Raw genomic sequence first — 144179 nt, forward strand, 5'->3', positions numbered from 1 at the left:
TTCAGGATTTCTAATTACATCTAGAAGCATGTAAAATTTGTCTCTTGATTAATCCAATGTAAATTGGATCAATCAGAAAAAATCCAGTCATGTTTCAGTGATTAGCACGAACAAAGTACAATGGTTGAATGTTGAATATCATTCAATTCTTAACTCTTCTCAATAATTGGACAAAGCAGAATTTAATGTACAATTAATTTTACTTCTTCCAACTGCACCTTGAGCAGTACAATAACATCACAAAGCATGTTAATCAGTGATTACAACAATGCAGTGACTAATACTCAGCATTGAACATGTGCACAAGATTTCATATATAATGGTATATTATTATATTTTTAGAATTAGAGTTCACTGGGTGTGACTCAGTGATAATATGCAATCACATTCAGTCTTTTAGCAGTTGTCCAGAGATTGTTGTCTCTTAAATGAAATGTGCTCTGGCATTATTTACTTATTGATAATCCTCATCATAGTTTTTCTTATCTTGTTAATACTTAAATCTCTTGGTAAAATGCAGTATAACTCTCAGACTGCCTTGTAGAGTAAGAATTGTGCAGTTTAGCTGAATGCAACCCATTCTAATCAGAGCGATTAACATTGATAATTCTATCCCAGAGATACTTCTCACACCCTACCATGTTAACATCATGAGCAAATCTTTTTCTGTTTTCTGTGGCCTGACCTGTGCTCTTGATTTGAACATAAGCTATCAGGTTATGTTGTTGCTTTCCTTCTGATTTAACTGGTCAAGTTGCTCCTTCATGAAACCAGTGTCTCTCAACACCATTTATTCTTGAATTACCTGCTGTACAATCCATTCAAACACCATCCATCTCTACCCCTACCTTAGCCCTCCACCATGTACCATCACCTGCAGACTGGACAGTGATAGTCCTCCCTTGATGGGCCTTATCGCCTCTGTAACCATAAATTTAAGTGCACCAACATGTTGCCTACATCCAGTGTCTTATCACGACCCTGATGCCTGCCACCCCAGCACCCACAGACCCTAGTTCCCGGTCCCCCAGTGCCTCAAATTTAATATTCTCATTTGTGTCGTTAATTCTCTGGTCCCTTCTCAATAATTTAGTGTGGTTTGTCCGAAATTCCTAGTTTCTGTCTCCTGCTCCTAGATGCTAAATTGAATCGCTTAGCAGTTCCTCAGTGCTGAATAAAACATCTAGCAATCCTGGGCGCTGAGTGTGATGTCGGATGCTTCTGGGAGAGGCTTTTCTGGAGCTCCTGGAGGTTGACCGAGATGCGTGTTGTGCATGATAAGCCTGCAGTTGGAGCGCCTATTGCGGCAGGTCTCGGCACTGCCTGGGATCCCGCTGCAATCCCGGGTAAAGCTTTGCTCGGACAGCGTGAAGAGCGGCTGTGCGTTATCGGCTGGGAAGTACTGGTCCCACCGCGCCGAGCCGGTTAACACACGGACTGAAGAGCTGCGGCTATGGCACGGGTGCTAATCGTCGGGGCGGGTCTCACGGGCAGCCTGTGCACGACCCTCCTGCGAAAAGGGACGAGGAACAAGCTGCAAATCGTGGTCTGGGAAAAAGCGAGAGGCGCAGGTCAGTGCGGAGGGCGGGAGTCCCGACCACGTGACTCCGGGCCAATTGCTACATGCCGGGGGCGGAGCCTATCCCCAGCGGCTTCAATAGGGGACTTTCTGGCTGCAGCCACTCAACCTGGGCGCTAGGGGGCCCTTGCTTACTGCGGTGAAATCGGCAGTAGCCGGGCAGAGGGACAGTGGGAACCATACCTGTCAAATTATTGGAACAGATTCAGCCTTAAACTTCGACTGGTGTCATCACATTCAGGCTGTATTTTCGTTTTGTGAAGAAAAGGAAAGAAAGCTAAAATAGAGTTTCAAAGAGTGGATATAGGCATGAGTAGCCCCAAAGGCCTTGGTGTATGATTCTTCCAAGTAATTGTATTTTGAAGTTCCTTTTATTATCAAGTATAGAAAGAAATAGCTTGCATTAACAGACGGTGGTGCTTTCAGTAACCCTTAACACTTCGTAATCTGTGTATCACTCTTTGCAATGTGCTTATTGTCATTGCTGGCAAATATAGCAGTCAATTTACACACAGCAAGGACCCACAAACTGCCATGTGACATGGGAGCAGGTTTGTGTCGAGGAGAAAAACAGCACAGTTTAGCCAGGTGCTTCGGTCTGTTTCTGGGATGGGTGGGGAGGGAGGAGTGAATGAGGGAGTCAAGGAGAGAGCGGTCCGTGCAAACGGCAGAAAGGGGTGGGGAGGGGAAGATATGCTTGGTGGTGGGGACTTTCCACTGCCCCCACCATAGGTGTAACACCTGCCCCTACACCACCCCCATCACCTCCATCCAGGGACCCTAACAGTCTTTTCAGGTGAGGCAGAGTTTTACCTGCACCTCTCCTAATATCATCTACTGCATTCGGTGCTCCAAGTGTGGCCTCCTCTGCATATGTGAGACCAAACGCAGACTAGGTGACCATTTCGCAGAACACCTGCGCTCTGTCCGTAACTGCGATCTGCATCTCCCCATAGCCAGTCACTTCAACTCCCCCTCCCACTCCATCACTGATGTCAGTCCTCGGCCGCCTCTACTGGCAGGAGAAGTCCAAACACAAACTGGAGGAACAGTACCTCAATGGATCTGCTCTCCCCTCCTCCCCTGCACCTGCCCATCACTATCTCTTACCTGCATCTACCTATCACCACCTTGTGCCCACCCCACCTCCCCTCTTTTGTCCACCTATCACTGCTCTGCTTTTCCCTCCTATGGGTTGGGCTTCCCGTTTTCCTATCTTCAGTCCTGAAGAAGGGTCCTGACCCGGAATGTTGACCGCCTGCTTTTCTCCACTGATGCTGCCTGACCTGCTGAGTTCCTCCAGCATCTTATTGTTTTTTCATCTAGATTCCAGTATCTGTAGTCCTTTGTTTCTCTATGTAATAATTTATTTTGAGAGATTGGCTGGATGTTTGACACCTTTGTAACATTAGATAGGGCCTTAATTCAAGATCCATATAAAAGCAGGTACAGTAAAACTCCATCAATCCGGCACACATAGGAGTGTGATGGTGCCAATTTTCTTGACTGTTAGATGTTATTTCATTACTATCTCAACACACTTTTAATTCCCTTTTTTAAGATATTACACAGTAGAATACTAATTTCCTAGTGAAAACAGTAAGTTTAAATGGGGTGTAGAAATCAAGACCCTAATAAGTTTCAAGGGAGCCTGGGAAACAGAATCAGGTGATTTTCAAAAGAGCGCAGCCCTGCTGTGTCAAAGGGAGAGTGGGAATCGGGTCCCCGGTATGTTAAAGGGAGATCAGAAACCGGCCCCTTGTATGTTAAAGGGAGCACGGGAACCGGGCCCCAGTGTTTGAAAAGGAGCATGGGAACCGGGACGTGGTGTGTCAGAGGGAGCACAGGAATCAGCATCTGGTGAGCCAGATGCCAAACCATCCGGATTTCTGAATTGTCGGATAGCAGATTATCAGTACTGTACCTCTGACAGCCAACGACCTCCTGAAGTGACACAGTTTTAACCAAACTTAACTAATTGAGGAGAGGGTTGGTTTTCATTAAAAGCTCTTTCTAGATCCAGCCTTATTTTACCTCACTTTTGACTTCTCATCATGTGGGTCAGGTTTAAAATCTAGATTTGTATATCATGCAGTTTATTTAAATTTAATTTTACCTTGTTGCTTGTCTTTTCCTAGATTGAGTGATAGTGTCAGTCATGCAGAAAATATATTACTGTGCTGTATCTTCTCACCATGTTGTAGTCACAGGATGTGCAAGGACTGTTGTAGTCTTTATTTTACAGCAATTCAAAACAAACAGATTGCTAGCATAAGTGAATAAGAGATTCATCTACTGTTTTGTTACTTATTATTTTCCCTTTCACAGGGAATTTGTGCAAAATGAAATGGCCACAATTTGCAGAGGGATTGGGAATTTGAGCAAATGAAAAATAATCTCAGGGAAAAAAAATGTGCAAACCTAATTATGCTACACACCCACTGATTCTAGGAAGAAATTCGTAGCATACTGTAGTTTAATGTTGCCCTACAATGTTTACTGTGAAGGAATTTTTGCAGAGACATTTGCAATTCTAATATCTTCCAAATGATACATTGCTCATGCTTATAAATCAATGGAACTGTAGATTAATTCATATACACTGAGAAGTATTCAGGCCTCTTTTTACTGCTCCCATTAGCCAGGAATTGCTGGTCTATACAAATGATGTGGAAGGCTATGGGAAAAGTAGTTTTTAATTGTTAAATATCAACTAAATCACTGAGGCAATATTAATGGAGAACTGATAGCAAACAAATCAGTTCCATAAATTGTGAGCTTTCGTGAGGTGGCCACACCTAAGGAGCAGGCTGCAGATAGTTGGGTGACCACTAGGAGAGGTAAGGGGAAGAGACAGACAGTGCAGGGTCCCCCTGTGGCCATTCCCCTCAGCGACAGGTATACCTCTGGATACTGCTGAGGAGGATGGCTTTTCTAGGCACAGCAGCAGTAGCCAGGTCAGTGGCACTGAGACCAGTTCTGAGGCTCAGCAGGTAAGGGAGAAGTCAGGCAGGGCGGTAGTGATAGGAGACTCAATAGTCAGGGGGACAGACAGGAGATCCTGTGGCCACAACAGAGAAACCGGGATGGTGTGTTGCCTCCGGGGTGCCAGGGTCAGGGATGTCTCGGAGTGGCTGCAGAACATTCTCAAGGGAGAGGGGGAACAGCCGGAGGTCGTGGTGCATGTTGGTACCAACAACATGCATAGGCAGAGGGCTGAAGTCTGTGCAGTGAATATAGGGAATTAGGAGAGAACCTGAAAAGTAGGACCTCAAGGGTAGTAATCTCTGGATTTCTCCCAATGCCACGTGCCAGCGAGGATAGAAATAGAAAGATAGCTCGGGTGAGTGTGTGGCTGAGGAGTTGGTGCAGGGGGCGGGGATTTAAGTTCTTGGATCATTAATATCTCTTCTGTGCAAGAGAGACAGGTTGCACCTGAATTGGAGGGGGACCAATATCCTGGCTGGGAGGTTTGCTAGTGCTACACGGGAGGGTTTAAACTAGTGTGGCAGGCGGAGGGGCCCTGAACAACAGAGTGGCTGATGAGAAATCGGGATAATACTGTAGCCAATAAGAGCAAATGTAGTTGTCAGGATAGACAGGAGCACAGTAAAGGAAGAGGAAGGACCATTGGTTTAAACTGCATTTGTTTCAATGCAAGAGGTCTGACAGGTAAGGTGGATGAGCTCAGGGTCTAGATTGGCTCTGGGAACTGGGATATCATAGCCATAACAGAAATATGGTTGAGAGAAGGGCAGGACTGGCAGGTCAATGTTCCAGGGTACAGGTGTTACAGGTGTGACAGAGGTGCAGGTAAGGGAGGAGGGGGAGTTGCCTTCTTGATGAAAGAAGACATAACAACAGACCTGAGAGAGGAAATTCTTGGGGGATCATCCAGTGAGGGCATGTGGGTAGAAACTAGAAGGGGTTAGTCATTCTGATGGGATTGTATTATAGGCCCCCCAATAGTCAGCGGGAATTGGAGGAGCAGATATATAGAGAAATTGCAGCTAGTTGTAAGCATGATAAGGTAGCATTAGTGGGAGATTTTAACTTTCCTGATATCGACTAGGCCAACCCTAGTGTGAAAGACTCACATGGAGTTGAATTTGTGAATTGTGTCTAGGTAGCGTAGCGGTTAGTGCGACGCTATTACAACGCCAGCGATAGGGGTTCGATTCCCGTCTCTGTCTGTAAGGAGTTTGTACGTTCTGCCGTGTCTGCGTGGGTTTCCTCCGGGTGCTCCGGTTTCCTCCCACATTGCAAAGATGTACGGGTAGGTTAATTTGGGTTTAAAATGGGTGGCGCGGACTTGTTGGGTCGGAAGGGCCTGTTACCACGCTGTAAATAAAAAAAAAAATTTAAAAAGCTTCCTTGATCAATATACAGAGGGACTTACTAGAGAGGATGCGACACTGGACCTCCTCCTGGGGAACGACGTAGGGCAAGTGATAGAAATGTCTGTCAGCGAGTACTTTGGGTCCAGTGACCATAATTCTATTAGTTTTAAAATAGTTATGGAGAAAGATATGGCTGGTTTACAGGTTAAGGTCCTGTACTGGCAGAGCAAATTTTGGAGCCATTAAGTGGGATCTTGCAGTAGTTGATTGGATGAGATTGTTTGCAGGAAAAGGAGTGTCTGCCAAGTGGGAGTGATGTCAAGAGTTCAGGGCCTGCATGTTCCTGTTAGCGTGAAGGGCAGGGCTGGCAGGATTAGGGAACCCTGGCTGATGAGAGATATTGAGGCTCTGATTAAGATAAAATGGGAGGCATACACTGTGCCTAAGCAATTGGGAACTAGTGAATCTCTTGATGACTACAAGAAGTGTAAGAGTGCACTTAAGAGAGAATTTTGGAGGACAAAAAGAGGATATGAGAAGGATCTGGCAGGCAAGGTGAAGTAAAATTCCAATAAATTCTATTGGTATATTAAGAATAAAAGGGTGGCTTGGGAGAGAATAGGTCCCCTTAAAGATTAGCATGGCTGTCTGTGTGTGGAACCAAAGGAAATGGGTGAGATTTTAATGAATACCTCTCTTCAATTTTTACTGTGCAGGAAACAATGGAAGTTAAGAAAATGGGGGAAATGAGTGGTGTTGTCTTGGACCACATATGAATTAGCAGGGAGGAGGTATTGGAGGCCTTAAAGTGCATTAGGTGGATAAATCCCCAGGGCCTGACCTGGTGCATTCTCAAATCTTGTGGGAAACTAGAGAAGAAATTGCAGAGGCCCTTGAAGAGATTTTTGCTTCATCTCTGGCCACAGGTGAGGTTCCGGAAGATTGGAGAATGGCTAATGTGATATCATTGTTTAAAAAGGGCAGAAAAACAAGCAAGAAAACTACAGGCTAGTGAATCCGACATCAGTAGTTGGTAAATTTCTGGAGGGAATTTTGAGGGACAGGATCTACCAACATTGGGAGAGACAGGGTCTAATTCAGGACAGTCAGCACGGCTTTGTGCATGGGAAGTCATGTCTGACAAATCTCTTGGAGTTCTTCAAGGACGTAACCAAGAAGGTAGATGAAGGCAGGGCGGTGGACTTTAGCAAGCCCTTTGACAAGGTCCCTCATGGCAGGCTAGTCCGGAAGGTTATATCACATGGGATCCAGGGGGAGATAGTGGATTGGATTCATAATTGGCTCAGTGGTAGGAAGCAGAGAGCAATGGTTGAGGGTTGTTTGTCGGACTAGAGGCCTGTGTCCAGTGGTGTGCCACAGGAGTTGGTGCTGGGACCTTTGTTATTTGTAATTTATATAAACGATTTGGATGTGAAATATACAAGGCATAGTTCATAAGTTTGCGGATGATACTTAAATCACCCGGTGGTGTAGATAGCGTTGAAGGTTCTGAAAAATGACAGGGAGATCTTGATCAGCGAGGTATGTGGGCTGAGGACTGGCTAATGGCTTTCAATCCAGATAAGTGTGAGGTATTGTATTTTGGGAGATCAGACCAGGGTAGGACTTATATAATGAATGGTAGAGCCCTGGGGAGCGTTATGGAACAGAGGGATTTAGGAGTGCAAGTGCATAGTTTGCTGAAAGCGGCATCACAGGTAGATAGGGTGGTGAAGAAGGCGTTTGGCATGTTGGCCTTCATCAGTCAGGACACTGAGTATAGGAGTTGGGAAGTTATGATGTAGTTAAGATGTTGGCGAGTCTGCACTTGGAATATTGTGTACAGTTTTGGCCGCCCTGTTATAGGAAAGATGTTATTAAACTAGAAAGGGTGCAGTAAAACCAGGATGTTGCCTGAACTTGGGGGCCTGAGTTAGAAGGAGAGGTTGCATAGACCAGGACTTTATTCCCTGGAACATAGGAGAATGAGGGGTGACCTGACAGAGTTACATAAGATCATGAGGGACGTAGACACACATAGTCTTTTTCCCAGGGAGGGGGTGCTAAAAACAAGAGGGCATAAGTTTAAGATCAGAGGCGAGAGATTTAAAAGGGACCTCAGGGGCAGTTTCTTCACGCAATGGGTGGTACGTATTTGGAATGAGCTGCCAGAAATAGTGGTTGAGGCGGGCACATTAGCAACATTTAAAAAATATCTAGATAAGTACATGGATAGGAAAGGTTTAGAGGGCTATGGGCCAAATGCAGGAAGATGGGACTAGCTCACTGGGCAACGTAGTCGGTACGGACAAGTTGGGCCGAAGGGCCTGTTTTCATGCTGTATGACTCTATGACTCTATATCTGCAGGAGAAAAGGTGTGAAAATCCAGGCGAGACCCCTTTTAGGTTTTTAATTATGGAATGTAGTCTTCGTCAGCTATTATTTGACTGTTAAAAGGACATGGATTTATACAGCAGCTTTCATAATGCCAGGGTGTAGCACAGTGCTTTACGATTGGCAACGCACTTTAATAATCGCTTCGCAGTGCGGGACACACTGTGGCCAATTTTCACATAGCTGGATCCCATAATAAGCACCGTGATAATGAACATTAATCTGTAATTGTGATAGTCAATGTGTAAATATTGACGACAGCACTGAGGGTAAATGCCTGCCAGTACACTGTCTGCAGTGAGTCTTAAGCTGCACCCCACCTCCCTATTTATTGACAGTGTTATCAATACATTTCCTTCAGGTGTATATTATCTTTACTGCAAGAGGATTTGAGCACAAGAGTAAAGGTGTCTCACTGTAAGTATATAGGACCCTGGTTAAACCACGCCTGGAATGTCTATAGGATATACTTGCAATAGAGGGAGAGCAGTGAAGGTTCACCAGGATTGTCCTAGGTGGAGAGGTTAAGCAGACTGGGGTTCAGCAAAGTGAGAAGTAGTCTCATTGAAACATACAACATTCTTACAGGATTTGACAATGGAGATGTAGCGATGATGTTTCCCCTGGCTGGGGTGTCTAGAGACAAAGATCACAGTCTCAGAGTAAGAGGCTAGCCATTCAGGACTGAGAAAAGAAATTTATTTGCCTAGAAGATGGAGAATCCTTAGAATTCTCTACCCAAGAGGCCTGAGGAGTTGCCGTCACTGAAAATAGTCAAGATAGAGTTCAATAGATTTTTGAAACAAGGCCTATGGGGTTGGTACAGGAAAATGGCACTGAGGCAAAAGATCAGCTGTGGTCATTGAATAGCAGAGAATGTGTGAGGGGCTGAATGGCCTATCGCTGCTTCTATTTGTTACGTTCATAATGGTGATGTAGGAAGTTTAGCATCCATTTGGGAGGGCAACTGTGGATCTGATGGAATGTAAATTTGGTAAATTGGTTTATTATTGCCACATGAACTAAGGTACTGTGGAAAAACTTTGTTTTGTATGCCATCCTTACAGATCATTTCATTACAACAGTGCATTGAGGTGGTACAAGGGAATACAATAACAAATGCAGAATAAAGTGTTACAGTTACAGAGAAAGTGCAGTGCAGGCAGACAATAAGGAGCAAGGCCGTATATAGGTAGATTGTGAGGTCAAGAGTCTTATCTCGTCGTACTAGGGGACCGTTCAATAGTCTTATAACAGTGGGATAGAAGTTATCCTTGAGCCTGGTGGTACGTGCTTTCAGGCTTTTGTATCTTCTGCCCAATGGGAGGGAGGAGAAGAGAATGTCTGGGGTGGGTGGGGTCTTTGATTATGCTGGCTGCTTTACTGGAGGCAGCGAAAAGTGTAGACAGAATCCATGGAGGGAGGCTGGTTTCTGTGATGTGCTGAGCTGTGTCCACAACTCTCTGTAGTTTCCTGCAGTCTTGGGCACAGCAGTTGTCATACCAAGCCATGATCCATCCGAATAGGGTGCTTTCTATGGTGCATCACTCAAAATTGCTGAGGGTCAAAGGGGACATGCCAAATTTCTTTAGTCTTCTGAGGAAGTAGAAGCACTGTTGAGTTTTCTTGGCCGTGGCATCTATGTGGTTGGACCAGTTTAGATGCAAAAATATGTGTTTTCCTTCTAGTAATAGTATCCATGTAAATTACATTATGAAAGTGATTTTGGAAATGATTACAATTATTTGTTTGACATTTTTCAAATTTTGCTTAATTTGTTACATTAATTAATAATGTTTGGAGCAGAAAACCCATTTGTTCTTCTGTTACTCTGGTCCCCACTTCAGAGGTCCTTTTGCCTTTTCCCTGGCCACCTTGGGTCTGCTCCCAGATCCTTTTCCACCAATTTCTTTTGTGTCTCCCACCCTCAGACATGCCGTGAGACGGAAACATATGGGGCTAGGTTTATCTCAACTTAGATAGTTTCAGCTGACAATGAGGACCCCAGGATTTTCCCACTCTCCTGATACTCTCAGTCTTACTGCAGTAGGGAGCAGGTATCAGCTGAAGAAATGGTGTGGAGCAGGGATTCCAAAAAGGGCAAAATGGCTCCTGATAATGTAAGGGCATTCCTTCTCTACATGATGCACCATCCACATAAAGAATGTGGAATTTCAGATCCTTCCTATAGATGGCGTGAAACTTTAGTGGCACCCAAAGCTGCTTCCAGTTCATACCATCCTAAACTTGCTATGAAATCCAATAATTTAGCATCATTTCTGGCCATGCCACCAAAATGTAGCCTTTTCTTCTCTGTTGCTTGATTCAAATTAGTTAAGGTCTTTGCTGCCATTGCGCAGACTGTCATTTTGGCTTAAAATTGTAGATCTGAACAGTAGTATTAAAGTTATTAATCCATTGGGAATGTGAACTGATGATATCAACATTGTGCTTAATATATTTCCTCCAAGCTTATGGTGAGGGTGTTATAAGAATGTAACTGTGCTAAGTCAGAAGGAATGGCGATGCTAAATCCAAACATTTCTTGTTTTAAGGAGGAAGAATGAGCACAAGCAGAAGTCCCCATGACCCAAACTGTACAGCTGACCTGGGAGCACAGTACATTACAGTGACCCCGTTCTACGCTGAAAAGCATCAAAGGTACTTGTTAAGATTCTTCATTCAGTCAATCAGTACCAGAGGGGGTAAATACAATATGTTTTAGACTAAAATACAAACTGAAAATGCTGGAAACCCTCAGCAGTATCTGTGGAAAAAGAAACAGAGTTAACACTTCAGCTGGAAGATCCATCATCAAAACCTTTGACAAAGGATCGTCAACCTGAAACGTTAACTCCATTTCTCTCTCCGCAGATGCTGCCTGACCTGCTGAGTGTTTCCAGCATTTTCCACTTTTATTTTGGATTTTGCGCAACTGCAGTTTTTTTTTATTTTCAATTATGCTTTAAACTTATGGCTGTTGAATCCCATTAAAAATGTTCCATTGTTATTTGTTGCTAATTGCAAGCAACTACTCTGTCTTCTTCAGATTAAAATTAAAATAGTCAATGCAATCTGACACATTGTACCAATTTTTCACAATTTAATACAGCTATTGAAGTTTACATATGGTCTCCATAAAAAATGAGATATCTTTATTAGTTGCATGTACACTGAAACACGGTGAAATGCATCTTTTGCGGAGAGTGTTCTGGGGGCAGCACTCAAGTGTCACCTCGCTTCCGGCACTAGCATGCCCACAACTTCCTAATCCTTACATCTTTGGAACGTGGGAGGAAACCAGAGCACCCGGAGGAAACCCACGCAGACACGGAGAACGTACAAGCTCCTTAGTGACAGTGGCCGGGATTGAACCTGGGTCACTGGCGCTGTAGTAGCATTATGCTAACCGCTACACTACCATGCCTGCCCCCTACAGTACCGTGTATTAAGTGACAAAACACTGTTCCTGCAAGTGCACACAAAACACTACCAACAGAAAATGCTAGAAATACTCAGTAGATCAGACAGCATCTGTGGAGTGAGAAGCAGAGATGATATTTGAGGTCTTTCATCAGAACCAGGAAAAGTTTTAAATTGCAGAAAAAGGTGGGGAGCTGCGGCAAGAACAAAAGGCGAAGGTCTGTCACACAAGGAGGACCAGGACAGATCAAATGCAATTAGTGGTGATGGTGCAAGCTGAAAGAAGGTAGTGAAGATATCTGTGGAGGAGGTGTAGGAAGGCGACGATGAATTAAATCTGAAGCACCAGATGATGAGGGAGAGGGAAAAAATACTGGACATGCAAGAATGGCAGATTAACAGAAGTTGTTGGATTCTGTGTTGCGTTCTGAAGGCTGTAATGTGCCCAGTTGGTAGATGAAGTGCTGCTGAGTTTACATTATGGTTCAGTGGAACAGTGCACGAGACCAAAGGCAGAGAGGTCAGAGTGGGACTGGAGTAGAGAATTAAGCAACAGGCAACTTGAAGATCAGGGACATGTTAGAGGTTTTCTGCAAAAAGGTCACCTGACCCTCATTTGGTGTCCTCAGTGAGCAGGTGACCTTCCAACTTGCACTGAATACCATATACCAAACTGGAAGAAATACCAGCAATTGTATTTGGGGCTCTGGATGGTGGGAAGGGAGACGTAAAAAGGGCCGATATTGCATCTCCTTGGGCTGCCTGGGAAGGTGCTATGAGAAGGGCTGTGAGTGTTGTTGAAGCTGGAATATTGAATCGGAACATCGCAGAGGGAATAGTCCCTTTGGAATTCTGAGAGGAGAAGGGAAGATGTGTTTGTCTCTGTTCATAGAAAATGTCTCTGTTCAAAGAAAACGTTAAATCGTTCAGGGAGGGAGATGAACGGTGATTCATTTTCGCAGAACATTCACGCAGAATTGTGCTCCTACATGATTTATATCACATTTATCAAGCTTTTTAGCTTTGTTTATAAATGTTTTCTCACATAAAGATCTCATCTGCAATACTCTAGGAAGCTACAGTAATCTGAATAAAGGAACAGAATTATTATAAGACATCATTATCTTAAAATTCGAACAAGGAGTGAATTGAGGAAGCTGCTTTTTACCCAAATGGTGGTGGAAATCTTAAGTGCTCCCCAAAGGCTGTGGATGCCATGTTAATTGGAGGCTTTAAGCTAGAGACAGATTTTTATTAAAAATTGATATCAAGGGATTTAAAGCTAATGCTGATAAATGAAATTAAAATACATTCAACCATGATTCAGTTAAATGGCAGAACATGGTCATTGGACTAAATGGCTTAGCCTTGCACCTGTGCTGTTGGAATGACTTATTGGTTATGGTGACAACAGTGGCATTTATTGCCCTTGTACTGAGGAAGATCGTATTGCAGCTGCACCAACAATGGTGCATTGTAGTCTCTTCCTTCAGTAACTGGTGAGGAAATGCCAATAGGGGACTTGAAAGCAAGCTAAAAGCTTCCATATAAGTCTGGGGAGAGCTGGATGGTAAACAGAGGGAAGTTAACTTAAAGTTAACTTCTGGCTGTTGACTTTTGCCACAGAGCATTTTACAATCTTTTCCCACACCTTTACCTGGGCTGTATCATGGCAAGTGATTCAGAAAAGAGAAGAGAAAGCTGTTTTTCTTCCCTTTTTCTTATTTTACATGGCTTTCATTATAAGTGGAAAAGCCAGCTGGTCACTAAGCCAGAAGTTAACAGAAAGGTATTGAGAATTTGTTTGAGAGGATTTGATACAAGAGGTTTTATCAGGTTTCATTTAGTCTCTGAAGGTTATCTTCGTTTCTTTCAAATTATGTAATTGAATAACTTACTTCCTTTTGCATTTTGTGTGCTACAGAACAGGAGAATAATGGAAGTGAAGTCTGTCTTTTTCACATTTTTATCCAGTTGTTAGTGTAATTGAAATTTGCCCATTGCTCCTTAAAAAGAAGTTTATTTACATATTTATATAACTTTCATCAGAATATTTACATAATTCTCAAATTAAGACACAACTATTCTTGATCAGGATGCACTCCAGCTACTGCGGTGCCCAATGGTCTTGAGGGGCCTCCTGTGGACTCCACGTGCTCCCTCTCCAGGGACAGCCAGGCACGGACGTATCCCTGAAAGAGGAGCAGACAGTCGGCTTGGGCAGAACCCTCAATGGCCTGCTGCCTGAACTGTGAATGTCCACCTTGACCAGGCTCACGAGCAGACCAGTGAGGAGGTCTCCCAATGTTGGCATCATGTCTGCTTCTAGCACTTCCCCTGGTAGCATATTCCAGGCACCTACCATCCTCTGCATTTAAAAAAAAACTTGCCTCATAAATCTTTAAACTTTCCTCCTCACACGTTGAACCTATGCCCTGCAGTATTTGAGATTTCCACCCTGGGTAAAAAGACTCTGACGATCTACCCTATCAATGCCTCTCATAATTTTATATACTTCAGTCAGGTTGCCCCTCAACCTCCAGTGCTCCAGTGAAAACAATCCAAGTTGGTCCAACCTCTCCTTACAGCTAAAATTTAACAGAGTATTGTGTCCGGTAGGTAAAAAGGAACATGTACTGAGCCATTGAAAGTGAAGAGAGGTGAGCAAAAGCATGGCCCGAAATCTAGGTACTGCAAATTAGTCTGGAAGTTAAGGTATCCAAAGGTGAATATGGTAAAGTTGAAGAACAGGAGAAGTACAAGGAAAGGAGAAATATTGTAGTGCAGGTTGTTTGAAAACAAATATCAGGCTTTGAAAATTATTGAGTTTAAGCACAAATAATCACTGTGGGTCAGCAAGGTTGGCAAGGTAATGGATGAGCATAGAGAGGTAGGCAAGGGGGACAGGATGTTGAAGGCACAATGGGATTGGTTGGAGTTTAAGAAATCCATCAGAAAAATTAAGATTAGAGATAACATGGCTGAAACTTCTAGGAGCAATGTATGTGGAGTATTTATTCAAGCAAGTGACACTGCACTAGTGGGATGATGAGATTTGCAGATTACCTTAGGGTGAGCTCCAGTTCTATTTCAATACTATTATTGGCTATTATCTCATTTTGCTAAAGTGGAAACAATGCAATAATGCCTCCGAATGCTCTTTTTTCCAGTTTTTATGAAGAGTTGCTGTCACATGGCATTTTAAAACCTCTGCTCAGTCCTGTGGAAGGAATGACAATAAAGGAAGAAGGAATCTGTAACTACGTGGCACCACAAGGGATCTCATCTATTGTCAAATATTATCTCAGTGACTCAGGTATTGGATGGTGAAATCAATTTTATGATGATATTCATTTTGCCAAATAGTTAACAGCAGTTGGACATTGTTCGCCAAAGTAAAAATTCTGCAATGAATGCTGAAATGGTGATGTCAACACTTCTTTAATAATTTGGTAGCAATTTATGAGCATGTGTGAAGAATATTTTGTTGTTTTTAAAAGAGTGTTTATTTCACTTTTGAACTTGCTGCAAAGAGCCATGAAAAGAAGCAAATGGATGCAAATCTTGGCTTCCGATTGTAGTGCTAGAGCATAAGCAGAGGTTCAGAGATATTGCAGCAACAAACCAGGTTGAAGTTTATGAGTCAGTTCCATAAACAAATGGAAGGTAACAAATTGTCTTGTGACGGGGTTAGTGTTTTGAGTGGAGAATTTTGGAGGAAAACCTGTGAGTAGGTTACTGAACTAAACCTTGACCATGTTGCATTACTGAGCAGAAAGAAACATTAACCTTATAAAGATAAACATGTTGCTATTAGGAGTTAATGGGGGACATGTGTACTCCAGGAATGGTGCTGCCTTCCCCAAGGATGATGTTAAAAGAGATCCAGGAGAAATGTAGATTTGATGAAGAACATCCCTGACAACTATAGGAAGCCACCAGTAAAACACATAGGTTGCTGAGTTGTAGAACACATCAGGGGAATGGTGGGTCAGATTCTGAACAGAGAAGTGCATGCAGAACTGTGCCCAGTTTTGATCATTTTACCGCAGGGAAGACATTCAAACACTGGACTCAGTGGCAAAAGGCTGATCCACATGCATCCGATAGTGTCTGTATCCATTTGATGCAGATTAGTCGATCAATTGGCATTATCTGAAAAATGATTCATCAATAGTGGTTTGACACTGGAGGATACAGATGTTCCTTGAACAAACTTGAGAGGCTGGGGGATGTGAAGGCCCTGCTGACGTTAACAGTGGAACCTCATTATAATGGCAGGAGCAAAGGGGCTGCGTATGAGGGAGGGGGAGAAATGTTGCCTTCCGAGCCAATGAGGATTGCAATAAAAAGCACATCTTACGGAGCTGGCAACCCTATCCTCCCTTTTATGGTTAGTTTCCCCAAATTTGAATGTATTCACTGGCTGTAAAATTTAAATCAGGCTCTCAGTGGTACATTTAAGAAGTGTATGGATATTCGTGCTTAAAGCTACCTACTGCAGTAACAATGGTGTACTTGGCAGGGGAGGGGCAGGGGAGGCTTTTGGGGGGGCAGGGCACTTTCTGCCTTTTGTTTAGGGTTTAACTTCTCTCCAGCCTTCTGTTGTAGGAAGTTAATGTTGAGATATTGACTGGAATGCTGGTTTGGTGACACAAGAGATTCTGCAGATACTGGAATTTGGAGCAACACACACAAAATGCTGGAGGAACTCAGCAGGTCAGGCAGCATCTAATGGAGGGAAATAAACAGTTGACGTCTCGGGTCGAGACCCTTCAGCAGGACTGGAGGGGAAGAGGACAGAAGCCAGAATAAGAGGGTCGGGGGAGGGGAAGGAGCACAGGCTAGCAGATGATAGGTGAGTCCAGGTGAGGGGGTGAAGGTAGGTGGGGGGGGGGGGGAGGGATGAAAGGGGAGTGAGAAGTGATAGGTAGAAGAGGCAAAGGGCTGAAGAAGAAGATTTGGTTTGGTCAGTGGGTGGGGATAGTCCCCGGGGAGAAAGGTTAGGGAACTCACCACACATGCTATAGAGCTTCAACCACAGAGTGTGGCTTTTTGATTCAATAACATCTGTGTCCTGACTTCATCTGAATGACAGAGGTGGCTTCAGGTTGAGTGGGGAGCACTTTGAATTAGGCAGCAGTACAAGATCAGCTCCTGTTTTTGGCAATGCAGGAGGTGTGGAGTTCTGTGGCAGGAGGAGCTCTTAACTCTGTTTGGGATGGGGTCTTTTTTTAGAAACAGGAAGGTGTAGAGGGCAATGGGCTTTGGGGGCCTTGTTGGGTGACGTGGAAGGGGAGTGTGGGAGGGAGGTAGAATGAGAAAAGAACCTGTATTCCTCCTGGCCCATAAGTTTTCCGTTAAACAGCCAATACCCCCTTTTAGCTGCCTGGGTTTCCAGAGGCCTGGGGAAACTGGATGGCCAGAGGTAAACCTGTAAATCAGGTTCTTTGAGCTCAGTATTAACATTTAAATAACCAGCCCTCCTCTCAGGAGTGTCTGCCAACATTCTCTCCACTCCATTAACTGTAGAACTGGGTGGGTTAGGTGGCTTTAAAAGTATTAAAATTCTACCTTAGGCCTACATTACTGATGTCACAGATTGAAATTATCCCCGAAACGTAAGAAGGAAAAAAGACCAGTGAAAGTTTGGTTTTACAACTTTGAAAAAGGGACACGTGTGGGGTAATATAGAGGAAAAGGATAATAGACAGGAATCAAATAGGTAGACCTGGAAATTGACTTCAACATTAATGGCAAGAGAAGGATTCAAAAACCAGTTTAAAAACCTCAAACATTCAGCGTTCATTTAACTGGAAGCAGTCTACCTTCCAGTCCAGATCATGAACACTCATAACTCCATTTACTTTGAACTCCTTTTAGCAGTTGATTCTTGACATTAGACACTGGCAGCTATTGCATTGTCAATTATTTGAATACGTTTACATATCTCGGTCAATACCTGAACAGGAATGCTTTCAGTTCATCCTGCGTCATTTATTATGCACACAAAAGGCAAGTTAATTCTGCCTTGAGCATGTTTACATATTATATTTACAGCAAATCCATTGCACTGTTGTCAACAAAAGTTGCAATGAGTGAGTTTCCAGGCAAACTGAACAATTAATCCCACTGTATATTTCCTAATCATAGAAGCTTTGAAATTCTTTTTGACAACACTGAAGCAGCTTTTCTTGAAAAAGCAGCAATCTCAAGTAGCTAGTATTACGCAGCTCTGTGATCTTGCATAGATTAATGGCATACTGGAACTGATATAGCAAGGGATTACCCAACATCACTGCTTTATGAAATTGGCATTGTAAGATCATGTGTTTATGGTTTTTTAAGAAGTAATATTGGCATGCCATGCAGTGCAGTTTTAGTGTAAGTAAAAAATGAGAAAGGAATTTCTAGGCTAAAATACTCAGATCTGTAACTAAATCATTTTGTAATACAAGCATGGTAAAAGTAATATCTCACAGCACTACACTACACATTGCACAGGACTTTGTCCATCTGTAGTGCACATATGGAATTTTACTCTGAATTCTCACTGCAAAGGATGCGCTTCATGTGGATGTAGTGAGGGTGAATGACACACAATACTCACTTGGACACCATTGGCATGAAATTATGGGGATTTCAAACACTGAAGGTCTTTGTTGGAGGGGGAAGGCCAGTGTTTGGTCTCAGTTAATGATGCTGGTCCTTTCTGCCCAAGAGAGCTACCTTTATCAAGATAGATACTGACTTGTCCAGTAACCCTTCCTTCCAATGTCATCAATTATACTCCCACCACTATCATCATCTCTATCCTCCCCACAACTATCTCCTACTGAATACCCCCTCCCACTAAATACCCCCAATTATCTCCCTAGCTAACACTAACCCCTCCCTCCTTGCTCCCTGCTGATGCCAGTCTCCTCCCTCCCAACAATCATCTCCCCAACTAAAACTACCCTGCCCCCACAGTCTCTTAATCTCTGCTATCCACAATGGTGGTAGTTCACTGAGACAAGTCCTTTATGAAAGTCTCATCATACAAGGGCTTATTCTACTCTCCATTATGCTTTGGGCTTTGTGCATGGTGGAATATCCAAGGTGGGGGGTGAGCAGGTGGCACCTGAGGGTCAGTGGATGTTCACACAAACCTGGCACAGACTCTCTACACTGTGCTGCCTTAAAGGTGTGTTTTTGGGTGCAGTGCAATTATTAGTTTCGTGTTTTTTTTCCATTTGCATAGGAGAACATTTTTAAAGGCATGTCTGTTCCTTGTATGAATTGTATTTCTTCATTTGTGAACTTAGGCAGTGTGTGATGACTGTCTAATTGATCATAAGGACAATTCTATGATGGAACTGTGGTGCAGCTGGTAGAGCTGCTGCCTCCCAACTCCAGCAACCCACCTTTCTTCCTCACCTCTGGTGCTCTCCATGTGAAGTTTTCACGTTCTCTCGGTGGCTTTCCTTTTGGTGTTCTGGTTTTCTCCCACGTCCCAAAGATGTATGGGTTGTTAGGTTAATTGGCTACTGTAAATTTCTCCTATTGAGTGGATGTGTGGTAAAATCTGGGAGGAGTTGATGGGAATATGGAGAGAATACAAAAGAAATGGGATTAGCGTAGGTGGGCACTTGATAGTCAGCATGGATTCAGTGGGCCAAAGAGCCTTTTTCTCTGCTGTGTGACTCTGAATGCCTAGGACTGTGAAACATGACCTTGTAGTTCACTGTATTAGTATTATGCATTTCCCTTCGGGAAATAAATTCAGAAAGTGCTGGGAAACACTTATGTGGTCAGTCAACAGCTGTAGAGAGAAAGGGATGAGAGATCATCAACCTGTAACATTATTAGTGCTTCTTTGTCCAGAGATGAATTTTTTTATATTCACTTTTAGAATCTAGGCATCACTCGTCAGGCCAATGTTTACTGCCCGCCCCGCATTGGCCTTGAGAAGGTGATGGTGAGCTGCCTTCTTTAAGAAGTCCAATGCAGTATTTCTTTTGAAGGTACTCCCACAATGCTGCTAGGCAGGGAATTCCAGGATTTAGACCAGCCACTGGTGATATATTTCCAAGCCACGATGGTGTGCCACTTAAAGAGAAACCTGCAGGTGGCAGAACCCCCATGCTGTTGCTGCTCTTACCTTTGGTGCCAGACATCGTGGGTCTGAGTAGACTGGGTGAATAACTGAGCACACGTTGTGTATGGAAGCAATCAATGGCTCATAACTTAATATCAGCTGAGTACATCCTGCATTCTGTGTTCTTAATTCAGTTTCCAATGTACACTATTATTTTGCATTTAATTTCTATCAGAGTCATGATTATGTTAATCATCCTAATATCCTGACATCCTAAATTGGTTATCTGGTGTTTTATTTTTCCATCCTTGATCACCATATATAAATAATGCTGCTGAGTTTTTAGAGGAATCCTCTGGGAAAATCTAAGAACTGAATTCATCCTTAAAAATTATTTGGTTTCAGCTTTCAGTCCACCTGTTCCAAAGATGTTGGGTTCAGCTGAGATGGTTTCACAGTCGCCAATAGCAATCTTATCACAACATCCCTACTCCCTCATCCAAAACTCAACCTACCTGGTCCGAATGGTATTTCTTCATTTGTGACCTTAAGAGGTGTGCGATAATTAGTGGTTTGGTCATAAGAACATAAAATAAAGGAACAGGAATAGGTCCTTGAGCCTGTTCCATCATTCAAAAAGACAGCCAAATTCAATCTCAACCTGTGTCTAGTTACACATACAATCTACCAGAGGCTAAAGGGAACAGAAGTCAACTACTTCATTTTACACAAATGGGGGGTCAAGCTTGGGATGTTCTAGGGCAGATGGGACCACTATCTACCAGGTTTGCAGAGAGTTTAGCATCCTGTAAGAGATCCTGAAGATGAGAAGATTATTGACTGCCATTGCTGAAGTGGTTGTTATGAATACATCAAATGCAGGCATGGCCGTGGTCAGCTATGACAAATGAAAAGTATATTAACTTTATCTTGCTTTCTCCTGAAGAATACAAACTTATGTAAAGTACCAGACTTATTGTTCAGCATCTAATTATGATTCACTACTTTCAGAAGAGAATGAGATCAGGAAATTGAAAAGGAAAAGAATTGGGTGTGCAGGAAGTCTCTGATTTGCATTTTGTTTCAAATAAGATCAAATTTTATACAGGCCTTCCATTTGAACAAAATGGATCGCTTGGCCATTAATGTGACAAAGACAAGCAGAAACAGATAAATGGCAAGATTCCATCATTGGTAACCCAGAAATTGCAGTAATAGGATGAGGTTGTAAATCAATGTTCAATACAGATGAAATAACGTTAAAAATGTCTTTCCAATATTTTTCCAAAAGGGGACAGGACCAAAACATATGTGTCAGGGAAGCCACCTTCAAATTACATCTGTCACATATAGGATTTATATGATGATAAAAACGGACTAACTTGTCCTTGGACATATGGGTCCTGTGAACCACTTTAAACTGTATCAAAGAGTGTCTGGCACACATAAAAGATGTATTAACTAATTGAAGAATTTTCTTCCATGTCTCTGTAGGTAAAAGTATCTGGAGTTCTCTTTCCCATTCATTCTTAATTTTATCAAGTTCCTCTGAACGTATTTTCATAATCCGATCATAAATTATTGCTTATCTGTCCCTTCTGTTAAGGATTAAAACCTAAAATTTTTTCCATAATTTCAATTTTATATAGTGTCGGAAAAGAAGGTAAAGTAACTTTAAAAAAATTTCTAATCTGTAAATATCGAAAAAAATGTGATCTAGGAAGATTGTATTTATTAGACAACTGTTCAAAAGATAAAAAACAGTTAGCAATGAATAAATCTCGAAAACATGTTATTCCCTTCATTCTCCATAAGGAAAAGGCTGAGTCAATTCTAGATGGTTGAAAGAAAAAATTAGATTGAATAGGACTTGATAAATTAAATTTATTCAATCCAAAAAATTTACGAAATTGGAACCATATCCGTATTGTATGTTTAGCTATTGGATTAGTCATTTGTTTACTCAATTTAGTAAGTGCAAAAGGGAATGAAGCTCCTAAAATAGAAACTAATGAAAATCCTTGCACTGATTCACACTCAAGGTGTACCCAACAGGGACAATGAATTGCATCTAAATCTTGTGCCCAGAAAATTAAGTATCTAATATTAATTGCCCAGTAGTAAAATCTAAAATTAGGTAAAGCCATACCACCATCCTTTTTTAATCTTTGTAAATATTTCTTACTTAACCTTGGGTTTTTATTTTGCCATATATATGAAAGAATTTTGGAATCAATAGTGTCGAAAAAGGATTTCAAAATAAAAGTTGGAATCGCCTGAAATAGATACAAAAGTTTTGGTAAAATATTCACCTTAACTGCATTAGTTCGGCCAATCAATGATAAAGTGAATGGGGACCATTTAGTAAATAATTGTTTAAGGTAATTAATTAAAAGTAATGGAAGGATCCAATACCTCGCACCACTTTTCAGTGGTTTTCTCAAACTATAGCATGTTTGAACTTAGAAAAAATTAGGAGTGGTACTGTTGATCCTTCGCTTAAATTTAAGGAAGTTTGGAGTTCATTTATTCAATATTTCCATATGATATAAGCTGACCTTTTTCAGATCCCTTTCAATAACCCTTGAATACAGAGGAGCGGAGTTGATGTCATAATAATGTTTTTTTTCTTTTTAATTGAAGAAATATCAGTCCAGTTTATTTTTGAAGTTTTTGTTTTTTTTGGTTTATTATCAGTATTTTTTTGATTTGGGGGTTCTTCTTTCATATAATTAAATTTCATTTCTTTTCAATCTTTCCTTTTGTATTCACTTAATAAGAGAATGGGAGGTCTAGATTACTTTTTTTTTACTCCTTGTGATCATATATATTAACTGTTATGATTGTTATCCTGATCTCTTTGCACCATATGTATGATTACTAATGTTATATATATTAATTTGTACTTATTTGAAAATTAATAAAAAGATTGAAAAAGAAAAGAAAATTTATACAGGCCGTCCTAGGTTATGAACGACCGGCAAATGGACACCCGTGGATACAAATGAGCTCCCATAATATTAATAAATTCAAAAGTCTGACATACATACAAATTCAAAAGTATGATGTACATACTGTATGTTCATTCCTATGAACAGCGGAACTAGTTTCCTTTCTCTCTCCACTTTTGGTAATTGTTCTTTCTTATGTGCTTTTGATGCCTTTTATTACAATACTGTGGACGTGCAGTTACCATATTGTTATTCTTATGTATTTTCTGACTTATGAACAAAATTGATTCATGGACATCTGTAAAAACGGAGCCCATTTGTTACCAGGGGACAGCCTGTAAGTGATAGAAATTTTCTAAAGTAGCGATTAAAATCGTTCCTATTTTTATATATTTTATATTTCTGTCTTTGTTCATTTTTATTTACTTTCAAAATTTAGACGTGTTGTATAATCGCCATGTTACCCACATCAACCTCAAAGAAGGAAAATTGGAAGTCTGCTGCAGATCGGGCCCTTCAGAAATGTTTGATGCAGTTGTCCTGACAATGCCTGTTCCACAAATTCTTGAAGTACAAGGAGACATGAAGACCTGTAAGTACACTTTCTTTCAAAGAGAGCTAACAATCATTATCAGTATCACTTCTGCCAATACCTGAGACTTGATTTTGTATCAAGAAGTATGTGCATTCTTGGTGCTTTGCTATTCATAATTCTCACTAGTTGTCTGTTAATGTTATTTTAAATATAGCCATTAAATTTCTGTCAAAGTGCAATCAATCAGCCAGCCAACAACATACCTGCTTGAAATTCATACGCCAGGTTGATTGTTCCAGAAGCTTGCAAGGTAACAGAGTGGTGATATGTGGTCTGTGTGAAGAGATGGAGACAGAACTATGTTTGATGAACCAAAATGTTTGGACTTTTGGAAATATATATTGGTTAATTCTAGCATCTGTACTAGTCAAGATATACATGATATAATTTCTAGATCTTTGTGTCTTCCAGAAGTCTGTTACTGAGCTCCTCACTGGTATTGGTAAATTATTGTCACTTGTACCAAGGTGCAGTGAAAAATGTGCCTTGCATACCGTTTGTACTGATCAATTCATTAGACAGTGCATTGAGGTAGTACAGGGTAAAAACAATAACAGAATACAGAGTAAAGTGTCACAGCTACAGGGAAGTGCATTGCTGGTAGACAATAAGGTGCAAGGTCAAACAAGGTAGATTGTGAGGTCAAGAGTCCATCTTATCATATAAGGGAACTGTTTAATAGTCTTATCACCATGGGATAGAACCTGTTCTTGAGCCTAGTGGTACGTGCCCTCAGGCTCCTGTATCTTCTGCCTGATGGGAGAGGAGAGAAGAGAGAATCACCTGGGTGGGTGGGGTCTTTGATTATGCTGGCTGCTTCCTCAAGGCAGTGAGAGGTATAGACAGAGCTCATGGAGGGGAGGCTGGTTTCTGTGATGGGCTGGGCTGAGTCCACAACTCTCTGCAGTTTTCTCTCTCACTGTTCATCACATTTTCAAATTTTGAACCATATGCAGACTTTGTACATCCTTGCACATCCAATTTCATTAAAATATCAAGAAGAACACCAATTCCATTTCCTCTGGGCTGAAAGGAAATCATTTACTGCTGTTTTTGACTTTCTATCCCACAGCCAAATTCATATATATATTGTCACTTTCCCTTAAATCCTATGACTTTATTTTCCAAACATCTTTTGTGTGGTACTTTGCCAGATGCCCTTACAAAGTCCATACACATACTGTCCACTACACAACCCTCAACAATCCCCTCCACTACTTACCAAAGAACTCACTATGTTTCCTACTTACAATATTTTTCACGACAATTAAATGGAAGTGTTTAAGGAAATTTAAAAAGTTATACCATTTCATTAATGCTCCTATAAGTTTACTTGGGGTAGCATCCGCCTTCTCTAACATAAAAACTGGCCTTAAGTAATTGTTCGAGTCTTAATTTTCTTATTTAAATTTACAACATCATCTGTGTTTATTTTAAAGGGCCCACATTGTTTTTGACCATCCTCTTTTTCCTAATATAATTCTAGATGTTGTGACTTTGAAATCCTTTGTAGTTTTTCTTTCAGACTCCCATTTTTGCAGATCATATGAACTGTTATGCCATCAGTCACTGTTCTTTTCACATTTCCCAGTTCCCTGGATCTTCTTTTCTATTTTACATTTTCCCATACCCATTTAGTTGTCTATTTGTTAAACAGATCTCTTGCACTTAGGAGTATAAACTGGTTCTGTTTTATATTCCTTTTGATGACTTCTTACTGTTCCGTGTGCTTTTACCAGTTTACCATTGAAGCCAGTCTGGACATATGAAAGTCAGTTATATCCAGATCAAGAATCTTAGTAATAGGTTTGGGTCTCATCCCTTGGAATGCTACACTGAATTTAGTTGTATCGTGGGTGTTTATAAATAAACCTAAATGCACCATTAGACTGATAATTAAATGCAGTTAATTATTTGTTATAAACCTAATATAGCCTGCTTACTTGTTGGTTCCCAGAAGTGTTTTTGCAGGAAAGTACCTTTTATATATTCTAGGAATGAAATACCTTTCAGACATTATGTATTCCAAGCAACATGAAAGCTAAAATCCCCTTTTAAAGCCACCCTGCCTTTGTTATCTGCTTGTCTAACTTCTGTATTTCTGGATTCTGCCACTGCACAGATGCTACCAGGAAAGTCCTATCTTCAACTCCCACTAGAGTCTTAAACCTTCTTCTATTTCTGAATTTTATTCAGAAAAACTCTACCCAAACAGCTTGCCTCTTATATCCTTTCTAGGTGATGATATGAATTAAACCTTAGTCACTGATTACTCCAATTATTCTACTATCTCTCTGTGATATCCTGTGGGCTTTATGACATGGAATATTGAGTTCCAAGTTCTGACTGTTTTGTAATCAGGCCTCGTTAACATCTACTGTGTCAAACCCTCCAAGTTGAATTTCAATCTACGATGCATGCAATTCATTCTTTATACTCCGTATGTTTGTGCAAAGAAAATTTAAATGTGATTAGCGTTTCATTTCTCCTTCTGCTCAGTTTTATTACCTGCCTATATCTTATTTATCTCCCCTGGTTTGATTACTTCACATCTTTTAGTTTTCCAGCTATCCTTCATTATCTCTTGGTGGCAAGTTCATTGTACCTGGTGTAAACGACAGGTTTTGCAGACTCCTGTTCTCTTTCTGTCTTCAGTTTCCCTGTGCATTGAGGGGTCAGCCCAACCCCATTCTGGTCCTGTATCTCCCTACATGATGTGGAGCAAGCCATTCTGCTGCTTCTTCCCTACTTCATGTAACACTTTATTCTGCATTCTCTTAGTGTTTTCCCTTGTACTACCTCAATGCACTGATGTGATGAAATGATCTGTACGGATAGCATGTAAAACAAAGTTTTTCATTGTCCCTTGGTACGTGTGACAATAATAAACCAATTTACCAATTTAACAGAGTGTCTCTAACCTGCTTTCAATGGCTCTGAGCTGGAGAGTTTCAAGCCAAAGACATTGAGAAAGTCTTGCTTTCCATCAGCTTCCATATTCTGTACTTCAGATATACAACCTACAATGCTATCCATATTAATATATTTATTGTTATGTTTCAATTTAGTACACTGATTTATTCCAAAACTTGAACACTGGATAAAATTTTAAACACATCGTACCTTAAGTCTACCAGTATATCAGGCAAACAGCACCACTCTATTCTCTCATCCTTATTTGCTTCCCATTCTGACTAAATTTGGAACTCTGTTCAGGAAGCCCACTGTTTAAGGCCACTTTTTTGATCAACACCCAACTACAAGTGATCACTCAGCTACCCACTGACTATAATTAATCAGATGAGCATTTACAGCTGATTTACTGTTCAGTGCCGATGGCGATGGTGAGATTGAGGCTGAGGTCCAGAGCTTCCACAGGGAAGCCTCCTTCTGCAAGAAATTAAATTAGTGTCTTCTGTCTTGTGTTTGAACACCTGAACACTCATTCCTGGGACACTCATCTGCTAACAAAGTTTCTGAGCGGCTAGAGAAGCTGGATCTGTATTCTTTAGAGTTCGGCAGAAGGAGAAGTGATCTTATTGAAACATGTAAAATTCTAAGGGGACATGAGAGGGGAGATGTTGAGATATTTCCACTAGTGGGAGACTCTCAAACAAGGGGACATTGTCACAAGATAAGGAAGCGGCCACTTAAACCTGAGTTAGATAGGAATTACTTCTTGCAGGGTGTGGAGGTGAGATCATTGGGGCTACTTAACGAGAAGATAAATAAATTCTTTGAAGATCAGGGAATACGGGCTATGGGGGAACTGGCACAGAAAAGAAGTTGTATCCTGGGACAGATCAGCCATGATTATATTGAATGGTGGGGCAAGCCTGGTGGCCTATCCTCCTCCTAGTTTCTCTGAAACTGAAGTACAAAGGCAATTCCACTAACAAGCCTTTTTGTGTATTTGCACCTATAGGAATAGAGGAAAGAATATTGGAACAGGAATAGACCACTTAAGTATGTTCCACCATTAAATTAGATTGTGGCTAATCAGCTACATATATCAATTGACTGGTTATGATCCCATAGACCTTAGTATCCTGACTGAACACAAACATATATTCATATTTTGAAAATTTCAATTTGCCCCAAGTCCCAGTAGCTTTTTTGCGGGAGAGAGTTTCAGATTTCCACTGTTGTTTGTGTGAAGTAATAGTTCTTGTTCTCATCCCTAATGGCTGAACTCCAATTTTAAGGTTATGCCCTTGTTCTGCACTCTCCCCAAAAGAGGAAATACTTTCTCTGCATACACCCTATTAAGTCCTTTAATTATTTTAAACACATCAATTTGATCACTCCTTAATCTTTTACATTCATGGGGATAGAAATCAAGTCCATGACCTCGTACCTTAACCCTTTCAGTCCTGGAGTCATTCTGCTGAATCTGCACTAATGCTGGTCAGGAAGCATGTTTAAAGAAATGACATCACACACTTAGAAGTAAAACAATTGTGATATGAGAAAAACACCTCTGGTTGTGTCTGTAGATTTTGCTTAGTAACCTGCTTCAGAAAATGATGATTGAAGAATGAAATAAGATGAAACTAGTTGTTGCTCACACCAATGTCATGAAAGGTGGATATAAACCAGCAACATTTCCATATTGATCCTCATCCTGTGGGGAGTTTCAGTCTGTGTTCATGAGTAATGTAACCAGTTCTGCTTTCCATTTTGTATTTTTAGAAGAGTGTAATGTAATGTCAAATTGTTCTAACAGTCAACAAAGAAACTCTTGTCTGGCCAGCTACCTTCTCCAACTTATGTCTGTAGAAATATGTCGTAAGGTGGCACTTAATGCCGCCAGATTCTGTACTACAGCAACTCTCTGGTTGTAGCCCTGACAATTGCTTATTAGCAGTCTGCAAAATGTCATTTCTTAAAAAAAGACTTTATTGCTTAGGCACGCTTTTAAATAATTTCAAGTCTAGAATTTTGACTGTCAATGGATTTTGAAATTGTAGCAATTCTATGATAGATTATTGCCAAAGCCTTGTGTCACTGCTGCTTAAATATTTACAATCCCAAAAGGTTATGGAGCTGGAAACATAAACCAGGCCTGTGATAAATTATTTAAAATGTAATCTAATGGTTTAAGGACCGTATGTGCCCCTCTATCTCTGCCTTTTTTAAACGTCTTTATATGTAAGGATCATGTTACATTAAAGCTCAAAAAGCTCTAAGTGCAATTTTGGATCAAAGGAACTATAACCTAAAATGCAAAAAATTGGTAACTAAGTTGCAGAAGTAATCAGGAAATAAATATATCACAAGACATTGGATGACAGTGTGCTTCTTGGGTTCTGGGATGGTTCTAATTTTAACACATTGGAAAAGCACTAGATCAATGTTGAATATTTTTCATATTAAACTGCATCGTAAGTGTGCACAACTCAGCTAGAATGACATGACCTTTATCACTTTACCTAATGGTTTCCCTTGTGTATGGCTGCGTAGCTGTCTAATAGATGAGACCAGCACTAAATAACCTCATTAATTCCTATGGTATTGGCTCATATTTGGACAGCATAAAGTACTGGATGGTATGACAATTGCTATCTACCATAAAACCTCAGATGAGATTTTTTGAAGGTGGTGGAACTAGATGTTGGGCATGTCTTATTATGGTGTCCATGTAATACACACCCCTTCAATTGAAGGCACTAGACAAATCTCTATCCTGTACATTTAGTTTTCCAAAACATAATTAACAGCACTCCTCATAAATATCTATTATTCATGTGCTCAAATCTTGAGAAGAAATCTGAAGAGTAGGAAAGGACAGGATTTGGAGGAGTTTAATTAGAATGAGAAGGACAGGAGAATTGCCCCGGAGGGATCAAGATTCTCTTTCACACTAGTGACAAAGTGAGAAATAGAACATTAAAAGTAAAGTCCATGGTGAAATGTGCTTTGGTCGGCAAGACACAAGGGATATGTTCTAGCACCAGACACAGCACAAAGAGCCACAGAGCTGTTCACATGACAACAGCTTGCTGATTTTCTTGTAACTAATATTACAAGGAGGATGAGGTGGACTAGGTACAGGATCGTAAAAAGAAAGTTTGAAAAACTATTTGAAATCAAATTGTGAAAGGAGCAGTGGATGTTGGTCAGAATTGGGAAAACATAACCTTAGGCCTGGAGTAAGAATGTTCTTCATCAATCGAAGAGTGGTCAGCACATAGAATTGCCTGGTAGTGGCAAAGACTCTGGAATTGTTTAAAACAATTGGATGCTGAAATTCTTTCAATACCTTTCACTAAGATGTTGGAGGATAGCCTCTAATTTAAACTAACAAACAAAGGTAATTTATTTATTAAAGGACTTGTGCCAAGCAGTATTTCTTATGGTGGTTTTCTCTACATGGGCAGATGGCCTCTGGCAGCACCCACACTAAAGTATTGTAGCAACATATGGAGAGTATTTAGTCACATGCTTCTAAGTCCTTAAAGTGGTACAGATACATATGTCACAGAAATGAGGTTTTTTTTGGACAGCTGATGAAAGACTAAACTTGTAGCTTTCCTCATTAGTAACTATCCTGCAGGTAGTGACCGAGTCTGTCTGGATCTCTCCAGACAACCTGGGTTGCACCGGTGTCTCTAGGAATTGAAGATGAATCTCCAAGTCACAGCTGCAGGGAACTGAGGAGAACTCTAGGAATTGAAGATGAATCTCCAAGTCACAGCTGCAGGGAACTGAGGAGAAAAGTTGCATGAACAGGAGTATCGATTATAACAATAATGGACATGGATGTGAAAATGGATTTTGAGAGTCAATAGTTGAGTTTAGGTTGTGGATGTGGTACACCAAGGGAATGGACATGTTGAGTGACCAATGATGGGAGTGGTAGTGGGGGTAGGGGTGTGTGTGGTTGCTAAGAAGCATGTGAAATTCAAACAATCCATTATGCCTAGGCTTCGTTTATTTCCAATACAGTAGTTAGAAACCAGGCACTTCTTGTTCAGTTTTCAACCCTCACAATCACAGCTTGGTCACTGCTGAAAATAGACTTCACTGTTCAAAAAGGATTGCCTGGCAACCTAAATGTATACGCAATCAAGGATAAGTGTTTTATTTTCATCAGGCATTCTGAAATTGATGCTGGGAGTGTGCATAACAATTTAGAATACTGTAAATAGCAATTCCACACCAAAGTGGATTATTTACTGGATCACCTACTGACAGCTTTGGCTCAGTAGGTAGCTCTTTATTTTCTGCATCAGAAGTTTACAAGTTCCTGTCTTGCTCTAGAGAAATGAGCACAATGATTGAGGCTGGTACTTCAGTTCAGCATCGAGGGCATGCAGCATTGTTGGAGGTGCTGTATTTTGGATGAGACATCATGCCAAAGACTCTGACTGCATTTTCAGGACTTCATCACAAACCACTGACCTTGAACAAGACCAGAGGAGGTTTCCCTGGTGTTGCAGCCAATGGTTAAGCCTTAATATTACAAAAATTGGTTATCTGATAATTTGCTGTTTGTAGGAGCTTGCTGTGCATAAACTGTCTGCCACAATTTCTACATTGCAATGGTGACTACACTTGCACAGTACTCATTGTCTCTAATGCTCTTTTGAATTAAATGAGACCATGATAGGTGCTACATAATTGTTTTAAAGTATTTTGCAGATTAGCTGATTTTACATGGATCTGTACATTTTCTAATTTTAAATCTACAGAAGGAGCAAGATTTACAGAAAAAATTACTTCAAAAACATTGTCCACCGGAAATTCAATGTGCGTTTTACTGCAATGAATAGAACGCAAGAACTTAATATGATAATTCTGACCCAGGAACTGCATGACCAACGCAGGAACTGACTAGCAGAAAGAAGAGGGAAGTACAGTATTTCAGTAATGTACTGTTGTTCATTGAAGAACACAAGGTGGCAGCATAAGAAAGATATTGGATAGACTACAGTGCAAACCTTGGTCTGGAAACAATTTGCTGCATTCAAACTCACACAGGTTAAGCAGCTTTCAAAATTAGTCTTACAAGGTTGATACCTATTCGGTTGAGTTTGTAAGCCCTTGAAAAGTAGACACCTGCTGACTGATTTGCTCAATAAGAAATGGTGTTTGATAAAATGCAGTAAAAAGCAAAACAAAATCTTGTGATTCTGGGTATTTTCAATCTTGTGGCCATTTAAAAAAAATGATGGGATCTATCTTTTCATCTAGTTCATAATTCCACCAGCAGTTAATAAAAGATGCATGTATCATGTTCTGAATCGAGAATGCCACCTGGACCAAAGTTTTAGCACACAGAATCTTTAGTATGGCTCCAGCTTTGAAACTGCAAGACTGCTTATTTAATGCCCAAACGTTTTTCGTTTTGAACTCCTATTCTGGCCAGGCTCCACTTCCCCTCCTCCTCCTGGCCTAATTCCCCTCCCCTGCATTTTTTGATTCCCTGTTGATTGTAATTTTGATCCGTAATGGTGGCCCAGCCTTTAATACTCGCGCAATTAAAACTTGGGAATGAAAACTTCCCCGTATTTATCTTAATCTCCACATTTAGCAGAATGTTACCAGTGCCTGGCATATGTCTAAGCAATTTAATTATCGTTCCTGACTGTTCAGAGCTATATTTAGGTTTGTGTTGCAATCTTACTTTTTGTGCAGTTTATAACCTTTCTGGTCTGAGTGTTATTCTGTACAGCAGCTGAATTCTGCATGAAACAGATGTAGTTTGCAGGATTCGCTCCAAGAAGTAAGGGAACGGATAAAGAAAAGGGGACAAATACTTGAAAAGTTGGGGCTTTCCATCACTTCAATGAACGTGTGTCTTGGTAATCACATAACAATTGTCTCCAGCTCTGTTAGCAACCACAAGGATGATCACAGTCTTTTTCCCAGGGATGAGGAGTCTCAAGCTGGAGGGCATCGGTTTGAAGTGAGAGGGGAAAGATTTATAGAGGCAAGTTTTTCATAAAGAGGGTGATGGGTATATGGAACGAGTTGCCAGTGGAAGTGGTAAAGGTGGGTACAATTACAATGTTTAAAAAACATTTGGACAGATACATGGATAGGAAAGGTTTAGAGGGATTATGGGCCAAATACAGGCAACTGGGACGAGCTCAGATAGACATCTTGGTCTGCATGGATAAGATGGGCCGAAGGACCTGCTAAGGTGCTGTTTGCCTCTAATGTGCACTAATAAAGCAGTAAAACACGGGAAACATTCTGTTTTTGTTTAAAAAAATTGATACAAAGTAAGAAAGAACAAAAGAGGGCAACATTAAGAAAAATACAAAATGCTGCATATATTCAACAGGTCAGACTAAATCTGTGGGGAGAATAACAGTTAATATTTCCAGTTGATGACCTACCAGATCTGCTGAATGTGCAGTATTACTTCTGTTTCATTCCCCATAGATACTGCCTGAGCTGCTGAAAAATTCTAGTGTTCTCTGCTTAGTACCAGAAAACTGATGTTGCAATTATCTTATATTTTTAAGTTTAAGAAAATTAACTTTGTAGTCAGAACTTACCAGTAAATTGATAGATTTTCAGTAAGTGCTCCAGGTCAGTGTAGTTGTGATTCTGGATTGTGCTCTCTGAAAGTGTGGTAACTTTTAAGCAGGAACTTTCAACAGTAACTTTCAAAAGAGAATGAGATAAATGCTTGATGGGCAAAAATGGTGGGAGAAAGAAAATGGTAGAAATGCGCAACAGGTTAGGCAGCATCTGTGGAAAGAGAAATAAAGTTATTGTTTCAGATCGATGACCATTCATCAGTTCTGATTTTCTTTCCACAGATGCTGCCTGAACAGCTCAAGGTTTCCAGCACTTTCCGCTCTTATTTCAACTCTTTTGGTAAATAGGCATAACGTGAATAGCGGCTATCTACACCAAGAGGTCTGGACATTGGATGCCATCACTGCTTTTTTCAGTGAAACTGGATCCATTATGAATCATGAGTGACAAAATGGCAGTTGCTATTTTGCTGTGCTTAATGTTGTTCTGGTACTTTTGGTCACGTTTCACCCTTGTGCCAATCATATGGCTGACGTCCTTTTATTTGGAATGTTGCGCAAAAATTTGAATCGCTTTGTCCTGGGAGTGACTGTTAATCCATGGTTCATGGTCACTTGCAGAAGAACTTTATTGATGAGTCAGAGTAGAGGAAGGAGATAGAGAGCTTAGTGACATGGTGTCATGACAACCTTTCCCTCAATGTCAGCAAAACAAAAGAGCTGGTCATTGACTTCAGGAAAGGGGGTGGTGTACAGGTATCTGTCTACATCAATGGTGCTGAGGTTGAGAGGGTTGAGAGCTTCAAGTTCCTAGCAGTGAACATCATCAATAGCCTGTCCTGATCCAACCATGTAGACACCACAGCCAAGAAAGCTCACCAGTGCCTCTACTTCCTCAGGAGGCTAAAGAAATTTGGCATGTCCCCTTTGACACTCAACAACTTTTATTGATGCACCTAGAAAGCATCCTATCTGGATGCTTCATGGCTTGGTATGGCAAATGCTCCGACTGAGACCACAAGAAACTGCAGGGAGTTGTGGACACAGCCCAGCACATCACAGAAGCCTGCCTCCCCTCCATGGACTCTGTCTATACCCCGCGCTGCCTTGGTGAAGCAGCCAGCATAATCAAAGACCCCACCCATCCGGGTTATTCTCTCTTCTCCCCTCTCCCATCAGACAGAAGATACAGGAGCCTGAGGGCACATACCACCAAGCTCAAGGACAGCTTCTATCCCACTGTGATAAAACTATTGTACGGTTCCCTTATACGATGAGATGGACTCTTGACCTCACAATCTACCTTGTTATGACCTTGCGCCTTATCGTCTACCTGCAATGCACTTCCCTGTAGCTGTGACACTTTACTCTGTATTCTGTTATTGTTTATACCCTGTACTACCTCAATGCACTGTGTAATGAATTGATCTGTATGAACAGTATGCAAGACAAGTTTTTCACTGTACCTCGGTACAAGTGACAATAACAAACCAATACCAATACATGCTACATTGGAAGAGATTCCCATGAAAGGTAACTTCCTCTACTTACTTTGTATATCCTTGTTCGACATGCATAGAATAGACCCCTCATTACCCACCCCTCAGTTCCCATCATCCCATCTGACTCCCAGTTATGGTTATTGCTCACCTTAGGTTCCCTGTCAGACCTACCCCCACTGAATCCAGAATCCCATCCCCAATCACACCCGGACTCCCAACCATGTTCTTCCCACCTCTCCCCCCAGTCATCAGCCCCTAGCCCCCAATCACCACAAAACCTCCATCTCACCTATCCTCGATGTTTTCCTGGGCCTCCAAACCAATCAGCATCAACCACGCCCCAAAACGCCATCACAACCTTCACTTACTTTGGTGCTGATACCCCTCATCCTCTGTTGACACTAATAGCAGCAACAGTCCCTGACTGTTGCAGCCGTGGCACATTACTGACACAAATTGTGCAATCCTTTTGGGTATCGGGTATTTGGGGTCTTCAAGACAATCCAATAATATGACAATGGTTCCACAATCTGAATGGCTATAGGCCAATTGTATTATCTATTTGTGCACTATCATACTGGCATTCCCCTGTTGCCGAGGCCAGACTCTTCTCAGGAAATCCATTTGCATTACGCTTTCTCAGCATTATGTAATCGAACATCACTTTTCTCCCCTCAGAGTGAATTATGGCAACGTCTATTTCTGGGTTGTTTCTGACCTCATTCTGAAAGTTTGGCAGGGCACTTCCAACCCAATGCTAATTCTGTGTCATGAGCAGGGAATGACATTATTTTCAGAATATTCTTTTAACCTATCCACAGAGCTTGGTTGCAGTACACATTGAAAATACGTATGCAATGTCCCCGGTATTTCAAGTGGTTAAACATAAATGTTTTCACTAGCGGGAGAGTCTCAAACAAGGGGACATAACTAAGGATAAGGGGCTGGTGATTTAAAAGTGAGGTACATAGAAATTTCTTCTTGTTAGAGGGTGGTGAATTTCTGGAATTTTCTGCCCCGGCAGGTGATGGAAACTGGATCATTAGAAGTATTTAAAGTGGAAGTGGATAAATACTTGATTGAGGAATAGAGGGGTATAGAGAAATGACACAGAAGAGGAATTGAGGCCAGCATAGATCAGCCATGATCATATTGAATGGTAAGGCAAACTTGAAGGCCTAATGGCCTACTCCTGCTCCTATTTTCATGTGTTTTTGTATAATGTCTAGTTTGGTGCTGTGTTCAGGTGTTAGGTTCCATCATTATTCTGTGTTGAGTTAATCAATCCTAAGAAAGACATCTGCAAAGGGGAAATATGTGCTACAATGAGCTACTGCTGAGCATTGATTCACTGTTGCCGAGTTCCAATCCTTGATTAGTGACCTCGGCTACAAAGAATCAATGTGTGGTCAGGTTGTTTGAGGTTGTGAATGCTAGGAGGGCAATGGCTGAACAGTCTGCTGGGCCTTACAGTCTGGTCTCCATCACTGGTACCATCTTTTAACTTAACAAGAAGTCTAATAAATATATTTCAATGTTGGGATATTTTTAACTTTTTACCTTCAATTATTCCCCTCTTGCTATTACCTGTGAGCAGCTTTAGAACAGGAAGTATGTAATTCAGTTCCTTGAGCACCTCCTGATATTCAGTTAGATCACGGCTGACTTGCAGTTTTGAATCATAAAATAAAATGACAGCATAAAAAGAGGCCATTTCTCACTTCAGATGCTCATCCAGGTAACATTTATTTTGCCATAACTCCATTTACATTCACCTCGGTTTCCTAGCTCTTAAAAATTTGTCTTATAAAATTTCATTGGTCTTGTTTTTGAAATTATCACTTAAGCTCTCCGGCCTCAGCGATGTTTTGGGGGAGAATATTTGAGATCTCTGTTATGTTTGTTCTTCATCAGGAGACAAACTTCACGTGGGTTTAACATCTGAACATTTTTATTAACAAACACCAGACCCTGGCTTGCTTTCCCTCTCTTTTTACAGTCACCTGCCGTCCCCCCATGTGACCCCTTGCATTGCCTACTGGGAACTGTCGTTCTTTATTATAACTACATAATAACACATAATAACACAATCTCTGCCATCATTTGTGTGAAGAAGTGCTTCTTGATATTACTCTTGAATAGATCTACCTCTTTAATTTTTAGATTATACTCCTTCATTCTGGATTGACCCCTGAAGAACCATCATTTCTTAACATTTTAGTGTTGTTAGTGTGGACTGATACATGGGCTCTTGGGTGCCAGGCCCTATAGCATTCACACTTGCAAAGAAGTTGCACATGATTGTTGGATTAAGGCATTCCAGCAGTTAAGATGATTGTTGGGAGAGGATTACAGAGGAGTCAGCAACAATATATATACGTATATATATTGGGGTGGTCAAGGAACGTAGAGGGGCCCAAGCATTCTTCATTTGCTTTGGAGCTTGTAGGCTCCTTGTGGGCCCTATGGGAACAACTAAAGTTGTTATAAGCAAAATCTATCATTGGGAAATCTTAACTCATCCTTCATTATTCTTGATTAAAATTTCAGTGACAAGCACTATAATGACATGTGAGTTAATGAACAATTGGCATCACTGCTGTGAGCATGGGAAAAAGGGTTAATATTTTAGGTGGGAGAATGGAGGAAGGTGAACTGTCTTTGAGATTTACAAATAATGGTTTGTTTTTATTTATGCTATTTATTAAGTTTCTTTTTATATTCATTCTGAGAATGTAGGTAGTTATTGCCTTTTTGGTATGGTTCTGTTGGTAACACTTTCTGCTCTGAGTCATAAGGATGAGTTGAAGTCTCACTCCAGTGACTTGAGGACAAAAGTGTTACATTGACATAAGTGTTCAACCTTTGCCTTATCAATTCCCTCAGGTAGATGTAAAAGATACCATCCCAATATTTAACCGAAGAGCAAGAGATTTAACTCCAGGGACCTGGCCAATACTTAGCTATTAACCAACGTCATTAAGTTCATTATCTGCTCCGTACTGTTTATGGGAGCATGCTGAGTGAAAATTGGCTCCTGTGTTTCTTATGTTACAGCAATGGTTATACATCCTTGACTGCGGAGCATTTTGAAAGGGATGTGTAAGGCTTTATGTAAATACGAGAAAAGAGATCTTTTTTCACGTCTGTGCAGAGCCTTGGCTGTGGAGGTGTTTGGGATCTGGGACAGAAAGAAGTATTTAGTTGTGTTGTTCTGTTCATTATGGTGGAAGCCAGCCCGTTGGTCTCACTTGCCTGTAAAATAATCAATATAAAGGTTGCTACATTGCATTATTGATATAAAGATAATGTACAGCCATTTAATTAAGAGAGAAAAAATGTTTTTTTTGAGTGTTTTTTACTGCAACAAGGTGTGATGAATTTAGAACATAACTAATTTCAGGAGCAGGGTGATTATTGCTTTATTGTATATAGTCTGTTTTACTGAAAAAAATAGATTATTATTTAGTTATCTGATAGTTTTCTTTAAATAGGACATACTTCACTGCCTGGATTACATTATCACTTTAAAATTCAAAGCATTGCTGCCTCAGGCCTTGTAACAACAACTTTTGCATGTGGCTCTTGGCCATTCTCTCGGGACAGAGGCATTGCTGGATAATGTGACACACAACTCCCAAACAAGTCTCTGCATGTCACCAATATCCAGTGCCAATTCACCAACAAAATTAGACTCCGTTTCCAAATTAACATTCTGCAGATAAGGATGTTGTTAAGAACGCAAAGTCATTTTCCGTTTTAAAGAGCACCATTCTCCCACATGTAGGCTATTCTTTGAAACATCTCATTTGCTCTCTGAGGTCACTCATTGTGAATTATGATTGCTGAAAAATTTAATGTGTGCAATACTGCTCAGCAATAAACAAAAGAGGATCTTTGAACTGGTAGCAGATTTCGGATAAGAGGCAGGGATAGTGGTGGTGTGAGTTGAGTGCTAAATATATCTGACTTCTGTAGCGTGAGGCCTGGTCTATTTTAACTGCTGCGCCTCTCATCACACCATTATTAAGGTGGTCAACAAATGGGAGTGCAAGTCCAGGTGGCAAGAAGCTGGAGCATGTGGCAAAGCAAAGGTGGTCGGTTGGAAATTAAATCGCTGGCAAGGGTTTTCACCAGTAGGTTTAGCAGTGGAAGTCCATGGAAGGGGAAGTCAAATGGTTTGCCATGGATCGCAGAAAAGCACTTTCCTTCCCCCCCCCCTTCATCTACTGGTTTCATAATGAATGCTAAAAAACAAAGTCCATTTCTGTGCTACCTCTTGATCTTATGGTAACTTCTACCTTTGCAACTGCTATCTGCCCTGCAGTTGATTCTGCACGCCTTCTGGCACTGTGTTCCCACTATCTTCTTACACTGGACTCACAAACCTGTATCCAAACTATTTATCGATACTCCAGATGAACTCCACCTTACCTATGGCTGCTTTATCTTAACCCTATTGTCTCCTTTCTACTGCATTTTTACTACCAGGATTTATCTATCCTAATAACCACTGGTGTGCCAGTCCAGTTTGTCTCCTTGAATCCATAATCTCTGATGTTGAGGTGTACATGTTACTTAAGTCAATCCATTAAGAACTGGATAATTATTGGATACACATAATAAAGTATTATTGCCTGCCAAGTAGCCATCTATTTCAGTTTGGGCCAATGTTCATTCTGTTTAAATCTTGGTAGACATTGTTGGCAATTGATTTCAAGTTAATAATGTGTAACCACACCCTTTAAAGGATCAATGATTACTGCAGGTCTAAACAATCGCAACAAGTTATCTTTATCAAACGTGATGCATTTTGAATCGGATAGGAAGGTCAGTTGTACTAGAGCACTGGTTTCCAGTATCTGAATTTTGTGATCTGATGACAGGCGTCAGTTACAGTTCCATTTCTAGCCCAGAAATAAAGAACCTTTCAGCACGCCTACATAAATAGGGATATATGGAACTGCACTCATGTGATCCTATTTCTGCTCTCATTTAATGTGAAATGTGTGGCACAGCTGGTAAAGTTGTTGCTTCACAGCTCCAGCAACCCGGGTCAATCCTGACCTCCCATGTGGCTGCATGGAGGTTGCATGTTCTATGTGTGACTGCATGGGATTCCTCCAGGTGCTCCGGTTTCCTCCCACATCTCAAAGATGCGTGTGTTAGCATGTTAATTAGCCACTGTAGATTGTCCCTAGTGTGTAAATCAGTGGCGTTACACCAGGGGGAGTTGAAGGGAATGAGAGGAGAATAAAGTGGGATTAGTGTAGGATTGGTGTGGAGGGTACTTGGTTGACTGGAGGGTACTTTTTGCAGACTTGGTGGGCTGAATGGCCTATTCCTCTACTGGATGACTCTATGACTCAATGAAATGTGTGCATGTGTTACAGTGATGTTTTGTATCTAAGTCCAGGTACACATCCAAGTTTTTGAGATGGAATGGACCAGCTGGGACACATACAAACCTGATCTGGCAAAGAATTGCCCATCTACTGGAGACAGCATGCAGAGTTAGGGTACCCCTCTGTGTTCAGTCACAAAATAGGTTCAGAGTCATGATATCTCTCTACTCATTATATGTCCAAAATGAGCTTGCATCTCGACAAAACCAATGCTTAACTGGACATACTGAAGGATACATGTTCTTAATAGTGATTGTCCCAGAAGTTTGCATTTGATATTTCTATCTCATCTTTTTGCATTCTCTGTTCATCCATTAGAGGTTGCATGCGTGTGTGTGTGTGTGTGTGTGTGTGTGTGTGTGTGTGTGTGTGTGTGTGTGTGTGTGTGTGTGTGTGTGTGTGTGTGTGTGTGTGTATTTTAGCGGATATTTTAATTTTTAACTATTATCAGTCATTTAAATCTGTTACAGCTCTAAATGTTCCTAGTTCTAGTTAAATGTTAATTCTGCCTCTCTCCAAAATTAATGCCAGACCTGCTTAGAGCTTCCAGCAGTTTCACTTTTAATTTCATTTTAAACACGGGAATGGCCTTGGCATCCTCACACATTCAGACAGAATTCTTCCCTTTGTCCCTCACTCACTTGCCTATAATGAAAGCAATTTTAGCATTATCTTTGTCTAAAAACAATCAAGTTGTCTAGGCTATATTGGCATATTGAGCCGTTGATTGCAGTACAATGATGCCTTTGCTCATGGGCGTTGGCTGATTGTATCTGTCTGGTTACATTTGTGGTGAATGATGTCGAAAAAGTGCTATGAAAGGGTAATTTGGTAGTTGCTGCTGCAAAATGTTGGGCTCCTCACCTCGAATGAACATAAGTTCATACCCTAAACTTCAAATGACATATGAGCTGACTGATCTTATTAAATAAAATCAGAAACTGTTGGAAATGCTCAGCAGGTCAGCTGCACTTGTAGAGAGCAAACTTGAGTTAATATTTCATGTGCATTATCTTTTATCCGAACTGGGAAAAGTTATTGATGTGAGTACAGAGTAGGGAACAGTATTTATTTACTGAGCTGCCAGTGGTGTGTCAGCCGTTGAATTGGAGGTGGGTGAGAATATGGCCCACAGCAAGCTGTCAATTGTATGGCAGGCAATGGTCAATTTACTCATTAAACCATCATTGCTCTGATTCCGATGGCACCTCTTTCACCTCTTTATTTCAATGTGTGCATAGGCCCTGCATATGCATACTGCTGTAAAGGATGGGTATGGCCATGTTGCCATGGCAGGTTTCATCCAGTTGGGCCAAACTGTACCATCTTGCCTTCGTAGAAAGATTTATGTAGAAAAAAAAACCTTTGACCACAGGTCACTCAGGCTGTACTCTGCAGGAAAATGTTCAATGGTTCCTCAAGCAGTCTGTCAAGGTCATTTGTCAGAAGGCCACATCATCAGACCTTTCAGAAGACACTGAGAGCTTGCTTAGCTGATGCTGAGAAGGCACACCTACCGCCCCCCCCACCCCGTCCCCCATCTCCCATCCCCCCAGTCCTCATCAGATCCTTCATGTATGGCATGGATATTTAATAATTTTTCTGATCCTCTCTTTAAGTGCAGAGTCATAGAGCCATAGAGCAATACAGCACAGATACAGGCCCTTTGGCCCAACCAGTCTATGCCAACCATGGTGCCAACCCAGCTAGTCCCAATTTCCTGCCTTCAGTGTAAGATAACATATCTAGGTGGGTTGGTTGAGAGTTTACTCCAAGTTGAGAGAGTATTCCAAAGGGTTTAAGTGAACTACAGGATCAAATCATGGAGCTCAAGGCCATAATAAAACATTCAGAGTCTGTTCATAACATGTGATTATGTATGGTCCTTGCCTTTGACAGTATGACCTGATTGAAAGTATCTGCTGTACCATTTTGCCATGTGAGTGGAGCCCTGTGTTATGGTAATGAATGAACTGAAGTCCATTCAGATTAGTAAAGCTTGTGTATTGCCAAATAAAGCTGAAGGAATTTATTAACGCAGTTAATTAAACATGGACGTGGTAATATAATTTTAGTTTGAAAGATGAGAATTCTTGTGATTAATGACTGCCAAAGAACTAGCTGACAACTTGGCTCCAACTCTCCAGTACAGGGGATGGCCCATGGGGCCACTCTGAGTTTGGGCAGGCAATGGAAGGAGTGTTCATGCCACCTGCCCAAAGACTTCGACTTGCTATTTCAAGGACTGGGCTTCGTTACTATTTCCAAAATAGTGCTAGCACACAAAGGCAGCTCACAATTTGGGATAAAAACAGAAAATGCTGGAAACACTCAGCAGGCCAGGCAGCGTTTGTGGAAAAAGAAACAAAGTTGATATTTCAGGTTGAAGACCTACTGTCAGAACTGGGAAGGTGAGAAAACAATTTACTTTTAAGTTGCAGAGAAGTGGAGGTGCGGTGAGGGAGATGAATAAGACTAAAGCAATGCCTCTGATAGGGTGATGCCAGGGTTTCCACAGGGCTAAGAAGCAGTTGGCAATAGCTAACGATGCCCAGTCCTTGAACTAGCAAGTCAAAGTCTTAGGGAAGGTGACACAAACACTCCTTCCATTGCCCGCCCAAACTCATGGGCCACCCTCTGTACTGGAGAACTGGAGCCAAGTTGTCCGCTAGTTCATTGGCTGTCGTTAATTATAAGAACTCCCATCATTCAGTTACTGAATTAATAGGGGAATGTGGAGGGGGGGGGAGAGAGAGAGAGGGGGGGGAGAGAGAGAGAGAGAGAGAGAGAGAGAGAGAGAGAGATTATAGGCCTCTGGAGGTCTCTGTCTGGAGATGCTGCATAACTTGCTGAGTACACCCAACATTCTTTGGTTGTATTTCTGATTTTCAGCATCTTCAAACAAAACAAACACATTTTATTGATGTCACCAGGAGAGGGAGGTGCTTGGGTCATTGGTTGGTTGCTATGGCTCCCTCTTTGGTCTTCAGCAGAAATAGGAGGTGGATGTGGACCTTGGCAGAATAGCGCTGGCTGTTGTAAGAGAGATGGTCAACAGGGTCCTGTGGCATTTTGTGCTTGGGGCCCTCACTTACTGTGCCATGGAAATTGTATCTAATTGGTGCTTGCATGTTTTTGGCTTCTTCAGGAAGTCCAAATTATGGTAATCAGCAGCTAGGACTGACACTCAGTGGCAAACAGGTACATCTTAGTAGCACAGTGCCTGTTTAACATACATTCATCCTTTCACCAAAACAAACCCAATGCAGTTTAGAATTTTTGAGGCAGGGATTCATTTTCAGTCACTTACACTAAAGAGACAGTGTTGTATAAAGAGTAACTGTTCCAAGACTTGCTCTGTTCTTATCCATCCGTGCTTTGTTGGCCTTCCTGCTCCGCCCCATCCTCCACTGCCAGATTTTGAGATATTGCGATGGAAAAGATGGGGCAGAACCGGTAGACCTAGGTGTTGAGTTGGTGCTATTTGACTCCCCTTGTACTATCTTGATGAAAGACTCAACAGACCGGTTGTCCAATCAGGATCCAGCCGAGATGCTGTCAGTAGCATTGAACACCGGGGAGGACACCTTCCCAAAAGTTTTAATTTCTGAGAATCTGGATTTTAACTGTCCTTTCTTTGGAAACTGCTTTTCTTCCCTCCCCAACCCTTGTCCTTCAAATTTGTTGGCACTGCCTGCCCATGGCAGCATTTACATCAATGAGACTTTGTCATCGTGCGAATCAGTGATGTTTAATGTACTTGTCGTCAAGAAGTGGTTAATTTATCAAATATTGTGATGTCTGATTTTGAACAGGTGGTTGAAAATCTCTTCCTTATGTTGCAGGAGAGCTGAATTAGGATATTTAAAATTAGCATCTGTTACAAGATTACTTCCACTTTATCTGGTGTCGAACAGAGCAAACTGCATGGTCATTTCTCCTTTTAAAGTGTAAAAGAGGAAGTTGACCTTTACAGATAACTGTGTGCTGTTTGCTGGTGACTGGATAGAAACTCAGAGTAATGCGATTAACTCCATTTGAGTCGATGATATATTTTGTGCAATGTATAAGTTTTTAGTTGATTAATTATTTTAAATGATCATCACATATTGTTGGTAGCACCAAACTCCAGGTTTACTTGGGCTTTGATGAAAACAGAATGGAAAATCTTGAATCTGAGCACAGTTATATCTAAAACCAATTAAAGTGGCCCAATGTTGTGCAAGCCTATCGTGATTTGGAATGAGAAGGTGAAAATTGACATCAAAAGGTCCCACAAGTTAGTTTGCAATGTCCACCAGGTTGACAGGAAAGACTTGATGTGCAAGCCATTTTGTTAGGTGTAGCTAAAAGAAAATCAGGTTTGGATGGACCCAGTAAGCCCAACAACTTTTTCCTCTTGAATCCATTTAGCTCCTGGTTAGGAGCAAGCATTTCTTCCTTACAGCCTTTCACTTGCTCACTGAATTAAGGCAATCAGTTACAGTCAATGTGACATGATAAAAGGTCTAGCCTGAGGATGTCTCCACTTTGCTATGGTGGCAGGAGTTGCATGCAGTGTGCTTGTTGATTCTTACCTCTGAAGGACAGATGGTAGTGAACTCTTCACTGCCAATCAAGCACAGAAATTGGCATTAAAAGCTGTGTAGAAGGATGACTCACTTTCTTCTTTAAGCCAGCTGGCCAGGGACTGTCAACAGATTCATCATCCAAGCTGGTCTTTTCTGTCTGGGAGACCTGACACGATAGGTTTAAAGCAGGTTGCATTTCTGAACAGATAAAATAGAGAATATCTCCTACAGCGAGCACATATTCACCACAATCTTTCCTCTTATTGTACTTCTTTTCTGCTGGTGTTTTGATTCCCTGTAACTGTTCTTGAAGCTATTAGGTACATGCTGAGTTAAGGATGACTTCACTTATCAGACTGACACTTTGGTTGTAGGTTCAAATGAGGTCAGTGCTGAGTTGCTGGGCTTTCTCTACTGGTCCTGTGTGTACTGAGTTATAATTGAAGAATCTTTTACACTGCCCAGGTTCTAAAAGAGCAATGTCAACACAACATTGCCACGTCAGCACCTTGAAGTCTCTTGCCATTTTACTGCGTGCTTTCTGTGGATTGGCTTCACTGGAGAAGGTTCAATTTCTGTTTAGCGCATTTGTGCAGAGTTCCCAATGAAACAAACTTGCCAAGTAAGCTGTCAGTGCACCTTGTACAGGTTTATAATCTGGGCTTTTAACTTTGCTTATTCCAGCAGCTGCCCGATTGTTAATGCCATGTGTTAGCTATCTCCTGTGGGGATGCAGGCAGGCTAATTCAATGAGCTGGGTTGGGGTGCGTGAGGAGACCATATAGGCTAGGGAAGCTTCAGATCTATCAACACGCAAAACCTGTGCAGCCACACATGAGTCAGGGAATGTGCTCAATGTTTCTGATCCATGTGCTGCCACTGCATGCATTGCCTCTACTGCAGCTTGGGATGACTGGTGGAAATGCCACAGTGAAATTTGATGCCAAGCTAAGTTTTAGAGTGGAGTGGAGGGCAAGCATTGCTGGTACTGCTCAAAGGCCAAGATGGAGAATTGGTTTCTCTTCAGTGTTTTAATTCCCTCCAATATTCCAGTAAAACACCGTGGATATTTGTGTTACTATTAAAATTTTTGGGGGTTTACGTGACCTTTACTTTCTCTATCTGAGAAATGTCAACACATATCGGAAGTTGAATGTTTGGGACTGTGCATGGTTCTCGTAATTTTTAAAGTTACGGTCCCATGGTGGGTAAAATGATGGAGCATAATGGAACATCCTTCTCATAATAGCCTCCATTACAGCTCTATTGCACTTACTATTATAACAGGGAAGACTGCTAATTCAGTAGTTTAGCTCAATGGCAGTTCTCAAAAAGGCACAGAGTTGTGCAGCAGAGGAATGGGCCCTTCAACCCACCATGTCCGTGCCGACCTTCATGCCCAGCTACATAATCCCATTTTCCCGCCATAGGAAAGGACAAATGCTTTGCCTTTTGTTCCGAACTGAATGTTTCTCAAACATAGTGATTGTATCTGACTCCACCACCTCATCTGGCAGCACATTCCGGATATCAACCACTCTCTGTGTAAAACTAAAACGTTCCCTTTAAATCCCCTTTAAAACTCCTTCCTCTTACCCTAAACCTACTCCCTTTGATACCCCTACTATAGGAAAAGAATTCTGATGATCTACCCTATTTATGCCCCTTGTAATTTTATATACATCCATCAGGTAACCTTTCAGCCTCCTTCGCACTGGGGAAAACAAGCCCAGCCTATCCAATCTCTCCCATGACTAAAGTCCTCCAATCCAGGCAACATCCTGGCGAATCTCCTCCACACAGTGCAACCACATTCTTCCTACAGTGTGGCGACCAGTACCACACATATTACTCCAAGTGAAGTTTAACTAGTGTTTTCTAAAGTTGCAACATAACTTTCCAACCTTTATAATCTACACCCCAATCTTCATCACCCTATCTACCTGCATTGCCACTTTCAGGGAACTATGGACTTGAACCACCCCTCCCAAGGTCCCTCTGTTAATCAACATTCCTTAGCACCCCACCATTCACTGTTTTTGTCCTCCTCCTATTTGTCATCTCAAAGTACATCACCTCACACTTCTTGGGATTAAATTCCATCTGCAACGCCTCTCCCAGCTTTCCATCTGATCTATATCCTGCTGTAACCAAGACAACCTTCCTCACTTACCACAACACTGCCAACTTTCATGTCATCTGCAAACTTAAAAATCATACCTCCTACATTCACATCCAAGTAGTTCATGTATTTCACAAATAACAAGGGTCAATGCACCGATCCCTATAGTGTACCACTGTTCACAGACGTCCAATCAGAAAAGCAGCATTCCACCACTTTCTTCTACTTCCTTTCTCCAAGCCAATTTTGGATCCAGTTAACCAGCTTGCCTTGGATCTCATGTGTCTTAACATTCTAGACCAACCTACCATGCAGGACCTTGTCAAATGTCTTACTAAGGTCCATATAGACAACCACACTGCCTTCATCAGTCTTCTTAGTTACATTAAAAAACTCAATCAAATTAGTGAGGCAAATTTCCCCCTGCACAAAAGCCATGCTGACTATCCCTGACTGGCCTCTGCCTTTCCAAATGCACATAAGTCCTATCTCTTAGGATTTTCTCCAGTAATTTCCCTACCACTGACCTGTAGTTACCTAACTTATCCTGTTTGCCCTTCTTAAATAAAGGAGCAACATTAGCTATCCTCCAGTCTTCTGGCATCTTACCTGTGGCTGCCGAAGATGAAAAAATCTCTGTCAGGGCCCCAGCAATCTCCTCCCTTGCTTCCCATAGCAACCTGAGATGGATCTCGTCTAGTCCTGGGGATTTATCGACCCTTATGCATCACATGACATCTAACACCTCATCCTTCTTAATATTGACCTCCTCCAGATTATCTATGTACTGCTCCCTGAACTCGTTAAGTTCTGACTCCTTCTCCTTGGTGAATACAGATGAGAAATATTCACTTAGGACCTGGCCCCCATCGCCTGGCTCTACACAGAGGTTACCTCTTTGATTCCTATGGGGACCAACTCTTTCCCTGGCTACCATCTTGATCCTGATACACTTATGGAATGTCTAGGGATTCTCTTTAATCTTACTCGTCAAGCATATTTCATAGCCCCTTTTTGCCCTCCTAATTTCTTTAAGTTCTCTCCTACCCACACTGTATTCCTCAAGAGACTCCCTCGGTACCTGTTGCCTATTTCTGCCATTTGTTTTCTTTTTTTGTGGTTCAGGTCCTAAATGAATACTTCTCATCTCTATTCACCAAGGAGAAGGGGTTGGAAGATAATGAGTTCAGGGAGGGGTACATGTATCAAACCTTCAATACCCTTCGTCATCCAGAGTTCCCTAATCATGGCATCTTTACCTTTCATCCATACGGCAACATGCTGGCCCCGAACTCTTACGAACTCTCTTTTAAAAGACTCCTACTTGTCAATTGTCATTTTACCCACAACTATCTGCTCCCCATCTAGTTTTATCAGGTCCTTTCTTGCATTATTGAAATCAGGCTCCCCAATTCAAGACCTTAACTTGAGGACCAACTTTGTTTCTAAAACTACCTTGAAATTTACAGAATGATGCTCACCGTTCTCAAAGTAATCCCCCACTGACTGTTCCACCACCTGCCCAGTTTCTTTTCCTAATTTAAGATCAACTACTGCCCCGCCTCTCGTGGGACTCTGTATATTGTCTCAAAAAGCTCCCTTGGATGCACACTCTGCCCCACCTAAGCCCCTTGCACTAAGGCAGTCCCAGTCAATATTGTGAAAGTTTCTCCCCTCTCCAATCAGGCAGAAGATACAGGAGCCTGAGGGCACATACCACCAGGTTCAAGGACAGCTTCTATCCCACTGTTACAAGACCATTGAACGGTTCCCTTATACGATGAGATGTACTCTTGACCTCACAATCTACCTTGTTATCACCTTGCACCTTATTTTCTACCTGCACTGCACTTCCTCTTTAGCTGTGACATTTTACTCTGTATTCTGTTATTGTTTTTACCTTGTACTACCTCAATGCACTGTGTAATGAATTGATCTGTACAAACGGTATGCAAGACAAGTTTTTCACTGTACCTCGGTACAAGTGACAATAATAAATCAATACCAATACCAAGTTTAAATTCCAAATTACTTTAACCCTATTGGTCTTACAGCTTTCTGCAATTTACTTACATATGTGTTCCATTAACTCCTGCTGACTATTGGAAAGCTGATAAGTACAACCCCCGTGTCTCCCCGTATCTGCGTGGGTTTCCTCCGGGTGCTCCGGTTTCCTCCCACATTCCAAAGACGTACAGGTTAGGAAGTTGTGGGCATGCTATGTTGGCGCCAGAAGTGTGGCGACACTTGCGGGCTGCCCCCAGAACACTACGCAAAAGATGCATTTCTCTGTGTGTTTCAATGTACATGTGACTAATAAAGATCTTATCTTATCTTATCAAAGTGATTACCCCTCTCTTATTCCTAAATTCTACCCATATGGGATCATTGAACAATCCTTCCAGGATACCCTCTCTAAGTACTGCCATTATCTTCTCCCTAATCAGTAGGGTGCCTCCCCTCCTCTTTTGCTTTCCCCTCTGTCATGTCTGAAACTTCTCTCCCCAGAATGTTAAGCTGCCAGTCCTGCCCTTCCCTCAACCACGTTTCCATGATTGCAATAACATCGTAATTCCAAGTGCTGATTCATGTTATAAGCTCATCTGACTTACCTGTGAGGCTCCTTGCAGTATAGTAAATGCGGTTGATCCTTCCAACCCCCCCCCCCCCCCCCCCATGTTTCCTAACCTGCTTCTGTCTTCTCTGCCCACTGGACTTGCACGATTTAGCCTCTATGTTTTTCTTCCAACCTACCACAATGCTATTGCACTTCCCACTCCATTCCTATATTAGCTTAAACCCTACCAAGTAATGTGAACAAACCTCTCTGCAGAGATATTGCTCCACATCCAATTTAGGTGCAACTTGTTGTCCTTGTCCCACCTGTCCCAGAAGTGACCCCAATGATCCAAGTACCTAAAGCCCTCCCTCCTGCACCAGCTCTTTAGCTACGTGTTCATGTGTCCTATCCTCCTATTTCTACGCTCACTAGCCCGTGGCATAGGGACAAATCCTGAGATGAAGACCCTAGAGGTCCTGCTTTTTAACCTCCTGCCTAACTCCCTAAGCTCACTTTGCAGGACCTCATCCCTCTTTCTACCTATGTTGTTATTACCAATGTGTACTATGACCTCTGGCTGTTCTTCCTCCTTCTTCAGAACGTTCTGACCCTGGCACCAGGGAGCAACATACCATTCAGGAATCTCGCCCTCACCCACAGACATGCCGCTCTGTTCCCCTCACTAACAAATCCCCCATCATTACTGCTTGCCTAGACTTTTCTCTCCCCTGCTGTGCATCAGAGCCAACCCTGGTGCTACAAACTTACTTGCTGCTGCTGCTTTTCTCTGAGAGGATATTTCCCTAATGGTATCCAAAGTGGTATACCTGTTTGAGAGGGGAATGACCAGAGGGAACTCCTGTACTTCCTGCCTGCACTTACTACATTTCCTGGAGTTTGCCTGTCTCCTTTCTTTCTGTACCTGTGGCATGACCAACTCACTAAATTTACTATCTGCGACATTTTCCATGTCCTGGATGCCTCATGGGGAGTCCAACCTCAGCTACAGCTCAGCAACCTTACAGGAGCTGCAGCTGGACATATTTTCGGCAGAGACTGTGGATATGTCCCTGATCTCCCACATCCTGCAGGAGAGGACCACACTGTTGCCTTGGCTTCCATATCCTTTATCCTCAGTCCCTTCTACTAAGAAAGAGAAGAAAAAAAACCTTACCTGGCTACAATTCACCCTCCTCACTTAGTTGCTTGCACCTAGATCAGGCAACCTGTTCATTTGTGCAGGGAGTACAAATGGATCAGTGGTTTACCACATATTAAAACCATGATGTGCACAGAGCATCATGCAGCTACTCATCTGGGTTTTCTAGTTGTAGCAATGTGCATGGATTGTAGCTTGCAAACCCACATTAGCAAATCAGCTGCCATGTCTCTCATAGTTTCTTTTTTAACACAATCTATTTTGCAGAATTTGCTGTGTCCCCTGTTGCCAGCTCTGTTCCATGCACTATCTTTAAAAGAAAACAAATATACTATACAAAAGCTTGTCCTTGTCTCTTCTGGTATCTTGAATGGTTATTTGAAAACATTTCAAATTGCTTTTAAAATGAGGTGAAATCACGCAGATTAAAATGTGTTGTTAGTTTAATCCATCCTCCCTGGCCACTGTTTTAATATTTCTCACCAGTTTGTGCCCTGGGATTTGCCCACTCCCATTCCCCAGTGGGCATTGTGGCTTCACATGCAGAGATTTTGGCATCTACAAGATGTAAATCTAGAAAACAAAAGAGATCACAATCTCGCGGCTTGTCTACTGACGCAGGACAACACCCAGTTATAAGCATTTCGTAGAGAAACAGTAGAGCAAAAGGTCAAAAAATAAACCAGAGGAGATAAATCTTTTCCCAAATTGTATGTTCAAATTCTTTTATGTAGAAGAAGCAAATCAGAGTGGAAGGACACAAGTGTTTGACTCATGATATATAATTTTTAATTTTCCAATTCATTTTTAGTTTTACTTTTCATATATTGGGTTGGCTTGATTTTGCATATTTAGAAAGAGGTGCAGTCTGACTTCTTTAATGGTGACAAAACACAGCCTCAGAATTGGTCACCAGGAAAAGTTAAGAGTCAAGAATGGCCGCTTGGGGTCTTAGCAGACAAGCAAGTTAATTTGGGCATTTTCCTGTCTGGCGTTGCAGCAAAAGTGGCATCCATTTTAAATAAACAAGCAACTACCTCTATTAGAATACAGGGAAACCCACTAAATGTTTACCCCCTGAGGTAAGAGCATTTTCAAGTTTCAGATGATAGGTTTTTTGTCAGCATTTTATTAAAATAGGACATGCGTCAAGAGGAAGTGTTTGAGTTAGAAAAAATGAAACCATTTTCTTCATAATTTCATGTCGAAAGATGCTGTGGTGAAAGGATATAAACCACTACTTAGAGCAAAAGCCCGAGTTGTCTCATTGAATGTTCATCTTTTCTGTATCTCCACTGATCTTTCTCAGTGCAAATTAGTCTCATTTATATTTGGCAGTAATACCAAGGACATAGATTTGACAGTTAATCTGATATTGATGCAAAAGCATGTGAAGTTCTGAAAGTAAGGGACTAAGGTACTAACCCTTGGGATGTAACAGAGCAAAGACAGGGGTTGTGGAGGCAATTGTTAAATATGGCTGACAACCACCGATTGGAGTGCCTCAATTCTTTGTTTCTTTTGATTTAAGAGCTCTTAACCATCAAGTTTATGTTATGAATTTTCAAGCAGATTTAATTATGATGGCAGTCCATGAATATTTTAATTCCTCTTTAAGATCACACAGATACTGAAGGGATGGCCTTAAATGCCAATCTCAAGTGCCCATATGGAAAGACAAGGTCTTGTGCTCAAGTGATTCTGAGCGGTTCTTTGCTCTGATTCCACAACTAAATCTTCAGGATTTAGCTCCAAAGACAGGGTACTTGCTGTGTTGGAATATATATCTACATAGATGGGAGAGAAACAATAAGGTTGATGTTATAATTGGTTCACTCTGGCGTGACTTAAATGAATATTTGTGTTCTAAAAAAAACTTATCACAGGATAGTACTGGACACAATCAATAGCAATGGGTATACTGTCTGGTACAAATTTAACGTCTGGATTATGTCATAGTATATTCATTCATGGGAATATGTTTGTCACTCACAAATCCGGCACTTGCCTCTGAGAATGTAATGATAACTTTTCTTCATGAACTATGGTAGTCTGTGTTGTGAAAATAATTCTGGTGGGGAGATCCAGGATATTGATTCTGTGATGGTAAAAGATGGCGACATATTGCCAAATCGGGATAGTGAGAGATTTGGAGGTGAACCTGGTTCATAAGGGTAAAATAAGTTAGTCTTGACCCAAAATGTCGACTGTTCATTTCCCTCCACAGATGCTGCCTGACACACTGAGTTCCTCCAGCATTTTGTTTTTGCTCTGGAAGTAGTAGATTTGGCAGCATCAGTGGCAATGGGAAAACTGAATTAACATTTCATGTTGATGACCGCTCATGCAAATTCAGGTGTTCTCATTCTACAGTTCCAGACTCCTTACCACTCTGCTGGTAGTCAACATAGACTTGATGGGTCAGGTGGCCTCCTTCAGAAACATAACAATTCTGTGATTATATGGACTTCTTCCATTTAAAAAAAACATAATTTTCTTTAGGAGACACAAGAGGTTGCAGATGCAGGAATATGATGCAGGGTTTCGACCCAAAACATCAACAATTCCTTTCCCCCACAGGTGCTGCTCGAACCACTGTGTTCCTCTGGCAGACTGTTTGTTGCTCCATTATTTTCTTTTGGTGCATGTAATCTGATAAGAATTCTGCTGATAATGTGACAGAAAATGGCAACTCTCCCGTGTGTAGTCCAACTGGATACACTTGGAGCTTGGGTTACTCTGGCTACTTTGAAACAACCAAAAAAGTGCATTGTGCTTCAGAATGCACCTGTAAGGACAGTTCACTTGTTTGTCACAATATGCTATTGATCACATGAATACGAATTTATTAATGACAAATTATTTGAAACCATTGCAGTCTAGACAGTTGTACACAATGATATTAATCATTGGCATATGCAAGTGAAACTAAAGAATAACGTGGAATGATTCTAAGAGGGCATGAACTGACTCCTGTCAGTGAGATTACTCTTGGTGCAGTGGTGAATTGGTTGTGCAGCCTGTCTGCCCAGACTGCACAACCAGATTATAAGGATAGCATTGCTGGCAGTTATTTTTATCAGGTGAACACTTGTGTCACTTCTCTCTTTCTCTCTCTGCTGTTTTATAGAGACATTACTAGATGTTCCATATATTGATTAGGAATTACACCAGCAAACAATAAGCAATAATGTAATTTCTCTATATTATAGTGAAGTAACAGCTCTGGCCATCTGTACTACTGGCAGTCTGACTGGGTGCTGCTCCTGAGCTGTTGACACAGCGATGAGTGCAGTCAAGCTCCCAGATCTGAGGTTCCAAGCAGATACTTCCAACGTTACCAGCTTGGATCTGAGCAGCATTCTTGTCCTTTTCCTACCCTTACAGTGACACTGTTTCTGCTTGAGACGTATTAAGTCCTATGTCACTCTTTCTTCTGTGCTGTTTATCCAATTATGACTGTTTCCCATAATCCAGTAATAGCTATAGACTTGTGCCTTTGACCTCATGCAAGGATTAGTTTAAGTGGTCTTGCCTCCCAATCTGTTCACTGAACCTCATCAATAGATTTGAAGAGTTTGCTTTTCTTATGGTCACTTCATTTTGTTGATCTTCTATCCTCTATCCTTGTCACCAATTTATAAACTATCTGTGCGTGCACAAATCCCTTAATTCAAACCTGAGGGATGCAGAAAATAAAGGAAATGTGAAGAGATGCAATTCAATCCTAAACAGTCAGAAGTTAAACGAGTGTGTCAGTGTGTATCTTATCTCATTGGTTAAACTATACACTGGTTGACAAGTTTGTTTGTGGTTTAATCAATGAGTGAATTCAGTCAAAGTTATTAAACATACAGAATTGCACATTTGTCTTTAGTACAAAACTGCAAATTCTATGGAGATGTCAGAGGAAAGCTAAAGAATTTTGTCCAGTGTAGGGTATAAATACAACTGCAGTTAATCGCACAGTAATAGCAAAGGCTAGCAACTCAAAGTGGAATCCAAAGCAAGTTGTTTCGACTGGTACAGGTTCCTGTAATAGATGTCACTAAATTGATCTAACAGCCATCCATGTGAATTTAAAACAGCAAAGTGTTTTGACTGCCAAAAAGAAGTTCACATATCCTCAGGATGGAAGTCAATCAAAGTTATTCTAGTACTGTGATTTCTTCCTTGTGGGATGCTTTTCACAGCAGAAAATAGTATCGAAGCCAATGTGATCAATGTGAGAATTCTTATCAATCAATAAATTCAATGATATGAAATCAATGGAGAACAGCTTATTCAGTTAAGCATTCATGACACTAGTGGAACGAGTGAAAAGAAGAAGAACGCCAAGTCAAAAGGACATTTAAATGGTCAGTGCATCCACATGAATATCAGTATAGCAGCAGATTGTTTCATTAAAGGAAAGGAAACATATGGTGGGCCAAATGGCCTCCTTCTGCGCTGTATCATTCTTTGATTATTTTACAATATCTAAGTATCTTCAGTCAACTACCACTGACAAAGAGTACAGTGTACCTAAACCTGTGTTCAGGCAAAATATTGAAGACTTTAAGGCTAGTGAAATAGTTGTGAATCAATGGTGGCGGCAGAGTGGCGCAGCTAGCAGAGCCACGGTCTCACAGCGCCAGGGACCCAGGTTCAATACTGACCTTGGGTGCTGTCTCTTTGGAGCTTGCATATTCTCCCTGTGACTGCGCGGGTTTCCTCCAGTTCTTCAGTTTCCTCCCATATTCCAATGATTTGCAGGTTGGTAGGTTAATTGTCCACTGTAAATTGCCCCTAGTCTGTAGGTGAGTGGTAGAATCTGGGGGGAGTTAATGAGAATATGAAGAGAATAGAAAATGGAACTAGTGTAGGATTAGCGTAAATGGGTGGTCACTGGTTGTTGTGGAATTGAAGGGATGAAGTGCTTGTTTCCATGTTGTATGTCTCTATGTTTCTATGAAATGGATTTCTTACATTGCCTTCCAGCATGCACTTACCTTCTCCAGATGCGGAGGGCTGAACGACTGACCCTCTGCTGAGAACAACCGAAAGGCTGAGTGGGCTCCAAGCAGTGAGTAGGCCTCAGGCAACACAAGACCTCATTCCCGGAACATCTTCATGGCCTTTGGTCGGTCACCACTGTCAGAGGCTTTTGAATCTGCATGGGATTCCTCTGGGTGCTCCAGTTTCCTCCCACATTCCAAAGGCGTACGGGTTAGGAAGTTGTGAGCATGCTGTGTTGGTGCCGGAAGCGTGGTGACACTTGTGGGCTGCCCCCAGACCATTCTATGCAAAAGATACATTTCACTGTGTGTTTCGATGTACATGTGTCTAATAAAGATAGATATATTTGGAAATCAGGGCTGTTTATCAGCAATTCAAATGCATTTAGTCACTTAAACAATTATTAAATGTAAATAAACTTATTTAATTAAGGGCATCAATTAATGACAAGAAATTAAAATGCTAAGATGAAGTAAAATAATTCAATTACTTTCTTTCACAGAGTTAACAAATCCCATTCAAATGACTGGAGTCCATGGCTGGATGCCAGTCATCCCTGACTGGATGCATAGTTCATCTGAACCCTCTCTCTGACTCATCAGTTCATCTGTTGCTGGACCAAGTGCTAAATCCAATGGTGGGGTTGGAGGTTAGATGTGGCTGGGCATGCACTGATGTCTGAAGTGAATTGAACTGTGAGCAGCTTACAGTCGGTTGTTCCCCATGGAACTACCTATGGTCAGCCTGCTGTATTTGCCCCCTAGAGATTTAATCATGTTGTAGGCACTCTTTCCTATTTGGTATGGGGACCTGCAGGAGCAGAACTTAAAGCAGAGCTTCCACCTTTGTACCTTGGTTACCTGGCTCTGTCAAAAGCTGATGAAGGCCTATTGAGCTCAGGGAACCTGTAACATATCCCATTTACAATGGGGAAATTCATTCCTCTACCTCTAACTCTAATGGCAATGTTAATATTTAACAAGGCAATGATGACACCAGGAACAGGGAAACTACAAATCCATTGCATTAATTTTAAAAATAGATTTTTTTTTACTGGTGGTACATTAGTGTTATTACTAACCAGTTAATTTTAATACTATGTTAAGAATGGATGATAGGAAAATCTAGATTTTTAGTATTCATTTATATACTGGAATTTTGTCAGAAGGCACTGTGAAAGACAAATAGGAACTGTTCTGGTTGACATCATAACTTGTATTGTAAATGTAGCTCACAATGTTCATTGGCAGAATTAATATAAATGAGCCTTTCAGACAGACCTAAAGCATTTCTCATCTTGTAACACTTAGAGCTTTTCATCAGGGATTAATTGACTCCAGAAATCAACAACTGCAGAGCAATGCAAATCTTACAAACACAGGCCTCTGTCAATGTCTGTTCAAACTGGCCTTTCTGATTTCTCCATGTAACATGTAAAGCAGTTTGTAATACTCTCACTTTTGAAATGTAGTTATCGGAAACCTGGCATTGAGTGTGCAGTTACGGAAAATGGACAGTTCTTTCCCAGTCATCAACATATGAATGTATTTGCAATTTTTTTGGACATCTTTTTCAGCCATAATCACATACCTAGTGTTGAATGGAGTGAGTCATTTTAATTTTTAAATCTAAATTGTAGTTTTCAAAGTATGTTTTAGTTTACCTTGAAAAATATAAAACCTAAAAAGTAATTGTAAGAGATTCCCATGGTATGTGGAGTACAATTATCAGAAAATATTCACTCCTTCTGGGTTAAGGCTGAATGATAATCATTTTCCTTTAATTATTGTGATTAAAATTCTGCAAGGCTTCAAGGATAGATTGGGAGTGTGGGTTTCATGAACTTGATATGTATTTCTTGAAGGACAGAGGGTTAAACATTGACACAATCAGGGTATCCAAAAAAATGTTTCAAAGTTTAACTTGGGAAGATGCAAAGAATCCATTTCCCCTAAAAGAGTCAAAAGTTGGGGCATAATGTTAAAATTAGAACCAGCATATTTGGGAATAAATTCAGACAGCACATTTCCAGACTAAGGGTGGTTGAGATCTGGAACTCTTACCAAAAAATGTCTGTGGCTTCTGGGTCACTCATACCGACAGTGATTGATAGTCATTGGGTGAGGGTGCTGAAGCAGATGGAACCAAAGTACAGATCATCCACGATTTAGATGAATCAGGCCAGTTTGAGGAAGGTGAATGGCTTCTTCCTGTTTCTCTGTTCCTTTTATCTGATAACATGAGTAAAAATAAATATTTGACTCACATAGATGTACAGATAACATCCACAAGAGTTCAGTTTATTATTTCTTCCCTCAGTTCAGTTCCTCCAAAATTGTCTAACATATTGACAGGTGTAAAGTAGTTATTTATAATAAATCTATAACAGCGGAGGAAGGCAGTGTTGTTTATTAGTCATTTTAATATCTGTTGAGGAATGCCTTAGTCTGGATAAATCCATTAACGTGCTTTGTAGAAAATGCTTGCTAATGTATCCTTGTTCATTTCTGTGGTCAATATGACAGAATTGCTATTGGAATTCTGCCAATGACAGTAATTAGTAGGAGTGACCACCTCACATCTGTGTGTTAGTGAAGTTTGCACTGAGTCTACCCTCCATCTTGTTAAATGTGATGGTTTTGAAACAGATCTAGCAGCTCAAAGCAGGGCATCCATGAGGTGCTTTGAGTTATCATCGGCAGCAGAATTGTTTCCACCACAACCTCCTGGCCCAGCATAGCTCTTGCTGTGCCATTCGCCAAACCAGGGAACCAACACTAATTCAATAAGGAAGTGTTTTACGGAGCAGCACCAAAATTAGATGCCAGCCTGGCAAAGCTATAACACAGAACTATTGCAAAAGCAGCATGGAATAGACAGAACTAAGCATCCCCCAAAACAATGGATTTAACTGTGCTAAGGACCCACAGAAATTCAAGTTATAAATACAGGCTTATATTCAGCCATTACAATTCATAGATAGGGCATATTGTGATGGTATAGTGGGAATTACTCTTGATTGTACATGTGTCCCCTTGTTCTGTCTCTGCACCAACAATGCTCCCATAATCTGCAGTTGGGAACAACGAGGAACATCCTTTCTACAAAGTGAAATATTCTGTGAAGCCTTTTTGCACACAAGGGTTAACTGCATACAAACCGCAGCATCACAAAACTTCCTTAACTTGTTTGATTTCCTGAGGGAGGAGAATAAGAGGGAGGAGAATAACCACAAGCAAAAACCTGGAAGGAGAGAAACTTGAGAAATATTTTCCAGGCAACAGGAGAATAGTTTTATTTTTACTCTTGTAACTGACAAGGATTAAAAATGATAAACAGTTGAAGGTTTTCAAGGACCCAGCAGTAGATCAGAAAATTGCCAACCCATAATTTTTCCAACGCCCACTATGTGTATGTGAAACCTCACTGTTGGCACAGAGCCATGCAAGATGTAGCCTGCTAACATTCTTTAAAGAACACAGAAACATATTTTAAAACCTCACAATAGATGCACTTTGCCTGGAATTCCGACAAAGAAGGAGGAAGTGCTCCTGATCTCCTACCACAGCGTCAGCAGAATCCCTAGAGCACCAGTTTAAATAATTGGTTGTGCCATTTCTATAGAATTTCCACCAGATCTTTGCCAAGAGATTAAGAGATGCAGTTTCAGGGGACTTTCTCATTAGATTTTACTCCCATATACTTAATGTGAATGTGGTTTACTTTATCTGAACACATGTTGATGGAGATGAACCTTGACCACCTCCAGTACATATCAGAGACTTGGGGCAGTTTTACTCAGGATATTATGCTACATTTCATCAGCAGGTAAGCTCCTTTGCCACTGAAAGAAGCTTAAGAAGTATCAACATAATAATAATTAGCTGGTGTTGCCATGCCCATACTTGATTGATATGGTCTGTTGCATTTCTAGTATGTTTACATCATGTGCTGGATTAGCCTGGAGTCTACAGGAATTAACAATTAGTATTCTGGACACTCTAGCAAGCTGAGAGAAAAATGGTAGGGTGTTTTTGAAGTAACTATTGAACAATAAATCACATCTATGTTGTATCAACTTCACTTTCATTTGATCCATTCTTGAAGCTCCTGTATTTCGAGATGGTGCTGGAAGTTAGATGATAACTCTCAACTTTTCCTCTATCAACCATCTTATTAGGTTATTAATGCCAGGTCTTCTGACTCTACAAGGGTTAATGCTGTCTCAGTTTACGCAAATAATCTCCCAGAGTACCTCCAGGCAGAGTTGACAACTCTAACAACAGTATCTATTATGTAGTTCAATAGGAAAAGAGCCTAACAGCATCCTCTATAGGAGCAGTATACTGTTACTAGTTAAGTGAAATCATACAGGTTTTCAGATGACTGGTTGCTATCTCAAAATGCTTCAGCCAATCTGTGTGTTGAAGTTTGTCAAGCTACAAGGGAAGGACGACCTTCTTTATCTTCTTCTTCTTCTTCATCTGAGGTGACTGAAGAATCCTATGTCGGATCTGTAGTCTCTGCCACAGATGAGGCAGGTGGATGGGTCCTTACAGATGTTGTGTAACAATCCAGGTGCTGGAACTTTTGGTAAGCATCAAGTTGGATAAGTTGTTGGGGCCGGATAGGATGTACCCCAGGCTGCTGTGGGAGGCGAGGGAGGAGATTGCGGAGCCTCTGATGATGACCTTTGCATCATCGATGGAGATATTCCAGAAGATTGGAGGGTTGCAGATGTTGTTCCCTTATTCAAGAAAGGGAGTAGAGATAGCCCAGGAAATTATAGACCGGTGAGTCTTACTTCAGTGATGGAGTAAGCTGATGGAGAAGATCCTGAGAGGCAGGACTTATGAACATTTGGAGAGGTGTAATATGATTAGGAATAGTCAGCATTGCTTTGTGAAGGACTGGTCCTGCCTTACAAGCTTGACTGAATTTTTTGAGGATGTGACTAAACACATCGATAAAGGGAGAGCAGTGGATGTAGTGTATATGGATTTCAGCAAGGCATTTGATAAGGTATCCCATGCAAGGCTTATTGAGAAAGTAAGGAGGCATGGGATCCGAAGGGACATTGCATTGTGGATCCAGAACTGGCTGGGTCACAGAAGGCAAAGAGTGGTTGTTGAAGGGTCGTATTCTGCATGGAGGTCGGTGACCAGTGGTGTACCTCAGGGATCTGTTCTGGGACCCTTACTCTTTGTGATTTTTATAAACGACCTGGATGAGGAAGTGGAGGGGTGGGTTAGTAAGTTTGCAGATGATACAAAGGTTGGAGGTGTTGTGGATAGTATAGAGGGCTGTCAAAGGTTACAACAGGACATAGATAGGATGCAGAGTTGGGCTGAGAAATGGCAGATGCAGTTCAACCCAGATAAGTGTGAAGTGGTTCATTTTGGTAGGTCAAATATGATGGTAGAATATAGTATTAATGGTAGGACTCTTGGCAGTGTGGAGGATCAAAGGGATCTCGGGGTCCGAGTCCATAGGACGCTCAAAGCGGCTGTGCAGGTTGACTCTGTGGTTAAGAAGGCATATGGTGCATTGTCCTTCATTAATCATGGAATTGAATTTAGGAGCCGAGAGGTACTGTTGCAGCTATATAGGTCCCTGGTCAGACCCCACTTGGAGTACTGTGCTCAGTTCTGGTCACCTCACTACAGGAAGGATGTGGAAGCCATAGAAAGGGTGCAGAGGAGATTTACAAGGATGATGCCTGGAATGCGGATCATGCCCTATGAAAGCAGGTTGAGGGAACTCGGCCTTTTCTCCTTGGAGTGAAGGAGGATGAAGGGGGACCTGATAGAGGTGTATAAGATGATGAGAGGTATTGATCGGGTGGATAGTCAGAGGCTTTTCCCCAGGGCTGAAATGGTGGCCACAAGAGGACATAGGTTTAAGGTGCTGGGGAGTAGGTATAGAGGAGACGTCAGGGGTAAGTTTTTTACTTAGAGAGTGGTGAGTGTGTGGAATGGGCTGCAGGCAACAGTGGTGGAGGTGGATACGATAGGGTCTTTTAAGAGACTGTTGGATAGGTACATGGAGATGAGCAAAATAGAGGGCTATGGGAATACCCAGTAACTTCTAGGGTAGGGACATGTTTGGCACAGCTTTGTGGGCCGAAGGGCCAGAACTGTGCTGTAGGTTTTTCTATGTTTTCTATAACACTTGGGCTCTTTGCGTTGGTTTTCTGTCATTGAGACTCAATGTACACAGTGTCTTCTCAGGTCTTTCTTCTTCATTTTGAGCACTCATGGACCAGAGATTCCCATGAGTTAATCAGGATATTACCATTTTTTTCAAAGAGGCTTTGAGAACATCCTTGAAGGTAATTTTTCTGCTGTCCTGGAAGTTTCACCCTGAATGGAGTTTGGATTAAAGTGCTTGTTTTGAAGGGTCTGGTGTCAGTCAAGTGGACAATGTGGTACACCCATGGGAACCAGATGAGTATGATCAGAGCTGAGGTGTCAGGGCAGTTGTTTTGGGAGGAGGCACTGATGTTGGTTTATCTATCTATTTGGAGGATTTGGCAGAGACAGTGTTGATTGTAGCTCTCTAAAGATTTAAGGCATCTACTGTAGGTTGTCCATGACTGTGAAGCACAGAATAAGATCAGGAACACTGTTGCTTGATAGATCATTTGCTTGGTTGCAAGTTGGAAGGTTTTGGTCTTCAATCTTTTCCTATTTAACCAAGGACTATCCTGGTGCACTGATGTCGCTGTCACTGTGCTGGAGGCAATGATATATATTTTTATTAATGCTGAGGTACAGAAAGTGATCCACATTTTCCACGATCTTCTTATGGATCTTTTTCTTTGGTTATTATACGACATGGCCAAGTTGGTGAATGGTCTTTGTTCTCCAGTTGTTTAGTGCATGGCCTATCCTCTAATGTACTTCAGTGAAGGAATTGACTATGACGTGGAGCTCTGTTTCAGAAAATACAAGCTGTTCATCCTTCGTCTTGTTCACTCCAGACACCAGGTCAGCCCATCTTAGTCATCAAATTACAGCACCAAGCCAGCGCTGGTGCATGCATACCTTTGAAGGAAGGTCAGCAATACAATTAGCAGCCATGAAAACACACCTGCTAGATTTCAACACCAGGATCCTTTGGTCAATGTGCTTTTTCCTGTTACAATGCAAGGAAAGTGAAATTTTGCTGATGGATCTACTTTTCAGTTGGACTGAAGAGATCTGTAAACAAAATGGCAGTAACCTCCAAAGGCAAAGGTAGCATTATGGATCATCACATAGAGTCATACAGCACAGAAACAGACCCTTCAGCCCAGCTCACCCATGCCGACCAAGTTGCCTACCTGAGCTGGTCGCATTTGCCTGTGTTTGGCCCATATCCTTCTGAGTCATTTCGAAACATGTACCTGTCTAAATGTCTTCATCAATTGGATTGAATTTACTGATAAAGAAAGAAGCTAAGTTTGTATAGCACCTGATTTGTTGTTTTGTAGGTAATCAGGAAAGCCAATCGATCATGACTGTTGAGTGTCTCAAGCAACAAATGATTAAGGTAGTGTTGACGGAGTTGTGAGCATTAGCCATGGCAGTAGAATTTTAGAAAGACTTAGAAACTCCTTAATATATTTTTGTTGGCTTGGAGGATTACAAGGTTATTTCAAAAGTAAGTATTCTTTCTAGCAAATAAAGTGTTCCATTTGGTTGCTCATTTAATGTATCCAGTATTGTAGGGGATTAATACATTTCAATATATTTGTGTTTAAGGGGCTGCTCATTTTCTTTTACTGGGCCTGTAGTGGTTAACTTAGAATCCTGTAGACTCCTGAATGAAATCATTGGTGCTGCATTTCAAGAAAGTGTGGATCATACTACAAAGAAGATTTTGAATTTCTGGTTTTACTTAGTTTACTCCACATTATTTTAAATTCATTTATCATCACAGTTGATAGAGTAATTAAACAGTTACAGCAAAAATCATTTGTCATTTGGGTTTGTACATAATCCACAGGTTCTCACGTTCCCTAGAGCTGGGATGGGGAGTTCCTCATCCATCAATAATTGCTTGAATCTAGTTTATGTTCCTTGAGGATTAGGAGATCATAGGTTGAAGTCCTTAGGTATTTAAAATATTAAAAGGATTTCAATAGAATTGATACAGATCCCATAGAGAGGGAATCTAGAACATGGGGACATAACCTTAAAATTAGTCAATTTATGAGAAAAATGACAAAGCATCTGGTTCACCCATGGAATAGCAGAAATTTGGAATACTCTTCCCGAAAAAGTTGTGATACTAAGACGATAGGAAATTTCAAAACTGGAAATTTTTTTCCCCAGTAAGGGTATCAAGTGATATGGAACAAAGGATGAGCCACAATGTAATTGAATGGTGCACCACATCAAAGGGGCTAGGTGACCTACTCCTAATCCTAATGTTCCTGTTTGCTGTTCCTGTCCAGTAATGTATGCCTCTTCCCCTGCCCCCCCACAACACACACATACACTCTACCACCTCCCCCAAAGGATATTTCAGCATCATTTCTGCAGTACTTAGAGGAAGATATATAAAATGGAGCTGAACAAAGGCAGATCTAAGGTAGATCTCTCTGGACAACAAATCATTGTTGTACTGTGCATTAGTGCCCTAGGGATTATGCAGTGTGAAGGCAGTGGCATTAATCCAGTCACACTCCTCACAAACTTTAGTGTTTCCACTGTCTTTGGCACTTTTTGGAAAGTCAGTCTTATTTTTGGCTACTTTCTCCCTCCATTATTCTCTCTACTCCTTATTCCCCTTGAACGAGATTAATCGTCGATAAATTGAAAGGATGTATTGACGCTGCAACAGCCCTTTTATATTTGCAGCGATCAAATCCCATTAGACTGACTGTAACAACCAATCCAATGCATCAATCGACTGCATTGTTAAGATACAATAGGGAATGGTGCTGCTGCCAAAAAATTGGGGAAACTTTCTTCTAATGAGAGAACAAGGGAATTTGAATGATCTTTTTGGGCAGAGTGCCAAGAGCTGTTCCACCGAAGGTATATAGCTGTTCCAAATGTTTGTGCATCTCTCATCCTTTCCTTCCTCTACTCCCTTCTTCTACTCACAGGGGGAAGAGGAGCAAAAATACCAACTTTCAGTCAAAGCAGAAAATAACCTAAAGATCTCTATAATGAATCAAAAGGGATTTCAACAGATCTCTACTAATGTGAGCTTCAACACTGCCTAGTCGGCAGAAGAATGAACAGCCTGCCCTCTGTTTACAGGACTGTCTATTGGCTCATGAAACATGCAGCATCTCATTAATGACCATTAACTGGAATCTCATGAAAAGCTTTTTTGACAGGATTGCCCATGCTCATTGTTTATATCTTCTGGAGTGAGTAGGGATTTCCTGCAGACCTCATGCAGCGGATTAAGTGCCTTCAATGGCTGAGCAAGGCCAGCAGTTACATACAGAATCATTTTGCTACACAATCATTTTTCTTTGCATAATCCTTGACGACAGAGGCAGTTAGATGGTAGACTCCGTGCAGCAAGTGTACAAATCACTCTTTATCGATTCAGAAAATTTCTAATGCACTTTGTTCCTGCTGTTTGCAATAGTATTTGAATTCTTATTCCAAAGGGTGGTTAAGTCCCTACCAAAAGGAATAGTTGAGACAAACAGCAGAGATGTATTTAAGGAAAACCAGGCAAGTACATAATGGAGAAGGGAATGAAAGGTTATGCTGATAGGATTACATCAGGAAGAGGCTCATGTAAAGCATAAACTTTGGCTTAGACAGTATGGTGGAATGGGCTGTATCTGTGCTGTATGTTTTATATAATTGTTTCAGAGAAGTCCCCGCAAAATCTGAAGTGTTCATCAAAATCCAGGAGTTCTCAGCTTCATTAAGAACACTATTGTACCTGCCTACAGGTAGAAATCACTAGATTATTGTAGGAACAGTCAACTTTCTTCATAAAAATTAAACTAATTATTATATCAAGGCGCAATGGAGTTGGTGATTTTAGAGCAAGTCTCCTTTTATGGAGAACAAGGAGAAGCTAAAGCCTTTCCTACCCAGGTATACCCTTGTACCCTATCTCTAGGCTCCCTCCTTTAGCCAGTCTCTCACAAAGTCCCTTTCTTGCTGCTGGATTTTGGCTGCACCACCCCCATCTGTCAGAAATTGAAAGTGGGCCTATTTTACGGTTAAAAGCTGGCCACTCCAAGGAGGGGTGCTTTTGATTCTTGCTTGAGCTATTCTTACAGGTGCTTGGTGGGATTTCCAGTTTATGCTGATTTCCTGTTTATAAATAGAATCATAGAAATTTACAACACAGGAGGAGGCCATTCAGCCCATTATATTCATGTTGGTCAGAACAGAGCTCCCTGGCTTAATCTCACCTTCCAGCACTTGGCCTATGACCCTCTAAGTCACAGCGAGAACACCCCAGATTTTACCACAGACCTACACACCAGGGTCTATTTACAGTGGCCAATTAAACCTACCAGTCCACACATCTTTGGGATGTGGGAGGAAACTGGAGCACCCAGAAGAAACCCACGCAGTCATTGGAGAACGTGCAAACTCCACACAGACAGCACTGGGGCTTAAGGTTGAACATGGGTCACTGGATCTGTGAGGCAGCAGCTCTACGAGGACACAAGAACATGAAAAAAAGTAGCAGCAGGAATAGGTTACCTGGCCCCTGAAGCCTGCCTGCCATTCAATATGATTATGGCTACTACCCCAGGCCTCAACACCTCCTCTGTGCCAGATCCCATTGCCCTCAAACCCTGATCTTTTGAAAAGTTATCTACCTGCACTTTACAAAGCACCACTATGCAGCCCACATGTGAGGTTGCAGGAAGTGGCAGATCTCAGTGAGGCAACAAATGCAGTTTGACTGCTGGTCCTCTCAGCAGCACGGTTTGTAAAATCTGGCTCCTGTGAGGAAGTAATAACTATTGTTTTTCACACCAGATCAGTTTGAAAGTCTCACTCTAAATGAATTCTGCTTGTTGCAATGCTATTGACAGCATTTGAGGGAATATTCCCCTGGGGGGCAAAAGGTTATAGAAAATGAAAATTCTACAGAAGAATAGGGAGAAGGACTTTCTGAAGTGTACTAAGATACTTGGAAGTTTGTGTAAAATTGCTCTACTTTGGATTAAAGTCAATTTTCAGGAGCAGTGAACTTTTTTCAGGGTCGCAATGTGGCACAGCAAGTAGAGCCACTGCCTCACAGCTCCAACAACCCTCCAACGATTCTGACTTGCTGTCTGTGTGGAGTTTGCACGTTCTCTTTGTGACTGTGTGGGTTTCCTCCAGTTGTTCAGGTTTCCTCCCACATCCAAAAAACGTGTGAGTTGGTAGGTTAATTAGTCACTGTAAATTGCCCCTTGTGTGTAGATGAGTGGTAGAAATTAAGAGAGAATTGATGGAATGTGGGGAGAATATAATAAGGCTAGGGTAAGTATAAATGGGTACCTAAAGGTTGGCATAGACTTACTAGGCTGAAGGACCTGTTTCTGTGCTGCTTCTCCCTATGCTTCTCTGTGACTATAAATGTGTGAACTAATTCGCCACCAGTAAATTAAGTTGATGGAATTGCTGCCTTGTAAGTCAGTGATACCACTTGTTGCATTTTGCTTCTAGTTTTTTTTGTAAGATAAATTACAGGCCTCCAAGCAATAATTTAGTTAGGTTTTATTAATGAATTGTACAATCGTTTGCATGAAATAAGGCCTCTTCTTGGTAGAAGTAGGTTGTTACAGTTTCCATGTCGACATTTGAAATGATTGTAGAGAATGGAGCTCCTGTACTGTAGATGACAATATTTTAAATCTGCCCTATGGCTAATTAAACGTGTTCCTATTTAGCAATTTAGTCAGCCCTTCTTTAAACTAAAATGCATCTAAAATATCATGCTGTTATGAGTAAATGCCATGCTAAGCATAATCCATATTTTGTTCTCCATTATAAATCATTCAAATATTGTTAATTTCCATGACGTGAGTGTCTCCTCTCATTCCAGCAGATTTTGTGTGGGTGTTTTTCTTTTTTCCAGACATGGTAGTAATTCATCTACATTTTTATGCTTTATATTCCATCATGAATAGTTTTGGATCTGAGTTTCTCATCTCTGCTGGCACGTCGGTGCCGTACTGAGAACTGTTTTGTTGGAGTGTTCCAGAAATTCATCCGTGGTTGGTAGCACTAAATGCCCCATTGTACTTCACCTCAAAAATTCATTCCATTAATTCATTACATCGATTACAATGGAATTAATTGCAGAGGTAGCATGAATAAACTGATGCTATTTTGAAACGCATTTGGCACTACCCACCAGGGATGTAGATCTGTTTAACTAATGATTCATCTAACTGCTCAATTAAAGATCCCAAGGGGTATTCAAAGAAGAAGGAGTTTTTCCAGTTTACTGGCCAACATTCATCCTTTGACTAACACAGATCAATTGCTGTTTGTCACACCTTTGCTGTGGACAATTTGCGTGTCACATTTGCCAACAAAAGTAACGTCACTTCAAAACTAACCAACATTCTACAAAAGCTCCACTTCTAAGCTGCCTCAGGACTTCACCTTGTGTATATTTGAAAAGCTTGCAGTTTGTAGCCCAAGGAAGTGACAGGAACTCTGGTATGTGTATTTTCTGGATTCTCAAATGTCAGCTTAGATTATCACTTCCCACAGAGGGAACTGCATACTGGACATCTAGTTATTCCCAGAGGAGGACACTTTCTTAGATGCTGGGGCATTGAATTGTGCAGGGGATGGGGAAATACCCAGCAGTGTGTGAGGGCAAGCAATGTTTCATATGGACTTCTCAGCCTGATTAATGATGTACGTTGTTGGTAACAATTAGTCTGGGGAGAGGGTCACCTAGTTGAGTTACCATGATTTTAGAAGCTCCTTACAAAATGCTTCTCTCTGTCGGAGAATCATATATACAGCCGGTGACCTACCTCCTTCACTCAGTTGGGAGTTGAGGCTGTGGATGCTGAGCGGGGACAGTCCTATGGTAAGTATCTTCTTTATTCAGCTCCTCTTACTCCTGCTGTTCTTCAGGGTCCACCTCATGGTCCTTCGGTTTGGAGCTCCTTCCTCTTTCTCATCTGCCACTGGCTGTTGTCTTTGATTGGCAGGGTTATGCAGCATTCAGCATGCCTGCATGGTCGGTACTGCAAAGCACCCCTGGATGATGCAGGCATTGAAATTTCATCTTCGGGAGACCCAAGGTGCTTTCCATTGCAATTTTGCTAATTTAGAGGCACTCATTGCATCTGTGCCCATCTGCTGGTGAGTGCAGTGGTGTGTGAAGTAGAAAATAGCCCCTCAGTTCCCCAGAATCCATCCCTCTGGGCAAAGTTGACTGCTGGAAATATCTGCCAGAGCAGACTCTTCAGGATATAGGACTTACGCATATTTTTCGGAAAATCGATGTTCATCATAAGAAAATTCTGAGGGATTAGAAACATTTTCCATTCATAGAAAGAGCCAGCTTCTTAAAGGGGTCCCTTAAAGGCACTTGGGTGCAGTCAATGGCTGCTGGCAAATTCAACTGCCTGAGCTGCTACCTGCTCCTCACTGAAATCAAAGGAAATGAAATAATTTCTTCACAAATACAATACGCGGGTGGCCTCTCTGATAAAGTGCTGAACAGCAAATTGTGATATATGGCAGAGATATGCTGTGCCTGCAGTAGAGATGCTGTGGGGAGAAAGTTGACAGTCAAAGAGAGCAGTCCAGCTACAAGGGCATGGCCAAAAGCCTTCCAAAGGAATTTCACATCTCAGAGAGGACAGCTTAGAAGATCTGAACCTTTGAGTATAATATTCACTAGAGAGGTTCAGCCAGGATTGGGTGTCACTGAAGATTCCCCTCAAAGAAGGCCATACCTTTGCCTCTTGCTTCAAAGTTTCTGACCCTCCCTAAGTGACTGGCTGTGGCCATAGATGCCTGTAGAAATGGAGCATTGCCAACAGTTTCACGATTGAGATGCTTCTGGAGTGAGTATGTCAGCAAGTCACTGTTGATTGTAGCTCACTGGGTGGTCTTTGGAAGGTGTCTATAAAGCTTGCTGTGATCTCTGAAGCTGCCTGGTCAGAACCACCCCCCACCCCCTCACACCCCATATCAGCATCAATCCCTTAAATGGTGAGGAAAGAACAAGCTGGGGTAATCTGCTCCTTGTCTGAGTGAGACTGTTCCTTGATGGTGGTGTTGTGGAGCTTTGAGCTCCAATTAATGTCAATGCATCAGTGGTGCAAATAATGACATTGTTAAGTGCCTTTCCAATGCCAGTGAAAATGTCAGATGCACAAGCATGGATCGAACATGAAAATACCTGGTCCAGTTTCACAGTTGGCACAACTTACCCAGAAATGGTCACTGCCGTTGTCTACTCCTCTGAAAATGGATTTTCGTACATTTAGTGATTAAGAGCAGGCACCACATGATTATACTAACTTAGCTGCAAAATTCCAGATTATGGTAAAATTGTGTGACGTGGCCCTCACTTGCTGTGGGTTGGGACTAATCCAAACGAGTCCTTGTAGGCCATCAAGGTAAGCACTCAATCCTGTCCCTGGGAGGCATTATGGATGAACAAGGCTTAGCAGATGAGGGTCTGAATCTCCTCATTGCAGAAGTGGGAGTGAGAAAATTAAAGTACCTTAAGTTGCATCTTTGTTTAGCCTGCTAAAAAACAGGATGTGCTCCACTCGCTCTTTGTGCTCTAAGTGATGGGATATTATTTCTGTGCAATCTACTAGAGCACCACCAGCAAGAGGGAATAAACTCGCAACAAGCCGTGAAAACTTCTGTTGTGTTGTATATTCAACATAGACCCAGAGAAATGGAAAAAATAGCAGGAAATAGACATATGCTCAGCAGTACATTGTCGTGGTGTCAAAATGAGTTTGTAATTGCCCATTTAATCATGAGCGATCTTGTTTTAGGTTCCCATTATACTTGTTCCAAAGTATTGATGATGTCGTATTTTATTGTTTTGCTTTGTGGCTCAGGCAGATGGAATAGATGTAAAGTACTGTTTTCAGGACTAAGTGACTGTTGAGATTAATTTTATTTACTATGAATATTGGGTGACTTTAGAAAGGGAAATAGCCTGAGGTAAGTGTTGGCTAAGAAAGAGAGAAGCCTTTGCATTCTCATTAAAAATAGCGGGAGAAAAAGAATGGACTACAAACAGAATAACTGATCAAGGGACATAGAAATAATTACATGGGAAGGATGAAGCACAATAGCAGCTGGAGGAAGTAGCATGAATGTCTTCTTGTCCATCAGTGGACCCATAAGATGCCAGCTCATGCAATAATGTTCAACTAATTGAGAAGACAGAGGTAGATTTGTACAATCCTGATCAGTCCAAGCAACATCCTTCTTCATGCCACCTCTTCCTTTTGTGCCAGGAATGTCAATTTTTCTGGTATTCACTGAAGGAACCTATTCAAGTTATACAGAAATCCCTCCTGCTGTCCGCTTCACAAGCAGAGAAACCAGCCAGGACTGCTTCTACTGAACATTTCAGCCCAGGACCATCATACCCCATCTCTGAATGTCTCATATGGGTAAATGAAATACATTTAAAAGAAGATTGAATCAAATGACCAGAGTGTTGCAGTATAAAAATCCTCACTGTTTAAATTAATATTGCATGCTTTGGCAACTTTGATAATTGGAAGGAGATGCACATTGACAATGTTGCAGAGATGTGAGGGATCTTGTTAACAGTGGTCATTTTGGTGATTTCTCTAAGAGTTTTATCCAACTCATACAGTAATCTTATGGAAAGCCACAGAATTTATGACAAGCAATGTTTTAAAGCAGGCACTACAGCCTAGAGTTTTGAGAATTGCTGCTCTTTTATCTTTTATACAAAGCATTCCTTCTAACTAAAAGCTGATGGTCTGAATTTGAAGGTCTTTGAAGGATAGGCCTGTATAGATGAAAGGTTTGTAAAGAAAGGGCCCACAAGCAAAAACCTGTGTAGACCTGTAAAGATATGTGGAGTATCTGTAACATTGATTGTGAACAATAATTATTACTTTAAGGCTGTCAGCCTTTTAGAAATTGGGTTATGTAACTAACTTATCTCTGAGCTGCAAAGTATTTATAGGAACTTCCTGACTCAACCTCTGAAGAACCCTTGATTAACCTACATTCACTTTGCTGAGCTCCTTATATTTCAAGTGCATTAGTCTGTAAAGGATAAGAACCCACTGAGCACATGTATTGTGTAACATATGTATAAGAAAGGAGACAAAAGATACTGCAGATGCTAGAACAAGAAGCAGAGCACAGGTAGAACTCAGCGGGTCAAGCAGCATCTGTGGAGGCAAAAGGTCTAAGCTTCCATTTCGAGTTGAAACTCTGCATCAGGATTGAGAGAGAAGAGGAAATACTGCCTGTATATTGTAGTATGAGGGAGGGGAGGGACAGAGGCTGGTGGGTGACAGGTGGAACCAGATGAGGGGAGAGGGATGATGGGCAGATGGGACCAGGTGGAGAGAGGGTTGGGGGAAGAGATGGGAAAGATGAACAAAGGGAGAAGAAACCTAGGTGGACAGGTGAGTGTGTGTGGGAGGAGATCATGGGGGGGGGGATGTGGGTTATCTGAAACTGGAAAATCCAATGTTCGTACCATTGTAAGCTAGCCAAGTGGAATGTGAAATGTTGTTCTTCCAGTTTGCTTTTGGCCTCTCTGTAGCAATGGAGAGGGTCGAGCACAGATAATTGGTGTGGGAGAGGGAAGGAGGGTTAAAAATAACATGCAACCAGAAGCTTGAGATTGCTTTGTGGACGGAGCACAGGTTCTCCGCAAAACGGTCACCTAGTCTGGACTTGGTTTCTCCATTGTAGAGGGGGCCGTATCATGAGCACTGAATGCAATAGAAGAGATGCAGGTGAATCTCTGCCTCACTTGGAAGGGCTCTTCAGGTCCCTGCATGGTGATAAGGGAGGAGGTGAAGGACAGGTGTTAGTCCTCCTACAGCTGAGGGGAAAGTGCCAGGAGATGGGTGGGGAGTCATGAATAAAGTGGTCCCTGCGGAGAGTGGGGGAAAGGGTAAGATGTGACTGGGTGGTGGGATTCTGTTGGAGCCAGTGGAAATGGCAAAGGATGATTTGTATAAGAAAAGTCTGTATAGGGGAGATGAGTATCGGACATCCTTGTAAAGGAAGCACCTGCACAGGAAAGATCTGTAGGGAAAAGGTCTGTAAAAGAAAGGGCTGTTCAGTTCAGGGCTAAAAGTGGGCACAGGTTAATTTCTACTCTGGCAACTCTGGTATATTTTCATTAGTCCAGTCTTGAGGTTCTCATTAAAAGTCTTGAATTCTACAGTATTTTAACAGATTTTTATTTGTGCCACCAAGTACTGTTTGAAGATTTGACAAAAAAAAGGTAAGTGCATTCGACAATGAAACTATTAACTGTTTGAATTAGAATAGTTAATTAACTAATGTGCTAAATATAGCACTCTGGATTTTCAACCACACATTTTCTCAGTTTTAGACAAGTCAGGCTTCAGTTAATTTCAATGACTCACTCTTGGGATCAAAATATCCTTGATATTTTGTATTAATGAAATCAGCAAGGCCACAAAAAAAATAAAAGTCATAATTTTTTCCTTACAGTGCACCTTTGATGGCTCAGTGAATGCCTTCAGTGTGTAGCTGAATTCGCATGTGGAAGGTCACACACTTAGGTCTTAACCTATGTTAAGAAGGCTGGTTTTAATCAAACTGATGTTCGGGCTTGCTATAATTGACCTTAGTATCTCAAATTTGGAGCAGGATCGCATGAGCTTCCTGATTCTAACAAATGCCTGGAAATTAAATTTCAGTTCTATTTGATGTGCTATTTAGCATGAATACCCATTCAGTCTCAAGGAAAAAATATGAAGTTTTCCAAGGAGACATTTGAAAGATCATCAGGATGATTTGCACTTAGAAATGTCTTGAAATAGGGTCTGTGCAGATCCTGATGAGACCATACTCAGCTGAACACGGCTTTTGTCAATTTACTGCACAGCAGTCTGACTTGGCTGTAAGCCCTTAAAGGCACACTCCATGTGCAGCCACACAGCACTAATACATACCATGGATGCTGTGAAGTAATGAGAGGTTGCACCAGGGAGATAGCTCAGAAATCTACCATGAATTCCTGATTAATGACACTTATGCCAAGGTGGAGGTCTTTGGACTGGTGACGGAGTTAGGAGTTATAGCAAACCTGTCAGGGTTGCCAATTGAATGGCCTGGCAGGAAGTGGCCCGAGTTGTCTCCTCCAGGAGTGAGAGTCCATTGTCATTCAAATTTCATGATCTCACAAGGTATGTTAAGGTGAGCTGTACGTAACCCACACACGCACACACACACACACACACACACACGGTTACCTACGTACTCTTAATGATACAAATTGTTACTCCATCGACACCTCACCCCATCCCACACCAGCCCTACCAATTTTACCTCCTTCATCCTAAACACAGAGGGTCAGGACAACAGACGTAAAACTATGACAAGGTGACTCTCCTCCATTTAGACTAGGACAGCAAGTGCAAGGGAGCCAACCAGGACCATCCTCCGCAACATCAGCCATTAATATCCAAACCACCTCATGAGCAGTGGCTCTACGTAATCTGCCAGATTACCCACTAACAACATTTCATGGTGATTAATACATCCTTGTGTCATCTGCAGACTTACTAATCATACCTCTACATTCACATCTAAGTCATTTATATGTATCACAAACAACATAGTCCCTGCACTGATCCCTACATTACACCACTGGTTTCAGACTTCCAATCCAAAAAGCATCCTTCACCATTACCCTCGACCTCCTACCCCCAAGCCAATTTTGGATACAATTAACCAGCTCACCTTGGATCCCATGTGCTTTAACCTTCTAGGCCAGCCTATCAAGCAGAACCTTGTGAAATGCCTTACTGAAGCCAATATAGACAAGCCCTGACAAGTCCTTTTAGTTACCTCCTCAATAAAGTCAATCAAGTTAGGGAGACAAGTCCCCCACAAAGCCATGCTGACTATCCCTAATCAGCCTCTGTGTTTCCAAATGTACATAAATCCTATCCCTTCGGATTTTCTCCAATAATTTCCCTACCACTGATGTAAGGCTCATCGGCCTGTAGTTACCGGCTTATTCCTACTATCCTTCTGCTTCTCTGCCTCTGTTTTCAGTGTGCCTGAGCAAAAGCTTGATTGCCATGAGATATTTGGTGATACTTTTCCCTTAAAACTAATAGCCTCATTGCAGAAGACTACATCATTAAGCAATAATTAGACTTAAGCTTTAGCTGCCATGTGTTTCTGATAATGATTTCAGACAGGCTCTAATACCAACTTGATTACCATCTCGTAGATCTTGTTCCCTGTCTGTACTCCTCTTACAATACTATGTTGGCCACATTTGTGGCAGGGACTCTGAGGGAGCTCACACAATGAGATGAAATATTCATTATTGCCTGCTCTCTTGGAGCTCCCTATTTACATGGGTGATTGAAAAGGGCAGGAATAGATGAGAAAATATTACTGAAAAGTGATTACTTGTGCAAAAGAAAATGATTGTATGATGAACTGAGTGAAACAGTGTACTTCTACTGCTGATAGTTTCCATTGTGCCTCATGGTATAAACCGAGACAGTCAACTGGTACAATGGCCTAAAATGAACCTCTTTGAGGTCTCGCGAGGGATTTCTCATTGTTGAACGATTGTGGACTTCATTGGCTTGAAATGATAGCCCCTCAACAAATCGCCACATTTAATGAATGCCGTTCTGATGGATATGTTGCGATATACATTATTCCCAGAAAGCTGAGAAGCCACAGTTGATGTTGAGATATGGTCCAAATGTCTTGCAAGCAGATTGCAGCTGAAGCGGAAAAAGTGTGTGTTATTGCTGAGGTCAGAGTTCTTTAAATTATGCATGGCTCATCAGGAAATGTGAAGATTCTTTAGAATTCCATTTACATTGTGGGAGCAGGGAGTCACTCATGGATGTATTACAAACAATGCAGGCAGTCCTTTAAAGGAGAATCTGAGAGATTACAATCTGGGTTCTCCCAGCTGAGTTTTGGTGAAACATGTTGGCGTTAAGGATTGTGGTGGTGATATGGAGAAGGTAACTTAGTCCAATTTAGCAGGCTCTTTATGAAAAGAATCTTGCTAAAAGGGAGTCCATTATTGTCCATGCTTCCTTCTTCTGCCCTGCTGGGAGGTGAAGCTGTTGTTGTTCAGGTGAGGCATCCTCTTGATTGCTTTGTTCATCCCCTTCATCCTGTGCCACAATCCCCCAGGCTCTGAGTCTCCTTGCTGCTCTTTCTCTAGCACTATTCTTTGGATTGCTAGGCTGTGCAGTATGTAGCATACAGTGATGAAGTCTTGGCATCTGTTGTGTGAAATGGTTCTTTTCGGTCTTAAGGATCAAGGACTCTGGACATGAGCTTTGGATATCAAAACTAGTTTAATCACAAAGGCAAACGCGGGGACAGAATGGATGGGAACAGACACACACTCACCTACATGCAGGAGACCGCGAACATGCGGGGGGGGGGGGCATCGCAACTAGGATAAGATACGCTCACACACACACACTGATACACACAAGCACAATAGCAATGTACAACTTCAGGATATAATACTTCAATGCTTGACCCACACTAGCATTGGCTCTAAGACTGCCTGGAATCTGAGTGAAGTGCTCCCAAACCACATGGTAATGCACTCTTACCAGTGATCTATGCAACATTGTCTCACTACTCCTGGGGTCGTCAAAAGAGGAAGGGCTAGGGGATTGCAACCCTTTTTATGGTGCTAGGAGGCTGGGTGGAGCCTCACTGTTGTGATTTAAATGAGCCAATGGTCAGGCAAGTTCAGAGACAAAAGGTACTCTCACACCCAATGGTCAAACAAGTTCAGAGACAAAAGGTACTCTCACACCTGAGGGGTGGGTGGAGCCGCACCTTGATTGACAGTAGTATCACTTCCAATCAGAGGAGTAATGCTGTCCTCTGGTCAGCGAGAGTCAGTGTCGTTACTGTCACGTGACAGCCATGTGCTGTCTCACTACAGCATCTGGTTGGTGTATACTGTGGAGTTCCCCTGACAACAGAATCTAATTTTTGGAAGACCAATGGCACTTGCAACAATGATTCAGTCAGCTGTTGGGCTGGGAGTGCAGATTGGTATGAGGAGCCCAGGAAGCAGAAGGCAACAACTGTCCCAGGATCCATTCCTCCTAACACCGCTCACTGCTGAAATTGTCTAACAGTGTGGCCTCACTGGAGATAAAGGCATCATGAGTGCTTGGCACTGACCATGAGGAATGCCAGCTGCACACTGAGCGAATGGAAATCTCTCCTGTTCAGGAAAAGGTCCGTGTTATTAATGGCTGCCTGCCCTTGTGGGAAGCCAGCAATGCTGGCAAATCCCAGCGCCGGAGATGAAGTCACAGTAAATGAAATGGTTTCTCCACAAATACAGTGACCTCCCTGATGCTGCACTGAGCCATGGCAGAGATTGACTGCTGCCACTTAGAAGTATCCTATGGTGACGAAATTAAGATGGAAAGTGAACTTAATTGACCTCTAAGGAGAGAGCAGTCAAGGTAGGAGAGTGTGGCCAAAGGTGATGACGGACTTGGCAAACCTGAGCCTGCATCTCTGGTGTCTCTGTAGATTCCATGGAAGTATGCCCTCCAAAGATGGGCTCGTCTTTGCCTCCTGCCCTGAAGTCCCTGATCATTCCCAAGTCATAGCGGTAGTGAATTGCTGCCAGTGTGGACAACACTGGGAAATAAGGAACTTGCTTGTTGAGAAATTCTTTCCTTAAAGAGCCTGCTAGATGGGAGACCCTATGAAGACCAAATTACCTTCTCCATACCACAAGCCCTTTTGCCAACATGGTTCACCAATAGTCAGCGGAGAGGGCCCAGAAGATGCAAAATTATCTCTCAGATTCAATCACAATGGAAGATAATGAGACAGGAAGAAAAAAGCACTTAGACAGCTTTTTCACCACAAGCAGGTTCAGATCTCATTTCTTCTGGTGAAAGCATAAAGATTATTACACTGGGCGTAGTCTGTTTCAAACATGTGACTTAACTGTGGTCAGGAGTGTATAACACGTACAGGATGTGGTGAGATAAATTGAACATGAATTTCTCAGCACTAAGTGCCAGGGAAAAGAGCCACTGTCACGTGCAGTTTACTGTGTGGACTTTGGAAGGTGTGTGTGAGTTCTGACACTGGCCGATGAGGTCTTCTCATGCCATCAGGGCATCCCTTTAAGTAGTGAGGAAAGCAACAAAGTGGCAGTCATCGGTTGTAACTTTTGATCTTTGATCTATTTCAGGAAGCCCAGAAACAGACATTGCATGAATGGAGCTGTTATTCATGGGTGCACTTGTGGGTGACGGAAGGCTGGATGTGCCAGTGTGGATTGTGTATGGAAATCGAACGATGCGATGGGTGTGATTTCACCTGAAAGTGAACCATGGATTGATCTACTCTGAATAAGATTAATTTATGTACCATTTGTACCCAAAAGCCAGTGACTAATCAATCCAATTTCTAGGCTTATGAATTTGCATTAGAAGCCAGCACAGACTTCAGCTGGGATATAGAACAAGAAAGGAGAGAATGTACATTTATACAGTGTCACTCAACGTCCCAATGTCATCATATCCAGAAAAGTACTAAAATTAAAGTCAAAAGATGAAAGAGTTCACTTGTGATACCCAAAAGCGCCCATTGGCCATCCATTGTGAAATTACCACCGTATGAGGTGTTGGTTGCCAGGGGTTGTCTCTGGGAACAGCAGCATCTAATGCAGCAAGGAGTTGACCTCTTCAAAAGAGATGGGGAATGGAAAAAAATTGGAGAGAAAAAAAAAAGCACTTAAGCTGCTTTATCGCCACAAGAGCATGTTCAGATCTTATTTCATGTGGTGAGAACATAAAGTTTATTATATTGGGTGTAGTCTGTTCCAAACATGTGACTTAACAGTGGTCAAGAGTGTAAAAGACGTACAGGATATGGTTAGATAAACGGAACATGGCCATATGCTTTAGCTGTAAAAAAAGAAAAAAAATCTCTGCCTTTTTCAGAGGTCAGAAAAGCAGTAAATATAACTTAGCTGTTGTTACATGCCATTATAGATCCGTGTTTTAATGTTCAATTACTTAATGCTGCATAAAATGCCATCAGTATTTTCTAATTGAAAAACAGTGGCCTCACATGAACTGTGTAGATTCATAATGAATCCAAAATGTATGTTTATATAAGCATGCTGCTTATAGGAATGTTTTTATTACCAAGATTATGCCAAACAGAATTGAGAGAGAAGCAAAAGAACACAGATTTAAAAAGACATTTCATGAGATCAGAAATTCCCAATGTGCTTCACAATGAACAAGCTTGCGATGTTATCTTTGTTACCTTTGTGACCTGCAGAAGTCCAGTTTTGGTCCTCTCCTCTTGTTCAATTACGTGCTACTTCTTGGGGAAATTATCTGACTTCCATTAAGGTCAACTTCCATTTGGTCATTGAAGGCTTCCAGCTCAAACTCCGCATTACCTTTCATGATATTCTATATTGCCAGAATGCTTGCCTTGGATGGGCTACAATTTCCTCCAGGAACAGTTAGAGAAACTGGTAGAGGTGGCTACAATTACGACATTTAAAAGGTGTTTGGACGATGGATGGGAAAGGTTTAGAGAGATATGGGCCAAACCTAGGTAAATGGGACTAGCTCAGTTGGACAACTTGGTTGGCACAGACAAATTGGGTTGAAGGACCTGTTTCCATGCTATTTAGCTCTATGACTCTATAATGGTCATATGTTTACAGTCATCATCACAAACATTATTCCACAATATGACCTTCTTCCTGATTGTCATGCTGAACCTGATGGTTCACCACCTTGGAATCATAGTTGACCACAGGCAGTTTCCTACTTCATATCTGCTTCATCAATAAGGAACGCTTACTTCTACCACTGTCTCTTCCCCTATCTCAGATCATCTGCTGCTAAAGCACTTTGGAATAGTTCATTCTGAAATTCACATAGTTCTATTCAGCTGCCCATCCTACACCCATGCTAGAAGACAGAGGAATGAGTTTGGAAGACACAGGAAACAAAAATTAAAGAAAAGGAAACAAAGCTTTTTGGGCAATGCATAATTGTTCATGAAAGGAGGTCAGGGAATAAAGATAATGACTGAGGACACAGATTGACACATTGGGAGAATGACATGGGGTCCATTATACAACATGGCATAATGATGGACAGGAATGGCAGCTGAAGATTCCTGGATTCAGGAGTTTTCAGATGAGATAGACTTGGCTGTGTGGGTAAAAATAGGAGAAAGTGTAGCAATATTAGGCCAAGGAACTAACTAAACATCACTAGTCAGTCCACAAATTAAATACAGCATTTCTGGTCACCACATTACAGGAAAGATGAAATTGCACTGGAGATTTGCAAAGTTTTTGCCAAGACTGGAAATCTTTAGTTATGGAGCATAGGGTAGGTTGTTTTCTTTGGAACAGTGAAGACAGAGGGAGACATAAACTGAGGTGTATAAAATTCTGAGAGGCCTAAACAGGTTTAATTTCATTTAAGAGATTGTTCAGGAACTAAACGGCATGGATTTATATTATTATTACAGGGTGTAGAGGGGAGGTGGAAAAAATTATTTCACCCAACAAGTGGGGGTGGGGGGGGGGGGGGGGGGGGGGGGGGGGGGGGGGGGGGGTGGGGGGGGGGGGGGGGGGGGGGGGGGGGGGGGGGGGGGGGGGGGGGGGGGGGGGGGGGGGGGGGGGGGGGGGGGGGGGGGGGGGGGGGGGGGGGGGGGGGGGGGGGGGGGGAGGGGTGGGGGGGAGGGGGGGGGGGCGGGGGGGGGGGGGGGGGGGGGGGGGGGGGGGCGGGGGGGAGGGGGAAATCTAGAAGGTCACCTCCTGAAAGGACATTGGAGTCCAGAAAATTCTCACAACGTTTAAAAAAGCACCAGGAGGAGCAGTTGTGGAGCGAGACCACATTGGTGGACCTTTTGGGAAGTGGGAGTCACCTGAAGTTCAATTTTGGTCAGCGTAGACATATTGGGCTGATGGATCTCCTTCTATGCCATAAATGTCCAAGTGTTATGGTCACATGACAGTAAAGGGTAACTTGAAGCAAGATCCAATAAAAGCTGTAAGTGCAGAATTGAAGAGCTCTTGAGCCTGAAGAATGCAAAAAAAAAATTGATGATGGACTACTGGAGAGGGGAAAGAGTTTTGGAGATCTTCTTTTGGCTTTTTAATCTAGGTAGCACTGGACTTGCCACTGTTTTGCCTGTGGGACCTTGAGAACACCAGGATTTTTTTTGCTTCTTCTTACAGTGTTAGTATTGACAACAGAGTTCAAGGTCCCCAAATAAGTTTCTGGTCAGCCATGGTGCTGATGATGAGGGATTTGGGGAATAAAAATGACTTTAAATTAGAAGATTAGATCCTCACTTGTTTGGTTAATGAGAGACATTTATGTGGACTGAATGTTATTTGCCACTTATCAGCCCATGTATGAATGTTGCACACAGGCACAGACTGCTTCATTATCTGAGGAGCTGCAAATAGAACTGAATGTTGCACTATCAGCAGCAAGTATTTTCATCTTATGATAGAGGAATGTCATTCGTGAAGCAGCAAGTATAATTTGCTGATCATCCCAGAGTATCAAGAAGAGTAGGAGGAAGTCTTTCATTGAGACACAAGTCTCGAGCAGACTAGCCTGTTGTTTTTGGCACTGGATTCATATTCCAAAAGTTGTGAGATCAGTTTGCACCCAAGCAGATTATGAAATTGATATCTATAATGATAGTTTGACTGTTGTCATTAGAACATTAACAAGAAAAGCGATTTTTATTGAAAACCCATTTAATTTGCTGGTATTGAGTAAGAAACTCTGCCATCCTTGCTAGTCTGGCTAATTTGTGTCTTATATTCAACAACATGTGGTTGATTTATATTGGACTCAGGATAATGAATGACAGTGACCAAGACCATGATACTGAACTAGGACTTGCAGAGGATGAAAGTGGTCCTCGGTGGATGGATGAAAGGGGCAATTACAAATGTCTGGCAAAGAAAATTGGGTGTGGCGTAGAATGGGTTGCTGTTGAATGACTTGTTTTTGCCAGCATTAAATGCCTATTTAACCCCTGCAGTTTCCTGAACTCAACACTTTTTTCCTTCCTGATTTAAGCAGATGAAAGTCTAAAAATCATTAGCAAAAGAATCAGTGTTGATATCTGGCTTGGTTTAGAGCACACAGGAAAAATGACTGAGAAACTTTAATTATGAGTTGCACTTGTTGAGAATAATTTAACTTTTTGACTCAACTTTTATGTTTTTGGCAGTGATTTTTTTTGCAAGCTGTTAGAAGATTGATGTGATGGCTTGGATGATCTAATCTGATTTCTAGTTTGAAGAACAATAATTTGTTTGCCTATCAATGGCTATGCATGTGTAATCACGGATCATGGAAAACGCCATTCTTCAGCTTGCAACACACCTTCAGTCCATGTTTAAGAACATCAGTGCTTATGAATTCTATCACTTCTCAACTGAAGAGTTAATCCAGCACTGTGTGGTGCAGCCTAGACATGGTTTTGGTTTGCCATCTCCATGCAAAGAGAGTGCAGTCACGTGTTCACTGGCTAGTGTTACCATACATACAAAGTGATGCAGATTATGACAACTAAACTTTGAATTTGGCACAACTACTGGCACTTTGTAGCACTAAAATCAGATTGGGGGACTGTCCTTATAGGGCACTTTTTCCTAAGTCACTACACTGTGGCATGCCCTATGTCCTGGTGATTTTCTCGCTGCAATGGCAGAGGCAGGGAGGGGAGAAAGTTTTACTCTGGTTTCTCAGACTAAAACCTCAGGGTCCATGGAGGAGGTGCAGAGGAGGAAGAAGGTCTTTTGCGCGGAGGCCATCCAAAGACAAAAAGGTTAATTTCCCATTGTGTAGTACTGAAGAAGGCCGGGCTAGGAGAAAAGAAGCTTTAGGCATCAGGGAAAGGCATACATTTCAGTGAAGGTATGACCATCTAACCAAGGGGGATATACAGCTGCTGAATGCAAAACACTATGATGCTAGAGGAACTCAGCAGACCAGGCAGCATCCATGGAGAAAAGCAGGTGGTCAACGTTTTGGGTCAGGACCCTTCTTCAGGACTGAAGATAGGAAAAGGGGAAGCCCAATATATAGGAGGGAAAAGCTGAGCAGTGATAGGTGGACAAAAGAGGGGAGGCAGGTTGGGCACAGGGTGGTGAAAGGAAGATGCAGGTAAGAGATAGTGATAGGCAGGTGCGGGGGAGGAGGGAGACCAGATCCACCGGGGGATGGGTCAAAGGTAAGGAGAGAAAGCAAAAAAAGGGTAGAAAAAAAGAGAGATAGGCTAAGTTAAGGGAAGAAGAGAAGAAGCATGGTGGGGGGGGGGGAGGGGTGTGGGGATTACTTAAAGTGGGAGAATTCAATGTTCATGCTGCTAGGGTGCAAGGTTCAGAGACGGAAAATGAGGTGCTGTTTTCTGTCTTGGAACCTTGCAGCCTAATGGCATGAAATCTTTTGTTTCTCTATATGACTGCTGAAATTCATGTGCAGTTTAACATATAATTATCAATCTGAAATTAAAAAAATTCATGCAACAAGGAAGGCAAAAGTGATGCTGGGACATTGAGGAGGGAAAATGATTTGGGTAGACACAGTATCATTCAATCATTGCATAGTTGGAAAGGAATCTTCTAATTAAATTATCTTATGAAGTTATTGAGAAATAAAGTCCAGCTATTATCTTGGGAAAGATCTTGAGACTATTGGGATGATAGTGGAAGAAGTTAAAATATAGCTCATTTATTAAAATCTAGATGTAAAAAGGTGGCTAAAGCTCATAACACAAAAATGAATATGACGTCTCTTTTTTAGATCTTTTTATTAATATGTTTTGATTTCATATCTGTTAGAAGGTCAGTAAATCAGACATCTCGTGTTTGAACAAACACTGTGTACCGGCTTTGCACATTCAAAGGGACATTGATTCGCTGTAACACATTTATGGCTGCATTAGAAAATGATGAATGTTGCGATATCAGCACGGATGTCTTGCAGTAGAAAATATGTACCCTATCTGCAGATTTGGTGCAGATGTGACCCCAGGGACAGCTGGCAGCCAGCCCTTTCTGGAAGGTTCTAAAGCAGTAATGGCAAAAGACAAAAATAAAGTCGGGACTTTATGGAATTAAATGACTCCTTCTGGAGCTACATACATTAAGCTGCGTGTGGGAAGATCTGGGAGCCATTAATTTGTGGGTGGAAGTGACCTCATCATTAAGGACTGCTGAGAAAGAGAGAGAGTGCGTGCATGTTGCTTTTGCCAATTGATTTATATGACGCAGGCAATTCTTAAAATGGTATCAAAGAATAAAGTACAGGAGCTGGAAAATGATAATGGTATTTTTAGTGATGGTCTATTCCAGTATAGCTCACAGTGACACAACACCTTGTGCAGAGTATAATTTATTGTTCTGTGAACTGCTGCTAATAAATTGATTTAAACACCTGACCGTTCTCTCCTTTCCTTAAAGCCCACACAGATTAAGCAAAAATGACCTTTATTAACCCATTGAGACAACATCTGTTTTCATTTAGTGCCACAGTCAACATGTAGCAGATTGACGATCTAAAGTTCCATGCAAACCAGTTTTCACTTTATTTTTTGAAAAAAATTACAGTTGCAAACAACTTAATTGTTCTTAAAATATCAAGGTAAATCATGAGATTGTGAACCGAGAAATTCAGGGTGTTCCAGCAGGGGGACAGAAGAAAGGTCAGTGAGAAAGGGTGAGAGTGAGATCGGAGGGGAAGTGCTCAGAGAAGGAGAACAATCAATTTAGTTCCCTAGAGATACATTGCTATTAAAGAATCTAAACATGCAGATTGAATGAAGCAAGGGGCCGCAGTGGGGGGAGAGAGAGGACCAGGCCTATCACATGATTTAACAGGAAATATTATTTAAATATTTATGGTCAAAATGGTAAATTACTATTTATATAAGTTCTTCAGAGGTTTGGCGGGGTAGCTACTAGGAATATATATCCCCATCTGGATTGACCAGAACTAGAGGTTGGTTTCTCAGAGTAATGGGGTTACTTACTTGAAACAGGAATAATGAGACATTTCTTCACTCAATGGATTGTGAGTTTTTGGAATTCTGTATTCCAGAGGGCTGGGGATGCTCATTTGTTGAATGGATTCAAGGTAGAGATCAGATGACTGTTCACTATCAAAGTAATCAGAGAAACAAGGACAAGGCAGAAAGGTGGATTTGAACTAGGAGATCTTCTATGATCTTATTGAAGGTTGAAGCAAGCAAGAAGAGCCAAATGGTCCTTTTTTTATGCTCTTAGTGCACAGAAGGTTTACTGGAAATCTCAAGGCAATCTTTCATAAGTTACTTGTGGCATAAGCCTGGTATTGAATTGCTACAAACTATGTGTCTTCTGTAGAATATGAGGCTGAGAATTAGCCTGGTTCCTTGCTGAAACAGAAGTCAGATTAAATTAATTACTAGTTTCTTTTTAGTGAGGTTGATACACTTGGCTATGAGTAAAAACTGTCTAATGATGTTGGTGAATCTACTCCAGAGGCATTAAAAACCACAAGATGCATTTCGGTACAAGTTTTATTTCCATATCCTCCGCAGTCACACTAACGGGATGCCAGACAGCTTCTTCACTTTCCTGAAGCAACTCTTGAAAAATACTCTTAAAGGGGCAATGTTTGCTTGAAAAGAAAGCAATCTAGGAATTCTCTCTTGTGGCATGATATTTTGATCACTGGAAGCAAATGTATACTTAATGCAGCAGTCACGGATTTCAGTACTTCTGCACCTAGCCCAATGTGTTTGTGTGATAACTGGTTTGCACAGACATCAAATGGTTTGCAATTTATGTATTGGCACCACTAATGTAAAATCATCTTGCACATACTGGCACACTTGTGCAGCATTTAATCAGAGGCTTGAGGACTGCTTCAGCAAGACGTATTGATCTTACCTATGCACCACTGCTGGTGTCTCCAACTCAGTCATCTTCTTCCAGATAGGTGTTGCTCTCAATATTTTTCTGAGTCACCTCTACTCCCTTCCCTGTCTTCACTGAGACTTCTACTACCTCCCCGATTACCCTGACTTCCAGCCAATGCCTTCTTATCCCACCTCGATCCTCTCCTCGACACCCTCCTCAACCATTTCCTTCTCACTGCCCAATTTCACCCTATCCCCAATCTGTACAATTTTAGGCCCAGTGTTTCTATTTCATTGTTCAGACGTTGCTGACATATCATAGAAACTTGCCCAATCTTTAATGGTTCTGGAGGTTCACCTTATTTTGTCTCTTACCTGATGCTGTTGGAACCCTTCCCTCACGTGATTACCTCCGAACCCTCTCAGTACCAGGTCTTTACAAGGGTAGGTTTGTTCAGCATTTTGAGAAGCCTTCACTTGACTTTCTGAGCCAGACTCTGTGTGTATTAAACACATTTCATAAGACCGGGGCTTTTTTAGGTAGTTTCTCATTACAGATTTGTAAGTCATTTCTGCTTCTCTTTTAATTGATTTCTCATGTGGGAGTTGGTATAACTCCAGGACATTCATCTTTTTTTAATGAATCAGCCAAGTTGTTAATGTTGAATTGTTGTCAAGGTCTCAAATTGCTTTTCCACCACGGCTTCAGGATGGTTGATGGAAGACTGCTGTTACCCTGATGAGTAGCACAGCCCCTGGAGTGACTGGAATCAGCTTGGTATTTCACAGCAGTGGCCCGGGTGATCAGGCTTCGTTGTCCTGGTTCTTCATGAATGAACCTCGGTTTAAGAGTCTAAAAAGGGAACCATTGTACTTCCACTTCCCTTCCCAATGGCTGCTATTCTGTGTGAAGGCAAACTGGGAGTGGTCCAAAGTCCATCTCCCTTCCATTGCCCAGAATGCCCACTGACAGAGTGGAGGAGACAATGGAGACCAAAGTCCCAGTGACAGCAATTTGACCATCAAAATAAGCTACCATAAGTAACAATGAGTGCCTTGGCAGTCTCCTTCATTGTAGTTTGCACAGGGAGGCCACACATTCCATGATGGACACTAGCTTTATACCCAGACCATGTCATACTCAGTTAGAACGTGGTGGTTCCATGACAGATTGTTTGATAATGAGACTATTATCTAGGGCACTTCCAGGGTCCTTAACTTGTAGCTGGACTGCTGAAATCTCCATCCTCTTCAGTGGACCCAGGAGTGCTCTCTCACCAGCTTTTCTGCTACTGCATATTTGTGTTGTGAACTTTACCCTGTGCACTCCAATTTAATGAACGGTTGTAGGGGTGGGGGAAGAATATTGGAGATCCCTGTTGAAGAGGGAGCACATGATGTGGCAGGCCAGTGAGGCCGAGTTGGCTCAGCAGAGGTTGATTCCACGGGGGAACTAGCAAACAGAAGAAAGGGACAGTGAATGGCAGGTTCTAAGCTGAAGAGGGGACAGCAGCTTTCTGCAGTCATGAAGTAAGCTCCTTGAAAGACCTGTACATTGAGAGCTGATGGAATAAAATAGACCCTCTAATCCTCCTATTTTTCCAGCCCAGTGTGCTGATGGCGCTTTGTGTCCACAATCTCCAGAGCTTCCTGCTTCATTGACTTTCACCAGGATGGAATCTGTCCTTTGACCTGTTCTATCCCCTTGTGGGCATTCAGTGCCATCTTGGGACATGGGATTATCATCACCTACAAGATCCCCTCCAAGTCACCTAACATCCTGACTTGGAAGTTTATCCTTCATTGTCCTTGCAACAAAGCCCTGCAACTCCTTATCGAAACACACAGTGAAATGCATCTTTTCCGTAGAGTGCTCTGGGGGCAGCCCACAAGTGTCACCCCACTTCCGGCGCCAACATAGCACGCCCACAACTTCCTAACCCGTACATCTTTGGAATGTGGGAGGAAACCGGAGCACCCGGAGGAAACCCACGTAGACATGGGGAGAATGTACAAACTCCTTACAGACAGTGGCCAGAATTGAACCCGGGTTGCTGGCGCTGTAATAGCATTATGCGAACCACTACACTACCATGCCTGCCCCAGCACCTAGAGAGTAGAATGGAAGTATAGGGATGGTATGGAGGGAGAAGGAAACCACAAGGTATGATGCAGCAAAAGAGTCTTTCAAGAGCAAATTCTGGCCTAGGCTGAGTGCTAACCATCTTAAGAGATTACAGCCATGTTTGAGGGTGAGTCTCAAGTTCAGGTACAAGTTCAGTCTCACTGTGTTTACTTTCTAAGAGATTCTCCTCAAGGTCCTGCTACTAGGTCTGCCTGGAGCTTTAGCCTCATTGGTGCTGTTTAATATTCTAACACCCATGCCTGTACCGTGGAAGATGTTCAGTTTCAAGCTCCTCACATTGACGGTGTACAATGCTCTCAGAGGTGCAACCTCCAATGGCATTGGGGCCGGGCCTCCCTGAGATCCTTCATCCCAAACCCCTGCACCAATTGGTGAATTTCCCGTTTTATGCTGTAACACCTAGAAGCATCTCTCCAGTCATTGGCATTGAGACTCAATCATCAAAATGATTTTGGGCTTCTCATGCATTTCAGCAGACTCTGAACTTGGAGCCCAAGGTTAAAATCTCCCTCAATGCAGAATAAAATACACCCCTTAAAGTTGTAAAGGTATTAAGTGTCATGAACTAATATTTACAGATGGTGCATTGTACTCTTAGCAGTGGAATAATGAATGAAAAATCATCTTGCTTCCTCTATCTGGTGCACTGTTTTCACCATAAAGTGCATCTGGCTGTTCAATGATCATGCAGTAACGGTAACAGTGTCCGGGGGAATTCCGTGGCTGAGAGCATCCATTCCTCCAAGATGAAGCAGAAGCACAGCAAAGGGAGTAATTGAGGACCTAAAAGGAAAGGATCTAATTATAGACTAATGATACAGAGTTGAAGCCACCACTGCCCTTTTATGGACATTTCTTTTTTGGCAATTCTCTCCCATCCTTTCGGAAGGTGTTGAATCATGCTCGGGTATAATTCCGTGGGTGCTGGCATTCTTTGTGTGTAAGCCTAGATGGCAAGCATCAGCAGGCTGTACATTCGTAGAGGGCCACACTGTTGCGTATGATCCTACTTTCATCCTATATCTATAAACCAGCACATCCTGGACATAGGAGAAGGAAATTTGGTTGACTTTTTTTTAGTTAATCTCAGGCCTTACCAAAGGACACGGAAAGAAATTGCTGTCTTCTTTCCATTACTCTGACTCACTCAACCTGTACACATTTGTATCAAGACAAGGTCAAGATTGAAGTATTGGAGAGGCAATACCTTGTATGTTAGATATCTCACAGTGAAAATTTTCTCCTATCCCTTCGGAAGGTGTTGAATCATGCTCGGGTATAATTCCATGGGGGCTGGCATCCTTTGCTGAGCTTCTGCTTCATCTTGGAGGGAAGCTGATGGACTCGTTCCCTTGCTGCACTATCATGTGCCACCTGGCATCTGTTTATGAGTGTGTCACTGGCACAGACAAGGGCAAGACTTCTTTTTGTTCCCCTTGATAGAAAGTGTTGGGGTGACCTAAAATAGTTGTCTGGCAATTTGAACAGGAACCAGTTCACAGAAAAGAAAATGCTAGCCAGTTTTTGCCTTCTCAATACCTTGAGTTGCTGTCTCTTTGGTACAACAAAGGGGAGAAAATAACAGAGGTATTCACCCTGAGTCAGCTTTGACCTCTAATTTAGGAGGTCACGGGTTCAGGTCCTATTCCAGTGAATCAAGTACAAAAATCTTAGTGTTGCATTATCTTTTGAATTAAGCCCCCAACTACTCCCTCCTGTGCACATAAAAGACACCAAAGAAATATTTTAAAGAAGAGCAGGGGAGTTACCCTGTGCACTGGCCACTATTATCCCTAACAAAATCATTAATAGAGGTGATCCAGACATTATAAAATTGCTTGCTTCATTTGATTCATCAAGGAAAGTACACTATTGTCTGTAAAGTAGTTTAGGGTGAGCAGGGTTCCTGAGAGATAGTGTTTCTCCCTTCTTTCTTTTTCCTGGAGGATGTAAATGTTGCAGAATGTATAGGGGTCTCAGGCTTAGTACACTGATTCTAACAATGTGGACAGAAGGGTTTCCAATCACCCTCACCATTTTCTCAGGCCTTTGGTTTTTCAAGGATGTCGTGCCTACTCTGAGACCTAATAGACTGCTTACATTCAGGTAACTTTCTTTGCTGCTGGGGGTGCCTAGACCTGTGGTTCGTGAGTGCAGCAATAATTCAGACTGTCTTAGTGCAAACCAGACTTAGCGTAAGAGCCCTGAAAAGATATTGAATCCTTAATGCATTATGCCTGCTTCAAGCATGGGTAAATGCTGCCACTTTTTTGTCCTTACACGGTGTAAAGTGAAATGGAGATGTGCACTTGGACCTCTCTTGTTGCAAGCAGAAGAATACAGAAACAGGGATGGGTCATTCATCCTCTTGACCCTGTTTGGTCAATCAATTAGGTCACGACCCTTGTCTTAACTCCATTTATGCACTTTAGTTCCAGAGCCCAGGGTTTCCTAACCTAACAATCTTTAGATCTCAACTTAAACTTTTGTAATTCACCCACAGCATCAACAGCTTTTTTTCAGGGAGAATTTCTGAGTTTCCTCTGTACCTTGCACAAGTTTTTTCCCTACAACCTTGAATGGACCAATTCCACTTTAAAGACTATTTTAGCCCCCTTTTTGCGTTCAATCATGAAATGAAAGATTCTCTCAATTCACCTCATAAACTTTCTTAATCATCTTTAACACTTCAATTAGTGCACTTGTTAGTCTTCTGTTTTTAAGTGAATACAAGCCTGTTCTCAATCCATGACCCAGAGAAGAGCTAAAGGCCTAGTATTAAGCATTCATTTCTACCCCAGTGTTTAGACCCTTGGGCCAATCATATATTCGTACCATTGAGGCCCTAATTAGTCTGGTCCATTGGTGAGGCCACATTGTTCACATGCCCAAGATCAGTTTCCTGAGTTCTGTCACAGAAAGAGATAATCAGGCAGACTGAAGTAAAGATTCAAGGAGACACAAGAGACTGCAGATTCTGGAATCTGGGGCAACAATCAATCTGCTGGAAGAGCAGTATCTGTGAAGGTCCTGATACAGGGTTTTGACCCAAAACATCGATGAGTCCTGATGCACGGTTTTGACCTGAATGTCAACAATTCCTTTCCTCCCACAGGTGCTGCCTGACCCGCTGAGTTCCTTCAGCAGACTGTTGCTAAAGATTCAAGGATGTGCTCAAAACCACTTCTAAAAATTGCAACTACCCCACTGATTCCTAGGAATTCCTTGCCCTCAAAGTGAAGAAGGAATGTTTAGGAGAAATTCAAGTCTAAGCATCAGAATCACACAGAAGACCTGAGTAAATGGTGGAAGGAGCACACCACCAGACAAAACTGCCCACCTGACCACCCCTTCAGGCACCTCCTGCCCCATCTATGAAAGAACCTGCTGTCCCCATACTGGCTGCACTAGCCACCTCAGAACTGACTAAACCTGAGTGGAAGCAAGTCATCCTCAATCTCAAGGACCTGGCTAAGAAGAAGAAAAAGAAGAAGAGTAAAGAGAACTTCACATACAAATTCCTGGAGCCAGGCAAATAGTCTGGGGAAGAAAAAACACTAATTCATTTGCACCATCAAATGGACATTACCACAGTCAAGGGCATCAGTATTTTTCCTTGGAGAAAAACCTCCTTAATAAGTAAAAGTGCCGTCTTTTAATTACAAATCTCACTTATAACATTTTCCCAACTTTTCCAGCTTAGTTTTTGCATTCCAGTGTCTAGTGGGAATTGCTTAGGAAATTGTTCACACAGAGAACCCAGGAATGAAGGAAAACTTCCACTGCATGTCCAAAGGTTGGAAAAGCCCAGGAGACACGGCTGTTTTTTTTTGAAGGGTCTTTCCTTGCAACCTAGTAAGATTCCCCTCAGAGTTTGTGCACCTGGGACAAGGGATCTGTTTCTGGAGGTGTGAGATACTTCTGATATTAGAACTCCCTTCTGGGAAGTCCCTGCAGTGTAAGAAGGACTGATCTGTCATGTTATAATTCACCCATGACATCATGGGCTGTAAGAGCAAAGCAGCAGAAAAAGCCTGTAGAACCTTGAGGTAGGATTACAACCTTGGCTCCTTCCCAGCATCTGGTATTTAGTACAATATCTGTTGACATTTCTGAAATATAGTCAAACTCTTATATCTGCACATCTTCACCCAACAAAGCCTTCTTCCCTGTTGTCATGCTTTTATATCATTTTTTTTACCATTATATAAATTAATTTTTCCCACAATGTGTAGTGGTTATAGAGCTAGACTAACAAACCAGAGATTGTAGCTTCAAATCCAGTCGTGCAGGCTAAGAAATTAATTTAACCAAATTTGGTCATTTGTGAATTGGCACCAGGACAAATTCCTATCAACATTGCTGAGGTTATAAAACCTCAAAAGGGCTTATTAATATCCCTCAAGAGAGGACTCAGCTTGGTCTGGACCGACAAATGACTACACAGTTGACAGGGCAACGAGGGGTGGGCAATAAATGCTTCATTGGCAGGTTTGCCCATTTTGTGGAAAAAGATTATTAATGATGGAAACTGCCCATGTCAATGGAGGGAGCATGAGGGATGAGACTGGGAGCTGGGAGGAGAAACAGGGACTCAGGATGGGAGAGAATCAAGGGTCAGAAGTTGCCACAGTGGAAGCAGACATTATATGTAGAATCAGGAGAAGTAAACGCCATAGAGTCATACAGCCCAACTGGTCCATGCCGACCAAGATGGCCATCTAAGCTAGTCCCACTTGCCCGCGTTTGGCCCATATCCCTCTCAACTTTTCCAATCCGCGTACCTGTCCAAGTGTCTTTTAAATGTTGTTAATGTACCTGCCTTAACCACTTCCTCTGGCAGCTCATTCCATATACGGACCACCTTCTGGGTGAAAAAGTTGCCCCTCAGGTTCCTCTTAAATCTCTTCCCTCTCACCTTAAACCTATGCCTTCTACTTCTTGATTCCCCCAATCCTGGGAAAATGATTGAGTGCATTCACCCAATCTGTGCCACTCATGATTTTATACACCTCTGTCAGATCACCCATCGTTCTCCTATGCTCACATGAATAAAGTCCTAGCCTGCTCAATCTCTCTCTATAACTCAGTCTGTTGAGTCCCGGCAAGATCCTCATAAATCTTTTCTGCACTCTTTCCAGCTTAATGTGTTTACAGTCAGATAACTTTCTTTGCTGCTAAGGGTCTCTGGAGCTGCTGTTCCTGAGTGCAGCAATAATTCAGACTTATTGCAAACCAGCCTTAGGCAGGAGCCTTGAAAAGACATTGAATCCCTACTTCAAGAATGGGTAAATGATGCCACTTCTTTGTGCTTGCTGATGTAGAGTGATGGAGAGATATGGACTATTCTTGTCCCCACTATTTCGCAGAGTTAATGGACCTCTTTGCACCTGAAATGCAGGGCAGTACAACCCAGTTTTCAGGCATTTGTCAGTCCAGCAGGCTACAACTCTTCGAAAATCTTTAAGCCTGATATTTTCCCCTCAGTATGCTGTAATATTGCAGAGGGAGAGTCGTAATCTAAGCTCCTCAATGAAAAGCCAGCTTTGCTTTCAGTTATTAAAAAGAACTCATGCATTAAAAACACAACCCAATTGGCTAAAAAAAAATATTTTGTCCTACTGTTCTGACTGAAAGTCAGATGTAGGAGAAAGTGTTCTCAGAGCAGCTGTTCTCGCCATGTTTCCAGTGATGTTGACAAAAGGGGCCATCACTACTTTTGTTGAAAGCCAGTGCTTTCAGAGTTAAACTTTACATCCTTGTCCTCTACACCTCCACCCTAGTTGTTGTGCTTCTCTCCCAAGCCTTTCCTACTGCCCTGGATCCCCTAGAGCCTACCTGATGGCATCAACATTGATTTCTCTAACTTGCAGTAACCACGTCCCTCTGTCCCTATGCCCCTTTGTTTTCCCTTATCCCTCTGGCCCCTTTACCCTTTCTCTTACCCCTCCCCTGTCCTCACGACCTGCCCGTCATCCACACCTTCCTCCCTCCAGTTCCCCACTTCCTTCCCTTTATTCCATGGTCTACCATCCTCTCCTATCAGATTCCATCTTCTTCAGCCCTTTGCCTCTTCCACCTCTCACCTCCCAGCTTCTCACATCATTCCCACTTCCCCCCTCTCCCCCACCTATCTTCCCCCTTCACCTGGACTCACCTATCACCCGCCAGCTCGTGTTCCTCCCCCTCCCCCCAACCTTTTATTCTGGCTTCTGCCCTCTTTCTTTCCAGTCCTGATGGTCTTGGCCCAAAATGTCGACTGTTCGTTTCCCTCCATAGATGCTGCCTGATCTCCTGAGTTTTTCCAGCATTTTGTGTGCATTTCTCCTGGAGCCAATGTGTGATTCCCCATCTTGCATTCCTCTCCAACCCTCAACTCTACATTGCTCCATGGGTTCTTGCTACGCTGATCAATAATTTTATGGGACTAGACTCTCTTGTCGGTGATAAGATCCCACATAACTTGTGAGTATTGACAGGAGAGGTTAACTATGTTTTAATAGTGTTTTGGAATGATTCCGTAGAGAGGTTAGAGGGTGTCCAACTGGTTAGTGGGTTAATACCAATGTTGATTGCTATCACAAAAATGTATTGTTCCCTACCTCATTCTGCAATAATCATCATATAACTCATGAAAGAATGCAGTCAGCTTGTAGTTCACATTACATTATTAGTAAATTTATTCACTGATATTCTAAATAAACTAATGTATTTAGGGCACTCTTGAAACCACAGCTCAGCTTGTGGTGCCAGGAGACACTTTCAGCTGGGGAGCAGGAAGAGCAGAGGAAAATGCTTTACATGTTTGTTTTGATGTTGTTTTGTAAAACCAATGTGCCATTTTCAGTTGTTTATTCATAGGGTGTGGTGCCACTGCCAAGTCTAGCATTATTGCCCACATTCCAACTTGCTTTCCAAAAAAATAGTGGAGATCCTCCTTTTTGAACTTCTGCAGTCTATGTTGGGAAAGTTCTCCCTTAGTGTTGTTAAATAGGGAGTTCCAACAACTTAACATAAGAAAAGCAACAGAAAGAGGATTTATTTCCAAGTCAGGAAGGTGGGAAACTTGGAGGGGAACTTGGAGATGGTGCTGCCCTTGTTCTGGTTCATTTACAGAGGTCATTTATTTGGCAAGTGCTGTTGAAGTCTCTTGGCAAAATGCTACAGTTTATCTTGTGAATGGTGTACACTGTGGCCATGGTACATCAGCAGTAGAGAAATTGAAATTTGTCCTAGATGTTGCCAAGCTTCTTGAGGTTGTTGGAGGTGCACCCATCCAGGTAGGCGGATGGTATTCTAACACGGACTTACCTTGTGTTTTGTTGTTGGTGAAATGACTTTAGGAGTAAGGAGATGGGACCTACTTTGTAGCTTCAATATTTATTTGGCTGTTCCATGTAAGTTTCTGTTTTGTGATGACATGGAGGATTTCAGTGGTGAGGTTGACCATGGCAATGCCATTGAACGATGACAGGAGGGGGTTCGACTTCCACTTTTTGAAGATGGACATTGCTTAGGAATTGCGTGGCATGAATGTCACTTGCCATTTCTCAAACTGTTCCTGAATGTTGCCCAGGTCTTTGTGTATGGAGGAATGGACTGCTTTTCTTCTCCCTTAAAAGTTACAAATAAGGTCCATGCAATCATCAACAAACATCCCTATGTATGACAGTGTTGAAGGGAAGGTCATCAATGAACAGCTAGAGAGTCTGCCTTGAGGAACTCCTGATCTAGTGTTCTGAAGCTGAGATGATTGACCCCCAGCACCCACAACCAACTTCCTTTCTGTTAAGCATGACTTTAGCCACTGAAGAGTTTTTCTTTTGATCCCTCTGACTTTTGCTATGGCTCCTCGATACTTGATGGCTTGATTTATGTGTGTTTGCTGTCAGAGCCAACCACCCTCACCTCACCTCTGGAACTGAGCTCCTTTATACACCTTTGAAGTAAGACTGTAATGAAGTCAGCAGTGAGGGGCCCAAGCAAAAGCTAAACTGGACATTTATGATTGGGAGTCGTCTGGTATGGGTGCAGAATGGGCTGCATTCATTTTGTCATCCCTTTTGGATATAGGATATACCGGAGCACTATTCTACTTGGTTAGAATAGTGCCCTGTGTTATGACTGTACTGGGATAGCTTGGTTAGAGGCAAGGCAAGGCTGGTAATGCAGCACAAGTCTCCAGTACCACAGCCAAGATGTTGTCCCATTGCTTCTGCTGTATCCAACACACTCACCTGTTTCCTGATATCACACAGAATTGACTGAAACCTGGCTTCTTTGATGACTGTGGACCCAGTGGATGCTGAGATTGATCATCCACCTGGCAATTCTGACTGAAGATGGTTGCAAGACGTAAGCTTTTTATTCATTTGTCGACTGCTCCGTCATTGGGAGTGGGGTTGTTCATGGAGCTTCCTGCTACAGCCGGTTGTTTATCATCATCACTCACAACTGGATGTGGTAGAGTGGTAGGGCTACAGAACTATGATCTGATCCATTGCTTAGCTCTGTCTATTACACACTAATTCTACTATTTAGCAAATACACTACCCCATACTGTAGCTTCACCACATTACCATTTCATTTTTATGTATCTTGATCTTCAACACTTATCTTTGAACCAGGTTAAGTTCCCTGGTTTCATAGTGTTGATAAAGATAGTGGTATTCTAGGCTATGAAGCTACAGATAGTGGTGAAACACTATCCTGCTGGTGGTGATGGTCAGTGGTGTCTGGTTTTGGGCTCCTAGATCTTTTCTGATCCCCTCCCATTTTGCATGGAGAGAATAACATATAACACCATCTCGTGTATGCACTGTTTGAAGATGAGCGCTTTGTGTAAAGGTCATGTTGTGGTTTAGGACCTTCAAGCTCAATCTATAAATGTAACTGCACCCATCTGCAATGGAGGGCAGAGGTTTTTTAGACCAAAACTATCATAGACAGACATACATGCAACAAATACGTTGCTGGCATCAAAATTTTCCCTAAGAGGTTGGTTCGTTCACCTTCTGCCGTAGACTGAACATAGCAGCTGAATTCTTCAGATCTTAGCCAGCACGTCAATACTGGCGCTATTGAGCTACTTTACGCAATAGATTCTGCTGCCTGTCTGGAGTATATTCTGTGTTCTTGCTTCCTACTGGGCTTATTCCAAGTATTGGTTAGTTTGGAATTCTGATTTATCAGCTGAGGGAGGACGGTAGGTGTTTTTTTTGCATGAGCTTTTTTTTTGTTCATTTGACCCCATGGGATTGAGAGTCCACACCGAGGACTCCTAGAACCACTCGCTTCCAAACCCTATACCACCTCTGATGAGTCACTCCTTCCTGTGGGAGGGGAAATAATCAGGGATAGAAATGAAGGAGTATCTATCTTGTCTCTGTGAATATCACTACGTCAGGCCGTTGCTTGACTTGCCTGTTGGACGCCCCCTCCCAATTTTGCCACAGGTCTCCAGATATTTAAAAGGAAGGATTTTGTAGGTCAGTGGAGCTGGGGATGACTTTTTCTGTGCAATGACAGTGTCATGTGCACTTCTAAGTGGTCCATCTTATTTTATTCTATCATAGATTTTCATGGATATTGTAGTATCTATAGGCCTGAGCTCTATAAGAGCACTTCAGATAGCTGAGAATCTGAAGTTACATCTGAGCCAGAAAGGATAAGGACAGTAGATTTCCTTTCCTGAAGGACCGTGGAGATAAGTTCATTATTCAGAAAGCTTATTGGGAAACACAAGAGAGACTGCGGATGCTGGAATCTGGAGCAACACACAAAATGCTGGAGGAACTCAGCGGGTTGGGCAGCATCTGTGGAGGGCAGTGGACAGTCAACGTTTTGGGTCAAGACACTTCATCAGGACTGGAAAGAAAGAGGGGAGGTAGCCAGTATGAAAAGGTGAGGGGAAAAGGGTGTAGCAAGAGCCGGCAGGTGATAGGTGGATCCAGGTGAGAGGGGTGACTGGTATATGGAGGGGGTGGGTGGGAATGATGTGAGAAGCTGGGAGGTGGAAGTGACAAAGGGCCAAAGAAAATGGAATCTGATAGGAGAGGACGGTGGACCATGGAGTAAAGGGAAGGAGGTGAGGAGGGGAACTGGAGGGAGGAATGTATGGGTGATGGGCAGATTGAGAGGGTGTGGGAAGGGAAAGAGATGCAGTGATGGGGCTGGTGGGATAATGGAAAAAAGGGGAACAGAGGGCAGTGGTTACCGGAAGTTAGAGAAATCAATGTTCATGCTTTCAGGTTGGAGACTACCATGGTGGAATATGAGGTATGTTCCTTATTGGGAAAGGTGTATTCAGAGAAACTTTGCAAATAGTTTTCATCATTTTGATGTTGATCTTTCATTTTGTGAGTGTAGGCTCTCTATGTCCTGCAGCATAGTTTCTTGCAGATATTCTGCAAATTTCTCATACTTCTGGGCTTCTCCCACGCAGTAAATGATGTGTATGTACACTGCAATTTAAAGAACTTGTAACAATGTAGTTTTTGTAATCCCATCTGGTCCTAAAGAGCATAAATGAATGTACAGTAATAGTTCATTTCTGTAGCAACAATGTGGTCTAACTGGACTGGAAAATGTTAATCTTATCGTCTGTAGCAGTCCCCTGTAAAAGACTTTATGTGGGTGGCAGACGTTTAAATATAGTGCTGATTTTTTGCATGTGGGTTAAGTGTCATAAGATAAAAGAGGTCAAAATGAGACTAAAAGTTTTGCAGCCAATACCTAATTTAAACTTTGTTGTGTAGAGTTTATTAGCTTATCCGGGATACAGATACATTCCCATATTCTTATATGTTCTTAAATAACTTGAAACTTAGAACTAATATTGATTTAATTTTTAGGTTCCTACATATAAAAAACATCCAAAAAATAATTGTTCCAATTCATGACATCTTATGTTTTGGATTTATGAAAGTTCTGAAAAAAGAGAGGCTTCACTCACTATCTCATCCTAGACTCGTCAAGTAAACCCACTTTTGATGTAGGACTGAGCTGTACACATCATTATCATACTGGATCTCACCCTTCAACTGTGTTGAGGTTGATGAGCTCAGCCAGGTTGTCAGTGGAAGAACTGCAATTTGTTTCACCCTCAGCATCCACGTCTTCAAAAGTCTAACCTCTAAATTCTGGAAATCCTCCCTCCCTTTGCTTCAGGTGCCCCATAAAATTTACCCCTTTGATCAAACTTCTGGTCATCTGCCTTTTCTCGCCGCCAGTTTTTGTCTGGTGATGCTCCTGTAAAGATATGTTGCAATGCTGAAGATGCATTTGTTGTTACCATTGTCACTGTAATACAGTCGATTTCAGTATCCTTGGAAAAATGAAAGGAAACACTGGTCCAAAGTTATTCTTCCTTTTGCCACTTTGGTAAATATATGTAACTTACAGAAGGAAGCAGAAACTGCAGCTTTATTTTTTTTAAACTTCAAAGGGAAGGCTTTTTGCATTTCATTTTGAATGTAAAATTGGCATTTCTAAATCAGACAAATGATTTGCTCCTGCAATTATTATCCAAGCAGCCTAGACAAAAAGCTACTCCTTGGAGTCCATGTGGGTAATTTGGAGGTGGTATAACAGACACCCAAGGACCTGTCCCATGCCATTGATCACTGCCTTCATGAGAGTTAGTGCAGAAGCAAAAAATGAAAATAATTTGAAACCTATATGTTCCCTGGCCTTTAAAGAAACGGTTTAATGAATCAACAAGTAACCTTATAAAAGATAATAGTTGTAAATATAAGAGCAACTTTTGTGATTATTGAAAAAAATCATTGTAGAGAATTCTCCTTGGTAGCAAATGCTAAACATGCAATGTAGTGGCATCTGCATATTGTACTTCACTTCTGTCAAAGTAAATGCTACTATATTTGCATGTCTAGTACCTGTGATCAAAGACAAAAACACTTAATTCCAATTTGGTGCTGTTCAAGCGCAAAAGCATTAGAATGTATCTCATTGCAGATATTGTAAGGAAGTAGGTAGCATTAGATGAAACCTCATCATAATTTTAATCTTTGGTCTTAATTGTCATCCTGCTCAGAGTATGGGTCTATGCCAGGACAGTATGATTAACATGCAATTCCACATTAAAGAGCTCTGTCCTGAATCGTAATCTTGCAGGAAGTTGTTGAAAAGTAGTATTAAAATGATTTAAGTGCATTTATTAACATGATTTAGATTAAGCCATTGATTAAAAGTGTAAACAACCTTCAAGGTCATGCCTACTATTGGTATTTCTTATCGGTTGATGTTCATGAACAAGACATTGTGGGGCGGGGTGCCACCTTTTTCTGATCGAGCATCTTGCCCACAGCATGCATGGTCTAGCCAGTGGTACAGGGCCTCAAAGTACATTTCCAATAAATTACCATAAACAACATGAGCAGACAAAGCTCTTGCATGTTTTCCTTCCTTGCTTTTTGTTCGCTTGTCTTGTACAGATGTCAACCTAGTTCCAGGCCATCCCCAGGTTAAGAACATCCGACATATGAACAAGTTCCCATAATATTATTAAATTCAGGAGTCCGATGTGTGTATGTACATTCATTCCTACAAATGGCAGAACTACTATCCTGTCTTTCTCCACTTTTAGGAGTCGTTCTTTCTTATCAGTCTTATGTGTTTTTGATGCCGTTCATTACAATCGTATGGTAACCATATCGAGTGATTCTTGTGTATTTTATGACTTATGGACAAAATAAACCTATGGACATCTGTAAAAACGGAACCCATTTCATTACTCAGGGACAGCCTGTACTTTAAATAGACTAACACATCATAGAAATGTGGTGTAAAGAATATAGTAATATCACCAGCATTTTCTGAGCTTTAATCCTTATCTTATTCGAGGTTTATTCATGTTTTAATGTCTATTGCACACTTTTGGAAGCCATACAAAATATGTTTGGTAATAAGATTGTCAACCCTCCATGGACTCTGTCTACACTTCTCGCTGCCTTGGTAAAGAAGCCAACATTATCAAGACCCCACCCACCCCAGACATTCTCTCTTCTCCCCTCTCCCATCGGGCAGAAGATACAAAAGCCTGGACTCTCTCGCCAATCTCTCGGAATCCGCTTAAAAATCCCTTCAGAATCTTGAATGTTCTGACGAGATCACCTCTCATTGAATAAAGACAGAGTCAAATCAATATTTCCTCACAGACCCCTCATCCTGGAATCAATCTAGTTGAGCATTGTTGCATTACCTCCAAGGTAAGTATATCTTATCTGGAATTAGAAGATCAAAACTACACAGTAAGCCAGGTGTGGTCTCACCAAAGCTCTATATAACTGTAGCAAAGCAGTCACATTGTACTACCATTGCAATAAAGACCAACATCCCATTTGTTTCCCAATTGCTTGCCAAGACAAGCATTTTGTTTCTTGCTTGGGAGCAGCCAATGCCAATAATTTCCCAGATACAGATGCCTCCCAGGCAGACAAGGAAAAGAAAAATGGACACACAAAGACCAAATGTACCCAGTAAAATGAAGATGAATGAGAATGGTGATACATCTGAGAGCTTTATAAAAGAGGAAGGATCTGATTTACTATCTTCTCTCTCTTGTATCTATCCACCAAAGACCTACACCACTCCACTGGTGGTCACAACACAAACCTCAGCAAGATCTCAAATCTTGCTTGGCTCATTCTCAACCAGTGAGCAGACCATGATCTGCCCCTCACTGCATCACTGGTCTCATGTATTGTATCAGTGCCCCCATTTCACTATGTAGGCTACTGACTGATCCACAAGTATGCAATGGTTTAGGAACTGGCAGGTGGTCCATTTCTCCACTGTCTCCACAGGAAGCTGCTTAGTTGCCTTAATATCCATGCTGACCTACTCTTGATGTCTACAAATTGTGCCCACCACAGTCCCTCTCAGTGGTAGTGCTGGCTACCTGTGTTGACATGAGGAAGTTCCTGCAGGACTTCAGGCATCCTGCCTATGGCCACATGGAGGATATCTGGTGTCCTCTGTCTGCCATTTCCTTTCTCCTTGGCTGCTCACAGTTCTCCCAGTGTCCAGTGGTGCTTCTCCAGTAAGCTGTTGATGTTTGTTGGCTGAAGACAGCCAGTGATGATTCTGCAGCTGTCATTCAACGCTGGATACATTTTATTGTGCGGCAGACTACACCATACCGGGCAAATGTGCTTGGTGCTGGAGTAACATTGGGCAACTGTAGAGGTTCTAACCATGGATGGGTGTGTATTTCTCTTCACAACTCTCTATTATGATTTTGCAGGTTCCTGGAGATGTTCTTTTGGTCACCGACTTCACTTCTCACCTTCGCAGGGTTACTTGACAAACTGGGTTTGTGCAGTGAGTGAAGTGTGTGGCGTTTCTGATGGTGCTTATTATGACTGGGCAGGTGGAAGAGGCTGACTGTGATTGCTTTAGGTTTGGTTTAATTATTATTTATTGTCCACCCCCAACTGCTCCTGAACTGAAGGCTGTCAAGATTCAAACACTTTGGTGGATCTGCAGTCACATATAGCCTGGAAGGGGTGGCAGATGTCCTTTCCTGTAGAGCACCAGTGAACCCAATGAGTTTTTGCAATAACAAAAACAGAAAACACTGGAAACAATCAGTAGGTCAGGCCGAATCTGTGGAAAGAGAAACAGAGTTAATGTTTCAGACTGAACACGCTTCACCAGTTTGACACCATAGTTACCTTTACCGAGACTAACTTCTTTTCAATTCCAGATTTGTTTAACTTTTTTTGAGTATAAATTCCCGAGGTGTCATGCAGGGATTCAAACACACGTCTCTGGATCAATAACCTAGAAGGGCTAGTTGCCACTCTAGTAGTTTAACCACCACACTTTGATAAAAGCTTCAGCTATTCTAATTGATGGTGGGATGATTTTATAGCAATTATAACAAGCCCTGGGGCAGTTTTTTTATGTCTACACAAGTGCCTACAATCAAAGCGGTGCTTAAATACATGCCATAAAAACAGACAATTCTGGATACAGCCTGTAGGTCAGGCAGCATCTGCGGACAGCATTAATGTTTCAAGTCAAACTCTCTTCATCAGATCCTTCATTCAAATATGTGTCAACTGTCCACCACTTTTTTCTATTTCTCTCTTTGACCTCAGTGTCCTCATCTTATCCATAAGACCCACCTCCTGTTACTCAACCCTATTCTCAGCAAACCACCAACCATCCAACATAGTGTTCTGGCTCCTTTGTTGGAGATAATTGCTAAGAGTTCCCTCTCACTGCTACTGTCACGCTTTCCTTCAAGTTTGCCATTATCAGCCCTGCATCTCAAAACAACAAGCCCTGACTGTCTTGAAAACTGCCATATCTTTTCCCACCTCCCTTACCCTTTATCATGCTGTCACAGCAGAATCTTTGCCCACCTTTTCCAGGATTTTGCCTTTCAGGTTTCTGCCTTTGTCTATACTGAAATGCCCTAATCGAACTCTGTGACTGTGGCAAAGATAACTTGCCTACCTCTTCTCGTCCTATCTGTAGCCACTGACATGGTTGACCACACCATCCTCCTCCATTTATCTCTTCTCTGTACTCTCTCTGATGGGTCTTCTAGTGTATCGCATCTTAGCCAGAGGTTCCTCTTCCATCTCTCTCAACTTCGGAGTATTCAAAGTATAAAAATTGCTTGAAACCTGCTGAAGGATGTTCATTGTGTAAAATAGGGAAAGATGTTATACACTGACCTTTCCTTCCACAGTAAGGAGTGATACAGCATGGAAACATGCCCACCAAATCTCTGCCAACCACCAAGCACCCACTTACACTAATCCTACACTAATCCCGCTGTACTCTCTCCACCTTCCCATCAACTTCCCCCTTATTTTGCTGCGCCCTACATACTCGGGGAACTTACACTGGCCAATTAACCTAACAGCCTGCATTTCTTTGGGAAATGGGAGGAAAGCAGAACACCTGGAGGAATCCCACAGAGTCACAGAGATAATGTGCAAACTCCGCATAGACAGCACCAGAGGCCATGATTGAATCAGGGTCACTAGAGCTGTGAGGTAGCGTCTCAGCTAATTGCACCACTGCGCCCTGCCTGACTTACCCTTCACAATCTCACCTAACACTCTGTTTGGGATCTCCCTTGGCCTCAGCCAATCTCCCATTTACGTTCTCTCACAACCTTACATTCACAGTATACCTTCCTCTATTCCCTAGCTCAACTCCACTTCTGTAGGTCTTTGTGATGCCAGTTAGCCAATCTCTCAATCTATCCCTGCCATGGGCAAGAATTGGAGAAGAGGAACATTTCCTCCATTCCCCCACCTCCTGTTCCCTTGCTGCCTCCCTATAAATATTAAATCCAATGCATTTTGAGTTGGACTCACAACAAACAAAATTTAACTTAGGTTAAATTTCCTGTGACTCCATTTCTTTGTATATATGATATCCGTTGGTCCTTCCAGAATAAACAGTTTCTTACTTGAAAAACAGAAATACAGTGGGCTCCAAAAGAGCAGAAATTGCATTTTGTCAAAAATCTAAATATAATGTTGTGTGGGAGGGCACGTGTCCCCAGACTCCATTTGAAAATTAATTTCATATCCTGAGCTCTCTGGCAATTCTAAATTCATTACTGTTGCCAACTGTACTTGTGTAGTTTTCCTTTTCACCTGTAACAAAAGTCATTGAAAGTTGTCATTTCCTGTAGCTGAAGGAATGACAGGGTCATGTCCCACTCTACTTTGAGGGTAACTCCTTGTCTTACAAGGCCCACAGTCAGGGTCATTTTTGAACTGTCAGGTTCTGGGTGTTGTACCAGTCATTGGCCAGCTTGTGCTTGTTTTAAGTTCTTGCCAGAAATAAATAAAACTGAGTCAATTAATGTTTTACCAAAGGAAACAAAACCAGAATATTCCCTTTATCTCAGGCCAGACATACTCCAGTGCATTGAGTACAGAGGATCTTAATCCATACAGATCTCAACTTTATTCAGTTTTTTTATATATGGGTGATACCAGGTCTGTAATCCTTTTTTTCCATCTCTCTCAATTTTAATTTCCATTAAAAACAATTTTGTTTATTCATTGTGACAAGTTTGCCAGGGCCTTTCTGGTTTATCAAGATCCACTAACTTTGCGGTATAAATGTGGAATTACAAAAGGCTCTGAGTAAAACCACATGTCCATCGGCTCTTTCCCAAAGAGAAATTCTAACTTTGTGTGTGCAGAAATCAAGGGAGAGGGCTAACAATGATAACACGTAGTGGCATTCAAGAGGCTTTCAGACAGGCGCATGAATATGCAGGGAATGGAGGGATATGGATCATGTGCAGGCAGAAGGGATTAGTTTAATTTGGCAACATGCTCTGCACAGACATTGTGGGCTGAAGGGCCTGTTCGTGTGCTCTACTGCTCTATGTTCTCTGTTAATACTCCAAACTATGGCCTCTTGGGTGAGTAACAGCAGGTATGCTTTTGCCATTAGTTTTAATAAACAGAGGTCTGTGGGGAAATGGGTGCCCCTTGACACCAGATTTATATTAAATAAAAAAGTTGTTTTATGTCTTTTCACCAAAAATGGAAAACTTTCATTCATTAATACCGGCTATGATCCTTTCATGATGCCACAATGCTTTGTACAACAAATGAAGTATTTCTGAAGTAGATTCAGTGTTGTGATGTGGTAAGGCCAGATGCACAATGCCTGGGTCTTTCCGAAAGAGCATATGACATTGTGAAAAAACAGCCATTCTTATTTTGGTAGCAATTGGCTGGGCACCCCTGTTTCACTCCTCCCTGGGATCTCTATATCAACCTGAGAGGATTTATAGGGCTGCAGTTTAACACTCCATCTCAGAAATGTTTCATCAGTTCTGTGGTACACAGGCAGCCAAGATTATGTGTTTTGAACAAGAGAAGGGACATTCATAGAGTTATAGTCATAAAGTCATACAGCATGGAAACGGGCCCTTCAGCCTTACAAGTCCACACTGACCATCAAACACCGGCTTACACTAATCCCATTTTATTCTCCCATATTCCCATCTGCTCTCCCAGATTCTACCACACACCTGTACACTAGCGACAATTTGCAGTGTCCTGTTAACCTACAAACCAGCTCACCTTTGGATGTGGGGGGGTTGGGTGGGGGGCAGGGCGGGGGTTGGTGGAACCCAATCGCCTGGTGGAAACTGAGGTGGTTATGGGAAGAAGATGCAATTTCCAGAGACAGCATCGAAGGTCAGGATTGAATCCAGTTCACCAGAGCTGTAAGGCAGTGGCACTGCTAGCTGCACCATTGTGCCACCCCCTAAGTTCTCCCTGATGGCCTGACCAATATTTATCCATCACTAAGTAAGAAATTCACATTATTGGGTCGTTAGCTCATTATTATTTATGGGCTATGTATAAATTGACTGGGGCCATCCCTGCTTTACAAAAGTGAGTGACATTAAAAATGTTTCATTGACTGTAAAATGCCTTGAAATGTCCTGTCATGAGAGGTCCCATTCAAATGTGAGATCCTGCTTTCCCTTTTCCACAAACATGAAATTGCAAATGTACACACCATATATAAATGCCAGTACAGTCACGGTTTTATACTCATCAATCCGAACATCTGGTTTATTATTTAATTGAAAGTAGTAATGTTCAAGCCAAACTGTGAAGCAATGTCTGACTTCCTACATCAGTCAGCCAAGTTCTAAAACATAAGCAGCTATATGTAGCTTGGCAACAATGAATGGTAAAATTCACCATGTTATTCAGTACATCTGTAACATTACAATTTGGCCCAAGTGAGCTTCATGAACATTGAAGGAAAGTTATATGGTCGTGCAATTTCTCTAATTATCAGACAGTCCTTGTTAAAAGAAAGAAAGCTGAATAAATTTAACCTAGAAGAGACTTATCTTTGTCTTTGACCAATAGAATTGTCTATACCTCTGTTTTCCAGCATTTTCTGCTTTGTCATTTCAGGTTTCCAGCAACTGCAGTTTGTTTGATTCTCATTTATTGTTGAATTCACTGCCACTTCTCTTCCAGAATTGCCAGCCTTGAAGGAATTCTGCTCTTCTCTGACAGAATATCCATCTGACTGTATTGCCTCAGTGGTTTCTATTTCCTTTCTTGTCACTGATAGGGTGTTGACCAAAATTCACTTCCACAACCACATCTCTTTCCTCACCGTGGCAACCGTGTCCTCATCCTATCAGAGATATTCTCTTTATCCTATCCATCCCACCCCCACTGTCTCTGCAACTTAGAACTAAATTGTTTTCTCTCTTTCACAAACTTTGATCTGTAACATTAACTCTATTTTTCTTTCCACAGATACTGCCTTACCTGCTGAGTGTTTCCAGCATTTTCTGTTTTTATTTCAGATTTCCAGCATCTGTAGTTTTTATTTTATTTCAATTTAATGGAGGTGTTAACCTTTTCTTTTTCAAATTGAATAACACTCTGTAAGAGTAGATGATAATTATCTGATCAACATATCTGTAACAGTCATTTATGGGTTGCTTTAAAGGTTACTAATCTAAATTTATAGATGATTGTCATATTTTGTTTTGTACTAAAATATTCATTATTGTACCTAATCTTACTGGAGACAGTTAAAAGTAACAAATGGCCAACTATCTTTGGCTGCGGTGGGGCAGTTTTGCTATTTACTGTACATTTTTGGCAGTCTAAGCTTAAGCAAAGCAGCCAATCGTTTAGGTTTGGCATATAAAACTGAATAGATATCTAACAGTTCCCAGATTGTGTCAGCCACATGCAAAACAGTTATATAGCCACTACTTGAATAGTGCTGACCTGCTTGACTTTAATTCATCCTAAATTCATCTGACAAATTTTAATACATATGAGCAGAAATATGTATGAATCTTAATCCATATATGTTATACTGTGAGAATTACTTGAAACTACTGCCTAGTTTTGGAGTGATATATATTGTACATTCAAATCAATTTTAGGACCACAAAAGCAAAGCTGTTATACAGGCAAGCCCCGCGTTACGGCAGTTCAGGTAACAGAAATTTGCCCTTATGGAATTCACAAATCACTACCCAAAAAATCTGGGACACAGAATAAAAATTCACTTTCATGAAATTTATCTGAAAATAAGTAAACACTAAATTTATTTATCTTCAACTTGCATTTCTTGATGAATGCGCACATGATGCAGCTTTGCGTTACAGAAAATTGGCATATGGACTGTTTCCTAGGCATACTCCCCCTTATAAATGCGGGGCTCACCTGTACCTGTGTACCACAGCCAAAGCATGTGCTCAGAGTCTGAGCTTTCATATCTAAACAAGGAGGTGCTCAGACATGAGTGCATGTGTACCTTAACTTGTGCTCAGAGTCAGTGCATGTATCTAAACAAGTGCTCACAATACAGTGAGTGTGTGTGCATTTAACATGTGTTCAGAATCCTGTGCATGCATGAATACAGGCTTGTTTTCACAGTTCTGTGCATGTAAACATGAATGTATGTTCACATCTCTGTGCACCTGTATAAGTAAACTTATGTTCAAAGCTTTATGCATCTGTGTACCGAAACATGTGTTCAGAGTTCTGAGCACATGTTGCCAAATGTGCATGTGTAGCTGAACTTATGTTCAAAGTTCTGTATGTGCGTGCCCAAAATTGTATTCAGAAAACTGCATTTGTATATCTAATATGTGTGTGTGTGTGTGTGTGTGTGTGTGTGTGTGTGTGTGTGTGTGTGTGTGTGTGTGTCTAAACTTGTGTTCAGAGTTCTGTGTATATGCACCAAAACAGTGTGTGTTCAAATTTCTTTTTATGTGCACTTAAGCATCTTCTGGGGATTTGGTGCATTTTTGTATCTAAACTTGTGTTCAGAGGTCTGCCTCTATGTACATTACCTGTGGTCAGAGTCCTGCATATGCACAGGAACTCCCTAACATACAAATGGGGTGTGTTCCTGGCAGTGGTCACTGATATGCACTCAATGCTCAGGGTCACTGAACCACCCTCTGTGCCCAGGATCACTAATCACCCTCTATGCCTGTGGTCAGGTATGTGCCATCAGTGCCCGGAGTCACTAATGTTTCTCCTCAGTGCTAGAGTCATTGATCTACCTTCAGTGCATGTGTTCATATACTGTACCCTTTGTACACTTACCTGTGCCTTCATTTAAATCTCTGAACTGAACACAATCTGTCACAGCTGGGATTTCACTTGACTGTTGTGATGTTTTTGTTCACATTTTTAAAAATCTCTATCTGAACTCCCACACTTACAAAAGGCTGAAGCATAAAGAGACACTTCACTTCAGCCATGCACAAGTGTGGGTATTCCTATGTCTGAGGTATGTGTGTCAGGAAGTAACTTATATCTAAGCATTCTGTGTATGTGCACCTAAACTTGCGTTCAGTGTACTGGCCATGTGTACCTAGGTTTCATTGTGTGTATACTAATGTTCACAGTTATGTACATGGGTACCCTGGCTAATGTTCCAAGTTCTGTTGGAGTGAATTTCAGAGTTTTCTGTATATCTATATGCCTAAACTTGTGTTCATTGTACTGTCCATGTTTACCTAAACATGCTCAGTGCCCCTCTTTTGTATCCAAACATATGTTCAGAGTTCAGTACAAGTGTACTAATGTGCCCAGAGTTCTTTGTTTGAGCCTAAACATTTCCCTGTATGTATCTATACATGCAGTTCTTGCTACAACGGACAGTGGTCCCTTTGATGTCAAATATTTCACACCACTATATCAGAATTTTGGGTATATTTTTGTGTAGCAATGTACAGTGTGTGGTATTAGTGCAGATATTGCTACATATTGGCCTGTAATATTACCAAAGCATTAAAATTATGCAGCCTCTTGTCAGTTCCGCAGGTGTCTGAGGGAGGCTGGGATTTCAGGGGCCAGAGTGGGGAAACACTGAAGGAGAAGAGATTTGGGGACAGGTTAAGATTGGTCAAGGGATGGATGGGTAGGGAAGGGGGCAGTTCCTCACAAGAAGAAGCCTGTGTGCAAGAGTATCAAGGCCTTAATTACACCTATTTGGCTCCAATGGTCAAGTCACATGGTTGGCATACTCAGCCCTGGAAACGTGCACTCTATTGCAAGTCCCATCGTGGCAAGAGATTACCAGATGGAGAGAAGAAAAAAAATCAAGGATGTTACCAAAGCATCCCTGAGAGTGTGCAATGCACCCACTGATTTGTGAGAGTATCTGGCCCATGACTACTCAAAATGGAGAAGGGGCATTGTGGATTTGCATATAATTCCATACTTCCTTATGACATAGAAAGAGGCTATTTTGGCCCATCGAGTTTTTGCCAGCTCACAGAGCAATTCCATTCCCTCACTTGTTTAGCCGGTAGCCTATCCTCCTGCCATTCCTATCAACTGCCCCACATTCTACCACTCACCTACACACTAGGGCAGTATATGGTGGCCAATTAACCTACCGGCAAGTCTTTGGGATGTGGGAGGAAACCGGAGCACCCTGGGGAAACTCATCTGGTCACAGAGAGAACGTGCATACGGATGTGCTGGGGTCAGGATTGAACCAGGGTCACAGGAGCTGACAGGCAGCAGTTCTAATAGTCGTGCCACTGTGCCACCCATTGCATGGAGATCTCGAGTCCTTGCACCAGGAGCAGACAGAAGCCCAGTGTAAATGGTGGAAGGAGTGCATCACCATCCAAATTACCCACCACTCGTAGCGGAGTCTGAGGGTCCCACAACAGCCTCATCAACGACCCCAGAACCGACAAAACTAGAGTGAAAGCAAATCATCTTCAATCCCGAGGGACTGCCAAAGAGGAGATAGGTGTGAGGTCACATCATGGGAGCCAAACCCCATTCCACTTAAACGAGGCTTATTTGTCATTTAATTCTGAATCGGCCTGTGTCAATATTTCTTCATGCCACAAATTGCACACCTTTAGACATCCCAACTGCAACCTCACCCTCGGCTCCCACTTTGAACTCCATCAGCTGCACTTTCCTTTGTCCATTGAGGCACTTTCTGTTATGAGCTCACCACCTATTAGAAGCATGTTTATAGCTGCAATAAAATTTTAATACTTTGAGCTCTCACAGTCAATCTTGTGGTGCAGAAATGCATTTGCTGCTAACCTATTTCAAATACATTAAGGGTCTGATGGGTTAAAATGCTTGTTCAGTGCTGGTTGTGAACTGTCAGTGTGGATTTTGCACAATGGATCTGAGTCTCTCGAGAACTGAATTGAGAGTACTTAAGCTGATTTTATTTTTGACCCTTAACACCCATCAGAGACACAGGTCCCTTATCCCATCTGTCTGAGCTGGATTTCAACCCAAGCCCCATTAATAAATCCCTGATAATGCTTTGTGGTAAAACAATGATAATTTAGTCAAATAAATATTAATTGCATATGTTGTACCACGACTTAAAAAGTAACTGATTTTAAGTCACAACCACTTTCACTTTTCCACTATCTTTCTTTCCTTAGTTATAAAAGAATCACAAAGGCAAAGACTGGAAGCCGCAAGATATTCCTCTCGGTTTGCTTTGGCCCTTTTCTATGAAGCAGGCACTCAGATTGATGCCCCCTGGGCAGCAAAATATATCATCAATAATCCCTGTATACGCTTCATCTCCATTGATAATAAGAAACGCTGTTCAGGTCAGTTCTGCCATTGTTTTTCACCATATCGACTAGGTAACAACAGGTATTTTGTCAGTATTCCATTTAAAAATTATGTCAGTGTTCTCCAAGCTCTGATCCTATGGTAGTAATATGTCTTGTCCTTTGGATGAGGTGTGAAGTCTAGACCCTACTGCCCCATCAGGTCCATACAAGAGTGACTGTGACATTAGTTCAGAGAACAGCAAAAGAGTCTACCTGGTGTCCTGGCCAATAATGATCCCCCAAACAATACCTGATGCAGCGTTTTGACCCGAAGCGTCAACAGTTTCTTTCCTCCCACAGATGCTGCTCAACCCACTGAGTTCCTCCAGCAGACTGTTTGTTGCACCTTCAGATTATTTGGTCATTATCACACTGTTATTGTGGAACTTTGCTGAGTATCATTTGGCCACATTACAACCAGGTTGTGTCAAATATACTTCATTGGCAGTAAATTGCTTTGGTTCATCCTGAACTCATGAAAAGTGTTGCTTAAGGATGTCTTTTTATTCCAATTTTCAATTTTACAGAATTGAACAGATCATGCAATTTATGCCTGTTTTCTCCACCTCTTCTTTCCTGAAGACATTGGAGTAGATTTTCAATTTAACACAATATAAAACTGGTATTAGATATACGGTAAGCTGGTGGTTACGGAAGGAGCTCACCTTCCATTACCATTGTAAACCACATTACACACTATCCTCACCAGCTACTCAGACAAGCCCAGGGGTCCAATAAAGCATCTCTCTAGTCCACATATCCTGGCAGTGGCCTGTCAGAACCAAACCGAGAATTCAGGATGCTGCCATCCTTTAGATATTCTGATCCATTATACTCATTAGATCCTTTAACATCTAATAAAAAATGGCATGGACAGATTTAAGATGTAAAGCTGGTTAATTTGAATGTGGATTGATTGGTGATGCCTTATCCTAGAGGAATCAGCCATTTTGAATCATGACCATCTAAATAATTTTTCTACCAATCTTTTTGAAAACCCATGTAGAGGCCCCTGAAGTTGGACCTTCAGTGGTTGTTCACACCACCGTTCAATTTGGAGCTGAAAATGTGCATAAAGATAAAGAAGATGTAGAGCCTCTGATCCTTGATCAGCTGCAGCAGATCCTGCCAGGACTGCCCAAGTCTGTCAGTAGCAAGTGTCACAAGTGGAGGTACTCACAGGTAACTCGTCTTGTCCTAAATAGAACTTTCCAATTCAGATCATAAACAAAATCTGTGCTTTTTGTTTTGCATGATACTCTTAAAACCAAAGAGTGCTGTCCTTTCCAAGGGGAAGGTATCTGTGCTTTTGTGTTGTTTGCAGCATATTCAAAGCACACGTTAGGCAAAAAAAAGACTTAAAAAAATTAGGAGAGCTTTACAATAGATATGGAATGCTATTGATGTCTCCAGGTTGGCATCCACTTACTTAATTCCTATTCGACTTTATTTAGTTGTCTGGTGGAATGTTAAATTGATACGCTGAATTTTGGGACTGAAATTCTTTTGTCTTATTCGGGCACCTTTCTATACTGTAAATGCAAAATCACATTAGCATCTGACGTTTAGATAATTCTGCATTTGGGAATCTAAATTTTACGCAACTTTAATTAATAAATGAACAGACGGCTGTATTCTACTTTATGGTACCAACGCAGTGACAGCCATTCAGTCTTCAGCCGGTGAACAAAAGGAGGTGACGATGCGGGTACAATGACGACGTTTAAAAGATATTTGGACAGGTACATGGATAACAAAGGTTTAGAGGAACATGGACCAAATGCAGGCAAATGGGACTAGCTTAGTAAGGCAACTTGGTCGGCCTGTTTCTGTGCTCTAAAGCTCTATGACTCCATGACTACCATGAGAAGGAAGTGGAAGGGATTTTCCAATACTCCTGCAATTTGCTTGCAAACAAACATTGATAAAATCCTGGGAGAAAACTTACAATTTTTCTTTGATCTTCCAATTAGATTTCTATCGTCCTCCACTCAGTAATTCTTTGCTGTTGTATTGTTACGCAGACACCAGGTACCAATCAACATCCTGCTCTTTTGTCCCCTTAAGAGGCCTTCGTAATAGTCCCAACCATTTTATAACAGTAAAAATTTCTACTCCCTCAACATGTTTTGGATCTTAAGAAGAACTTCCTGATGGTAAATGTCATGTTCTGGGAAAGCACACAGGGCCCAGCACTGCCTGGAGGGATGGACACTGCAGGACAAGGACCACGCTCTGCTTCCCTTGCTGCTCACCCCAGTGGTCTCTCCAATCACAAGAACTGGGTGCGGATACAATGGGAAACACCCAAGGACCAGGAGAGCAGCGAGGATAAAAAGATGAGATATTGCCAAGTGAAAAGCAGCAGGAGCAGGAGAAAGAAGGCAGGTACCAGGGGAATGTCCCTGTTCAGCATCCACGACCTTATCTCCCAGCTGAGTGGAATATGTAGGCATTGGTAGCATGTGATATGGTGACTCCTGAAGCAAGAGATTATTTTCATAAGGAGATTGCAAAATAAAATTGCCCAATGTAGACCATGTGACTCTCTCCACATTCCAATCCCTAACACCAACATAACACACTAATAATTAACTGGGGGAAGCTAGATACTACAAAAATTCTGCCATATCCTGCAGTGTGGGCCCACCTGTATCGAATGCAACACATGAATGAATGAATCCCCATTCCAAATATTCAATGGGCTTGCTACAATATTTCTGGATTTCGTGATGAGTGCACTACTCTTAAAACAACTCAGACTGCCATACAAAATACATGTACTGTGAGGAAGTCCACTCTGCAGGTATAACGAGTGATGTGCAGATCACCTTGACATATCATGTGAGATGACAAAATTTGTTCCAGCATTGCTCATTTTCTGGGACTGTCACTTCTGCAGGTGACTACTGCAGTTGCCTCATACCAGGCTCTTCTAATGGTGGACCTGGAGGGTCTTGTACTCCCTGATGCACAGAAAATTTCCTCCTAGCACGTATCCCATTGACCGGGACTCACAAATCTCCATGAGTGAAAGTAGGAGCTGTCTTCCCTGTAGCCTCTATTTCCTCTATGCCAGCCAAAGTGTGTGTTGCTGATGTGAGCTTGCCATGCAGAATGTTCCTTTCTCTGAATGCTGCATATAACCGGGAAAGATCCCATCACAAATCATGCAGGTCTTAGTTTAGCAATGTTTCTGAGTATAAAACACTTTAACACACCAAAATTAAATGCAATCCAGTTTCTGGGCCCTTGTTCTTTGAGGGTTAGCAAAACCCTTTGTGAAAGTCTATGTGAGTTGATATCATGGTTATGCATTTATCTGGTGCCAGAGATTGCCCTTTGGATAAATGGGTGTTCTTGACACCTTGGTAATGACAGGCAAGGAGTGTAGCAGGTAAGAAGAAGGGCGAAGACTATATCAGCTGTAGAGACAGTACCTGATTTATTTTGGCCTCCTTTGAGATGTTATGCAGTTTTTTTTAATCTGCGTTGATATCTTTACAGCCCCCCTCAATTCAACCTGGAATATCCCCTATTGGAGCTTCCTCTCCTCCATTACCTTAGAGCCCAGTGGTGTCTTGACACCAGCCTAACCTGCCTGTTCCAAATGAAAATCTAAAGACTACAGAGTTTGGAAATGATAAATAAAAGCAGAAGACGCTGGAAACACTCAACAGTTAAGACAGAGTCAAAGTGAAACATTAACTCAGTTTCTCTGCCTGACCTGCTGACTGCTTCCAGCATTTTCTACTTTTATGCCTGCTCCAAAGCTTTTTAAAACTGTTAAAACCCTTTCTCTAACCCCTCTATTCCCCATGAGTCGGTGCACGAATGCTATTGCCGTTTTGAGCACAGTATGCAGCTGTCCGTGTGAAAGCACAAATCAAGTTTTAACATCTCTAAAAGGGTGTAAACCATGATGACACTTTCTTAAGACAAGGCTACGCCAATTTTGTGATTATTGTTGTGACTTATTTGGCATTAGCGCTGTACACAGCGCTCACTTTGTGCACAAAAAAATCCCTAAAATTCAGTTTCTAGGCAACGTTCTGGAATTCACTGCTCATAGAATTGTCGTAACACAATCAATCGGTGCTTCATAAGCAAATAAAAATATAAAATGCTCAGAATATCCAGCAGGTCAGGCAGTATGTGTGAAAGGCAAAATTGCCTTTTATCAGAACTGAGAAAAGTTAGGAATCAAACAAATTTAAAGTTGGAGAGAACTGAGAGGGAGGAGAGAACAAAGGGAATATGTCTGACAGGGTGTAGACCAGGAAAGACTGAAGACACAGATGGTGGTGCTGCTGGCTGATAGAGGGTGGTGAAGGATTAGAGTCATAGAGTCATACAGCATACAAACAGGCCCTTCAGACCAACTCTACCATGCCGACCAAGGTATCTTCCTGGGCTTGTAACATTTGCCTGCATTTGGCTCATATCTCTCTAAACCTTTCCTATCCACCAAACTTTCCAAATGTCTTTGTTCATCCAAGCTGATTTGACTGGAAGAGGGTTAAATAGAAGAATACAAATGAAAACAGAGGGGAGAGGGAGGGAAATAAAGGAACAGAATACTTTTACAGAAAAAAAGGAACTGTAAAATACAATTGAAGAAGCAACACACTGTAGCTTCTGGAAATCTGAAATGTTTACAGAGAAAGCTGGATATACTCAGCAGATCAGTGAGAGGAATTGAGTTAATATTGCTGTTTGATTATATTTGATCAGAATTGGCCAGAAAAACCTCATTATCTAAAATTATTGAATTCTAAGTTGAGCCCTTTAGGTCCTTAACATGCCCAGTCAGAAGACGAGATGCTGTTCCTTAAAGCTACTTTGGACAGAGAGGTCAGGGTGAGATAAGCACTTGATAGAGAATAATTTACAGAACTGTGGGGCAAGAGCAAGGGAATAGGGGAAGGGATTGTTCAATATGGAACTGGCATGAACTTGATGGTCTGAATTAGTCTCCTTCTGTGATTGTAGACTACTGGAAGTGTCCTTCCATAGAGGAATCTTGCCCGTTGGGTTTTGAAAATGCTTTGCAAGTTGGAATGGGTTGTGGCTTGGGATCATTTAGCAGCATAGGGGATCAATCTTTCTGAGGTAACAATTGTTTCATGCAAATGCTGAGATCAAGGTACAGTCCCAGAAGTAGAAACTCCCTGGCTGTTGCTCAATCTACCATTTCACATTCTCTTTACATAAACTTTGAAGTTTACATCATGGTGTATTACTCCCTTTCCAAGATTCCTCTTCAGTTTGTACACCCTGTGCTGTGCTTCTGTTATTCCAGTCAGTTTGTAAATTTATTAGTAAAATCATTAGTAATTTCTATGGTGCCTTTAAGAGCAGTCATTTAAGAACTCATTTGTAAAAATAACATTAAGTCCGTATGAAGATAGTTGGCTTTCACCAATGGATGAACCATATCACAAAAAAGCACAGATGCACAGATTCCTTGTTAATACATTGATATATTTAAGTTCCCCAATCCACAAAGGCTTCTGCTTTATTTTCTTGGTATAGTAACTGACCATTGATAAGAGTTTGGCTTGTTTATCATTGGCTTAATTGGGCATAAAAGTCTGATTGGAACAAATATCTGTTGCAAATGGTTGTCACATATTTTCACTTTCTGACAAATGATAGTTGATGTGTTTAGAGCATGGTGATACAATCAGGACTTAAATTTAAATTGTGATTGATCCACCAAATCATACACTGTAATCAGTTATAGAAAGAAACAGATACTTCCATTGGCAGTCTGAATAGACAAGCATAGTGTACACATGGTTTTCTGCTGCCATTTTGATGGTGTAGTTAACTCTCTTAGCTTAGTAGATTAATACTGTTAAAGTAACAAGGAACGTTTGTCCACGACTATAGTCATTTCTCTATCTGTTCTTGAATTGCCTGATAGGTTAGTGGATTAATACTGTTAAAGTAACAAGGAACATTTGTCCATGACTATAGTCATTTCCCTATCTGTTCTTGAATCGCCTGATAGATTTCCATTATGAAAATGAGTGATAAAGCTCAGAGAATGCACGATCAGCTAAGTGCTGAAGCTGTTCATTTAACTGTTGAAAAGTCGTCATTTCTTCCTTGACTCTGCCAGACAGAAGTTGTAATTAAGAAATGCTGGCGACAATAAAATAGATGCGAATCTTGTTTCTTGCTTAGCCAGTGACATTTCTTTCACACACTGGGTTCCGTACTTTCAATTGGTTAATAAACAGTCTTGCAGTGTGACTCATGACAGTGTGAGATGAGAATCCTCAGGAGGGAGGGTGATAGATGGGAATCCTTGGATAGAAGAGTGGGCGAGGGGGATCACTGGGTGGGAGGATAGTGGATGGGAATGATTGGGGGGATAGTGGGATATGGGAATACTTGAGTGGGAGAGTGGTCAAGGGCATTCCTCAGGAGGGAGATGTGAATTGTTAGGTGGGAGGGTGGTAGATGGGAATACACGAAGGGGAATGTGGGAGATGGGGATACCCAGGTGGGGGTTGGGAGTCATCAGGTGGGAGGGGGTGGATGGGAACCCCTAGAGAGGAATGTGGGAGATGGAGATCCTCAGCTGAGGGAGTGGTGGTGGGGAATGGAAATCCTCAGATGGGAGATGGGAGAGATGACAATCCTGAACATATTTGTGATTTTCTTGCAGGTTATTGACCCAGTCTCAAACGTTCCAGGGCAAATGACTCTCAGCACTCAGCCACTTCTCGTGTGTGGGGGAGACAGCTTTACACGATCAAACTTTGATGGCTGCACAGAATCAGCCTTAGCAGTTGCGAATGTATTGAAATGTCATTTATAAAAGTCTCCCTCTTGTACCTGAATATTTCACGTTGCCTCTGATCTCAAACAGTATTTCAAACCCCCTCACTGGGCTTTCAGAGACTGGATGAATTCAAAAGCCTGCCGATGAATTTGGCACACAGATAATATTTGCATTTGAGCTAGAATATAATGGAAACATGTGTTAAGCATTTGACATTGTGATCCAGGGAGACTTTTCAAAGTACACTGAAGAAACTGACTACCAGCAGTATAAATCCAAGGAAAAAAAATACAATGATTTACAGTGACTAAAACTATTAATCAGAACTTCAGAAAATGCAACTATCAGCCAATTTTCACACTATATGTTCCATGTATTGTAACATTAAACCATTTTTTGTTCTAAACTGCAAATCTAAGCAAATTGCAGTTTTCACAGAGAGGAAAAATACTTAATGATTTTCTTCAGATTTTGCTTAATTTCCAAAAGAGAAAGTATCCGCCACATGATTAATTAAACAAAGAACAACAATATCATTATCAGGTGGGTGGGGACATCTGGTCCATAGTTATTTACACCATGGTACCCATTTACTAATTGCAGCTGGCATTTGGAACTCGCCTTCTCTCACTGGGTGAGCTTAAGGTCATTCTGAGCACGGGTGGGAGGCGTGCAGGCTGCACCATATCAGGGGAGTGGAAGCACCAGTAAAACCAGGGCCACCTTTCAAATCTGCTTCTTCTTTCCCTCATCCCCAACCCCACCTCTCAAACCCCTGCCAGTCCTTGCACAGAAACAGGGAGTCTGTAATTAACACTGTATGGCCACTATCAGCTCAGGCCATCAGAGGCAGAAATTGATTGGTTAATTTTATATTTGTGCGTTTCAAATCTGTGTCTTTCCCTTGGGGTAAGGCTCTTGGGCCATGTACCCTGGGCAAGTAGCTCAGCATCCAATGTGTTGACTTCCACATCACGCTTGTCATTTGGCAGATCAGTGTTACTGGAAAAAAAAGTTAAAATATTTGCCTGTTTTCCATCTGTTTCATTCTTCCTTGCCTTGCCTGGCTTCTGCCTCTTGTCTTTTCTTCTCACTTGCTTTCCTTCTCTTTTCTGCACTCTCATTTTCTTACTTTGTCTGTTTTCCTTCCCTTGCATGTTTTTCCTTGCCTGGCCTGCTTTTCCCCTCTTGCCTGTTTCCTCCTTTATCCATTGCCTTCAGGACTCTGTCTGCCAGGTGTTACTTCAGCTGATCTAGCCAAACTTTTATGATTACACTGTGCACAAAAGAGGTTGTGATTGAAAATCAAATCACCAAAATCAGTGTGCAGCCACCCAAACCTGAGCTCTCTCCTCAGCAGGTGAAGTAAGGGATCCCATATCGTCACCTCTACCCTGAGCTTTTAAATGTTGCCTTTTGCTTTTGAAAGGAAAACATTGGTTTAATGTGATGGAGTGTTTTTAACTGTAAGGGAAAAAATTTTAAGAAGTGTTTCATACACATTGTGTGAAGGAAGTTCAACACAGATTGGTTGTATAACCATATATTTGGTTTTAGAGCATACATTGGATTTTATGCAACCAAAATTGGCTCAGTTCGTAAAGGCAATAAGACTGTTTCACATCACTCTTTAGTGATTTCTGCAAGGAAATGAAGAGAACATTGAAATCTGCAGGGCATTCTGCATCCCAAAAGACAGCAGGTTTTATCTGGCACATTTTGTTAGAATCCTGCTGAGACCTAGTGTTTGAATTCCTCTGTGCAGCCCTTGCCAGCAATGTAAATAGTTGTAGATATGCAATCGTCATTCACAGTAGGATAAAACTTCAGCTGAGTAATTGGTCAATGCTAGCCAAACAAACTTGCCTTTTTTTAAAAAAAAACCTTTCTGTGAAAACAAGGCTCATGATTGTTTCCTGTGCAACATTCTGATAGCTATGTGGAGTCACTCAAAATAGCTGAAGATGCATTTGAACAACTAAACAAAAATGCTGTTCTCCCTGATGCATTTCCTTGACTCTTTGTTCTTTCCTTTCTCCATGTTTATTTGAAAGTTTTCCCCTCACAATCCAGTGCTTGTTCCATTCTCCATTGCTCTTTTTTATTCCAACTTTCATTTGCTATTTCTCTTTCCTTTTGTCCTGGTTATTTTTTAAACTAATGACTTAGTTTTCCAGTTGATCATGCTATAGATAGAATCTCTCATGGGTACTGAGATCTGTTCTCCACTTTAAAGGACTTCTCCAGCTGTAACCACCCCTCTCATTTCATGTGTCCTTCAAATTGCAGAGTAGGCTGATCCCAGCACTGGGACGCTTGTTATGTGCAATGAAACTAATGTTTACAGTTGATATACAGTGAATTTGGTTTACATGGCCACATTGTATTGGCTTGAATGATAGACATGGCAGAGCACAGATCACCCATCGATGCAGCCAATAGAATCCTTACCTTGTGTCCCAGTTTGTGGAGCCTTCCATTCAAATTCACTGCTTTAATCACTTCTTTAAGCAGGTCAGCACCCTAATAATGAACTAACAGGGAAAGAACTGACTTGGGTTGGGTTATTTTACTACACACACTTTCTATAGCATACATAGTAGTGCTGGTGATGATCGTGAAGAAGATAGCAATAGCTGTCTACCACAGAATCTGTAAAGCAGGGAGGGGGAACTAATACTCAACAACATTGTCTTCACGATATATGAGGTTCGCCATTATACTGTAAATGTGTAGCTTAAAACAGGCCCTTGCTCATTAGTCCTCTTGAATTTAGCTATATTAATGCAAGGTGTGGCTTAGTTGGCAACGCTCTCACCTCTGAGTTCAAAAATGCAAGTCCCACTTCAGGGAACTGAGCACACGAAACCAGGCTGACGCTGGAGCACAGTGCTGAGGATGAGTTACACTAACAGAGCTGCCTTCTTTCAGGTATGATATTAAAGTGACACCCCATCTGCCTTCACAGGTAGACATCAAAGATCCAGCATCAGTCTTTCCAAGAACAGTAAGGGAGTTCTCCCCCACATCCTGGCCTTGCTATGCTCTCATAGTGTTACATTACAACAGCAACTACATTGCAAAATTCCAGGGCTGTCATTTATCCTGATTGCCAAAAAATGTCAACCACATTGGGTGGAATTGAACTGGGTGCATTGTTTAACTAAGCAGTTTACTTCTCTAAAGGACATTAGAACTCTTGGAATTTTTAAGAATCCTGACAGCTTCATAGAAAGTACTACTAATTGCAATTTTTGATTTTTAAACAAGTAAAATTCTCACATTGCCAGTATGGTGTTTAAGACCCCATCTGGATTATTAGTCACTCTCTCTAGGTTAGCTGAGTGACAATGTGGAGCAGCAAATATTACTGCTGCTGTATGTGTGGAGTTTGCACATTCTCTCTGCGATCATGTGGGTTTCCTCAAATGCTCTGGTTTTCTCCCACATCACAAAGGCATGCTACTTGCTAGGTTAGTTGGCCACTGTAAATTACCCCTTACTTTTCCAATATTATTATTGGAAAGCTCATGATAGACCAATATTTCATTGCATTGAGGGAGGGAGGGAGGAAGAGAGAGAGAGAGAGAAGAACTACAACTGACTTAAGTTGTGGAAGATTTTCCATTCTCCTCTGGACATACTTGGGAACTTATTGGTTGAGTTGGCTCTGAGCAGGCAGCAAAGAGTTGCATTGTTGTGCTGGTTTGACATTTGTCAAGAAGAGCCTTGGAAATAAAGCAGCTGAGATATCTACAACATCTCTGAAGTGAAAAGGTACAAATAATAATGTGCCTCTCACCACTAAGGTAACTGGCGCTAAACTGATCTACATGCCTCTTGCCACATATTCTCATTATCCTCCTCCTACCCCAAGTACTTCCACCCCCCAAATATACACGCACCCACAGGCATAGCTGCAGGAAGCAGTGTGTCTCCTTGCTGGTACAGTGTGGCTAAAATTCCCCTTGCCCATCACGGACAACCACAATCCTGCATCAAACAGTCACAGCTACCTCATCCCCTTAGAGTCAAGTCCAGTTTATTGCCATATGCACAAGTACAGGTATGCACAGGTGCAATGAAAAACTTACTTGCAGCAGCATCACAGGCACGTGACATCAGATAAGCAGCATTCACAAGAAAAACATAAACATAAATTATACACAATTTTTACAAGAAAGGACACAATTAGAACAAAAAAAACCTGAAGTCCATTGTAGTGCAAAATGATTAAAGTGATAACAATGTTGCTAAACCGTAGTGATTAGGGTTGTGCCGATCGGTTCAAGAACCGAATGGCTGAAGGGAAGTAGCTGTTCTTGAACCTAGTGGTGTGGGACTTCAGGCTTCTGTACCTCCTGTCTGTTGGTAGCTGTGAAAAGATGGCATGGCCTGGATGGTGGGGATCTTTGATGATGGATGTTGCCTTCTTGAGGCAGCGCCTCCTACAGATACTACCAATGTTGGGGTGGATGTGCCCGTGATGTATTGGGCAGAGTCTACTACTCTCTGCAGCTTCTTACATTCCTGTGCATTTGAATTGCCGTACCAGAACATGATGCAACCAGTCAAGATACTTTCAACAGTACATCTGTAGAAGTTTGTTAGAGTGTTTGGTGACATGCTGAACCTCCTTAACCTCCTAATGAATTAGACATAGTTGAGGAGTAGTCACTGGAGAATGCTACAGATGGGGTAACATGCGACATATTGGAATGACCTGTGGTTCATGTCCACACTACCAGAGCAAAGGTAACTTTCATAAATCACCAGAGATTCAGGGCCAATCAGAAGAGTTTCCAGGCATGAACATACTGTGAGTAAATGCAGATATTTCCCTGTACTCCATGACTGGCCCTCTCTGCAGGTGATATTGTATTGGACTAGGGTCTAGGACAGCAGCAGAATGCCAATTCAGGGCAGGCATTACTGCTGACATGTCTATGAAGCCATTATACTGATATGCTTTCAAAGTACTTGACAATGATTTAGTGCCTATACAGTTTTATATAGATTATACAGTAAAGTTTTACATCAAGATGCTGACCAGAGTACAGATGAGGAAAGGGAGTATTTGGCCTGTAGTTCAGTTTAACCCCGTGTGTTTTATACATTACAGTGAGTATTAAAAAGATCTGAGATTTCAAATATGACTATTCATGAGCCTTCTGCTTGTCAGTTTTAAAACCAAAATAACCTGAGCAATAAGTACTTGATGAGAACACAGTTCTCTTCAAGTTGGTTGTTTTATCTTTCCTAGTTCCCTCCACCAGTCCAAACTTATGTTTACACTCTTCTGTTCTCCTATAAAAATATCTGGCAACAAGGAGGAAATGGCCACAACATTTGGTGTGCATGCACAAACAGAACATCTGGTACACAAGTGAGGGTTCACCATCATGAGTGGAGGGAGGGGGGAGATGCTGAGGGTGTGAGCTGTAGTGACCGAGAGATCACTCTAAGGTCCCTGGGTCCAATGTTTATGAATTGCTTGAGAATGGGTTAAATCCGGAGAGGTTCCAACTGAGGCAGTGGTTGATCAGTGGTTCATTAGTGGATCATTTGAAACTACAAGCAACTGACTCAGAAAAAAAGTTACCTATCCCCAGAACAATTCAGATGATGTGGTCAAAACCAGTGTTAAAAGACAAGAGGGTCCACACACTGAAGGGGAAGAATTGAGACCCTGGCAGAACTAAACTCCTTCATTCATTCAATAAACAATTAACCCTAATAATCGTGAGTAGGGTTGCCAACAGTCCCACGTTATATGGGACAACACACAAAGGTGCTGGAGGAACTCAGCAGGTCAGGCAGCATCTATGGAGGGAAGTGGACAGTTGACGTTACGGGTTGAGGCCCTTCATCTGGACTGCAGTCCAGATTACAGGTGAGAAAAGGGAGTATTTGGCCTGTAGTTCAGCTTAACCCATTAGAGTGAGTATTGAAAAGGTCTGCGATTTCAAATGTGTCTATTCATGAGTCTTCTGTTTGTCAGTTTTAAAACCAAAATAACCTGAGCAATAAGTACTTGATGAGAACACAGTTCTCTTTGTGTTGGATGTTTTATCTTTCCCAGTTCTCTCCACCAGTCCAAACTCCTCCTTATGCTCTTCTGATCTCCTATAAAAACTGTACAACCATAGAACAGTACAGCACAATACAGGCCCTTCGGCCCACAATGTTGTGCCGACCTTTAAACCTCACCTAAGACCATCTAACCCCTTCCTCCCACATATCCCCCTATTTTAAATTCCTCCATATGCTTATCTAACAAGCTCTTGAATTTGACCAATGTACCTGCCTCCACCACCGCCCCAGGCAGCGCATTCCATGCCCCAACCACTCTCTGGGTTAAAAAACCTCCCTCTGATATCTCCCTTGAACTTCCCACCCATTACCTTAAAGCCATGCCCTCCTGTATTGAGCATTGGTGCCCTGGCAAAGAGGCGCTAGCTGTCCACTCTATCTATCCCTCTTAATATTTTGTATACCTCTATCACGTATCCTCTCATCCTCCTTCTCTCCAAAGAGTAAAGCCCTAGCTCCCTTAGTCTCTCCTCATAATGCATACTCTCCAAACCAGGCAGCATCCTGGTAAATCTCCTCTGCACCCTTTCCAGCACATCCTTCCTATAATGAGGCGACCAGAACCTGACACAGCACTCCAAGTGTGGTCTAACCAGAGTTTTGTAGAGCCCTTTTGATGTGGGACCAACAAGTGGCCTAGGCTGAAGGATGGGAATAGCCAAGGTTTGCAGACAACTATGTTTTTTTTCTTTGAATTAAATTTAGGGAGTGAGTTGAGCTGGTACATTCAAAGGTGGGGAAGGATTGTAATCAGGACCTCGTCCAGGCATCGTGAAGAGCAAGGTTGGACGTGCAGACAATCAAGAAAGACAGGGCAGATAAAGGGGAAATCCAATAGTAGCATACAAGATAATAATGGGATTTCAGTTGTACATTTTCTCTCCCCAGTAGCCACTTAAAGTAATTGGCACAAAATGAAGGAGAAATTATTTCACACCTAGGTTTGTTATGACCTGGAATTTAGTACCTGAAAGGATGGTGGAAGTAAATTTCACATCAAAAAGCAGATGGATATGCACTTGGGAGGGACAAGGAGAAAAAGAGTTTAGGTTCAAGATTAAGGAGCAGCAGGGTAGTGCAGCAGTTAGTGCTGCAGCCTCTCAGCTCCCGGTTTGGTCCTGACCTCTGGTACCATGTGGAATTTGCATATTCTCCCTGCGACTACATGGGGTTCCCCTGGGTGCTCCAGTTCCTTCCCCTCCCCTTCCCCCACAACATCCTGAAGAGGTGCTATGGCAAGTTAATTGTTTTAAATTACCCCTTAGTGTAAATAAGTGGTAAAAAGAGTCAAAGGAACATTGAATGACACACGAGAGAACAAAGCAAGGCAAGGGGGGAATGGGATTGATGGGATTGTCCTGTTGGGAACTAACATGGACCCAATGGCCATCTGTGTCATAATGCATACATAAGCAAAAAAAGAGACCATGCTGATAACAGTACAAATGATCTGTGAAAAGTTTTTCTAAATCAAATACAACCTTAGCAGGGGTGAAGAAAGAAAAACACCCAAAAGAGCTATAAGAAAAAGTGATTTTTTTAATTCACATTAGTAAAAAGAAATATGAATACTGCAAATCTAAGAAACGTGTGCATTAGCAATTAGTAGGAGCATCCCGCAGAATCATTTATTTGTACACAGCAGATTAAACCACTTGGGGAAAAAAGGTAAAGTCCTAAACTGACTATTATCCTGGAATCAGTTACCTTATGTAGTGCAATCAGAAATGGAAACAGCACCCAGCAGCATTCTTTGGATTAATTTCAGTGCAGTCCAGAACTTCCATCTTTAGATGTGTTTTCCAGGGGAAGAGAGATATTATATATTAAACACCTGGCTGCAGTCCAGATAGTGTCAACCCAGATAGTTGACCCATAACATCAACTGTCCACTTCCCTCCAAAGATACTGCCGGACCCACTGAGTTCCTCTGGCACCGCTGTGTGTTGCTCCAGATTTCCAGCATCTGCAGTCTCTTGCGTCTCCACGTTATATGGGATTTTCCTTATCTGCAAGGACAATGGGCTGCCTGGGTTGACACTGGTGGAGGATGCTGTAAACATGTATGGGTACTGTGGGGTGTAGGGCTGGAAATCCCCAGGAGAACCTCAGTATCTTAAATGGAAAACTTGATGAGGTCAGTACAATGTGGTTCCCAAGCCCACCATGCCTCTATCCAATGTAGGACTGACTCCACCCCTGCCCCCTCCCACTCGTCCATTACCTCCCCCATCACCTGGTTCCACCTGTCAGCTGCCTGTCCCTGCCTCACCCCTCCCTCTCACCTCTCTATACTGGTTATCTTCTCTGCTGCCCACCTGGTCTCCAGGGTCCACCTGACATCTGACCAGGTCCCAGACCCCACCCAAGATTGGGCCTGGATCAGGCACAAAGGGATCAGGAGCAGAAAACAAGCTGCTGGAGGAACTCAGAGGGTCAGGCAGCATCTGTGGAGGCAAAGGGATGGTCAACGTTTCGGGTCGAGACCCTGCATCGGGACTGAGGGGGTAGAGAGAAGAGCACCAGTATAGAGACGTGAGAGGGAGGGGTGAGGCAGGGACAGGCGGCTGACAGGTGGAACCAGGTGAGGGGGGAGGTAATAGACAGGTGGGAGAGGGGGACGGGTGGAGTCAGGAGACAGTGGCTGGTGGGTGATAAATAGAGACAAATAAGGAAAGAGTAAAAAGGGGGCAGATGGACCCAGGTGGAGGGAGGAGAGGGGGGAGGTAGAGACAGAGGCTGCAAGGTGGGAAGTGGAAATGAAACTGCAGATGTGGAATCTGATAAGTAAGTAATGTGATAAGTGGAACCAGATAAGGGATGGATGATGCAATCAGATTAGACCTGGGCACCAAGAACCAGACAGTGCCTAGAACCAGGGACCAGTGATCCTGGGTTCAGATTTGGTCCAGGATGAGGGACCAGACTCGCTCCAGAATCAAGGAGCAGAGAACCCAGTGGTGATCTTCTGAGCCAAAATCCAGGTGTAGGGCCATATCCAGGAATTGACTCAAGGACACTGCACTTGTGGGCATAGGTCTGTCAAAATATAACACTGGGATACAGTACTGTTGGCATAGGTGTGTCACTGTCTAACACCAGGATATATTAATGTTGGACACAGATCTGTCACTGTATAACACTGAGGTACATAACTGGTGGGCATGAGTCTGTGAATGATAACACTGGGGTATATTACGTGTGAGCACATCTCGCTGGTTTTAACTGCAAATTTAATGAGCTTTTGTAAAGAGATTCAGCAGGCACAATGAGCTGGCAATTACCACGAATGCCATGGGCTCTCTTCCAGGTCTTACTTTTGCTGGAGACAGGCATATGTGAGTGAATTTAGGAGTTTCCCAGAAATTGCTGATGGTTCAGGGAGAAAATGTGTCCACCTTCCTGAATTAAGGGAGCGGGGTATGTTTTCCCCCTGAGAGAAAGCTTTTCAGAAAAAAAGCGCTTAGCTTTTATGTATCTTTCTGAATCACCTGGCATGCTCTTTTTACAGTTTACCTCTGAATGCAAGGGCACACGCTTTAAGGGCTGTAGCATCTCACAAAGATGGTCAGATTTTAGAAACTTGTGTCATTTTTGCTTATTAAATATTTCAATTGATGCCTGCAGTCCAGCAGTTAGATTGACTCGTTCATCCTGTGCTGTTCTATGGGGTTTGGTGTGATCCTGTCCACAGTCCTGTCCACTATAAGCCCCACCCCCTCCCCCAAGGCCCATCTGCAATCTGCCCTTTATTGTTGGAGTACAATGTGGGCAGCCTCACACAGAGGCAGGAACAGAAGGAGGACTCCTGGTTTCAAACACTGAGAACTCAAAAACATCTGTGACTGGAATCGGAAGCGTCTTTCACTGCATGAGCAGTTCATTTGACCTACCTACCAGTAGGGTCACTGCGGTTGTCCTGTACGCCTTTGGGACTGGGAAGAGAAATTCTGCTGGGATGAATGAATATAATTTCACCGAGGACTGGATTCTGTTGAATAGCCCCCGTGTTCAGCAGGCACAGCTAGGGAATGGTTAATTTACCCACAGGATCTTACAAAAGAAGATGAAAATAAAATCACCTTCAAGGGAACGTTAATCAAACAAATTTGGAAATAAAATATCAACCAAGATCAAGTAATTATTTTGTAAATTGATTTAAAATATATTGTGCAGCTGATCCAGTTAGACTTGCAAACTAACCTTGTGGTTCAAAACAAAGAGCAAAATGTCATTGAATAAATATGGTATGTGTGTTCATCTTTACAGATATATTGTGGTCAATCCAAGCCTCAGCAGTTGTTTAGAGTTGCATGAAGCTCCTCACTTCCTTCCAATACAATTTACCATTTCAAAACAATTGTCAGGGGTTTCATAAAATAAACCTGTCAAAGAACCAGCAAGATTTGCTGATACAGGTTCATTGCACTGAGCCCAAGAATGGGGTGATCCAGATGGTGAGATAGGGGATTGGGAGAAGACTCTAAACAATCCCCAAGCAGAGGCCGTAATCCTGGGCTACTTACGGACATGTTAACAATCAGCTTCGAAACAGAACAGGAAAAAAAACTTTGGAGCAGTGTGTTTGCCAACCCAGTGCTTTTGTAAATTTTGAATTAGGATGACAAAAAGGAAAATGAAATATCTTAAAAAAATCAAGAACTTGGGGATAAATATTTGCCCCCTGAATGGTCTATAATAATAATATTTTACCCCCTCCCAATATTCAGCTCCATTCAACGCATTCAGTCGTTTTTGCTTTCCTCAAGGACCAATGACCATTCTCCTGTTGTAGGCTTGGCTTAGATTGGCAAAGCCGAACTGGAGACAAAGCCAGGAGACATTGTAGTTTGTTTACTCAACTATGTGCTGGCAGATTCCACTGAGCATCAAGAGGAGCACTGGCACAGTTGAAAAGGCAATTTTTTAATGTTGGAAACAAACAGAAGATGTGATGTGTATAACCGAATGTTTATCAACTGACAAAAGCATTAAATTAACAGGTCAGCTACAGATACCACAAAGTGTCGATGGCAACATATTGTGGTCAGCTGCTGACAGCTTGCAATGCAACAGCCACTCTGCACACTCCCTCTTTTGTCAGGTTAAAACTCATGTGGCCTAACCAACAATGTCACACCTCTAATTAATTTGCCAGTGCTACAAGTAGGAAAAAGCAGAAGGATCCATGGTTGTCTGAAGTAATCTACTAACATGCCTGCCATTGTTTTTCTGTTTTGTATTGTCTTGGACAAGACAACAATCCAGGACAACAACCACCCCGTCCACTGTCCATCTCGCTCATTAGCGGGCTGCTAGGGTGCCTTCAGGAGTGATTCTCCCTTCAGTTATTTGTTATGCACATCATCTACATGGGGCAGAATCATGGCTTTCAAGACAAGATCAGTGCAGTATTGTATGGCACAGAGCCACAGCTGCCTCATTCCTTGGAGCTGAGCAGTAAAAATTTGTCACAGAGTGCAGCTTCTGGAATTCCCTACCTCTTTAGATGCCATAAGATATAGGAGAAGAATTAGGCCATTCAGCCCATTGAGTCTGCTCTGCTATTCAATCATGGCTGATTTTTTCAACTCCATTGTCCCACCTTCTCCCTGTAACCCTTAACCCCATTACCAATCAAGAACCTATCAATCTCTGCCTTAAATACACCTAATGACTTGGCTTCCACAGCCCTCTGTGACAATGAATTCCATAGATTTACCACTCTTTGGCTGAAGAAATTCCTCCTCTTCTCATTTTTAAAGGGACATCCCTTTACTCTGAGGCTGTGCCCTCAGATCCAAGACTCTCCTACTAAGGGAAACATCCTCTCCACATCCACTCTATCCAGGCCTTTCAGTATCCAGTGTGTTTCAATGAGATCTCCCCCTCATCCTTCTGAAATCCATTGAGTACAAGTCCAGAGACATCAAACGATCCTCATATGTTAATCCTTCCAATCCTGGGATCATTCTTGTGAACCTCCTCTGGACCCTCTCCAGGGCCAGCACATCCTTCCTCAGATACGGGACACAAAGTTGCTCACAACATTGCTCACAATATTCCAAGTGCGGTCTAATGCCTTATAAAGGCTCAGCAGTACATCCTTGCTTTTATATTCTAGTCCTCTCGAAATGAATGCTAACATTGCATTTGCCTTCCTTACTACTGACTCAACCTGCAGCATGGCACAGGAGGAGGCTACAGCCCACCACACCCGTGCTGGCTTTTTGCTATTTCCACAACCCTGCTCTTTCGCCATGGCCCTTTAATTACTTTCCCCTTCATTTATTTTCCAATGCTCTCTTGAAAGTCACTAATAAATCTGCTCCCCACCGCCTTTCTTGACAATATACTCTGTATCACATCAGCGGGTTTTATGAAAAGTGTTTCTTCGTGTCATGTTGTGGGTTATAGTTAATGTCCTTAAATCTCAGTTCACTGGTTACCGACTCATTTGCCACTGGCCAAAGGTTCTGAGCAGTAGCATAGTGGTTAGTGTAACACTATTACAGCACCAGCGACCCGGGTTCGATTCTGGCTGCTGTCTGTAAGGAGTTTGTATGTTCTCCCCGTGTCTGTGTGGGTTTCCTCTGGGTGCTCCAGTTTCCTCCCACGTTCCAAAGACGTACAGGTTAGGAAGTTGTGGGCATGCTATGTTGGCGCCGGAAGTGAGGTGACACTTGTGGGCTGCCCCCAGAACACACTACACAAAAGATGCATTTCACTGTGTGTTTTGATGTACATGTGATTAATAAAGATATCTCATCTCATCTTAAATCTCACCTTAATCTTCTGTGCTGAAGCAAGGACAATCCCAGTTCCTTCAGCCCCTCTATAAAACTGACATTGATTGTGGAGGATTGTGCGTTGGTCAGACCACATTTGGAGTACTGTCAGCAGTTTTGGGCCCCATTTCTAAGAAAGGATGAGCTATGTTGGAGAGGGTCCAGAGGAGGTTTACGAGAATGATCCCAGGAATGAAAGGGTCAACATATGAGGAGTGTTTGATGGCTCTGGGCCTGTACTCGCTGGAGTTTAGAAGGATGAGGGGGATCTCACTGAAACCTACCAAGTATTGGAAGGCCTGGATAGAGTGGACGCGGAGAGGATGTTTACAGTAGTGGGAGAGTCTAGGACCAGAGGGCACAGCCTCACAATAGAAGGATGTCCCTTTAGAACAGAGGTGAGGAGGAATTTCTTCAGCCAGAAGGTGGTGAATCTGTGGAATTCACTGCCACAGATGGCTGTGGAGGCCAAGCATTGGGTATATTTAAATCGGAGGTTGATAGGTTCTTGATTAGTAAGGGTGTCAAAGGTTATGGGGAGAAGGCAGGAGAATGGGGTTGAGAGGGAAAAATAAATCAGCCATGATCGAATGGCAGAGCAGACTCGAAGGGCCGAATGGCCTAATTCTGCTTCTATGTCTTATGGATTAAGTGATTGTAATGTTGTTGAACATTAAGGAGAGGAAGTTAGACCTTCTCCTCTTGGAAATAGTGCCTGATACATGTGCGTCACAAGTGTTACTTACCAGTAATCAGCCTAAACCTGAAAGTAGTTGAGTTTTTGCAAAATATGGCACAGAGCACTTCATTACCCAACACTGGATTGATGTCCGTGGTTTGAAATGATTGTCCTTCAACAACTACAACTATCATTTTTTTTTAAGAGTTCTGACTCCAGCCAGTGGAAGGCTTTCTCCTGGTTCTGGTTCAGTGTAATTTCATTAGGCTATTGTGATGCTACACTTAGTCAAGGAGCGGCTGGGTGATGCAGTTAGTAGAGCAGCTGCCTCACAACTTCAACGGTCCAGGTTCAATCCTGACCCCTGGTCCTGTGTGCGTGGAGTTTGCATGTTCTCCCCCGGGTGTTCTGCCTTCCTCTCACATCCCAAAGACGTGCAGGTTAGTAGGTTAATTGGCCATTGTAAACTGTCCCCAGTGTGGAAGTCATTGGTAGAATCTGGGGGAGCTGATTGGAATGTGGCGAGAATAAAGTGAGATTAGTGCAGGATTTGTGGGTACTTGAAGGTCAGTGTGGATTTGGTGGGCTGAAGGGCCAGTTTCACACTGGTTGATTCTATGACCTTAAATGGTGCCGACGTCAAGAACAGTCACTTTAATCTCACCGCTGGAATTCTGCACTTTTGGACCAAGGCTTTAGTGAAATCTGGAGCCAAGTGGTCCATAAGCTGTGCACCATTAGATGAGTTATTGGTGTGTAGGTGTCATAAATAACATAGTTGATGATTCATTAGAACATAACAGCACCCAGAATAACAGAAGGATAGGTCATTCAGCTCCTCATATCTACTAGGCATTCACTAAGGTCATGGTAGATCTTTTACCTCCGCACCACACTCCTGCACCAACCCCACATCCCTCGATTCCCTTAATATCTAAAAATCTACTGATCTCTGTCACCATTTTGCTGATGCTTGAGTGTAAATTACTGGATGGTTAATTAGCCAGATTGGATTTGTCTTGCTGGTTCCAGACAGGAAAAAGCTGGGCATTTTTCACACATTGTCAGATAGCTGCCAGTGTTGAGATTGCCCTGGAACAGTAAGGCTGGGGCTCTGGCTAGCTCTGGAGCACAGATCTTCAGCATTCCAGTCTCTTGGAATTCCGCCAGCCATTTCTGGACATTGTGTGGAGGGAATTGAATGGCCTGAAGTTCTGTGATGATGAAGACCTCAGGTGGAGGCCTAGCTGGACTGACTCAGCATCTTTGGTTGAATTTGGTTGCAAAAGCTTTAGTCTTGTCTCAGCCACTCACACACCGAGCCCAGTTAACATTGAGGGTGGGGATGGTCATGAAGCTTCATCTTCCTGTTTAATTATTCACCAATATTTCTGATAATGGCCAGACTTCAGGGCTTTGATCTGATCAGCTGATTATTGCCAGGGTCTTAGTGTGTGGTTAAAGTCAGGGAGTAAGAACAAATTCAGCGAGCCCATTGGACTGAGATGTAAAGTAAGGTAATGATATTATAAAACACATGATAAAAAGAACAGAAAGCAAACAAAAAAATAAAGATTATGAAAGAAAGATAAAACAATAAAAGAAATACAAATGGCCAGGGTTCAAGGTACAGCAACAAAATTGAAAGAAAGATAATTCAAGAAGATACCGAGCTTGGCTCTTGTTAAAATGATATTTTTACTTCCTATTTAGTGGCAATTTCTGAATTAACAGGAAATAATTCTTAAACAGTTGGACAACTCGCTCATAAAATACAATGTTAAAAATGGAAAATTAGTTGACAAAATACGCTGTTTGCTGGATTTGTCAGAGTTAATTACAAAATATGTAAAGATGAACTTTTTAGCTTCCACAGAAAGGATTGAATAGTATACTTACTACTGACTAGGTGCTTGTCATCCATTTTGCAATAGACAGTTTATCTGCATCTGTACAACCCCTTCCAATCCCAGCACAGAAGAGAACTGGATATCTGAATGCTGGGGTGGCGATGGTTGAAACCGGATGCAGAAGGAACATAACACAGGAACCAAGCCCTCCTACAACAAATTCAGTAACACTGAGGTGGTTCCATTGGTTTAATGCCTGCCACAAAGGCGACAACCTCTCATCAGTGACATAGTACCACTTAGAAATGAGAGGTTGGAATCAAGCACAGAAAGGATTTTGGGCAAAAGACTAAGTGGTATCAAGTAACAGCTACAGAACAGAATGAAGAGAGAAGAGGGAAGTGTTAGAATATGGTGCATATTATTTGTATCTTCATACATAGAAATCTTTGATGCTTATCTCTGAGCAATGTGCTGTTCTTGACAGTCAGGCAAGGAATGATGTCATTTGCAGTGCACCACTCCTTTTGGATCGTTGTGAAGGAACTTTAGACTATTGATCTGGGAGTGATCATCAGTGGGCATTCCTGGGACAATTACATCTTTACACTGCGACATTGGACTGGAATCCCTGTAATTGCTTAGTCCATTACTTACCTTTCATCCTTGTGGCTGCTCTAGCCTTTCGACACTGTACCACCGCCACCACACTCCATGATATTGCTCCCAGACTCCTGAGACCCAGACCCTGATCTACCACATTCTAGCCTGAAACTCCCAATCACCCTGATCCCCATTGACCCTCCTGTACTACCTCCCCTGAGGTTTCCCACTCCTCCTGACCTTCCCCCAGGGACCCTCTACTCAAATTGAACCTTCACTCCCTCCGTTCCTGACCCGGCCACACAACCACATAAGACCACTCAATTCACCTGAACCAAGGTTTCTCCCATTGCCTCAATTTCCCTACCCAAAGCTACTACCATAAAACCACCAAAGGTCCCTCCAATTCCATTTCACAGCCTCTTCACCCCAACAATCTCCTGATCCCCTAAAGCCCAATTCTCCTAGCCACCACCTCCTGAAACGTCACATTCCCCCAGACCACCCAACAATCCTATCATCCCAAACCCTCTGATTCCTCAATCATCTATCCTCCCTAACACTTCTGCCCATGACCCTCAAGGCCCCTCCAATCCCTGTGAAGAAGCATTAGGACAGATACTTGGATAGGAAAGGAGTAGAGGGATAGGGGCCTAATGCAGGCACATGGGATTAGCATAGATAAGCATCACAATCAGCATGGAGAAATTGGGCCAAAGGGCCTATTTCTGTCCTGTACAATTCTATGACTTTCAACCTCTGAGGACCCTCCATCCTCCTGAACCCCCATCCCACTGAGGCCTTGTCAATCACCCTGACCATCTAACCCAATGAGGCTCCTTTGATCCTCCTACTGCCTGATTTTCTGAGTCCCCTCTGATCTTCCTGATCCCTCTGATGGAGGCCCCAATCTCCAATCCCACACCCCATATTGCTGGGCTACCTGTGATCCTAGGCCCCTCCACCCTGATCCTCCCAGGGGTCTAGCTGGTCTGGACTCACCCCCTTCACCCCCTCCCTCCCTCTCCCCTCAACCAATTGGATGCATGAGACTACTACCCTCCTTGCAAACTACTACCCTCCCCTCAAAACCACCCCCAACCCCTCAAAGCTACTCAATTCTAGGTGGCACAAATACAAAAATATCCAACGCTCTTTCAGCTCTGCTGACGTCTTAGACCGCAACACTAACATATTATACATGTTTGGCACAGGAGAATTTCCAAGCCTAAATCCCTATTTGCCAAAGTATTTATATTGCTAAATTCAAGTTATAGAATAATTGACCATGAATTGTAAGCAGACCAAAAAATATCAGTGGTGGATATTAAATTTGCTTTTGAACTAAATTGAATCTCTAATATTGAGAAAATACTTGAAGCCTATTTGAAACATCTTTTGATTTCCTTAAAGAACTGCTACTCTGTTCCAAAACTATAATCACAGCTGCTCAGTGGACGCCAATCTCTTATTGTGTGGAACTGTATAAAATCAAAGTCGTGGTCTCCTGCCAACAGCCTCTATAAACTGAGTTCCATCTGTGGTGACTTCTATCCCGAGAATGTTCACATCCCTTTTTTTGGGCAAATTCCTTTGTAAGCTTTTGGGTGTTTAGATGAATTGTTTACAGAGATTTCTGGTGCAATGAAAGTGATTTTGTCTTGGGCTTGTTGGAACTCCCTAAAAAAGGATGTCAAAATAAAACGTAAGAAAAGACTTGGCAAACAAAGCAAATGAACAAAGGACTTTAGGCATTTTGGTTTTAGACTGAATGATTCTACAGAAAATTAAAATGTCTGTATTTGCCCATATGGAGCAGTGGATCCAGATCATGTACACTTGTCATAAATGGATACTTAAATCAAGGTGTGTTTATTCTAGGCTTGCTGTACCTATGTAAAAATAATTAACCATAATCAAGAACGGAAGGCAAGATAAAAGGAAAGCACAGAGCATTCCTGGGTTCATTGTTTTGGAAAAGGCCTTTTGAATTGAGTTAGAACAACAAAGATTACACAGTTAAGAAAATTGAGAAAACTCTGGTCTCAGTACTCAACCTGAAAGCATGTTTCTTCCTCGAGGTTTTGGTAGAACTGTGGGATCCACAAGGGTTTCTCTTTATGGATTTGGTATCAGAGGGAAGACGTTCAACAACACAAGTGATTAGAGGTCACTGCAGATCAGAAAGCCTTATAAAGGGAATCTCTAACGTTTTGTTCCAGTGCAAGAGGATGAGCTACAGTCTGTTCAAGTGTGCTATTTCATACATGATAGACAACTACAAATTGTTTGGAAGTTTGAAATAAAAGAGATCCAAAACATCATCTCACAGCAATGTATACTTGACCCAAACAAAAGGTAAATTAAAAGAGCAATGCCTACTGGCTTTAATGTCTGGATTCAAAACTGCTTTCAAAACAAATGCACATCAGTATTGCACATCTGCAATAGTGTATTATTTTGATGTCAACACTCACAATTCATGAATTCTGTTAATATGCCAGAGAAAGAAATTGCCAAGAAAGAAAATTAGACTACAACATTGAAACAAGATGCACTAAGAACCAAGAGAAGGGAAACTGTATTCGAGTGAAATGGCTCGATAGGAGCCAGCTGGAAGTTTTACAGCAGCTGGGGGAGTTAACCCATCAGAGACCTTGGAGGGCAATAGGAACAGAAACATGGTGGCAGTTTAAAGCAAGAATTTCCTTCAGCTCTGATTAGACATTTATGAGGCTGATATTCCCTAAAGGTAAAAGGTATTGTGCTATTCATGTGAAATATCTTCTGTGGTTCATACTGTAGCATTCTTGGCTCAGAGGCAGAACATTGTGGTTTAAGTACCACCTCAAGGACAGATGTACCAGAGCACCAGAACTTAAGGAGTACAGTACTGTCAGAGATACCACCTTCAAGAGGAGAAATTAAGTCATGTCATTGTCTGCTTTCTCGGGTGAATCTAAAAGGAATCTTGGAAGAATTTGGAAGAGAAAATGTCCTGGCCAACACTTATCCTTTAATCATCATCACCAAAATATGATTATCTGATGGTTGTCACGTAGATTACCAATCAATAATCTGTTCACAGAGACACCTCAGACACAAATTGCACAAACATAGTATCTTGTCCCATCTGCCAAATGCGTTCACACTATCAGAGAAATTCCATTGGTTTCACGTACATTTTGTTGCTATCCTGACTAACTTATTTCTCCCTTTCTCAGCTCTGGATCCATCTCCAAAAAGGATCCATAAAGGATCCCTCTTCCAAAACACTAACTGTTTCTCTTTTCACAGATACTGCCTGAGCTGCTTAGCTTTTCCAGTATCTTCCATTTTCTGATTTTTTTCTTATTCTGTATATATAAGTCTAGCCTGCCAGGTAAGTACCACCACTAATAACCCATTACACAGGCTGAGTAGCTTAATGTGCTGATAACTGTCCCCATAAAGCCTTTCAACTCATCCTATCACAGACACGCCCTTTGTTCTACACACCTCTCCTCCACCTTCTGTCCTGCTGAAAACCTACTTGTCTCTCTTTCTTTCTCAGTTCTGACAGAAGGTCACACACCCGAAACGTTGACTGTTTCTATTTTCACAGATGCTAACCTGACCCGTTGAGATGTTCCAGTATTTTCTGTTTTTGTTTCACATTTCCAGCATCTACAATTTTTTTGTTTTTCTTATTTGTTAGATTGTCGTCTGTGTTCTACCAGGTTCATTTGGCTCCAGACTTCATTGCAACCTTGCTCCAAACATGGACAAAAGAGCTGAAATCTCTGGGTGAGGTGAGCAAGACAGCATTTGGTCTGAATGTGAAATCGAGGATCTTAGTTATATTGAAGTCAATGAAAATCAGGTGGGAGAACTCCCATTAGCTGCAGTTGTACATCACACAAAATTGGATGTGCTTGTTGGAGGCTAGTTACCTCAGTCCACATCCATTACTCCAGGAGTTCCTCAGGGCTGCATGCTTTATTAGTGTCCTCTCCTCTGTTAGTGTTCCCATTAGCGCCGGAGGAGGGTGGGGGGGGGGGGGTCGCAAAACAGTGTATGCGAGTTTAACACAATTGGTATAAAAATTCAGGGATTTATGAAAGGAAAAGCTTTTTTTTACAGTGAACGGTTATGATTTCAGTGCACTGAAAATGTCACAGATGTCAATTCAATTGTAATTTTCAAAGGGAAATAGTTCAGTTATTGAAGATAAAGAATTCATAGGGCAATGGTGAAAGAGTGGTGAATGGGTTTGGCTGGGAAGAGAGCCAGCACAGACTCACTTGGCTGAATGGCTGACACTATGCTGTAAAGATCTTCTGAGGTTAGAAGAGGGGATGCTCTCTGGTGACTGGATTATGTTTTGTATAATTCCCAGAAAAGAACGGGAATCTAAAGTCTAGGTAGAGGGAGGAACCAAATGAAAACATTTACAAGGATGCTGTCTGGATTGAAGGGCTTGAGTAATAAGGAGCGATTGGATAGACTGGATCTGTTTTACCTGGAGCAAAGGAGGCTGAGAAGTGACATGATAGAGGTCTATAAAACTATGAGAGGCATAAACAGGGTAGATGGCCAGAGTCTGTTTCCCATGGTAAGGGTGTCTAAAACTAGAGGGCTTAGGTTTAAGGTGAGAGAGAGGAGTTTTAAAGGGGATTTGAGGGGTAAATTTTTCACACAAAGAGCAGTGGATATCTGGAATGAGCTGCCAGAGGAGGTGGTGGAGGCAGGAACAGTAACATCATTTAAGGGGCACCTGAATGAGCAGGGCGTGGAGGGATATAGAATTAATGCAAGCAAGTGGGATTAGTATAGGTAGGCATGATGGTCAGCAGAGGCGCAGTGGGCCAAAGGACCTGTTTTTATGCTGTACAACTTTCTGACTCTTTGCCTCTAATAACATCAGTTTTATTAAAAAAGGTTCTTGCAAGCAAGTTAATAAATTGATAGCTCAGGTAGAGCATGGACATCATTGACTGAAGTGTAAGAAGGAATCCAAATTAAAATCGTTACGTAAATACAACAAATTATCATTAAGTAGAATACTCCTCATATTTTCTTTCCATGTAGAAGAAGGCCGTTTGGCCCATTGAGTCTATATCAGCTCTCAGAACATTCCCATTCATTGTATTCCCCCACTTTCTTCCCTGCAACCTATTCTCTCTCACATCCCCATTAATTCCCCATCGATTCTCCTGCTGCCTACCTACACTAGAGTCATTTACAGTGGTCAATTAACCTACCTTCCAGCAGGTGTTCGGGTTGTGGCAGGAAACCGGAGCACCCAGACTAAACCCATGCAAACCCCACACAGACAGCACTGGAGGTCAGGATCAAACCTGGGTCAATGGATCTGTATGGCAGCAGCACTATCTACTAAGCCACCTTTGCATTTTTTCCCCCAGTTTTACTGCCATCACTTTTATCTATCTTTAAATGGTGTTAATACTATTGAGGAAGTAACTAATTGTAGTTAATGCTCTGGAAAGTGTGAAACTGATGTATTCACATATATAGTTAGAACAATATAGTTGCCACTTTGACTCAGTCACTTTGGCCCGAATCAACTAAACTATATACAGCTATACTATTGAAAATATCCTGACTGGTTGCATCATGGTCTGGCACGGCAATTCGAATGTGCAGGAATGTAAGAAGCTGCAGAGTTTAGTGGACTCAGTCCAATACATCACTGGCACATCCCTCCCCACTATCTGTAGTATCTACATGAAGCGCTGCCTCAAGAAGGCAACATCTATCATCAAAGATCCCCACCATCCGGGCCATGCCATCTTCTCGCAGCTACCATCGGGCAGGAGGTACAGAAGCCTGAAGTCACACACCACCAGGTTCAAGAACAGCTACTTCCCTTCAACCATTCAGTTCTTGAATCAACCTGCACAACCCTAATCACTACCTCAGTACAGCAATACTATGACCGTTTTGCAGTACAATTGACTTTGTTTTTTCTTGTTCTAATTGTTTTCTTTCTTGTATCCTTGTTGTATAATTTGTTTTTCTTGTTAATGTTGTGTATCTGATGCTGTGTGCCTGTGATGCTGCTGCAAGTAAGTTTTTCATTGCACCTGTGCATACATGTACTTGTGCATATGGCAATAAACTCGACTTTGACTTTTTGACTTTGACATTATCATTGCTGTGGTACTGCTGTGCGACTTTTAAAATCCAATTTTCCCAATATATTTGCATAATTTATTATCAATGGCTAGTTAAACAATCAAATGGAATAAAACATGTCATTTTATATCTTTACAACTGGAAGTAACCTTTGAAGTCTTGGGATTTGTCTTGTAGCTCCTTTATATTGCAAAATTACATCAAGGAGAGGTTCTGCAGCACAGCTTTATTGCTTTTAAAAAAACACCCTGATTATATCATGGAGAATATAGCCCAGCAGCTGGAACAACAGAAATATAGTCGAGTATGCATGGTTCTAATCTTTATCTCTCCCTAATGCATGTTCCCCAACAGCTGCTGAAGCTACACACGGGCACAGGGCTATTTAACGGGCAGCCCGAGGTTCAGATGACCAGAAAGCACTGTTGTTTTCGCCTGCAGGGACAAGATCCTTTGCTGTTGATCTACCAGCCTGTTAGGTCTGTTGCACAACAATAATTATTTTAAAATATTTTATGGCATTGAGAACACTTCTTATTTGCTTTGGTTCGCTGACATTTTTCTTGCAGAAATGTTGACAAGGGTGCTGTGAGTTTTCATTTGGGAGTGTGCTGATAGTCACAGGGGGCCCTTCATACTATAAAGTGAAAACCACTTATTGATGTAAAATGCAGTACTTCTTAGTATTCCATAAGCTGTTAAAAAGAACCAGAGAGTTTTCTGGCTGTTTGTAGAACTCGTTAAAATGTATACCCCAGTTTTCTCTGTAGCAATGACATTGGATCATCTGCACACAGAACTCTCTCAGCAATCTGTGTCCAGTGAGTCACACAATTAGGTTTACAACAGATCTACTGTAGACTTTGTCGTGCAAAAAACAGACTATTTAGCTTAACCAGAGTGCTAGTTTATGGCGCATTCAAGTCTCTGCCCATCTTTAACACAGCCTGTTATCCTTTCTTGTACTTTCCATTAGCACATCTATGTTAGTTGCGTCAACTGCACTATGTGATAGCAAGTACCACGTCCTAACAAACCTCTTGAGTAAAATTTCTCCTAAACTCCCTTATTTTACTCATTTGCTGGATTGGGATGTTGCTGGCCATGCCAGCATTTAGTGCCCATCCTTCATTGCCCCAGAACTGAGGAGGAAGTGATGAGTCAACCACATGATTAGGTTTGGAGTCACGTATGGGTGTGCCCAGGTAGGAATGGCAGACTTTCACCTCTGAAGGAAATTAGTGAACCTGAAGGGTTTTTACAAGTTGGTAGTTTCATGGCTACCGTCACCAAGACTAGCTTTTTGTTTTAAATCCCAGACTTCTTTGATTTAAATTCCTCAGCTACTGTGGGTTCAAACTCACGTCACTGGGTCAATGGTCCAGAACCCTGGCTATGGGTGTGGTAACTTAACCATTAAACTATTGCATCAAATCCCCTACTATTGATAGTAGGCAATGCAATAAAGGTAATACTATTACCTTTATAACAAGCTATGCCCTGTTATATTTGAGACACAAGAGACTCTGCAGATACTGGAACCAAAGGGGGTCATGACAGCCAGGGAGGGGAAAGAGAAGTGGTGAATGGGCCACAGAACTTCGGGAAAACAAAGGGGAGGGGTTACCGGAAGTTAGAGAAGTCGATGTTGAGGCCATCAGGTTGGAGACTCCCAAGGTGGAATATGAGGTGTTGTTCCTCCAACCTGCATCTGGCCTCAAAGTGGCAGTAGAGGAGGCCATGGATAGACATGTCAGTGTGGGAGTGGGATATGGAATTGAAGTGGGTGGCCACCAGGAGTTCCTGGCTGTTGCGGTGGATGGAGCGAAGGTGCTCGACGAAGAGGTCACCCAATCTGCGTCGGGTCTCACCGATGTAGAGGAGGCCGCACTGGGAGCACCGGATGCAATAAGTGACACCCTTGGATTTACAGGTGAAGCGCTGCCTCACCTGGAAGGACTGTCTAGGGCCCTGAATGGCAGTGAGGGAGGAGGTGTAGGGACAGGTGTAGCACTTGGTGTGGTTGCAGGGATAAGTGCTGGGGTGGGGTTCATCGTTGGGAGGGACAAGTGGACAAGGGAGTTGTGGAGAGAGTGATCCCTGGGGAAAGCGGAAGTGGGGGGGGAGGGGTGGGGAAGGGAAGATGCGCCTGATGGTGGGATCCTGTTGGAGGTGGCGGAAGTTGCGGAGAATGATGTGTTGGACGCAGGGGCTCATGGGGTGGTAGGTGAGGACAGGGGGATCCCTGTCCCTGTTATATTGAGGGGGGGGGGAGGATGGGTGAGGGCAGACATGTGGGAAATGGAGGAGACGCAGGTGAGGGCAGCATTGATGATGGTGGAAGGGAAACCCCGTTTACTGAAAAAGGAGGACATCTCAGACGTCCTGGAGTGGAAAGCCTCATCGTGGGAACAGATGTGGCTGAGGCAGAGGAACTGGGAGAAGGGGATGACATCCTTGCAAGTGGCAGGGTGGGAAGAGATGTAGTCAAGGTAACTGTGGGAGTCAGTGGGTTTGTAAAAGATGTCAGTGGTTAATCTGTCTCTGGAGAAGGAGACAGAGAGATCCAGAAAGGGGAGAGAGGAGTCGGAGATGGACCAAGTGAATTTGAGGGCAGGGTGGAAGTTGGAGGCAAAGTTGATGAAGTTGACGAGCTCGGCACAGGTGCAGGAAGCAGCACCAATGCAGTCGTCGATGTAGCAGAGCAAGAGTCGGGGAGCGTTACCAGTGTAGGCTTGGAACATGGACTGTTCCATGTAGCCAACAAAAAGGCAGGCATAGCTGGGGTCCATGTGAGTGCCCATGGCTACACCTCATATTCTGCCTTGGTAGTCTCCGACCTGATGGCATCAACATCGAGTTCTGTAACTTCCGGTAACCCTCCCCTTTGCTTTCCCTTCTTTTCACACCCCTCTTTGTTTTCCCTTATTCCTGTGGCCCACTCACCCCTTCTGTTGCACCTCCTCCGCCCTTACAAATTGCCCCCCAACCCCTTTGGTTCCCCACCCACTTCCCTTTATTCCATGGTCTACTGTCCTCTCCTATGGGATTCCTTCTTCTTCAGCCCTTTGCCTCTTCCACCTATCCCCTCCCAGCTTCTCACATCACTCCCTTTCATCCTCCCTCCTCCCCCCACCTACCTTCCCCCTCTCACCTGGACTCACCTGTCACCTGCCAGCCTGTGCTCCTCCCCCTCCCCTGACCTTCTGATTCCGGCATCTGCCCTCTTCCTTTCCAGTCCTGATGAAGGGTCTCGTCCCAAAACATCGACTGTTTATTTCCCTCCATAGATGCTGCCTGACCTGTGGAGTTCCTCCAGCATTTTGTGTGTGTTGCTGTTGTATTTGAGATGGTTATTTCCCTGCACTCATCTGATGCAGATATTACTCGCCACCCCTCATCCCAGTGTTTTTTTTTCATGGACCTGTTGCATGTCTGTGCAAGCTGCTTCATTCTATGAGAAGCTGCAAGCGGCTTCAAGCTTATCCACACATGAAGGCATGATGCAATCAACCCTACCCTCACTGCACAGCCTGTGAGATCTTCTCCATTCTCCCTCCACCTCTTGCTCTCTGGCTGCAGGCGAATGGTCACCTGATTGTCATTGATGCAGCAAATAAAGATGAATAGTGCAATCAACCTCCAGAATTACCAGGCAGATGACCCATTGTTTAAGCACAATGTTTATGTTGTAGATGGCAGCATCGTAGTAGTGTTCCCTCTTATGTGCAGAGTCCATAGTGGGATCAGGAGCCACAGGAATCAGGATGGGAAATTGTTGGCTCCTTGTGACCACTCATTGGTCTGGCATGGCAGCTGAAAGACAGATGATGCAGTGGATGGCCACCATATGGAAGCATTGTGAGAGCTCCCTGGATATCTGGCATTAATCTTCTCCATACGCTATACACCAACTGTTCACAGAGGGAGTAAAATCATTGCGTCCACAATCCATTTCCATATTTTCAGTTAACGTGGATGCACCCTGTACCAACAAGGTCACAATTCTGGCAAAGGATTGCACAGGCTGCCTTCTGTCCTTTCCCCCCTGGATGAGGAGTTGTATTGCCTCTCCTTGAGAGAAGAGCTTCCATTACCTCTCTAATGCAGGGAGGCACTTCAAACCGAGATTTAAAGTATTGATGTCTTTGGCACCAG

At 42.1% G+C, this 144179-nt stretch overlaps 1 protein-coding gene across 2 annotated transcripts; it reads left to right on the forward strand.

Moving 5' to 3' along the window:
• The first annotated feature begins 718 nt into the window (after window positions 1-718).
• rnls (renalase, FAD-dependent amine oxidase) lies at window positions 719-118379 on the forward strand. Of its 2 annotated transcripts, none has more exons than XM_052027505.1 (7): window positions 719-1571; window positions 10870-10975; window positions 14908-15053; window positions 23208-23360; window positions 110895-111068; window positions 112081-112256; window positions 113254-113440. In XM_052027505.1, the coding sequence occupies exons 1-7, from the start codon at window positions 1454-1456 to the stop codon at window positions 113407-113409; spliced, it is 1029 nt and encodes a 342-aa protein (XP_051883465.1). In that variant the 5' UTR covers window positions 719-1453; the 3' UTR covers window positions 113410-113440. The 2 variants fall into 2 exon arrangements, with proteins under 2 accessions (XP_051883465.1, XP_051883466.1); XM_052027506.1 differs by lacking the exon at window positions 113254-113440 and adding an exon at window positions 117754-118379 and having other exon boundaries at window positions 721-1571.
• Window positions 118380-144179: the final 25800 nt, after the last annotated feature.

This window comes from Pristis pectinata, chromosome 12 (genome assembly GCF_009764475.1).
Source record: "Pristis pectinata isolate sPriPec2 chromosome 12, sPriPec2.1.pri, whole genome shotgun sequence".
In the NCBI taxonomy this organism is placed as follows: Eukaryota; Metazoa; Chordata; class Chondrichthyes; order Rhinopristiformes; family Pristidae; genus Pristis; species Pristis pectinata.

Bases quoted from the DNA above. Each gene is read 5' to 3' on its own strand.
- rnls (XM_052027505.1), top strand. From the start codon at position 1,454: ATGGCACGGGTGCTAATCGTCGGGGCGGGTCTCACGGGCAGCCTGTGC. The intron at 15,054-23,207 runs GTATTGGATGGT...TTCAAAATTTAG, and splicing joins ATATTATCTCAGTGACTCAG to ACGTGTTGTATAATCGCCAT. The intron at 111,069-112,080 runs GTCAGTTCTGCC...AAACCCATGTAG, and splicing joins TAATAAGAAACGCTGTTCAG to AGGCCCCTGAAGTTGGACCT.